Genomic DNA, 144179 nt, shown 5'->3' with positions numbered 1-144179 from the left:
GCAACGTCCTTAAAGATGGGTAGTGAGCGTTGGAGGGGAAAAGTCAAGTATGAACAACTGACTAATTTCTTTCTAGACAAAAGCAAAGAGGATGGTGTGAAAGGCTCTTCAGCAATCTAGGTGGGCTCTGTGCCCATTCAGAGATGAGAAGTCCAAGAGCCTATGAAGCTGCATGTAGTGCTGACTGGTGGCTGTCCCTAGGGGTTTTTCCCTGTGACTCATACAGCAGGGGAATCCTGAGGGAAGCTCAACTTTTACTTCTTAAATTTTAGAATCTTGCTAGACTCTGTGTTGATTACAGACAGAGATATGAATTTTTGACAACAAGGAGATGAAAGCAGGAACCTTGGGTAAGTCCCTTTCTCTCTGGATCTCAGTTTCCTTCACAACGACAAAGAACGATATCATCTCTAAAATTTTGTTTGACTACTCAAGGAGAATGCTGAGTGCCTATTGTGATGTCGAATTCTAGGTAGAGATTGAGCAATGACACTACCATTTGTAGAAATCAAACAAGTCAATACCATTAGGCACAGTACTGATTGAAATAGGTTAGAAGAAAGAACAGAAGAATCGTGCTATTAATTATTCAACTTTTATTTATGTATTAGGCTATGAGAGTCATTTCATCTTACATTTCAACTTACATCTCAGATGATCTATACATGGACCAGCAGTTCTGCTAACAGAAATAATAAAGCATGCATGAAGGCTATTTATTCTCCTGTATCTTTTCTTTCAATAATGCAACATCTAAAATTAGCTGTATACAGTATTGTAATTGAGGGGAAACATAACTTCCCAGTCTTCTTTGCAGTTAGACATGATGATGTCATTAAGTTCTGGCCAAAAAGATATAAATAGAATTAGTGCTGATATTTTTTTTCATTGAAAACACTTTCTAATTTACTTTTGTGACCAAAGCAATATAAGGTGCACAGAGATCAGGGCCATGTGTAAAGACCCAAAGGAAACGATGTTGGTGGTCCCTATGTCATCTACATCAATTCACCAGAATACCCCCCACCCCCCCACACACAAGCCAGCTTTTGGTGCAAGTAGCCTCATTGCTTAGACTGTAAACCCACAAGCCTTGCAATATTGGAGATAGGTAACAGAAAGTGTATGGGATGAGTGTATAGCTACTATACACTGACTTTAGAACATCTTTGTTTGCTGTGGAGAATTCTAGATGATAAGTTCCTGTATTACACCTGATATCCTGGGTAGAGAGGAGATACTTTATCATGAGCCAAGTCACCATGACCATGGCCAGTACTGCTATCATAACCTGAAAGCCTGATTTCCATTAGGCTTTAACCAATAAGGTAGATAAGTACTGAAATAACTCAATGTGATCCAGGAGTGGCATTTTGTAATGAACGTATATACTTGTGAAGAGATGTAACAAGTAAACTCCACAAATAGGTGGCTCAGATCTACATGCCATCCCTTTGCACTGAATAGCATCCCCTGGCCCAGTTTACACCAACAAATGCATAAAATGAGTAGGAGGTTGGAAGGAAATCTTTATGATTGGCTCATAGAGGAAAAACTGTTTGGTATGTTGTTGTGTTGGTACCTGAATCTGGGCTGGAATGGAAAACACCTGCAAAAATGGCCTTAGAAGACAGTAGGAAGGGGAAGTTCCTGAATGCTCAGAGGTTTGAGCAACTGTCATCTGCCTGTATTACATAGAAAAGGTAGTCACTCAAGGTTAGAATACATGCAAACATATGGGAGGTAGGATGGCTTGGATTATCTGTTGAGGGCCCTGAAAGAAGAAATATTGGAAGATGAGAAACATGGAGTTGGAAGCATGAGACTGAGACCCCTAAGGGTGGGCAGAAAATAAGAACATCTTTGCATCACATGTAAAATGAAGTAGATGAAATGACTCAGCCACTTGATGGCAATGGCTTGCCACCAGCCACCTCAGTGCTGGCACAATGGGCTCATGAAAGAAGTACCTGTGATGACGAGGATGGAAGTTCCACAAAAGCCCATCCACATGGCCTTCTAATCACCAAGATTAAGCAAGATATATCTACTGATCAATGCTGCACTTAGGGGTAGGGAAGGATGCTGGGTCTCTGATACAGTGCCATCCTTCCATGACCTCTGTCCTACAATAGATGGTGTGTGTTGGCTACATCATATCCCTCCCATGTTGAAGGGCTAGAAGTTTGTTTTGTCTAGAATGACATGTGGAGTTGTTTTGCCTGTCTACAGGGACTCACGTGGTATCACTACCTAGAGACTAAATTATATAGTATTTCAGACCAAGGGATCCATACTATAGCAGAAGATGCAAGGGCAGTTCTCTTATGCTATTACACTATATGTCCCAAATGAAAAAAGTCATAAAATGGCTGTTGGGGACACATCTTAGGCATTAGTGGTAAGCATGATGTGTTTGATTCTAGAATGAACATTCTAAGCCAGTGCTAATTAATATGTCACTGTGTTCTCAGCATGTAGAATGTTTGGTATCCAGGTGATAAAGTTGGTTTTTGATTAGTGCTCCATTGTTTCAACTTGACAGTACTTGCGCAAGTTCAATAGCCACAGATTAAAATATACTCACTGACCATAGCCTTAGACAGGCTGTGGTCCTTAGAACAGGAAGCTGGTTCCTTCTGTCCAATTAGCCACCAAGATGAACAGAAATTCTAGTTTATGGTGAAGAGAATCTGGAATGCACAGAACTAGACATACTGAGTAAAACCTAAGGCTCCAATGGAATCTGAAGGATGATAGGGCTGTTCTCCCATCCCAGCATTCTGAAGGAATGCACTCAGACATTTTATACTTAAGTGCTGTCCAGTGTCTTTTCAGGACCAAGAGAAATATTTCCTCAGAATTTTAGAATACTGTCATTCACCAGTCCATAATCTCAGTGGATGTTCTGTGAAGGAAAGAACAGCCTTAGCCAAGGTCATGGTCACACCCCTTTCAGTGTCAAGGTGCACCCGGTGTCAATGGCCAAAATGAGAACCTGAAAGTCTGGCCCCTGCTACAACATATTTAATTATCTCTGAAGCATCATGCCATTCAGTGTTCCCATTGAGCATGGCTGAGTATGCAAGGTAGCCCAAGTTCTCCTCTGTCTCAGGCTTGAATCCCTCCCCTCTGAAAATGCTCATCCCATGTTCTCCTTCTAGTAAATGTCCTTTATGCTGGTTTCCTCTGTCCCAGGCTCCTTTTGAAGATGAAACAAATATTGAGCATCGGCTTTTAAGAACAGTCCCTGGCTGCACTAATTTGATGTGTGTCATTTCAGGTGCTTATGCTGGGGCAAACTCTCTCTGGAAGATTACATCATCTAGAGGCTTGTCTGTTTTATAGACAATCACTTTCAGTACAAATATGCTAAATTTATCAAGCATGTCTATAATTCCAGCAGGAATATAACAACTTCAAGCCTAAATTGTGATACTCAGAAATACTCTGTTTTCAAAAGAAAACAAAACAACAAAATAAACAAAAAGGAAAAATAGAAAAGACCCATGGAATGAACGATGAATGAAAGAGATTCAGATGAATATATTCTATGCATTGTCAGTTGCATATTGTAAAATAATATGACTAATACTTTTGAGAAAACACATTATAACAAATACACCTAAGTATTAGAACATATAGAAAAGAATAAAGTAGAACTATTAGAATGTAAAATGCAGCAGAAGATTGGACATGGCAACAAAGAGGATTGGTTATCCAGGTTAGGACAGGGTAAAAATTATCAATACATGAATGTGGACAGTTAAAAAGGTGGAAAATACTACAATGAACCAGAAGGCATGTAGACATGACAAGAAGCTCTAGTATATGTGAAGTTAAAGTCTTTGAAAGGGAAATGAGAACGAATGGGTCAAAAGCAACATTTAAAGAGATAATGGCCAAGTATTTTCTAAAACTGGTGAAAGAAATTTATTTGTAGATAGCAGAAGTATAATGAAATGCTCAGTATCTAAGAGCATTTGCTGATCTTTCAGAGTTCATATTTAGTGTTTCATTCTCACAAACCCCCTTGACTCTTGTTCCAGGAGGTCTGATGCCCTCTTCTGGCTTCTGTAGGTACCTGCATGCATGTGCACATACCCATACAGTCACACACATATAATTTAAAAATTAAAATAAATGTCTAGAAAAATCAAGTTTCGTGAGACTCCAGCCAGGGAAGTAGACCAGTGCCTTGCTTATCCATCATCAAAGAAGCTTCTTCCTGCATCAGATGGGGAGAAACACAGCCAGACCTTATGAAGAGAGTGACAGACCTTAGAACACTCAATCCTAATAAGGATGTCTCAAATCTTTCCCCTCAGGGATCAGGGAAACCTATGAAAGAGAAAGCAGAAAGAATATAAGAGCCAGATAGGATGGAGGACATCAAGAAAACAAGACCCTCTACATGAACTGAACAAAGCTCATATGAACTCGCAGAGGCTGATGACTGAGGCAGCATGTCCAGGGTCAACATGGATCTCCACCAAGTCCTCTACATATATATTACAGCTTCCTATTTCTGAGTGTGTGAATGAGTGTGTCTCTAATTCTTTTTTAAGTTTTTCTTTTTATTATTCTTCTCTCATACAATACATCTTGACCACAGCAACCTATCTCTCTAGTCCTCCCAGTTCTCCCAATCCCAGCCTGCCCTCCCTCCACTCCTCCTATTATCCCCCCACCTACCCTCTCCCTCAGATCCACTGCTCCTCTGTTTCCCTTCATAAAAAATCAAGCTTCCCAGTGATAACAACCAAACACAAGATGCAATAAGATTAGGCAAATAAAAAGATGCAATAAGACTGTGCACAAACCCTTGTATCAAGGCTGGATAAGGCAACCCAGTAGGAGGAAAAGGGTACCAAGAGCAGGTAGAAGAGTCAGAGACACTCCCTGTCTTAGCTAGGGTTTCTATTGCTGTGAGGAGACACCATGACCACAGAAACTCTTACGGAGGAAAACATTTAATTGGGCTGGTTTACAGTTTCAGAGGTTTAGTCCACTATCCCACTCCCACTGTTTAGTCCCACTCCCACTATTAAGACTCCCACAAAACCCCGAAGCTAGACAACCACAGCACATATTCAGAGGACCTAGCACAAACCCATGCAGGCTCCATGATTGCTGCTTCAGTCTCTGTGAGCCCCTATGAGCCCTGCTTAGTTGATTCTGAGGGCTGTGTTCTCCTGGTATTCTCTACCCCTTTGGCTCCACAATTTTCCTCCTTCTCTTCTATGGGGTTCCCCAATCTCTGCCTAATGTTTAGATGTATCTCTGCTTCTGCTCCCATCAACTGCTGGAGGGAGCCTCTTTGACGGCCATTGGGCTAGGCGCTGATCTTTGAGTATAGAAGAATATCATTAGGAATCATTTCATTAATTTTTTTTTTTTTGTCAGTCATGTTTGGTTCTACCCTAGTTCTCTGAGCCATCCAGTTTCCTGATCCTGGCTACCCAGGTAGTGTCTGACATGCGCTCCTTCTCCTGGCTGGCATGGGTGTCAAGTTAGACTAGTCATTACTTGGCCACTCCTACAATCTCTGAGACACCATTGCTCTGGCACATCTTGTAGGCAGGACAGGTGTGGGCCAAAGTATTGGTATGTCAACCTACATTTTAAAAACAGAAATGTTGGAATTTTTCAAGCTACTTATCCATGTGAGGATTCATTTCCTTAAAACTAGATTTTAACTTACACAAACCACTCTAATTTGATAAAATAAAACTCTGTATGTTTTAGTACACCAAAAATGGGGGAGCCATGATACTGTATCTCTCAGTTCTGTGGAGTCCTCACATCTCTTTAGATACTTCATATTTTCTTTGCTTTCTTTTTTAAGAGATGGTATGACATTTATTATTATTATTATTATTATTATTATTATTATTAACTTATTTTTGTGTATGTGCATGTCACATGTGGAATCCAGAGAACTACTTTCAGGACTCAGTTCTTGCCTTTTACCACGTGGATCTGGAGATTGAATCCAGGGCTGTCAGGCATGGTGACAAGCACTTTTATCCATTCAGCCATTGTCCTGTACATCTTCACATTTTCTTTCTAACACTTTTTTTCTGTTCAAGGTGTGATGTGAAGTGTAGTTCACAGTAGCCTGTTAAATATTTTGTGAAAAATCTCAGACGTTCCAGACATAAAGTAATATAAAAACATGGGTATGTGACCTCAGTTTACATTGTGCATTGTGATATCACGTTGTACCTCATAAACATGTACAAGTGTTATGTGTTAATAAAAATGTTTAAAAATGTTAAGGGAAGCAGAAATGTTAATACTTTGATTTGTTTATGAAACATTGTATACTTATATCTTACTGTATCCCATAAACATGGGCAATTAAAATAGCAGTAGCAGTAATAATGAAAATTTAAAACTACCCAATTATCTTAAACAAAATGAATATAATTTGAGCATCAACAAGTACTTTATTAGAATATAAAATTTTGGGCACTATCTCAATAATACTGAATAATAATTTTTATTTTAATAAGAACACCAGATGACCCATATGTACATTAAGTTTCAAGATACAGTAGTCTAAATAACACATCATCATCTGGCATAAGGACTCAGTGAGGATGCCAATACTTTAAAAACTTGGAAAGCTTTCTTTCATATATTACTAGATATAAGTAAATGTAGTGTGTTAGTCAGGTTTCTATTACTGTGACAAAGTCCTTGGATAGTCAACTTAAAAAGGAGGAATGATAATTAAAACCAGCCGGGCAGTGGTGGCGCATGCCTTTAATCCTAACACTCAGGAGACAGAGGCAGGAGGATCTCTGTGAGTTCGAGGCCAGCCTGGTCTACAAAGCGAGTTCCAGGAAAGGCGCAAAGCTACACACAGAGAAACCCTGTCTCGAAAAACAAAACAAACAAACAAACAAACAAAAACAAAAACAAAAAAACCAAAAACCAAAAAAAAAAAAAAACCCCAAAACCAAAAACCTAAACCTATTTTGGTTTATGGTTTCAGTTCATGGTTGCTTGATTCAGTATATCATGGTAAAGTTTGGGGACTGCCTCACCTCACTGTGGCAAGGAAGCAAAGAGAGAAGAAAGGTCTATAGTCCCAGACATCCCTTTAAGCACATACATTTAGTGACTACCATCCTTCAATGTGGGCCCCACCCCTTAGAGGTTCTACCACCATTGGGACCATAAGCTGGCAGCAGCCCAGCCTTTAACATGTGGGCCTTTGGAAGATATTATGACTCAAACAATTATATTAGATATGGGAAATTTTAGATGGGCCGGTGGTTGCTATGAATACAGCTGTGCTTCTCTGCCTCTTTGTGGATATTTATAGTCGTACAATTCGTTCCTGGCTAGAGGGACTGAGCAGAAGAGATATGCAAAGAAACTGGGATTCAGCCCTGGCTTGTGAGAGTCAGGCAGTGTATTATGTATTATCTAGGTGGAGGCTGTGTTAAGCATGATGGAAAACATCTGAATTTGTGATGATGAAGGCACCTTACTGGCCTTGGAAAGAGAAGTGACATGGTACTTTGAGACATTTGTTAACTTAGTCCTCTGATACACAACAGCCACACCTATAGTCTATTCAGTATAGTTGCAGATTGGGAAATAAAATTCCTTGTATTTTGTAACTGGGATTGCTTACAGGAGTCGAGACTAAGGTTTCTCCATTATGAGCCAACTGCTGCCCAGAGAGCTGTCAATTCTTCTCTGGATCATCAGTGAAATCTCTCAGTAGATGTGTTACCTGTGGATAAGGCCCCACTCTGGTTGTGGTCTAGTACTTTGGTAGATGTAACTGGCAGAGAAGAGGGTGGGAGACTGGGCAGATGGCTCAGTGAGGGAAATACTTGTTGAACAAGCAGGAGTACGTTGGTGTGGGTTAGCATCACCCACACAAAAAGCCAGACTTGATGTGCATGCCTGTAATCCCAGTGCCAGGGAGGGGTGCTAGAGATGGGAGGATCCTTGGGGCTTAATGGTCAGCCAGTCTACTCAAACAGCACGCTTCAGGTTCGGTGTGAGACCCTGTCTCAAACAAACAAACAAATAAACAAACAAACAAACAGTGCTAAGAAATAGATAGGAAGGTACCCAAAGTTGACCTCTGGGCTCCAAACATGGATGCATAGGGAGTGTACACACACACACACACACACACACACACACACACACACACACACACACACGTACAATACCACCACCACACCACCATCACCAACCTTTTTTTTATTTTTGAGAAAGTTTGAAATTACCTCTCAGCCAGTAATTCCAGAATTGCATATCTATGGTGTGTGTGTGTATGTGTGTGTGTGTGTGTGTGTGTGTGTGTGTGTGTGTGTGTGTGTGAGATTCAAAACTTTTCATATCATTGTCTCTGGGAAATTGGAGATTTGTATATTCTCCCTGCTAGCAAGTAGGGAAATGGTAACGGGCTCTGACTAGTGAGGAAATTCTAGGAGATGCTCATGTTTCCAGATAGTCATCTGTTCACAGACAGTCCTGAGTGAAAAGAGATTTATCTTAGCACGAAGTCACATCAGTCAATCAGTTTCTTCACCTATAATATGGGAAATATATTCAGGCAGCACAAACATGATCTCCCTAGATACTTAGAGGAGTCGAATGAATTGCTGAGGACTACAGAGATCACAGTGGGTTTAGAGGCAGCTTGAACCTAAGTCTTTTTAAGAGGAAGAGATGATCAAAGATGAGCAAGGCCACTGTTTCCATGTGTTTAGAATTGTCATGGAGAAGAGAGGATGTGTATGAGCTACTTCAGACCAGTGTAGATTATGGGCTACAGCCTAGGTCAGGTGCTGAGAGTGAGAGAACCAGAGATGCTGATCTTCTGTGTAGTAAGAGACAGAGAGTTTAAAAAGCATTTGATGTAATCTGATCTCAAACTACAATAAAGCAATGTAGAAAAAACTCCAGGGTAATGAAGGAGTAAGTGATCCACTTTGCCTTGGGATGGGACAATGGATTTTAAGACTTAACAGAACTTCTCTGGGCTTAGAAAGATGACTAATGGATTTCCAGCAGAAAAAGTAACATGCAGGAGTCAAGGTTATGGAAAACAGGTTTTGAAGGGCAGAGAGGAGGGAGAAAAGGCTGGAGATTTAGATGACTTCCAAGGTGTCAAGTTCTGTACTAAAGCGTTTAAAGTGTTTGTGCCCATGTCATGGAAGCTGTAGTTGATTTTGGCCCTTCTTCTGTTCTTCTATGGAATTAGAACTAAAGACAACTCACAGAGAAGGTCAGAACTACCTTGGGAGAAGTGTCCATCACCTAGAGGCTGGCTTGCCCTTTGTTTGGGACAGACCCAAGAGAGACAACTACTCTGTAGGGCATGTGATAGGACTTTTTGTTCATTCCCATGCTCAGGTCATAGTCTCAGTCTGTATCCTACAGGGAGGAGTATGCACGTGTTTCTTTCCATGAGAGAAACAGTGTGGAATTACTATATCATTTTTGATTTCTATTATATTTATATCTTTATTTAATAAAATTTGTTTTTAGACCATTTTGCACATGTAGCCAATACATGCTAACCACTCTCATCCCCAACCTCTCTGTCACCCTTGTGCACCCCCTCTTCCCCACACATCTCTCTTGAATTCATGTCTATTGTTTTGTGACCCACCGATATTTAGAAGGACCATCGATGTGATGATCATGGGCTTGGCTAATTGTGTGCTGACTGGAACCTTGTTGGTACTTAACTACAGTTAATAATTCCTCTCTCCAAGATTCTACGAATAGCCAATAGTCCAGAGGTAAAGGTTTGGGCCCCATGAGCCTCCCTCTTTTTCTATGGATTGTTGAGAGGGCCAGTCTTGTGTGATCCTAATGTACATATCTACAGTCATTGTGAGTTAATGACTGCAGTGGTTGTATCCAGTCTAGAGAATGACCCTTTACTTCCTGGTCTTCCTGCTCTTGTATACTTCCTGTCCCCTCTTCTAAAACTTTTCCTGAGCTTTGACACATGGTTGAAGTGGCAATGCAATTCTCTGGGATTCATTTTATAAGAGCACTAATTCCATTCATGACCTCTCTCCTCTTATGACCTAATCATTCCCAAGGGTAAGCTCCTCTAAACACCACCAAACTGAGGAATGTGGTTTACCATGTACATTTGTGGGAAAAGAAGAACAAACAGCACACTGAGTCTAGAGCACAAAGGATCCTATTAATTTGGAATCATATATCAAACCTCTAGGAGTAGGTGAAACTCCAAGGGGTGTGTGACAGGAACTCCAGCAAGGGAAAAACTGTAGTGGAATCATTCAGTGTGAGAGCATAAGGGCCTTCAAGACGTGGCTCTGCCTTTCTATAGTGAAACTGGGAGAGAACAAAGAGACTTACAGGGCAGAGGACCAGGTAGATGGCTGGGGATTCCTCAGGGCAAGAGCTGAAGACATTGTGTAGAGGTGTAGTTGAATTTCTAAACAGTCTTATTAAATAAGAAACATAGAGCCAAATACAGAGGTAATAGCCAAAGAGATCAGAGAACTAGTGAAGAGCCACGACTACCTTATCTTACCACTTCACCACGGTTGCTTCCCCAGAGAGAGCTTCTTCCTGTGTGACTTGTGTTTTTATTGCTTTCCTGTTCTGCCTTCTCATTGGCTCTAAGCTCAGCCACATGACTTCTTCATCACTGCCTGTCTATATAGACCTCCAGGTCTCTATGGTTAGTACTGGGATTAAAGGCTCATGTCACCACGCTTGACGGTGTCCTTGACCACACAGAGACTCTGCCTACCATGTGATTGGATTAAGGGCATGGGCTACCACCACCTGACTTCTGTTCCTGGCTTGCTATGATCTCTGATCTCCAGGCAAACTTTATTTATTAACATACAAATAAAATCACATTTCAGCACAATTAAACTATCACCACACACAGGGGTTTGCAGATTGCTTCTGCTCAAGTAGGATGCCTGAGGGGACTGGCTGAGACTGCACTAAAACCAGTGTTCTGCCCCCATAGTTACATTCCCTGGGCCCTTCAGCCCTTGGAGAAGTGCTGCTGTGGGTAGTGATGACTCTGATAGTTACGGGTTGTCTGTCGTCCCCCATCTCTTCCACAGTTAATATACTGAATTGCTAATTCCCATGGATGGCATTTGGTTCAGAGCCTTTGGAGGTAGCTAGAGGACAAATGTAGCACAAATATTAAAAGGTCTTATTAATAAAATCAAGCCTGGAGCCAGGTGTTGGGGTGAACGCTGGAAGATCAGGGAAGCAGAACAAGCCACAGCCACCTCACCTTGCCAATTCCTCAGCTGATCCTGTTTCCTTAGACTGGGTGCCTCTCAGCTGAACTGTGCTGCTCAAAAGCCTAAAAGCTTAACCAGCTCTAGTTCCTGGTCCTCATGCCTTATATACCTTTCTACTTTCTGCCATCACTTCCTGGGATTAAAGGCATGAGTCACCATGCCTGGCTGTTTCCAGTGTGGCTTTGAACTCACAGAGATCCAGATGGATCTCTGCCTCTGGAATGCTAGGATTAAAGACGTGTGGTACCACTGCCTAACCTCTATGTTTTATATTATGGCTGTTCTGTTCTCTGACCCCCAGATAAGTTTATTGGGGTGCATAATATATCAACCACAGACAAACAAGGTATTTTTCTTTCTGTTGTATGAAGATAAAAGACTAAGGCATGCTCGAACATCAATAAGAGCTACCCTCAGCAGATACCAGATTTTCTGGGGTCTTGGTTTTGGATTCCTTGTCTCCAGAACTGTGAGGAAATAAATGTTTAAGATGCTCAGTCTTAATGGTTTAGACTGACCACATAGTGACATGTGGGAAGTTTGACCCCAGACATAACCTAATATTCTGTTTGAAGTAATGATAATCATTCCTTTCCCAGCTCTTTAGAAGTAGTGTACTGTACTGCTCAACTGCCCATGTGAGATACCTATATGTGAGTGCAGAAGCTGAGGAAGGACTGGATTTCCTGGTCCAGTCGTAGCAGCTTGGAACCAGTTTGTGAGATCTCCGGGCTTGTATCTCCTAGGAAAGCTTTGGCTCGTATAGATTCAGTCTTCAATGGAGCATGGAGTGGATGGCTTGAGCCATTCCAACTGGGTTTCAAAGTTCAGGAAAGAAGTAAGTGACACCAGGATGACATTGCATTGCTTGTGTGCTCCAACAAGATGCCACTGATAAGCTTATTTTATGGCCAAGGAAGCTGATTTTGCAGCAGGGAACATTTATACAAGGCATTGCTTTAAGAGAGCACTTGAAGACACCAATTACATGAGCAAACAGAGATTCTTATCTCTGGAATTCAAAGGGGAATAGTTTATTTATGCCCTTATCATCTGGAATGTATTTTTATAGACTGTAAATTGGATATGATAGCTGAGTGTCATGCACGGTATGGAAGGGGAAATACGTGCTCTGGGTTTAAGACCTAGCTCTCATGCTAAGTTGCTGTCTGAATTTCATTGCTTCCTAGCCCTTTTTGATATTGTTGCTTAATGCAAGCCTGTCAAACAGGGACGGGGAGCATAGCTCAGTCACAGGACTTTTTCCTAGTATGTGTGAGTTTGATCCCTAGTGCCACATAAAAGGGTGTGTGCATTAAACAGAGATGACTCCCAGCATCTATAGTGATTCAGGCTAACTTAGTTCCGTGAAACAGTGACTTAAATGTCTTTTCTCATGTAGAACTCCAGGAATGTAAGAAGTGTATCTCTAATCTAAGAAACTCTGAAGAGCCCGGGAGCCTTTCATGATTTTTCAAAAGTCAGGCAAGCATAAAGATCCAAGAAAAGCATACCATTCCTAGTGGTTAAATAGACATCCTACGTAGCACTTCTTTCACATCCCATCAGCCAGAACTGTCCCATGGCCTCATCTAAGCAGCAATGAGAAGCAGGGCTATTGTTCTTAACTGCTAACTTGCTAGGCTGATGCTGGAGTAGAGGCATGTAGATGAATGAGAAACCTGCAACATGGGTCTTCCTATAGACTAGCAATCCTAGATGTAGGCAGGGTCAGTAGTTTGGAGGAACATCTGGGAAATTATTTACTCTTTGTAAGATCCTGTCCATTGAGAGATTGCCAGTATGCCTCAAACCAGAGTTAGCAAGGAGCTCAAATCCATACGATCTGAGAAAAGCATGATTTGACCTGCACAGAAATGTAAAATTGTCTAGCTGCTGTAGTAAAGATGTCAAAGAACAAGCATGTGAAATTAATCTTAGCCTACTAATTCATTTTACTGAACTCAATCATATTGTTAGTATAAAAATTTTTAATGCAATATCTTACAAACCAAGTGCTTGAAATCTAGCTGGTAGCTGACACACATAGCATATGTCAATTTTAATTAGCTGTGATCCCAGTGTTCAACAACTATGTGTGGCTTGTTGCTATCCCATGGGATGTTAGTACTGGGTCTGCTAGAGTATCAGATTTTGTGTACATATCATAAATTATTTTAAAGGGCCTCTGACTAACTTAGATTGAACTAATATAGACGATAATGTTGTTGTTTGTTTTCTCACTCTTCTGGGGGCCCCATCACCCAACTCCCAAATAAATCACACACAGAGGCTTATTCTTACTTACTAATGCCTGGCCTTAGCTTAGCTTGTTTCTAGCCAGCTTTTCTCAACTTAAATGATCCCATCTACTTTTTGCATCTGGGCTTTTCCTGTTCTCTTACTTCTGTAAATCTTACTCTTACTCCATGGCTTGCTGTGTAGATGGGTAGCTGGCTCCTGGAGTCCTCCTCTTTCTCTGGCTACTTCTCCTTCCTCCCAGATTTCTCCTTCTATATATTCTCTCTGCCTGCCAGCCCCAGTTATCCCTTCTCCTGCCTTTCCCTTGGCCGTTCAGTTCCTCATTAGACCATCAGGTGTTTTAGACAGGCACAGTAACACAGCTTCACAGAGTTAAACAAATGTAAGTACAAACAAAAGTTCCACACCTTCAAAGAATATTCTACAACAAGATAATATTAGTTTTCCCTCTGGGGCTTCCTATGAATAAGCCATCTTAGACTATTGATTTTCTGGCTCATCAAGGATTAACCAAATGCTCCTGCCTACCAGCCACATCACACAGACCGCTTGGCACCAGCCGTGCAGCGTAACCCCAGTCCAATTTCCTTGTCTATAAAAAGGCCACGTGTTCAGAGTTGTTTTTTGTAATCTTTATTTTCTCAGCTAGTAGGGTGCAGAATGAAGAATTTGGACCCTAGCTTCAACTTTCCCCAAACTCCTTGAGGAAAACCTTGTGGGTTCTTCTTTGGATCTCACTTTCCCCATTTTAACTGGTGGGGGTGGTATAGCACATGTACTAAATCTTCTTTCTTAAAAAAAAAAAATCTCCTGAGAGGAAAGTAACCCTAAGAAGTCATATTGTAAAGGCATCACTGGATAATGATTACTTTCTCTCCTTCCAACAACTTCACTGTGAGATGGCTTGAAATCTGGAAGGCCCACAGTGGCATAGTGTTTCTCGATAGACAGTATCTTCGGAGGAAGGATGGGAGGGATGAGGGAGACAATTTCTTGAGCTTTTTGACTGACTCTAGCACCAGGTTTGATCTCTTCATCTCTGCTAGTGGAAGCGTATCTTGAGGAATCTTTCTGGAAGCCAATTTTTGGCAACATATGCCAAATAACTTACAGTACGTACATCCTGTCTGTCACGGTGCAGTTTTATGTCTGAGAATTTACGGGAACAATCTGGTGTTCATAGAGTTTTAGAGGTGCTTATTTTTTAAATTGCTGATGATATCAGAAAATTAAATATGTTCTGTCCATAAAAAATAAGAAATTAGTAAAAACAACAACAAAAAATAGGGCGATATTATCAAACCATAATCAAAACTCATGTCTATTTGACATACTTAATATTGCAGGCAAATGCTTCACCTCATTGCCAAACTACTGATATTGTTAATAACATGCACAGTATGAGTATGGTTTGTTCCCAGGCCTCTTTATTAAGTTGGTTGGATACACTCTCTCTTCCTGCTCTCCTCTTCCTTCTCAAATGTATCTCAAGGAGTGAAATTTTATTTTCTTATAGATCAGAATTTTTAAACTTGGTACTATTGATACTTCAGGCTGGATTATAATTTGTGGCCAAGAGAGCAGGGACTGCCCTGAATCTTTGAGCAGCATTCCAACTCTACCTGCCAGATTCTACTAGCACCGTTTTCCAGTTGAGATCACCCAAACTTCCAATAAGTATTGACAAATATCCCTTTGGGTGCTGTCAACCCCCACCCCCCCCCCGCCTCCAGTCTGATCATCAAGTTTGATGTCCATGTTTTGTGTTGTTGAGAAGTAGAACATGAGAATACCACTTGTCTTCCTGTTCCCATTCCTCTATGCCCACTTTTCTGCATTAAGAACCTCACATTATCATATTAGTGAAAATGGTAAATCACGAAGGCAGCTTGGTCTACATGTGTAGTGGTGATTTCCCTTTAAGGAATATGCATAGCTTTCTGTTCTCCATGATAATGAGTCTTTTTTATTTTTATTTTTCAAGGCAGGGTTTTTCTGTGTAGCATTGCGCCTTTCCTGGAACTCACTCTGTAGCCCAGGCTGGCCTTGAACTCACAGAGATCCACCTGGCTCTGCCTCCCGAGGGCTGGGATTAAAGGCATGCGCCACCACTGCCTGGTGATAATGACTCTTTAGCATGCATAGGAATTATCTTTCCTTGGGTTCTTGTTCTAGATTCAGTATGAGAAGTAACAGTACTTCTCATGTTGTTCAGTGATTAGGATTAGGAAATGAGGCCCACCATGATGTTAGCATTTGCCTTTCCCAGTAAGATATCTATCTATCTATCTATCTATCTATCTATCTATCTATCTATCTATCTATCTATCTATATTTCTATATATTGGTGAAAAACAGTTATTAACCTGGAGTACTTCATAAAAGCCTACTTACTTTGCTTTGGGAGTATGTATCATTCTTCTTAAGGCAGTAGATTGGTCAGCAGGGAAACCTTGCTTATCAAATATATAGTAACTGAACAATCCTTAGAGTCTAGTCCCCTAGCATTTAGCAGTCCTAAAATATTAGATCACAAAGACTTGCCCAGAACACTTAAATCTAAATCAGCAACCCTATAAACACCATGTGTTACCCCCCACCTTTCTTAAATACACTAAGAGTCAAGGAGTTGTTTTATCTGTCTGTTAAAACTGGGATTTTCCCTATACGCAGATTTCTGTTTGGGCTGTTAGTAGCCCATAGACCACGTCTACTTTTAAAAATAGGTCACTATCATGGGATCATATACCCATTGAGGTTCACAAAAGGAACAGGAAGAAAATGTGAAACATCAGGTTTTCTGTGTGTTAATCAAATATAATTCCTAGGTCCAATATGCTCATGTTGCACTGTCTAAGGAGAAAGGTCTTATCATTAAGCTGGACAGGGAACATGAATGTGAACAGACAGTAGGTTTGGTGCCAGCCTCATAGCATAGCAAAAGGGAATCACATAATTACATACACCTACATAAATATGAATGTATAAACATGCACACATATACATGTACTTATATGTATATGTATAATTGGCACAGTTAACATTTTTTCTCTCAATGAAATTCTGTTTCTGTCTATTAAAATCATTATTATCATAACTTTATGTGAAATCACATGTTGGTATATCTCTATACTAGGATATGCTAGGAGATCCAGAGTGTTGGCTTAAAAGAATTTCCAGAGATGTGAAAGACAGTCCCAGGAATCTTCTATGTTTTGCACAGTTCAAGCAAGTCCTAGGAAAAGTCCTGCTGATTGGGTACATATTCTCTGTTCTGAGTGTTAATTTCAAATGTGAGTGATACAGATAAGATTTATCTTTTTCTTAAAGTCACATTTTCTTCAGTTATCTCATTGTTACTAACATAACTAAGGAATGAGATAGGATAGGTGAACCATGATACCATGCCTCAGCATACTCAACAGGAAGCAATATCTAGGTACTAAAATAAATTGTACAATTGGATACTTTGGGACACAGAAAGGTATCTACGCTATTGTGTCCTGATTCAGTAGGCCACCTGAATGATGAACCCTCTGACCTTGGTTTCTACTTTACATACTAATTTCATGATCATGAACAAAATACTTCCCCTCTTAATTGATGTTTCTTCACCTGTGAAGGTGAGGTACTTGCCCTTGACCAGTAATCCTCATGTATTTGTTCTAAGAGCAAAAGGGATAATAGCTATAAGTATGCTTGGGAAATAGCTGGAATGCATAGTAGTATCATGGGAGCAGAAGAATATTAACATTGATTAGGACTAACCCACATCCAAGATGGGCTGTAATAGTCTTTGAGATTGTATTGCTTGAGGTGGAGGCATTGGTATTTGGGGATCTCCATCTTGTGCTGTCCTGGCCCAGTTCCAGGCACCTAGCTGGAGGTTCTCAGCTTGGATTATGGTGTCCCGAAGGCCTGTGTGGGTGGTAAGATATGCCTCCTGAGCACACACCTAGGAGAAATGTTTAGGATTGATTGCCACAGCTGCCCACTAGCCCTAGCACGTAATCCTTAAATTGCATTTTTCAGGGTGGTGTAGGGAAAATGAAAGGAATGAGGAGGTGTAAATAGATAAACACTTCTTTGACCTTTGCATCAAGCAGCTGTTTGTTTTATGAACACCATTTCCAATAAGCTCACATACTACTGAGAGCAGCCCTTGTGTAAATCAACCACTGTCCATTCACAGGCTCCATGAACTCAGATCATTTGACCCAGGGTCCAGAGCCCAGTAGCAGAGCAAGAATCTACACTCCCTGCCCAAGTTTCCTTCTGTTCCACTGTGTGATATGTGGATTTGTAGATTCATTGCAGCGGGGCAGACCAGCATTGGTGCAGGATCTCCCACTGGTCCTCGTTTACTCAGTCAGCTGTAGATGGCAGAAGGCTGGAGGACAAGAAGAGAAGAAGGCAAAAACAAAAGAGACAAGAATGACATGATATTTTCTGGAAAATGGGTGAAGATGTTTACTATCCTGTGAAGGCAAACAAGTCAGGCCCACAAAGACAAATACATGTTTAGTCTCAGTTGTGGATGCTTATATATGTATGCATATCTAGTTTAGATATTACACACATGTGAAATATGGCATAAAAGTAGAAGGAAGACTTTGGGGGAGAAGGGGCCCATCATTGCAATAACAAGTAATATATAATGAAATAGGTCAGAGTGCATGATAGCCTTGGATGAAAAATGTAATTAAGCTATTATTTTATACAATGAGTATGCACTAATAAGAAAGAAGCAAAAATAATAAAATAATAATATAGCTGCCTTGAGAAAGGAGGGAAGGGATTGGTTCTTTAACATATTGCTTTGTAGGTTTCCCATGAGGAAAGTCCATTTATGTTCAGCTACACAGGATAATTAACTACATGGAAGTACAAGGAAGTGAGTGACTTGGGTGTCAGGCAATTTCCATATAAATATTTTTTTCTCTGTACCTATCTGTATGTTGATGTCTCAGGGCATCATCATCCAGTGATAACTGAATGACACATGCTCAATGCATGAAAATTTACTATAACAAACAAATATACCTTTTATTCTTTATTTAAAGTGACCCTTCTCTTGGGGGAACTGCTTTGTATGCCATCGGTCTCTGGAATGATTGTCTGAATGCAATAATGTAAGTCTCTGCTTCAGGTTCTCCTAGCCCTTTTGAAGCCATCATATGTGTTTATGCAATGCAAGGCACTTACTGGAATGTATCATACAGGTGATATCATTTTCCAAACTGAAATAGAATACTGGCTGGCATGTACTTTAAGTCCACCCCCTCAACAGAGACTTACCTACTGTCTTGACAGGTACTTTATTGGCAATATACTACATGACATCATGACCAAAAGCTTGGTATTTTCAAACAGAGCAACTTGGGCTTTAGAGCCCAGCTTCCAGCCACTATTCATGTGGTGGGACCATTTTTATCTCCACCCAGACTCTCTTTCCTTGTCCTGTTTCTGCTCCACCTACCCAACCTGTGCATGGCAGCCCAAGTGATTGGGCTGAGCCATAACTAGCTTTTCAGAACAAATTCTCTTTTTACCAGTTCCAAGTTTTCTGTATTCATTGTGCATTACCTTTCTACTCTAGAAAAACATTAGCACCCAGGAATGAATAAGTAAAATGTGACAACATTCTTTATAGTGGTGAATAAGAATGAACTGCATCTATCTGTATAGGTGGCAGCGAAGATAAATTGCGCACTGTAGATACATACTAATGCCTCTGCTTATGCTCACTCTGGGGACTAGAAAGAGGAAAATGCATTGAGATTTATTTATTGAAATGAGTTCTTACTATGGAACCCAGGGTGCCCTTAAACTCCAGATCCTCCTGCCTCAGGATCCCAAGTGTTGGAATTACCACCACACCCAGCAGTAAGTGGAGATTTAGAGGGTCCAATAAATATCAACATCTTCTCACTTGTTCAAGCTCAAAACCACCAAGCTCCATAGGCATAGATCAATTTCTTCGTGTACTTTCTTGGGGGTCTTTCTTAAGGACTGAATTGAGGAATTGCACACCCTCCCACCATAGTAAAGGCACGAGCAAGGGAAGAAAACAAGTACCACACGTGAATTCTGTGTCTAGAGAGCCTTTGGGTCTCTTACCTCTTCATTCACTGGAGGAATAACCTTGAAACACTTCTTGTAAAGCTGGCAGATAGTTGATGGGGTTATACTGGCTCATTGTTCTTTGGGCTTGCCTAGGGTTCCTATGCTTTAGAATATAAGAATTGGATAGGTATTATTTGGCTCATGGTTTTGGGTGTGGTTCTCTACAAACTCACAAATAGGAAATGAGTCGGTATGGTTTTTACATGTCATTAGGACCCAAGGGTTTCAACCTGCAGTTAGGACCTCTTGCTTTTTAATTAGTATGTAGGTTTTCTGGGCCCACTGTTTGCAGGGCCAGATTCCTAGATTTTAAGAGTTTCATTCCAAGTTGTCATTGTCTTCTAAGTAATTTCTTTAAGTAATAGCTAGTCTTTCAAAAGAAATTCCCTTTTTATCAGTTCCAAGTTTTCTGTATTCTAGAAAAACATAGAGCACAGGAATGAAATAGTAAAACATGACATCATTTATGTCCCTAATATGTTAAGCCTGTCATAGGGCTGGCTTTCCAGGATCATACAATTTACTTCTCAGAACAGGCCTTGAACACCTTTGTGCATAGTGACATTTCTTCCTCTAGTGAACATGTGTTCAGTTGAAGACCAGGATGTCATCTCTGATTCCCACTGTACCTCATCCATCCTGATCATTGACTTCTAACCCATCCCCTACTCTGCCAGGAAGTGGATGGAACTGAACAAGTGCCTCACCCCCCGCCACTCACCTCCAGGTGGGAGAATAGCAAGGAAAAACTTCAGTTCTTTTCATTCTGTTTTGGTGGATGGCTAGCATCGGAGTAGATGCAAGTTCCATAAGCATACATGGATCTCAGTACCTACAGCCCTTCTCCTTTCTTTCCGTGTTCCCCCTACACCAAGGCCTTGCATTCTACAGGGATTCAAGAAAAGTTTCTACACCAATGTTCTAGAAAAGGTACAGAGCGAAGCATCAGAAGACTGAGGTTTTCGTCTTTGTTTTATCAGCTTCCTGGACCACAGATGGGCAAGCCACTTTCTCTAGTTGAGCCTTCATTTTTGCCTCTCAATTGCAGACCTGTCATTCACAGCTCTGAATGTAAAAGTATCTGTGGCTTCTTACTGTTTTATTGCAGCCCAAGCCATCTGCCCTTCTCTGTCCCTGTTTCTGTCTCTCTACTCTGTCCTTCCTCTGAGGTGCACAATAAACTGAGAGTTTACAGTAAAAGCACAGGAAGAACCAAGTGATGCATTCTCTTTAGGAAAGTACCTGGTCCCCTGGGGAGCAGGAGGCTGTACCAGGAGCCCCTTCCTCCCCTCCTGAGCTGTGGCTACTGAGGACTTTCAGTGCAGACCTAGCAACCCACCCTCAGCCTTTGATGTGGCATGGTGAACACTTGTGCACAGTGGCCCAGATTTGGAGCCATGAAAACCCTTGCTACTTTCCGCAGGGGACTCTGGGACTCACAGGGCTTTGCCGACACCTCAACATTGTCCAGAACTGCTCCCAGGACTGTTCCTAGTTCTAGCAAGGATCTCAGCTTGGGGTAAGGCTGTAGATATTTAATCAGAGCATGCTGGATGACTAACTGCTCTGTCTGCTCAGACTGTAGCTGAAGGCTCATTTCCTTTGTATTCATTTTTCCTTTCCATTTCATTTTTTTCCTTCTCTTTTGGCTACCTGCCTGAATTTTCCTTTCAGAAGAAAGCTTGCTTCAAGTGCAACTTCTTGATGTCTGACATATCCAAGATAAAAGGACAGGCTTTCAGAAGGAGCATTCGGAGCAGAAGACACAGAGTAGGCAAGACAGTAGGGGGTAGTCATTCCAAGGCTTGCTCTAAATGATGTTATTTCCTGCTACACATGCCTAGATTCAGTTCATTTTTGGCTTGGGATTTGAGCTTTCTTTCAGATCCCTAGAGCCAAAGCAACTGTCCCCTCCTCCAGGGCATCTCTGGCAGAAGTGCCCTCTTTCCTTGAGGACCAAACTCTTTGCTCAAAACTTGACTAGAATAGAGGTCAGCTGTCTCTTTTCTTTTGGGTAACTTCCCATAATCCTGTCCCTCCCCCCACCCCTCTGCCAGAAGACATGAACTGATTCATTTTCAGGTCTCTGACAGCACCTGGTATGGTGGTGGCAATGAGTTTCTCAGTAGCTGTTTACTGTTGTTGGTTTTAGTTGGCTCAGCATGGCATGGGCCAGACGAGGGAGAGGGCAAGTCTTGTCTTAGAGAACTTTCTGATCGTGTCTTTGAGGACTTTATCTGAATGCTCTGGGTGGATGTGGTGACCTTTTAGTCTTCAGTAAATCCCAGTTCTCAGAGTCATCCTCCTCATTGTACCATAACCGAAGCTCCCATCCCTCTTCCCCTTTCCTTTTCCATGTTTCTTCCCCTTTGCCAATACTAGCTCTTCTTTCTTCCTCCATTTGCCTCCTTTATCTTCTTGCTCCTCCATTTCCTGTCCTCTTTCTCCCTCTCTCTCCTTCTTTGTTGTCACCATAACCATTATATCATCATCATCTTCATCTTCCTCCTTATCACTCTCATCATTCACTTACACAGAACAGAGCATTCTGGGCTACCCTAAGCATCATCTAAGAGGATCAACCTCATGCTCAATATTGTAGTTATTAATTCCTGCCAGGATTAAGGATCAAACACAAGTCCATCTGACCCCAAAGTCATGCTGGTGATCCAGTTCTTTCCCATGTGGAGCTTGAGGACCTGCTCAGGTTGTATGCACAGCAGCTGAAACTCCCCTGATCTGCAGTGCCTGCTGCGTATTCTGTCAGCAGTAAAAAGGGGGAGATGGCATGTACTTTGTGAGTATGGGATGACTCTCATAGGATGGTGCTTGTCCCTGCCTAGACCCGGTACCACTTCTGTTACATCTTCCTCTGCTCTCCCCTGCCCTGTGTGGAAAAGATTCTAGACAGCCCCAGGAAATTTCTGCCACCTAGCTTTCAGGGAACAGATCATATTCAGCAACAGGAGTGTTGGGAATGACATGATGGGATGTGTCTGTTTTCACTTTGTCATCTTGGAAACTCTTTGCTTTCATAGTAATTCTCTGGCCTTCAACAACTCAGTCCCTTCCATGCCTGATGGGCAGCACCATAGATGCAAACAGCTGGCCCCTCATGGGCATAAACTCTCAGTACTACTTGATCTTTTTAAATTGGCAAGTCAGATGAGGGTCATTATCATCTATGGTGGGTAGGGGGAGAATGTATGTACCCAGAGAAGGAAAACAACCTGGTTCTAGTTATTGAGCTGAGTGATTCCACTGGGTCTCTTCCCCACTTCTGGCTGTAGTTCCCATCTATACAATGGGTTATCGTGACTCAGGCACTAGGCAACTCAACTTTCAGTTGTGTCTGCCCCAGGGTCTCTGAGTCAGTTTCAGGAAAGTCTTTTAGGCTTCCAATGGCTCCTGGGGTTGAGGATGAGTGATTCAGGTGCTGGGTCATCTGAGATGCTTCGAGAGGGGAGATGCGAACACTGTGATTGATAGGAGAGTGGTATTCCCCTATGGGAGGCCACTGGGAAGTCAATGTTTGGAACTTTGAAGACACAAATCAGCTTTTTCTTCCTTTATGAAAAATCAAACAGTTATCATTATTGAGTGCCTACTGGCTGACCCTTGACAATCTCCTGGGATATTTACACTCATATTTATACTTTTTATGGGTAGGTAGTTGTTATTATTGGTTCAAATAGCCAGTTTTTTTTTATTCTTTAAGTATTTTTTTCTTCCCTAAACCTTTTAGTCTCTTCTCTCTATCATAAGAATGTATATATTTTAAACAATGTACATGGTCCATGGTTAAGGATGTATTTACCTAAATTACTAAATAATGGGTTGTTATATACTACGTTTATTTTTTCTATTCCATCACTCAACTTTCTAAGACTCCATTTACACCCTTGGATGGACTTGTAGCCCTCCTTTCTAACTGGTGCCTAATCTGTTTCTGAGTGCAGCCATCTTACCCACATTTGCCTTCTTCGAGGGGTGGTCTGGGTATTGTCTCTGACTCTCAGCCGCTGGAAGCAGAGCTGAGCCACTTCCCTGTGAATGTCCGCCACTGATCTTTCCCCGTGGTTTTAAAACAAGCCACTGGCCATGGACTTAGAAGGTTTGAGGTACTTCACAGGCCGCGCGGTTAGCAACATGGACTTATTTGGTGCCTGCAACTGCAAGCTCTCTCATTTTGGCATTCATAAGCCATCACTACCTGTCTTCGCTTGCTAAATTATTATTTTTCCTATTAGATAAAAATGAGGCTCTGGGCTAAATTATTTGCAGGCAGTACACTCTAGCTGAAATTTAATTATGTTGAAAATTTAATTAAAATACAATTTAACAAAAGGTGCTTCTTTAAATGGTGCCTTCTATTATTAATAAGCAAAGCTGGTTTTCCTTTTAAAGAAATGACGTTCCATATTTAATAAAATCTAAAATGTCACTGATTACAAAAACTCCCTGATTATATATTCCATTAAGAAAGATAAATAATTATACTAATTAAGCCATCACACACCATTGATTGTAAGAAGCACGCTGCTTTTACAGATGTTAAGATATGAAGACATGTTTATCCTTGCCTGTTTCCTTCAATAAATATGAAGAAGAGAACTGATTTAATGGAGGGTAAAGTAAGGAAGTGACAATTCAGCTTTAAGTGACATTGGTGGAATTGATGGAATTGGCACCAGCACATCCAGGATAAAGAAACAGAATGGTGGCATGTGTGGTCCTTCCACCAGACTTGGAGGGCAGTCCTGCTATTCCGGTTTATCATGTGAGCATAGCTTTAGACAAGGAGTAGCTCAGCCAGCCAGGGCAGAGTTCCCACTTCCAGGCTTCAAAAGCCCACAGAGCTCATGACTTGCTTCTGGTGGGGGCTCTTCTAAGTCTCTGTTCTGCAGAAGGCCTTGACAAGTGCTGTTTGCATGGTCTGTTTCCCTCTAATCCTGGGCCCTTCACAGGGGTTATGTGCGTCCTTATCAACAGCTCTGCTGTCTTTCATACAGCAGCTGTGTGAGCAGCTGGAGAAGTTGAGTGATGGGTGGATGTTTTAGATATCAGGGCATCTGTTAAGATACTGGGGACAGAAGAAACTAGAGAATTAGTTATAGGACTATTTGGAGTTACTTGGTAGTTAAGATTGTATCATTTTTATTTTTATTGGCTCCTATTGTGATTATGGCAATAAGGATTATTTCCATTTTACAATTGAGAACTGACCATGTTAACACAACCTCGAAGTTGACAATTAATGATTGGCGGAGCTGCACAGAATCAAAAATATGCTACTTGTCTTCCTGTCAAAGCTAACATTTTACTTACTTGTTTGTTTTCTTATTTATTTATGGTTGGGAGGTATGGGTGCACTGTGGAGCTCAGATGACAGCTTTCAGGACTGGGCTCTTTTCTTCTCCCATGTGCGTTCTGGGGAATGGAACTCAGGTAGGCCACCATTCCTGGGGACAATGGTCTTTACTTTCTGAGCCATCTCACAAGCCCCCAAACTAACTTATTTTATTTTGGCATAATTGTAGATTTGTATGTTTTTAGAAATAATATGAGAGAACTGGTGCATTTCTAAATTTACTGCTTTTTGACCTCTTATGTAGTTTAGAGGCAGCAGCAGGAGACCTAGACACTGCCACTCCTGCACTCAAGGCGCAGAACATTGCCACAGTTCTGTTTCCTTAAGCTGTCCGTTATAGCCACACTCACTTCTCTCTCTTATAGTCTTTGGCAAATCTGTGAGTTTGGCAAGCACTTACCCACTTTCTGTAACTTTGTCATTTAAGATGTTGTACAAGTGAGAACACACAGCATGTGTCCTTTTATGACTCACTTGTTCTAACTCAGCTTAATTTCTTAGGTATGCATGCAGTAGCAACCTCTTAAGTTGACTTAGTAATGCTGTATGGTATGGGTGTGCCACGTAGTGCATCTGACCATTTATCTGTTGAAAAACATGTGAATAGTTTCTGGTTTGAGGCTGCTGTAGTTCGCATGCACAGTGTCTTCCATAGGGTAGTGAGTTTACAGTCCTGGTCCCCCGCTGGAGGTACTGTTTGGAAAGCTGTGGGTATTTTGGTGCTATGACTATTAGCAGAAGTGCTTTGGTAGGGTGGCATTAAAGGCGACATCCCCTCTTTTGTCTGCCAATGTGAAGGGTCTCTACTGCATGCTCCAGCCACCAGGAACTCTGCCACCCCTTCCCAGCCGTGATGGGCTGCACTGTGAGCTGAGGCTAACCTGCCTTCACTTGGTCACTCTGTCAGGTACTTGGTCACAGTGATGAGAAAAATGAATGACACATTGGCTATTGGGAGTAAAGCTTCTCTGAACAATGACAAAAGGGTTTCTGTGTGAACAGAAGTATGACATTTTCAGTGACCAGTATGAAAGAGCACAACTGCTGGGTTGGATGACAGTTGTATATTTTGATTTTTTTTTCGAATAGCCTAATAAGCAGTTCTACAGGGTAGCTGTACCATTTTCCACCCTCCCTAGCCATGTGCAGATGATCCTGCCTTTCTGTATCCTGCCACCCTTTGTTCTTTTTACTCACTTACTTAAGCTGTTCTGATTGATGTGTAATTATATCTCACTACTGATAAGCTTGAATTTCCTATGGCTAATGATGTCGAACTTATTTTCATGTGCTTAGAGTCATTGGTGTATCTTCTTCAATGAAAAATGATTTAGTTGTTTTTTCGTGCATTCCCTTCTACTTTGTTTTAAAATAACTTTATAATTCAAATTAAAATCTTCATTGAGATAATTCTAGACTCACATATAATTATGAGAAATAATAGATATCATTAACCAAAAGATGAATAATACAATTAAAAAGTGGACAAGGATTATTTGGATATTTCTTCCACAAAATACAATAATGAACCATAAGCATACGAGAAGATGCCCAACTTCATTAGCCATGAGGGAATTGCACATTAAGACCCCTTGACACTCACTCAAATGGTTATAACAAAAAGACAGATAAAAGTAGTTATTGATGAAGATGTGAAGAAATCAAAAGTCCCGTATACCACTGGTGGAGTGCAAAATGATGAAGATGTTTGGTAAACATTATGCCATTTTTCAGGGGTTAAACAGAGTTATGATTAAGAACTCAGAAGTTCTACTCCCAAGAGAATTATAATCTCTCTCTCTCTCTCTCTCTCTCTCTCTCTCTCTCTCTCTCTCTCTCTTTGTCTCTCTGTTTCTGTCTCTCTCACACCACACACACACACACACACACACACACACACACACACACACACACACACACAAAGAGATACACACACAGAGAGAGACATACACAAACTATTCATAAATATTCACAGTGGCATAATAGAGCATAGCCCCCAAAGAGAAAACTTGAATGCCCACCAAATGGTGAATAGGTGAACAAAATATGGTTTATTTGTACAATGGACTATTACATAGTAATGTAAAGAAATGAAATATTTGATGCATTCTATAATGAATGTTAGGTAAAATAATCCAGTCATAGAGGATTGTGCATTTTTATGATCCCACTTGTTTGAAATGCATAACATGGGTAAATCTATAGAGACAGAAAGTTTGATTAATAGTTGTCTAAAACTAAAGGGCCAAGAAGACTGGATTGTGATGGCTAAGGGGTATGGACTTTCTTAGGGCTGATGTTCTTATATGGATGATGGTGGTGGATGCATAACTCACGGAATATGTTAATATCCATCAGATGGGTGGTTGCATGGTTTGTGAATAGCTTATCAATAAACCTATTTACAAAACAGAATTAACAGGGTGAATCCACATACCCTTTGCCGAGTTTCCCACAAGGGTGCTGTTTACCAGCAGTTCTATTGAGGCCAGGATGCTGAAATGGATACTACACATGGCTTAGATTTCCCTAAGTTTTACTCGCTCTCTCTCCTGCATGTTTCACACATGTGTACCTTTTCATGGTCAAAACACTGGAGAGCATAGTGTGTGTTTTAAAGCTCTGCAACCCCTGATTTTCTGTAAAACAGAAACTACTATTCCTTTTCCTCCCTTCTGATCAGAGGCAAGGCAGCCCTCTCTCCCTGAGCATCCTCTTCCTTGTCAGAAGCCATAAATCATGGAGGAGCAAGAATCCCCCACCCACAAAGTAAAAGAAGAAAGGATGTAATTGCAGGCACAGCTCATCCAAGTTGTAGAACCACCTACACTTCTGAAGAGCAGGGCATTTCTCACCAGAGGCAGGGCCATGAATCTCGACTTCCCACACTCCCGTTTCTTCTTCCCCAATTTCGGAAGCAAGTTCTAGAACAGTTGTCAGCATTTTGGACAGCTGGCTCTTTATTATGTTGCCACTAGCAAAGGCTCTTGGGGAGAGGACTGACAATGATTCATCTGTGCGAATCCCTGTTTTCATCGACTTGCCTCGGTGTGAGGGGACAGCCCCACTCACCCTTCCACATCATCGTCACTTTGGTTTCTCTCAAAATATTTGCTCAGAAAAAGCCCACTGCTTGGCCTCTGCTCACTTTGGGCTTCCAGGGGAATTTCCCATCCTCCCCGGAGTCCAAGGGTGAAATTGCTTTACAGTTTTCTCAACTCCTTACCCAGCAGGGCAGACAGTGAGGCTGGCTCCAGACAGACCCTTTTTGGATCAAAGACAACCTAAATAGAATCACTACACTTAGGATGCTAGATGGAGGAAGGTGTGGCACTTATTATTTTGTATCATATTGTGACCCTGATGACCTGAAACACCTGTCCTGCAGGAGTACCAAACTCACCCCTGCTTGGTTCTTAGAATTCAGCTGAGATTTATCCATTTGAAACTCACCTTGTGCGCGTAGATTCCGTGTGACTCTAACTGTGGCTCCTGAACTTGAACTTCATCCCCCCCCACTGAAAACAGCATCCCACAGACATACGTGGGATTGTAATTGAATTTGACATTCTGATTGGTGCATGATAACATCTCCAAACACTAATAATTCTTCCTACGATTAACTGAGTCCTCAACATGCATCAGGCAGTCCTTTGAATGCATAATTTCACTGAATTCTTCTGATCATGTAAAACATATAGCTTAGATTTGAGAAGACTTGTCTGAGATCATAAAACGTAATCACAATACCAATTTATAGCAAACGTACACATCTTCCCTTCAGTCCAGGTTGCTCATAAGTCTCATATCTCCTTCAAGTTCATTATCTCAAGAGGAGGTATTTGACCTCTGTCTTAGCTTCTGTGATTAAAAAGCCCAGACGAAAGCAACAAAGGGGGGGGGGGGAGTGTTCTTTGTTGTTTGTTTGTTTGCTACTAGGCTCACAGTTCAGGGGTTGTCATGAGGGAAACATCAAGGCGTTGGGAGCCTGAAGCAGCTGCTCATACCATGTCCACAATCAGAAAACAGAGAGGGACAAATGCATGCTAGTGCTTAGCCCTCACTTCATTGTGTATTGTGTAGGATCCACTGCCCACAGTTAAGATGGGGTTTCCCACATCTCTTAAAGAGTATCCCCTTGAAGGCAATTCTAGATTTATCAACTTAACAGTTACCACTAACCATGAAAACTTCCTTAGTAAGATGATAGCTTTGAAAACTGGATCACATAAAGAAGGAGTGCTAAGGTGTGCTAAGTTCCTTTATCTTCCATTTATCACGTTGAAGGCTTGACACATACCTCTGTGCACCATTAAAAGATGAAGTTGGCATAAATTGTATTAATAGGGGTTCTCTAGAGACACAGAACCATCAGCTATTAAATAGAGCCAGTTGGGATATAGGCTGGGGAGATGACTAAGTTGGTAAAGTGTCCACCTCACAACACAAGGGCTCAAATTCTGGTCCCCCTTACTCATGTAAAAGCTGAGCATAGTGGCATTCATTTTTAATTCACTGATAATGTGGCAGGGACAAGAGAATGCCTATGGTTTCCCTCCTCTCAGTATAAGCAGTTAGTGAGCCCCTGATTCGGTGAGATTCCCTGCCTCAAACAAATAATGTGGAGAGTGAGAGAGGAAGATGCCTGATGTTGACCTCTGGCCTCCACATGCACACACACTATCCACTCATCTCTCTCTCTTTCTCTCTCTCTCTCTCTCTCTCTCTCTCTCTCTCTCTCTCTCTCTCTCTCTCTTTCTCTCTCTCCCTCTCTCTCCCTCTCTCTCCCTCCCCCCCCCCCCCCCCCTCTCTCTCTCTCTCTCTCTCACACACACACACACACACACACACACACACACACACACACACACATCTGTCTGTCTATCACCCCTCCCCCTCCTCATACACACAATATCCTGTAGGTTTATTTTTTCTGTATTTTTTCTTTAATATGTGTATGTGCAGTGTTTGTAGACAGATCTTGGAGAGAGACGTAGAGAGACTGAGGAGGCTGGCAAGCTCCAAGTCTGCAGAATAGGCTGGTAGGCTGGAGGGCCTGGGAAGAGTGAATGGAGCACTTTGGGCAAGAAATTCATCTGCTGGCAGAATTCCTACTTCTGTGGAGAGGGTCAGTCTTTTCCTTAATGCCTTCAACTTTCACAAGGCCATCTACTCTATGATGGCTAGTCGGCTTGATTCAAAGTCAACTGGCTTACATGTTAATCCATGCCGAAGGTTTATACCTTCAGAGCAACATTCAGACATGTTAAACTAAGCACCTTTGGGTACCGTGATCTAGCCCAGTTGATCCATAAAATGAACAACCATACCAGCTTAGTGTTTTATTGGGGGAGGAGACAGGGATGTTGAAGGGGAAGGATAGGGGATTGAACCATCTCTCCTTTTAGTTCCTCTTTGTCTGGGCATTTGACCAAGAAAGGGAGCTTTAGATAAACAAAGGAAGCCCTCAGGATAGAAGGTGTTTCTTGTTTGCCACAGCACAAGATGCTTTACTAATAATGTCAGCTACATTTTCACGTCAAAGGCCAGGAGCTTCAGCAGTCTCAGACTGCCTTCTCAAACCTGTGCGCTGTGGCTCAGACTAGAAGGAGCCAGGAGCTGGGGCAGGTCTGTGACCTGAATGGTTCTGTAGAGAAGGCTGCAAAAAGGGCAGGCCCTCTGGGGAGAGGAGGGGGATCTTCAGCCACACCACAGACAGGTCTAGAACAGTGAGGTAGAGTTAGGTGCGAAACTGCTGAGCTTTGTCCGAGGAAAGAGGGAAAGAGTGCAAGGCAGAGGATGTCAACCTTCTCTTGTTACCAACCTCAGTTCCAAACACCAGCAGGAAAGTCTACAATGAAGTAGATCAAGGTTCCCAGCAGGCTTTGTGCCCCAGCATCCTGATGCATCCAGAGGACTAGATGCCACCTTGGGGGAGGAGTTGGGGTGGATGTAGAGAATCAGAATTTTAGTTTGGCTGTCATTATTGTCTTGTTCCTCCTCCCCACTCCTCCTCTTCTTCAGTTTATAGAATTCTAAATTTTGTATCAGTTAACTCAGATAAGTGCTGGGTTGAGGAGATAAACGGTAGTGTCATTGGAGGTGAAGTGTGCTTGTGTTTGTGAGTTTTCCTGAGAAGTAAGCAGTGAAGCCACAGGTTTAAAATCTAATTCTCCCTAGCTTCTCAACAAACATGGGTGCTGCCTCCCAGACCTTGTCAACATGCTCGCCCGTGCTCCCCGTTATCTCCCATCACTCTGGTCAGTTCCCCAAGCCTTGCCCTACCCACCTTGTGACATGGCTTAGGAAGTCTTTCCATGATCAACTGAGGCTAATAAATCGAGGGTACCTTCCTCAGGTGTTTGGACAACCCATTGCCACACTTTCATCCCTGTAAGTGGGAGAATGCTAACATGCACAGGAAAGTCCAAAGCCACACATCTCACCACCATTCAGACTGACACAGGCAGGGGCTTGTCCTCTTTCTCATCAGGCTTTGTAAGTCTCAGTTGAACATTGTAGATCATATCCCTCTCCTCTGTGTCCAAACCCTCTGGACCAATTATCCTTCTCTCAGATGCTGCAGGTTCGTGAACATGACTTGTGGTTTTCTAGACCACAAACATCATTTTATGTGTGGAAAAGCATACATCTATGAAAAACGCAGATAAAGTTGCGACACCTAATTGCATATACATCTGATTGCTGAATATCCCCTTCAGTCTTAGCATTTGAGACTTTGTGTTAATAGCCTTAGATAGTCAAATGGTTTTTTTTTTTAATTGATTATCTTATTGATCTTTTTCTGTTTTTTAAAAAATTTCATTCAGAGGTTCAGGAAGCATCCTGTGTGCATCTCTTTCTGCCATGCTTCTAGAATAAAAAAAGCTGAGCTGCCCTTCTCATCTCTCTGAGGAGGTTATCACACTAGGGGATCAGTAAGCTGGGTATATGCTGCTCTCTAAACCTAGGTGCCGAGTTCTTGGAGGTCAAAGGGTAGTTTTTACTCATTTCTAATGTCTGCATCTGGCACATGATGCTGAGACAAATAGACAAAGGAGACATCTCTGTCTCTCACCCTGATTTTCCTGACTAGCTCCGTCTCTTACTTGAACATGATAAGAGTCAAGGGTATCCCCTGCCCGACTCCACCATGCCTGTCTTCTGACTTCTCTGTCACTTACTGCTGCTCCATAGGATGTACTGTTTTACAAGTGTTAGCCCTGAGTCCTTCCATCCCACAGGCAGGTGTGATTGGAAAACAGGTGTGCCCAAATCCAGAGACAGTAGCTTCACTATTTTCTTTTTCCAGCACTCAGTCCGGGCATTCTGATCTATGGAAATGGGCTGATCTTCGGTTTATAGGGATATGACATCAGCTCGAGCACTCACACCCCACTGAGTAAGCCATTTTCCCCATCTGAGTCTGGGGAAATCACCTTTGTTGATGATCCCACAGCTTCAGTGACTTGACGCACATCCTTCTGTCTTGTACTCTGTGTCTACCTGTCAGAGTTCTAAAATGCTGGTAGGGATGCTTTGATGCTAGTGAGGCCAAACTCTTAATTTTATAGATGAAGCTGAGGAAATGTTATCAGAATGATGTCATGTAAGAGAAACCAAGCGAATGTCAGTACCAGGTCTCCTATGAGACACTGGGTTTTCTAACAGGGTCAACCTCTTTAGTGAGGAAGAAAATGGAGTTGTGCATGTCTTTGTCATCCTTTGATCTTAGGAGTAATGAAGGAACACATTAGGCCAAGACTGGAGATTGAAAGCACACAGAAAGCAAAGAACATGCTGGTGATGAAGTCTAGCTTAGGAAGAGCCGGACTGAAGCTCCAAATGATGCTGAATTTTTTGGACCAGATGTGAAAGCAGGTCAGAGGAGAAAGCAGATAGAATGTAGAAGGACAGTACTGGTTAGAGTAGGCTAGCTGCTGTAACCAAGAACTCTGTGAGCCCAGTGTGGTGGTGCTACACACAAGACTGTAACTACTGCTCATTCACACCATAGTCACACACTGCTGGTGGGCTGGATCTCTGCTTTGATCAGTTGTTCAAAGAGATAGGCTTTCTTCCCTCCTTCTCTAATACACACTCTGCAAATTCAGCGCTTCAGAATTTGCAGGGAGCCCAAGATAAGTCAAGATGGATCAAGATGAACCGGCAGCAGAACGCCAACTGACATGGGTATTTCCGGTTCTAGTTCCAGTGGCCATTATTTCTACCACATGACCCAGGCTCTCAACATCCCTGCTCCTCAGTTTTGCAACACTGGGAAATGGGAATCTTGAAGCTGGCTCTGCTCCCACTCAGGATTGTGAATTCGAGTATGAGAATGTGTTTTGTAATTGGCTGTGTACCCACAAACCTAAGGATAGTGTCATTTCTATTCTGTGTGACTGGAAGCTGAGCATCCAGCCCTCTCTTGTAAGAGTGGGTGACAGATGAAAAAAAATCTGAGAAACAGTCCTTATGAACAGAAGGACAACTGTAAAGTGACTGATCTGTAGACACCCGCTGAGAGAATCTCCCCTAATGGGAAGATGCTCAGATCCATGTTCTATTTGTATCTTAACACAGAGAATCAGCTCCTACCTCTCCTAGGCCCTCTTCTTTACTGCCTTCCTTCTTACAGATTCAGTCAGTCCTTGACTTTAAGTCAGGGCCACAACCTTCAGACCCTGGTGGGTAGTTGACAGTCAGAAGATGGCACTTGGAATCCAGTAACTCTTGGTTCTAACACTTCCCGGCCTCACCTTTTCCATCCATAAAATGGGGAGAATAACGCATATGGCTGTTTTGAGGTCTACATGAGCTCATTGTGAAAACTGCTTAGTATGCTGACTGTAAACAGGTAGCACTCAGGAAAGCTGCGGTTATTCTCATAGCATATCCAAAGCGCTAGAGATGAGTGCTGGGCTCTTGCATAACTATTGAGTCAGACCTTCATCCTGTGGCTTCCCTGTTGGCCCTGTTTCTGTGAGTAGCCTTCACCTCAGTATCTTATCCCTGCTGGTCCCAATTCTTGCCCTGAACCTTGGTCAGCTTATCTGAGGACTAGACTCCATCTAGCCCTGGTACTGACAGATTCCATGTTTCTTCCTCCTCTTCCCTTGTGACTACTCCATCTGAAGCCCTGTCTACCCATTGCTAGGAAGACTCTTCTGTGGTGACCACCCAGGCACTGAGGTCTGAAGCTTAAAGCTTTTCCAGGGGCTGTTGACTGTTTAGCCCATAGTGGCCTCACTGATTTGATCTTGAGTCTCATATGTTCCAACCACAATGAGCTTCCTCCTGAGCTCATTAGATGTTAGAGCAGAGCCTGAGACCAGGGCATGGGAGGTGGTCCCAAGATCGGGGTGAGGGAGTGGGCAGAGTGAGACAGGGCAGGTAAAAGGGCTGACACAGGCTGTGCAATCATTTAGTTCCTGTTTTGGGTAGCCTGGGCTCTGTCCCACCGGGGCAGGTCGACGATGCCTCCAAATTGTCTTGCTACAGGACAGAAGCCTGGGACCCTCTTCTGATGCTCCTCCTCTGAACTGGATAAGGCCCCCATTCATTTTCCACTTCTAACATGACTCTGGCTTGGAACTCAGCGAGTTCCCAGGCTCTTGAGAAAGCCCCAAGGCAGGGAAATGGAGAGACATAGACGCAAGCTTGAAGGAAGAGCATGCTCACATGTGATGTGGGACGAATACAAAAACATGTCGGCAGATGCTGGCTTGTTAGTGAGCTGTTTCCTACTCCAGGCCTCCGGCAAGGACTGTGCCTCCAATCACACAAGTTTAGACTCAAATGTCCCGGTTTTAAAGACAGCTATCTTGACATCCTATCTGAAGGTGGCTACCACAATTCCTCTATCCTATGCCAATGTTTTCCTATGACCCTTTTCTAGTATCTGGGTCAGAGTAGCTTAAAACCTACCAGCTCACAGTGTGTCTAGGTCATGGCATAGGTTCAAACCAGACTGATGGCAGACTTGGCTTGGGTAATTATGTAAAGAGAGAGGTCAGATTCCAGGTTAAGAAGCAGGCGTAATATGGCATGCTATGGTTCAAATGATTATTATGTGTGGGATAGAAGATATCAGGAGGTGAGGGGAAGGAATTCTACGGAGCTAAACATAGACAGCACAGAGACCAACTAACAAAGAGTCAGTGGGAAGCAGGTGTAGGATATCTATCAGAGACCAGACAGAGCCAGGCTTATACCGGCAGAGGGAGAGATGGCATGGAGGCTTTTAGAGCAGCTTGATAGTGTTTCTCTGTATCTGGGTCCTATTCCTTAGCGTAGCCATGTGCACGATGCCATTGGAGTCTGGGGGAAGTGATTACTTCCTTAGAACCTTAATGCAGATTTCTGTTTATGTAGTTACAGTCTGTCCTCCAAACCTAAATGTAATGTGAATCCAGGACCTGAAACAGGGCTTTTTGAGTCCTTGCTCAAAGTGAAATCAGCAGCTACTGCTACGCATCCTGAAATTGGACAGTCTGGAATGGAGACTAGTGGGAAACGTCTTCTACCAGCACTGACTCTCTGGGTAGCAGGTAGACAGCCATGCCTCCATCAGCAGGGCAAGCATCCCTGAATTCAGTGTGACACATTCCAGCGGCCGAGGATGCAGGTTCCACTTTATAGTGACTTCATGATCCTCATCTCAATTCTCGCCTCTGCAGGGAAGGCTACAGAGTGACATGCCCACTCTGCAGGCAGAGAAATCATTAAGGCACCTGTTCCTTTGCCTTATAGAGTTTTTCCTTCTCCAAATAGGCTTATAACAACAAATAACCTCTTGCTCTCCATCTCTGATGCATTCAGATTCTGTACCTCCTCTTGGCGGAGGAGATGCTAGTAGCCAAAGGAACGAGGACTGGCTCTCTGTCATTGTCATCAGTGTCTGGGCTGTGCAGGCTGATGATCTTTCCACCATTAGCCGTATATTAATCATGTTCACAGCCACGGTCACTCCTTCTGTAATAAGGTTCTGAGCCATCCTGTTTCATTTGAATTCTGATTGCATGAAGCAGACTGCCTTCTCAGGGACACTGGCCTACCCTGCCTCAGTTTCCTGCTCTGTATAGTGGAGACGGTAGCTTGGAGGTGAAGGTTAGATGCGCTATGACATGGAAAGCAGCTTGAACAGTGAGTGCTGTCAATCAGGCATTGTTTTAGCTTTAGCCCATCTTTCGTGTCAGGATGGCAAATCTAAACAAGAGACACGCAGGAGCCTTTTCAAAATGAGACTCTGCATGATTTCGTATTTTAAGCATTCTTCTGTCTTTAGGGAAGGATTTTTAGTGTCTTACATATAGAACAGAGGACAAAATTACATTGGAATGAAAAGGAGATTAGAGACTGGTGGAAGGAACTAGAAGAAACAGACCACACTACGGACTCGAGCCACAATGACGGAAATACACAGCTAATGACTCTGTCCTTGCTTTTCTTTTAGCAAAGAAAACATTGGCTGGTATCTATTTGACTTCTTGGGCACCACTGAACGGATATTCATCTGCAGGAATATATTCGTGGAGGGGCAAATTGGGGGGAGGGGACCCGACGCAGGAGGAATCTCTCTTGTGATTCCCTTGACTATAGTTCATCTTACTCAGCTTTATTCTGACAAGCTGCTAGAAGTGAACATCTTATGCAATCCTTTGGAGGACCTGGGCCTTTGCCTCATGAGACCAGAATACCAAATCAGAAGTTGTGATGGGAGTGAAATATGACTGGGGCTGCTTCTCACGCTTAGCGGAGGTGTATTTACAGGCTGTATTTGTTTTTCTCTGCCAGCCTCACATTCTTCAGCCAAGCAGCTGCAAGGTACAATGCACTTGACCTAACCTGTCTAGGCTTCCACTTAAATTAACTGAAAGTGTTCCCATTAGCTCCACCCATTGACCAGCCAGTCAAATGGATGTTGATCATTTATCCTGTGTGAAGGATGGTTGCTTGGAGTAAAGGCGAGATACGATTTGCCCTTTGCTATAGTACAATTCTATGGAAGACAGTGTCTGGGATATTGTACGTGTATTGCTGTATTTATCACAGTCACATGAGATAGTTATTACTATTTCTGATTTATAGAAGAAAACATTTGAGACCCAAAGAAGTTATGTAGCTTGACCAAACGAACATGGCTAGTTCTGTAGCAGAACAAGGATTTGAAACTAACAGGTGGATCCATTCACAGATGAGCACAGCGCTAATTTTCTCACCAGTGACAGTTGTCACAAAGACCTCTAAGAAATAATTCCCACTTCAGCACTCGCACTGTCTGGCAGGTGAGGCTCCATGGTCAGGGGTCTTCTTTTACCTAAACTCTAGTCTTAGCGTTGAAAACATCTGTTACAAGCATCAAGTGACTTAAGCTCTTGCTGAATACCCAGTGGATTAGTTGGAGAAGAAAACGGATTATGTGGTGCCTGAGGATGGAAGGAGGTGTTAAGGTCTTTTTACAGTAAAGATCCCCTTTATAGACACAAGCCTTTGACTGTGTCTTAAGATCCTGGTAGCTTCCTACATAAGGTTTGGAAAGGCTCATGTAACAGAGAAACTTGTCCAAGAATAATCTCTTGTACAAGTGATTCTGATTCAGGAGACAGAGACATGCTCCAGGAACTGTTCATGGCTGGGGCTGTCCACTTTTTACCCCCAGTAAGAAGCATGTTTGTGGAAAAATAGATTAAACCCAGAAGTGACAGATTTTTACCACTTTGTAAGTGTGGCTCCTGCTGACATGGTCCCCAGAGGAAGGGCTCTTCCTGACCTCCTCTGTTCTCCAGAGAAGAGCACCTGAATTTCCAGATGTCTCTAGTTTTCATGTCTGTCTGTCAGTCCACTGCATTTGGGATGAAGGCTAGGGGCTGAAACCCCGGAGCAGGAGCATCTTCAGTGCCTTGTATGCAATGGGAGCTGAACCGGAGGCTCACAAGCAGTTGCCTGTAGAGCTGGGGCAGGGGGTTCCACCTGCTCACCTGCTGCGCTCTGAGTCACCACCAGCACCTAAGACCCTGGCAGTGCCAGTGAAGGGCATGCTGTTGCTATGAGAATCTGTTTGGATGACTCTGGTCCTTCCAAGCCTTCCTCACTTAGTATAGCTTCTGCTCCTGTGGAGTTCACTATCAGATTCTGTGTCTCTCTCTCACTCAACAGATGAGTCTGCTCTTTCTACGACAGGGTTTGTTTTAAAACAGACATCTGTTCACTGTTCCATCAACCTCTTCCTGAAGAGGTAGCTTCTAGTCTCCTCACTCTCCTGGAGGTCTAAATACACTTCATTCTAAGGATGGCAAACGTAATACCACATCTATCAATTAAGTGAAAAGCTCTTCTCTACCAAGCCTGATGTGATCTCTGAATTCTTTCAAGTACCTTCCAGGCAGTTGTTCTAAATTGATTTTTTTTCAATGAAGACTTCTAAATGGGATGGCCTCTACATCCAACTGGAGATGCAGCATTGAAGATTTGGTACCTGAGTGAAGTGCTACAGTGGAGATACAATGCTGTACAATTGAGACCGACAATGGAGAAGTGGAGACGTGACAGTGATGTGATGCTAGAGTGTTGATCAGACCACAGCAAATGACACACTCAAGAGTCCTCAGTCTCTCTGATGCCTCATCGGTTTCACTGAATGGAAGGCTCCTACTCCTAATACCATTGACTTGGGTATTGGGTGACATATCTGTCCATACCTGGACCTCCTGCTCATCTGAGGGCTGCCCAGTGGAGCATGGTCATCAGCCTCTGTGAAGTTGTCTCCACTCTCTCTCTTTCTGATTCTGAGGCTCTTTTCATACACCTGGGGCTTCTTATTCTCCTCTGTTAGCTACTTAGAAAGCCTAGAGGCACAGAAGTCTATACAGAGCACAGATGAATGTCTCCAGGGGTGGTAAAGGCCTCCTTTGACCAAAGGAGCTCTTGAGCATCTCTTGAGCTCACAACAAAGAGAAGCCAGGTTGATGCTGCTCCCGCTATGCCTGGGAAATTCCCCTCTCCCTCACCTCATCTTCTTATTGACCTTTAGTATCAGGTAAAGGTTTGAGAGATCAGTGAATGTGCCTTCTTTCCTCTGGTCCTTGAGAGATGCTGCTTCCTCTTCTGATATTGGGAGGATGCTCCTGAGGGACCACGTGGATGGAGAGTCCTGGAAGAAGTTACTTTACCTTGGTTGGGTGTATAATGTTCTCTGTCTTAGAAAACACTGAGGTCCATAGTACTCCCTCCCCTGATTTTTGATTTTCTGCCTGATCTGTCCTCTGGAGTACAATCTAGTTTTTGGTGGGAAAGGCTGTCTCTAGAAGTCCCCAAAGAGCAATTTTGTGACTGTGACACTCTTCCATTCCCTTTTGTTAAGTTCATGGCATAGGTGAGGCTGATCTGAATTCACATCCATGCTGATTGCAGGTGGCGTCAAGATCACTTTGGTTTGTTTCAGCGGTACACTATGAGCTGGAGATATGGGACACAGTCAGCATTCGCCTGGAGCAGACAGTAAGCGGAGCTAATAGAACTGCTGGGCCCTCCTCCTGGGACTGCTCATGTGTTTGCTCAGTCAGCAAACCAGTAATGCTAGGAAATGACGGGGCAGCTCTGTGCTAGAGACAAGGTAAAGGAAACGTGGACAGAGACTGATTTCCAGAGAGCAAACACACAAATAAGCAAACAGGTGGAAAGACATGCTGTGGAAAAAAGGAGTGTTGTGGATGGTATGTGTGTGTGGGGGGTGAGGGGGTGGTGGGGGAGGAAAGTCATTAGACTATGCCTCAAAGCTGAAAAGAGCCATACCTGAGCCAAGGGAAGAGCAATCTCGATCAAGAGCTTGTAGTGACTGTGCAGAGTGGGAGGCCATTACACCCAGAGCATCGGACGGTAGGGAAGTAGGTGTCTCCAAAGCCACTGTTATGTTGTGGGTTTTTCTGGAACCAGAGGGCAAGCATCAGAGGGTCTGAGCCACCGAGCAGCACAAACGGCTGAAGAGAACCCCGTGCAGTTCTTTGGGATGGAGATTGGTTCTAGGAGGCAGGTACTGAGGACCCAGGGCTCTTGACTATGGAGTCAAGATCACTGCTCATGCTACTCAAGAGGACGTGTAAGGACCAGTGCTCAAGCAGGTGGAGAGAAAGTCAACAGCACAGGCATAGCAAGAGCAATGGGGACAAGTCAGGCCCACAGTTCTCCACGTCTCACTCTCTGTGCTAGAAGTCAGTGTGCTCGAAATGTCATCAGGAAGAGGTCAAAGACAGGCCAGGACAATGGAAATGTCCACAGTTGTCTTTATAACCAACAAGAAGGGACTAGCGAACACAAGGAAACCAGAAATGGGCTTTGGGTACGAAGGAGTCAGTCTCTCAGCTGGTTTGTAGAGTATGGTGATTCTTTCCAGGGTCCTTGTCAAATCAGAATGGAAAATGGTCCCTGGGCCAGAAACACCTCCTGCCGGTCAATGCTCCTGTACCCCGATGCATTTGCTGGTGAAAAGCAGATGAGGAATTGGGAAAGAAAATGCTGGTCAGCCAAGTTTCTCATAAATTTCTGGGAAGTATTGGAGACTTCTCTGGAGAAAGTTATTGTGAAGGGGAAGAAATTGTTTGAACAGAGTTGTCCGCAAATCGCCAGCCTAGTCCCCTTCCTCTCCTTGAACCCCAATAGGCATCAAATATCTCTGTAAGGAATGCCCGGGGTCAGTGCCCTCCTAAAATGGGAGGAGGCTGCCACCTGGTGGTTAATTTGAGTACTTACCCGAGACGCCTACCTTGGCTTTCAATTTTAGTGCTAGAAACCTGCATGGACAGTTTTTCTAGTCTATCACTGTCCATACTACCAATCTCATCTTCCTCCTCCCCCATCTCATCAAGATAGACATTCTAAATTCTAATTTTGTAAGATATTCAGAAAAATTAGGTCTGCATTCCAGGATGACTTGGCGTTAGGAAAGCTTGGGATGCAAGCCTGGCTCTCCGTACGATGATCACCACTTTACAGAAGGGGCATCGCACCAGCTCACACTGTTTGGCGAGCTGTGACCTGAGATGAGGGAATAGGCACAGGGCAGGTGTTCCGAGTGTTCAGAACAGCAGAGTGGATAAAGGGATAAAGATCAATATGGGCACTCCTCCTCAAGGTGCGGAGGTCAAAGGGGTCTTTACACATTCATAAACTCTGGCACTTACGGAAGTCATTTCACTGTTCAGAGACTCATCTTTCCAGCCCGTAGTTGCAAACGTGGTGTGCGCATATGGAATCTACTTACTTTGAAGTCTCCCCGATCCCATATGTGTTTACTGGAAATCATTAAGCTTTCCTTTCTAGACCCGGTGGAACTGAGGTGATTCCAAAATGAGCCTCGCTCGGCTTCCTTTACAGAGATTGAATTCATCTGTGGGCTTCTTGGGGCAGCAGGAGGAGCAGGAGAGGGAGCCCTCTGCTGGACGCTGGTACTAGACACCAACACAAACCCTGGCCGCAAGCACAGGTGACATTCCCAGGTGGAAGGACACGAGAGGATGGGCACACACCTTTCTAGTGAAAAACTGCACTTGTGAGGGAGCAAGGCTAACTGTGCCAGGCCTGGGCCCAGCATCTTCAGTAACGCTCAGCTGCAGTCTGTGGACACTAAGCCTTGGAGTCAAGGTCCTACCAACACCTTCGCCGCGGCTCCTCACCAACTTCACCCCTCTCACCCAGCACAGGCTTCACCTTGACCTCACTACTAGGCCGCATGCTAAGCATGGTTACCATGAAAGAGTTTCTCACCTCACTTAGTTCCAAGAAGCAAAGCTCTAGCACCTCAGCACCCGATTGCCTCCCTGTTCCCAGGTAAATGAGGCCTCCGCTCTGCTTCCTACCGCCCTAATTGGGCTGCCCCAACAGAAACTAACACCTGAGTTCTGAAAAATCAATCCCTGATAATTATTGCAAGCAGCTCAGAATAGGGGTAGCACATGGAGAAGCTCTCTGTAGTCTCAAACCTGTGAGTGCTGCCCGTGAGCACCTCCCAGAGTCCCATGCTCCATCTGCACAGCCCACTCAGACAGAGTTCATGATCCTTCACCTGAGCCCCTGACTTGTCCTCCATGTCCCCCTCATCCACCACACCTCTAGCCCACTTTCAAGCTGCACCACAAAACTGGTTTAGGGAAAAAGGCTTGAACATAATACTCCTCCAGCAGCGCTTCATTGAATTCAACAAAAAACAGATTTTAAAGATCCTTATTCTGGACTCTTGAGGGTTGTGTGGTGGGTCTCTGCTGCCCACTGTAGCCTCATCTGTTCGGTGTCTGTGATGAGCAATTTCCATTGTTGACTTGATTAGGTTAAGAAATTCACAGGGGATTAATGGGGCACAGGTTTGGGTGTGTCTGTGAGGGTGTTTCCAGAGAGGATCAACCGAAGAGTGAGAAGTACCCTGGAAGTGCGCAGCAACCCCCCCTCGCACCCCCCCCCCCCCCCATGTTCTGGGATCCCAGATGGGATCAAGTAGAAACAAGAAGAAAACCAACTGAGCATCAGCATCCATGTCCCTCTGCTTGCTTGTTGTGGATGGGCTGTGATCTGCTGCCTTATAGCTGCTGTTGTTCTCGGTACCATTGCCTCCCCACCCACCATGGAGAATCATAATCCCAATCTGTGGGCCAAGATATCTCGATCCGCCTGCCTCTGCCTCCCGAGTGCTGGGATTAAAGGCGCACGCCACCACCGCCCAGCTCCTTAAGTTGATTTTATTGGGTATTTTTGTCTCAGTAATGCCCTGGCGCCTCTGACGATCTCTGTGCAGCAGGGCAGCCTTGGGCCTACAGACATGCTCTGCTCTCCACTTCCCCTGCTTCTTTCTCTTGGTGAGCTCCGATGAATTTAGATCTCAGGTCCGGTGTTCCTTCCTTAGGTGTGTTTATTGCTCTAGCAATACCTAGAAGAAACACTTCCAAGGCGGAAGGATGCTCCAGAGCCTCACTGCTTGAGAGGTTTCCATTTGTATTAGTTTCTTTCTTTCTTTTTTTTTTTTTTTTCATTGCTGCAACAATATGCCTGGCAAGAAGCAATTTCAGAAATGAAAGGTTTATATTCTTCCTTTTAGTTTCAGGGGACACATTCCATCATGATAGGGAAGGCTTGGCAGCAAGAGAAGGCCATCTGGCCACATAACAGCTGCAATCACTAACCAGAGAGCTAACAGGAAGAGGGACGGCCTATGAAATCCTAAGTCCCACCCCCCAGTGAACTGCTTCCTTCACTGAGATTTCGTTTCCTGGGGTTCCCCAACCTTCTTTAACAGTACCACTGACTGGGGGCCAAGTGCTCAAACTTATGAGCCTATGAAGACTATTCCAACCACGGTCTGCTGGATCCATTGTTTCTGGGTCTGTGGTAAGGAAGAATATCATGATGGAAGCTCAGAAGAAATGCGGAATAAGAAGGGGGCGGGGCTAAGATATATCCTTCTAAGGCATGCCCACTGGCCAAAATTTCCCATCTACATCTCACATCCACTGTTGTACTATCCCTTAATAGTCTGTTCAAAGTCTGAATCTATGAATGGATTAAATTATTATTATTATTATTATTATTATTATTATTATTATTATTATTATCTAGTCGTCAGTAAAATGTCCTCAAAGGCACACTGCCTTACGCCTAACTAATCTTCTACGTTTTGCCAACCAAGCCATGTTTATCAAGGCAGCATCAGGAGAGTCTTCCCCATCAGGTCCTCCAAAGCACCACTCCGGAAGGCACAGAGCACAAAGGGCAGTGTTTACCTCTAATGGTGATGGTGTCTACCTTCCACATGTGAGGAGAAGCTGCTGGGTTCACAGCCTCAACTCAGCAAACTGGACTGGGCATTTGTGGCCCTTCCAGTAGAATATCCTGCCATGGATGGTGGTCACAGACACCACTTAGGGGACCTTGTTGCTAAATACTATGGGGAAATAAACCCCAGGGACCGTTTGTTTTATTGATACATTCTTGGTCAATAATGAAAGTTCCTCTGTGAGTATCTAATTGCCAACCAGGAGGACAAAGAAGTGTTTTCCCCATGGCCTTCGTGATGGATGATAGGGTTCTTATCCACCGAAAAGTCTTCTAAATATAGACAGGAATTTGGACACCAGGAATCGGTTAAATGACAAATGGCCACGACAGAAAGAGAGAAGAGAGAAAACTGAGAATCTATAGGAGAAGCACAGGATTAGCAGTGGCACCAAGCACCCAGGCAGCCCCAAGAGTGAGCCACCTGTCAGGCTCCCTGAGAAGTCTGAGCAAGGGAGTCTTCCAAAGGTGCCTGCCAGTAGAGCAGAATCGCAGGGCCAGCATAGCACACCCCCCCCAGTCTGCAACTGTGCAGCAGCAGCATTTGAAGTCAGAAGGGGTAAGTTGGGGAGGTCAGCTATCTGAACCTCAGTGGGGAAGAGAGTTGTGTAGACAGTCAACTGGCCATTGTTGAGCTTTAGGAGAGGCTGTGTCAGCCTACAGTGATAACACAGAGAGGGAGTACGAAGATAAGTTCCCTGACTTGCCCCCACCCTCTACCTCCCGTCAACATAATGCTGGTGTCTCCCATTTACCATACTCTACCAGAGGCTGGGAGGCTTTGGTATAGCTTATGCTAACAACCTTGGAGTTTTTAGTGTGGCATGGAATGGAGAGAAAGAAGAGAGTGGATGAGGTGAAGATCTTAGGGACAACGGACCCTGGATATTAATTTCTGTGGTGACTATGTCTGCTTCATATCAGTGGGACATGACCTTGAGTGCAGAGTGTAGTTTTAAGAGACTTTTCCAGATGGAGGCAGTCGCCTGAAAAAGCCACAAGGTCAGAGACTGAAGTGTGTGTTGGGCTTTGAACAATGTGGTCTCAGAACCCTCTCTTAGCTAGCCTCCCTTTAAGGATACCCAAGCTCTCCACAAAGCTGTAACTAAGGACCCTTGTTTGATGTGGTCCCTTTACTAATGAGGATTTGATTCTTGTGTGGGTTCTAGGAGGCATCTTACTAGCTAGGTCTACCCACAGTCCTGAAGACAGATGGGATTTGGGCTTAGACTCTTCCAAGTCGGTGGCCAGGGGAGAGTTAAGCCTCCCACTTAAGGCCTGGTTGTTACAGGGAGCCGTTTATTTGGATTTGTGAAGCCAGGAGAACGTTGCTATGGCTGGGTCGCAGGTGATGGGTCTTATGATCTGGAACAGTAAATTGTGTATATAACATGACAGCATTTATTAAAGCAAGATAAACTCAGCAGCGGAAGATCTGGCTGGAGCCATGAATTCCTTTCATCCTGGCTTCTGAACTACCACATTCCATTTGAATGAGGCCCAGCAGCCCAAATACTTTCATTAAATAAGTCAATTTGCTGAGAATCTCTAAGACGATGAGCTAGGAATTGCCCTGTGCCTGGTTAGAAGGGAAATGTTGCTGCCCATGATCCTGACTCACTGCGTTGCTGAGCAGGCACAGGCCTGCTGGGCTGGGTGGGGAGTGCAGGGTGGGGAATGCTGGGTGGGGAGTACGTGGCACTACTAAGTGTCTGGGCTGAGTTTGGAGCTCTCTTCCTCTTAGGTCCTTTGGTGTAGAGGGAGAAGGAGGCAGTCCAGGCATCTTTTCTAGATTTAAGAACTCAAGAGTGCCCAAAACACCAGGCAGTTGAATTTCACTTACTCTTTTAATTTGCAACCAGAACTCTGTCCCTGTGGCATACCAAGGAACAAGAAGGAGAGTCTTTCATCGGGGCCAGGGAGGGAGCGGACACACTGGGGTCAAAGGCACCCACCGGTTTACACAGAGTTCTAGTTGCTAATTGGGTAAGCAGCCACAGCCAAGCCTCTGAGTCATCCCATAGAAACTCACAGTAGAGACAGTCCACACTTATCGCCTTAGTACATGCCAAACACCATGTTAGAGTTCTCTCATGGCTGCACCGTTTATTCTTCATGGAAACACTGTGAAATACGAAGTGGGCATTTCATTCGCAGAATAGGAAATTGAGGCTCAGAGAAGTTAGGGAGGGACTTGGGAATTAGAGTTTGGGAAGTGTGCCTGTGTTATCAATCCTTTCCTTACCATTGAATTTCTAGGCTGCACTGGAAAATGGGCATCACAGCGTCTTTAAAGTACAAATCATAACTAAAGAAAAAAAACACAAATCGTTAAAATGCCAAGCATGAAGCCCGAGCCTAGCGTGAACGTTCTTTCAGTCTTGTTACAGTTTTGTTTACTCCCCCCTCTGCCCCCTGTCTCCCCTTCCTCTTCCTTGGCAACTGAGCACTGGCCTCCCTTCCGGCCCCTTTCCAACATTCCTCTCTTTGTTCGGATACACTGCTTTTGGTGCAATTCAGACTTGACAACCAAAATCAAAAGGGCAGACGAAACTCGAAAGTACTTGTGCTTTTATTAAAAAAAAATACAATCAGGTACTGTCCAGATGCATTTGGGAAGGGAACATCTCTTAAAAAGTCCTCAGTTTTCATCATTACCATCACCATTATTATATTAATAATATTAATATCCTTGAAGTTTAGACAGTACCACTTTTCTGGCTTCAGTTGTATGAAATGTACAAACAACAGGGGGTAAGGGGTAACATCCAATGACCACGTTTTTAATCTGTGCTACCCCATTCAATAACAATTAATTATACAGCTTTGTGTAAAATGTGGTTGGTTCTAAAAATGACTACATCCACTGTATAGCCAGCCTACCCCTCTCCCATTCCCAGAACCACCCAAGAGAAGTAAAAAAAAAAAAAAATCACTGTGTTGCTGTCACTGGAAGACTTTGCTCAATCAAACAGCAAAGCAGAAACTGGTTGCAGACTGTTGTCTTTGGTGCAAAGGAAGTAACTGCAGAGGGCCTATGCCAGTGCCTCAGTGATCTGTCGTCCGACTGGACACCCATCAAATGCCCAGCGATAGCTTGACTGTTGGACTGGTTGTGTTGATGCTTTGGTAAAGTCCTTTCCTTTCTCTGGGCCTCATTCCTCTCTCACCCAGTTGTTCCTGGAAGTTATGCTCGCTTCCGCCTGCCTTCGAGATTTCGGAAGCTGCTGGGTCTCAGCTTCATCTCAGCAAACTGGATGGAGTACTCGTGGCCCTTCCAATGGAACCAGTTAACACCCTGCAAAAAACCAGAGACCACAGGGGTGGTTTGCATTTGGAAACAGATTTGTGGATCATTATCATTTAGTTATCCAAACAAAAAGAGTTTCATTTCAGCTTATAATTGCTTTGTATTTCACAGGCAGCTGCCTCTTGACTCTTATCTTTGCTGGTCTGTGCTGTGAAAACTTTCAAAAGGGCAGGCCGAATCTAAACTAACTCTCTACCCATAGTGAGAGTCATTCAGAGTTGACAGTCACACACATGAGTATGCACTTGTATGAGAGACAAAGGGCCTTGAACAAGTGATCAAGGCCTGTGGGCCTCAGTTTTATTACATGTAATTTGTCTTTCTTGAGATACAGTACTATCAACCTTGCAAGAAGATCCTTGAAGGTTAAATGAGTCTGTAGACATGCTGTCACAGTGCTGGGGACTTTATAGAATAAGTTTTATGTACCTCACCTCAAGGAAACACATATATCTTTGAGATGTTGCCGAAGATTTTTCTATAAGACAATATTTGTACCCAGGCTTCTGATTCCACATATGGCTCCTTAATGGGGTCTGGAGATAGTTGGGTCTGCCCTCAAGAACATGTAGGGGCTGCTCCAGGCTAAATCACCACAGCTTCAGGCTGTATTTCTGGAAGCCACCACCCCTTGCCACTGACCTTTCTCCCCTGCAAATGGAGTAGAGCTACAAGGAGTGTGCCCACAGACAAAGTAATGACTAGTGAGATGAGAGAAATTATGAGATTTTTTTTTTTTTTTAGTTTGATTCTAACTTTTGGCATTTGGTGGTAGGAGGCCATCTGTCTCTGAGCCCGAAGGGGGTGGGATCTGAGAATGGCTGGTTCATTTCGTGCAAAAATGTACTTGCAACCATTCAGTTATAGTAAGGTCCTGTAACCTGACTGCTTGTTCCACCTGCCGACCTTCTCTTTCTTCTCATAAAAGTTCAAGGCTGGCTAGAAGCCAAGAATCCTTGTATAAAGGAGGAATCTGAAGCTGGAGAGGGAAAGAGACCTCACAGAGGCCACGTGGTGGTCTGAGCAGAGCAAGACATAGCTCTGAGCTCATGTGGGCTCTTTGTGACCTCGCACACCTTCTTGGCTTTGAAAATTGGATGGAAGGAGAATAAACGACATGGTCTTGTTTGACTTGAAGTTTTGTGTTTTGTTACAGAGCAATCTGTGTCACATTGGTATTAGGGGACAAGGCAATAAGATAGATAGAGCCAAAGATTGATGTAAAGAGGTGTTCTTCTATTCTTGCTTCTTCTGTAACAGAAACCAAAAACCACTCCCTGATTCTCTCATAGGGTGAAGATTATAAGTGCAGGAGATACAGAAGATTGGAGAGCTTGAGAAGTGTTTGATGTTATATCAAGGTAAGATCTACGTTTAAGCGCATGGGTATCGTTCTCTAGTATCCAGTTGACTAAGTCATAAACACATTGAAAAAATGATTAATAAAAACTAGCAGCCCCTTGTACCTGCTGCATGTCAAGAATTACCTGTGGGGCTTATCCCAAAACACCCTACTCCCCAATCAAGAGCAACAAAAACACAAGCACTCTGGAGGCTGCTATGCCACACACTACCTGACAGCAAATCTAAAAGCTTAGAATGGTAACATGTAACCCAGGCTATCGTATTTTTATAAAGCCACTGGGATCTTGATGGACAGACCTGGTTAGGGTTAAGCATGATGTGACCTGGAGACCATGCTTGTCCTTTCTCCCTGGGGAAGGAGCTAGTGCCTGGGGCTAGCCAGGATTAAGTAGCTCCACTTGACATTGTTCACTTTTGGGCTCCTGCTAGTGCAGACAGAGCTCAACAAGGTGGACTTCTGAGTTTGGTTCCTCCACTTGTTTCTAAAGAGCTTAAAAGTTTGTGATGGTGGGAGTTGCACCAGAGTTATACGGGGTTCAGAGAAAAATCAGGGCGCTTAGGCATACAGAGGTTTAGGTATGCTTCCAAAATCAGGAGACTCATCTCTCACAGGGTGTTGGCACCTTTGTAAAACAAAGGGGATTTGAAGTTCATGCCTTCATCCCAGATCTTTTTTGGGGCTATGAAGATGCTTGTGGGCCTAAGCTCTGCTAGGGTCTACATCACCCCTGCTTCCCTGGAATAGCGTTCACTGTCATCAGCTTTATAGAGTTCCAGTAATTTTATTTGAGGGGAAATTCTAAATTTGTGACCTATTCGGACAGTGGTCAGCTCCCCTTGGGCTCTTCAGGAGTTAATATGTGCTGTTTTATCTTAGCTGATCTGCCGTGCCATTGAGATTTCTCACTGTGTTGAAAGATAACACGTTTTCTAATTGAAGTGTCCTTCCCTCACCCACACCTTGCTTCCCCAGCCTTGTCAGCTGTGAGCTGTCACAGACTACTCACCTGACTGTGGTTATTGTCCCCATATCTGCCCATCAGGTTGACACGATGACAGTTCTTATACCAGAAAGCTCCTTTGTAGGACAGAGCGCAGTTGGTGATGGCCGAGTCTGTGTCCTTGTCATAGGTGGAGAAGGATCTGCCATTGTGGTAGTTCATGGAGTCACCTGATTGAGAGCAGAAGAGAGAATAAAGACACCCCCCAAATCACAGCTGAAGGGGAGAACCAAAGGTGACTACTGAAAGTCCCATGGGTATGCTGGCACTGAACCGCAGATCCAGAATGAGGATTGAAGCATGGGACGTAGGTGTCACCCCTACCACTTATCTCTGGCAAAAAGCACTGTCATATCATAAGAAAAAAGGCTGTAGGTGGCTCTGGAAGGTTCCATTCAAGTTCCATCTCTTTGGCTTTCTACCTGTGACCTGACACAAGGCAAGTGTCCTTCTAAGCCTCAGTTTACTCATCTATAAAGTACAGCCATTCCATGGATTCTGTCTGCCTCACAGTGCTGTTTGAATGCTGGATGTGATAATTTTTCTGGACAGGGAGACTGGCATGCAAACACCCAGGGCTGTTGTTTATGACTTGTCTACATTTTCTTTGCATAAAAGACTGAGGAAAACAAGGCGAGAAATTTTCATTTAATAATGATGCGTGAGTCAGGCATGGTGGTGAACATCTGTAATCCCAGCATGAGAATGGGGTGGGTTAAGGCAGGAAGCACACGTTTGAGGCCAGCATGGGCTACGTAGTGAGACCCTGTGCCAATAAACAAAACAAAAATAGTAACAGTAGGCTTGTCCCTCATATACAAACATATCTGGCTACAGTCGTAATTAAGACCTTCAGTCTCTAAATATTGTCAGATAGCCTGGGTATTACATAATCATTTTATAAAAGTGTTTACCAGGCTGGTGTTATCTGATTGTTACACAAGAAACTCATTTTCATAAAGTGCTGCTTGGGAATTTTGTCTGGGTCCTCCTTACTCCTAAGCCGTTCAGCTGTGTGCAGACATTCTACGACATCCAGGTATTTGATGCTGAGATCTTGCAGCAAGCTGTCAAAGGACCCCAGGAGTCTTTTTAACTAAAGACGCTACCCACAACATACAGAGAGCAAGTAGATATTGATGACTATCCCTGTGAGGCACTACCACCAAAGCATGTAGGAAGAGGATGCCCTGAGTGAAGGGAAAGGCAGTGTTCTCCTTCAGAAAGGTAAAGAGTGGACACAGGCCACATTCTTGTTGGTTGGTGGATTTTCTTGCCATGTAACAAGATCCTTCCTTCCTGAATCGATCTCAACCAAAGGGGTATTTATTGTCAGGTGAGAAAGCGTCAGATTTTCTTGAGGCATGTAAGCACTAAAATAATTTCCACCCCTGTCTATTTCTCTTCCTTCCTACCAAATTGCCTCTCAAAGGAGCTTTGTGCCCTTTTCCACCACAGCCTGGTTTTGACACCCATTAGTCAAAGGTGAAGACTTTTCCCTTTCTAGAAGGGCTCTCGGAGGGGTTGCAAATCTGTCTCCTGTTTTCATAAGCATAAAATAAGACCACCCAGAGAGGCCATGGCTTACAATAGGTGGTCTGTATCCTTGACCCGGCCCCTCCTTGTTACCACTGCTCACCACAGGCATGCATGTGTGTGCGTGTGTGTACATGTGTGCATACACAGACACACACACACACACAGACACACACAGACACACACACTCCTTTGAGAGTTGTTGCATCTTGGGCAAATCCTTGAGTTTTCCCAAGTCACTTTCCTCATCTTTATATCATTTTCCTAAAAGACATTTTTGAGAGTTCAATGGGGTCAGGGGCAGCCCAGTTGAAAAATGCCTACAAAGGAGGGTACCACCTCATAGCCTTGCTAAGAATGGCTTCCTTATTTGTTGCTGCTCTAATGTGGAACCAGAAACCTGCACAAAGGCCACTTCAAGTCAAAGCATTTTCAAAAGTAGTGTTATGATCTAAGTGAAGAAGGAAAGGTCACTTGACAGTCAAGAGTCTAGCCATGTCAGGAACAGTCTAGGCATCACCAGGGAAACTTACCAGAAACACAGTATCTCAATGACTCCCCCTGAACATCTGGTTACATCAGAACTTGCACATTAGCAGATCCTCAGAGACATCACATGGCTATCACAGAGAATCCTGAGGAGGCTCTGGTGAAGATGGAGGCCTTTGAAAGACCATTTCCCTATCACTCTATAACTATTAACTACAAAGGGACAAGAAACATATTTTTTGTTTTGTTTTGTTTTTTCGAGACAGGGTTTCTCTGTGTAGCTTTGGCGCCTTTCCTGGAACTCACTCTGTAGCCCAGGCTGGCCTCAAACTCACGGAGACCCATCTGCCTCTGCCTCCCAAGTGCTGGGATTAAAGGGGTGCACCACCACTGCCAGGCAGAAACATATTTTTTTTAAAAGATGAGTCATTATAACTCAACCATAGTTGACATGATTCCTGACCTACTTTACATCTCAGAGACGGATGCTACAGATGTTGGCCCAGACCCTTTTAATGATAGCTTTTCTGGATTAGCATCCAGAAGGTATTCAAATATCTGTCGATTCAAGTTAAGTAAATGGGTGAGGAAGGGAAGACATGAAGGAATGGTGACTGAAGGAATCCACAGGACTTCATTCCTTCATGAGGGAATCCCAGGACTTCAGAGCCTCGCAGTGTGGCTACCCCATACCTGCTGTTCCGCTGTATCCTTCTACCTTCAGCTTGTAGCGACTCTTGGCATCTCCCACACTGAACCTGTCATACACAGCAAAGGCCGACTCCCCATGGTCCTGTAGGTCCACCCGGAGCTCGTACTCCCCTTGGGCTGTGATTTTGCTCAGGTTATCCAGTCCTGTGGATGGCAAGCAAGGGTTGATAAGGAAGCACGGGTGACCAAGGCAGCAGGGAAACATTCAACAGTGGGACATGTCACACAGACTTGGGCTTGAAACCTTCTCTGTTTGCTGATATGATGCCAGGCAAAGCAAATGCCATGTTTCTGAGCCTCAAAAGAAAACATTCAACACATTTTCTTGTCAACTTCCTATTGTATTGGGAAGATCAAAGATGATAAGCCTAGGGACCTGACTTACACACTTTAAAAATCCTGTCTGATGTGAAGCAATGGATAACACTGGGTTGGGAAGTCTCAGGCTCAGGCAGACAATGGTGCAGAGAACAATGTTCTGTGCAGGCAGCTTTGTGGAAAGCGTCCATGATGGATGATGACACTATGGGCTTGGATAGTTTGAATTACAGTGTATTTGTGACATTAGAGAGATTATCATAGATAAACCATACAGCCTCTTTGAGGGTCTGTTTCCTCATGAGCAAGATGGGAATTCTGCTTTTTGCAGGGATGTTCTGGGTAAGAGATTATGACCATGAGACCCATCTCAGTGTCTGGAGCTCAAGAGGGAAGCTGGCCATGGCAACAGTGAGGCTGATTTCATAACTAGTTTAGTGTCTGACTTAATGCTAGGTTGATCCACAGGGCCTGGCTTGATAACACTTTTATTTTTATGACCTAGAGTAGTTAATTATCCCAACACCCTGTGTCTCCCACAAAACGTTTTTTCCTTCTAATCCTTTCCTTTCCCCATCGGTCACTACAGTAGGAAAAGTAACCAGGAAGACAGAAATAGGCATGTCTGACACAAACTTTCAGGGCTGCATTACCAAGCCAGAATTCTTCTCTGCGGTCCCCAAACCCAGCGGCATAGGCCTTCCAGTTTCGATAGAAGTCCTCACGTCCGTTTTTGCGTCTCAGGAAAACCTACAACATAATGCATGTGGGCACACTTAAATGATGGAAGGGAAGAGAAGATGTCTTTCTGGAAGGAGGAACACTAGATTGTGGGAAGAGCACCCATCTCCAGCTCTGTTCACTGCTTGGACATCATGCCGTCCCCCACCTGCCCTGAGTTTCAGTCTTCTGAAAACTAGGGGCTGAAAGTACTTCTCATCTCTGGTAACAGTGATACATCATTGCCTCTCATTTAGTCTTCATGATACATCACACTGATGTTGACAATGCAGGAGTGGTTGGGGGGATGACCTAAAACAAGGTTTATTAATAAAAGAATATATCCTATACAGCCAATATAGCCATGGGATTGAAATAAATCCTGAAATTCTTAACACATGCCTGATAGAGAGTAACTACTCAGCTAGTGATGGTGAATGTAAGTAGTAGGTTTGATTGTCATTGTCTCTCATCAAAGTTGTTTGAGAAGGGACAGAATAGATAAATTAGAAAACAGTGATTCCCTATGCTACTCTGTTTAACCGCCAGTTCTTTCCCCCTCTCTTCATTCTTCCACCATCCTACCCACTTCTCTCTCTTTCATTCTGTCAGGGTCTCAATGGCTTCAAACTGACATTTCAGGATGACCTGAAACTACCAATCCTTCTGTCTCTACCTCCTGAGTACAAGGAAACATTTACCTACCATGCTTGGCTTTGTGCAGTGCTGGGGACTGAACTCAGATCTTTGTACATTCCAGGCAAGCAATCTACTATCTCAACTACATCTCCAGCCCTTGCTTTTTATTTAAATAGACAGTTATGGGGGGCTTCTATGTGACAGGGACTATCTTGCAATATCTTATGTATGTATATGTCAGAGTGCACAGTGAAGAGGATATTCTCCATTTTCCCCCACCCAAGCCCCTGTCTAGGAGCTCTGGAATCTACTGTGGTACTTACAATCCATCCACCTCCATCAGAGGTCATATCGCAGTAGACTTCCAGTGCTTGGCTCTTGTCACCGTTTATGTAGATGGTGTAGAGGCCGGAGGTGGTGTCACCATTCAACATTGCTTGAGAGCAGTCCCTGGGGAATGGGTACAGGAGTCCAACTGCAGGATGAAGAGAAAGAGTGACTCTGGGAGCAGAGGGAGGGGGAGGGTACTGTCAGAACAGGCTGCAGCTCAGCTGTGCAGTGGCCAGGTTCCTATAGGCAAACAGCTCCTACTTCTCTAAGCCTGTGCTCCTTCATGCTGAAGGAGAGGGAGTGTATATTAAACCCAACAGTATAAGAGCCATACACTGAGCTAGGAATTCAAATATAACACCTCATCTTCTTATATGAAGTACTTGTGAAGAAGGGGTAGTTTTTGATCACATCATAGAGATGAAAACACTAAGGCTCATGGAGTGTAGATGACTTCTAAGCTATATCCAGAAGGTAACGGAGATAAGAACTGCACCTAGATGAGCTCCAGCTAGCTTCCCCCTTGCCTTCCACCAGGATATCTGTAACCTTTTGCATACATACACGTTTTCCAGGCTTACAAGCACTAGTAGGGAATTGATACATTGTAGAGATCTTTGTTTGAAAAATGGAACATAGAAGTTGAAGAGGAAGTGGAAGGTTGATTCACTGCTGCAGGGTCAGACTTTAAGACCATGTTCCTCCATGGACCCCTTACTTGTGGTAAAGATGGTTTGGATCAGTCTGCTCCTTAGGGATCCATTCAGTGCTTGGATCCTCACTGTGTAGTGGGTGGATGGACTCAGGTCGGCCAGACTGTAGGAGGTGGTATCCGGTCCCACAATGACTTCCTGTGGGCAGGAGAAAGGATCATTTTGGTCCCAGATAGTCTCATGGTAGGGATGCCCTCTTTCACTGACCCATGCAATCATCTATTAACTCAACAAAAATCCACTCAGTACCTACTACATGCCAGATTCCATGTGGAATGACAGAGATAGGAGGAGTGCCGCATGAGTAAAGGTTCTGGGGCCAGAAAGGTAGAGAAAGTTAAAATAGCATAGAAGCTATACTTTGCTTCAACCTCACTTAGTTTAAGATGTGGGGGCAGGGGGGTAATGGAAATGGGCAAAGAAGGATTACAAAACACCTTTAATGGGATGCTATGCAGTTTGGAGTTTATCCTTACAAGGAATGAGGGCAGGGAGTGTCAAAGGTTTTTGCATAGGCTTAAACTGTTGATGCTTAAGAAGCTTAAGCTGATGGTAAGGTGAACTGCACAAGGGGCAAGAGACATTGAGACCATTTAGGTCAGCAATTCCTAAAGTGGGTTCACTCTTTATCACAGCTTTACCTTAGCCCAGGCTAGCTGAATTATCACAGGGTAAGGAGGCAGATGTATATCTAGGAAGCTAGGAGTCACTCTCAGGAGCTCTTGAGTCAGAAGATAATGGTGATAGCCCAGTAGGTGGGACAGGATGTAGGGTTGAACTGACCCAGGAAGGAGAGATGTGTGACCCATGCTACACTTGTGGCTGGTCCCTGGGTTGCTGTCTAGTTTGGTGACTGAGCTCAGTTTGTAGAAGATCCACTTTGTCTGATCCTCACTAGGTTCCAATTCTTATTAGCAGATGACCTTGGTAGCTGAGGCTGGAATCCAACCTCCATCCTGGCAGTCAAACGCAACTCCTCTCTACAATCCATTGGCATAGCTAGTTGTGTTTAGTCACTAATAGGTCATTGTGGAAGCCCTGGAAGGTTCTCTCACTTCCTAGGAACTAGGGGAGTATGCTATTCATGTTTTTATGATATGGGAATTGAATTTCACAGAAGCTGAGACACTTGTTCCCAATTCATAATTTGTTGGTGGTAGAGGATGCTGTTACGTTCTTCAGGTCTCCTAACACCTTATCCATGATTCATAGGTGTTCACTGAATCCTAGTGACCCAGTGACCTTTGTGTGGATCTCAGATCTGGTCCTTGGGGAGGGATCAACTTTCAGGTACAAAGCCAGGCTCACTGAACTGCCTGAGGATAGAGTTGCACTCTGTTCTATGCTTCTGTGTTCAGTCTTCTAAGTGACTAGGACAGCCTGAAATGAGACTCATGATCCAGGGAAGTATGATCCTAGAAACCCCAGACCTGGAGCAGACCTCAGGACTGGGAGTGCACTGCACTTATCTTAAAGGTATGAACAGGGACAACATGAAGATAAGGAGCCAGCTTCAGTTCATACCGTGAAATCGTTCATTGTATACCAACTCCAGAAAGACTGTGAGGTAACTAGAAATGTGTCTACTTCTGGTTAAATGTGGCAGATTGAGAATATCAATATGCCTCTACTTGTTCTTCATACCTGCTAAAATGTGAGTCAAGTATAAGGGATGAAACTGCATAAGTGAGGGAGAGGGGGAAGAGATAGAAACAAGGAGATCCTATGAACCTTGCAGGGCAGAAGGTAGGTAGTAGAACAGACAGTTCCTGCAGGGCCAGAGCAGAGGGAGCCAGGGACTAACTGGAGGGCAGAACCACCAGAGGCTGGCTGACATACACTGAAGCACCCAGCAAGTTCCTGATGCATGTGTATAACAGCACAACTGCCTTTGCAGACTGTGTGGGATGCGACTCAACAAAGGTTTAGTAAGTTTAAAGCTTTGCATGAGAAATCATTAGATTTCTCATTCTCCCAGTCCCCTCCCGGGACAGATGCAAGGGTGAGGTTCACTCTCTAGAGCATCTGTGTTAGAGTGGAGGCTCTAGACTCACATCTACCAGGAAGAGCTGGTGAGGAGGTCAAGATACCACACTAGAAGTCCAAGATCAAGTGAAACTTGTGCACAGTAAGAACTCAAGCTCTATGGGGTGACCCCACAAATTGCCAGGGACACAGCTGATCTCCACCTTGAATCTCAACATTGACAAATCCTTATGTGCAGCTCAACTGTCTAATCAGCTTTTTCCTTCTTGGCTTAAGTATGAAAGGATAAACAAGGACCAACAGACATTGGGAAGAAGTTTCTAGCATGAAGAAGGGAGACCAGACCAAACCACACCAGATGAAACCGCAGCAACAAAAGTAATGAAATTTGGAAGAACCATGATATGAGCTGTAGACTACAACAGCAGAGATGTCTATTTCTCAGCTAAAGTGAAGCTGATACACAAAACATAAATGAGAAACTGGGCAAAGCTAAGTATGAACAGAGTACGTAAGCTAGCTTAGAATTACAGAAAAGTTCACGGGGGAGAGAACATAGGTGATATTAACAATAGATGTGGCTGGTATTAACAAGTGACATCGCAAGGGTGTGGTGGGATGCATAGAAGGTCAGGTGGTGACATTGTACATGCAAAGATACAAAAGATGCCGTTTGTGTTTTCCCCATGAAACATTAAATGACCTTGAGCCCAACTCCTAGAATAGTAAGTCTTATAAAACACTGTTGTTGATCTTGGCTGCCTCTCAGATAACTTGGGTCTGGTTAAAGTGAGAGAGGAGAGAGAGCATGACTCACAAGGTCCGGTACCACATCCAGTCTCTACTAGTTTATTCTAGGTCCCTAGTTGCATTGGACTGGAGAAACAGCATCAGGTAGTTCTTTCCTACTTTGACAAGTTTGCAGATGTTTTGCACAGCAATGTGTGATTTACAGATACCTTGACTGCACCGTCCAGAGATTCATAGACCAGGAGGTAACCAGTGACTGATGCCCGGGGAGGTCTCCAGGTGAGGAGGGCAGTTTCCGACTGAACCTCAGTAGCAGCCAAGTCTCTTGGGGAATCGAGGTCTGGAGAAGACAGTGTGTAGCAAGTGAGTCAGCAGATGTAGAGGAGAAGTCGGAAGGGAACTGGGCTCAAGTCCCTTTCCTAACTTTGAACATGGCCTTGGACAAGAAGAGTCCTCCTTGACTGTAGATGAGGAAGTTGAACCCACAGTCTCCAAAGTTGGAGTTTATATGAGTCCTATCACCCCAAGTGATAAAAACACAATAGTTCAAAAACACAATACATTCCTGGTTGGTTTTGGTTGGATTTGGGGGAGAAAGATAGAGCTATGAAGATCGTTACTGACTCCTTGTTTCTAACTGAGAGGACTGAGGAATACTAATATTGGCTCTCACCCCAACAGAAGGGACAATCCATTACTTCCCCAAATTTTATATAATGATCTCAATACATAAATCCCAATGAACATCTAAGAAAACTAGCCTGAAAACTTCTTAAAAACTCTTTTCCTGCCTGGCGCATGGATCATTAAATGCTGGGTTTAGGGCCAGTAGAGAGTGTTTTTCCACTTAAAAAACCTTCCTTTAAATATCCTTTCCTCATTTATGGGGTCATTTCAGTTCAAGAGGAAATAGTGTGCTTCTTTGGGTCTTGATTGAGTGGGCGCTGGTGAGTTTAACTCATACTGATGTCATTACATTGCAAGGGCCTGACTTAAGGAGGAAGAGCAGGGGAGGGATGTGGTTTAAGATGCAGGCTGTGGGTGGGCAATTCAGAAAGGAGGACCTCCACTCTGGTTGCCTTTGTACCTGTGATGAACTTGGTAGTGATGGCAGAGCTCTTCTGGTGGCCTTTCTCTGCAAAGATCCTCAGTGTGTACTCTGTGGCAGGCTCCAGATCATGTAGTTCATACTCCACTGTGTTCCCAGACACTGTGCGTGTAACTTCTGGCACTAAATGTGAAACACACAAATGTGGCAGTTTTACCTCTTGGCAAACAGTATCTACACCTTCTTTAAGACAGAACCTTTCAGTGACCCCACAGCACAATAGGTTTGAGTTCTGGGACGACTCACATTCCTTTCTCTCTCTCTTGAGCACTCACATGACAAAAGATGTATCATACAGAGACTGGACGTTTTCAGTCAACAGATGGAAAGACGAGGAGATGTTTGCCCATGCAATGTGGTATGATTGGCTGAAAAAGTGTTTGCTTGAGTCATGGGAATAAGCTATAGGAGAGCTGCAGGGAGCATCTCTGGGGCTCGGCTACTCATACTCAAATTTAGCCTGTTCCACTTCTAGCTTCCCACCTTTTTCTTTGTGTATGCTTCCTATTACAAAGTACCAAATGCCGCCAAATCAAGGACCACTGAATCCTCAAGGCTGAGGGCTGACAATAATAACACCCAGAGCCTGACAATGGCTTTCAGGCCTATTGGCTCCTTCATGTCCAATGGGCGAGAATTATATTTCCTTGGCAAAAATATTAATCAGATAATCATAGGGGACTCCCATTCTGCTTTGTTAAGATCAGGGTTTCCCAGGTGGACCTTTAAGTGTCGAAACTGGGGGAGTCATTGACAAACTGCACAAATTGGTCACTTTGCCTCATTATCTACAAGCCCTACTCTCCTTGCCTAGGCTCTTGATTAGTCTCGATCTAAAATTTCCATGATTTCCTCCACCCCTTAGCTGATGTTTTAGGGGAGACAACACCATCATCCCTGATTCAGAAGAATTTCCACACAGGGAATAGCAAAGAGTAAAGTGGGTAGACCGAGTTTCCCCCTTCTGCACCACTTTTGCTGTTCTTACAAAGAAATATTTTCAGGGTGGGGCTAGATTAAGATTTTCAGAGCCCCCAGGCCTAGATTATGGTGTCATGGAATATTGTCAATGAAAGCCAAACAATCATGAGCCATAAGATAAGAAATGTGGGAAATGAAATAACAGGACGCTTTCTAGAACAGCGCTCATCATGAAAGTGGGTAAAGGTTTCTTGAAAGGGGCTCTTTTTTCCTTGCATTTGATTTGCTTTTTGGTAGCTGTGTTTGACTGATGGCCTCAGCAAGAGTTTAACTTGCCCACTGGGTAAGCTGATACAGCTCTTTGCAAAGGGAGGGGAAAATCAGATTTTTTTTTCAATCAAATTTGTTTTAGTTGGGTCCTCCAGTGGCCTCTGAGAAGACTAGGCACCCCAGGACCTCCCAATGTCATTTGGAGGTGACAGAGCCCTGACAAAGCCTTTCAGAACCCTTGGATCCTTCATGTCCAATAAGGCAGAATTAGATTTCCTTGCTTGAGAAGGCTGTGGTACCTTGAGGAAGTGGAATCGCCGAAGGAAGGAAGTGAGCCCTTTGAGGTAAGCCTTAAGGTTTTATTGCCTGCCCCATTTCCCGTTTGCTCTCTGTTTCCTGACTGTGGATACAATGTGACCAGCAGCTTCCTGTTCCTGCTGCCAGGACTTGCCTGCTGTATGGGAATTATCTTCTTGAATTAGAAGCCAGAATAAACCTTTTCCCCATTCAGTTGGTTGCCATGTATTCTGTCACAGCAATGAGAAGAGTAACTCAAGAGTCTAGTTAGAAAAACACGCAGAAGCGCACCTGCTTTTCTCCCCTTGAATGGCTTACCCGGCTCTCCTGAGGATGCAGTGGAGAGATGCAGGGATACGTACTGGCTTTTCCAGTACACCGCTGAGTCTTGTCATTCTGTGGCATGTTGAAAGGAGAATGGGAGGAGTTTCCAGCAAGACAAACCCTCAGAAGAGTGTAGAGAATGTGGGACAGGGCCTTACCTCTCTCCCCCGTGTAGGAGATGACATAACTGTCCACAGTGGCAATGGCTGGCTGCCACATGGCCAAGGCTTCTGAGTCTGTGATGTTCGCTGTCAGCAGGCCGGATGGACCATCCAGAGCTGGAAAGAAATGTGGGCGAGAGTTCACCATGTTGTATAATATCAGAGGACACCTGCTTGTATGGTTCACAGAGTCAGGCATGTGGAACAGGCTAACCTAGCTTATATCATGACTCCTTCCCTTGTTGCTGTGTTAGTTTGGGTCTCTATTTCCTCACTTGTAAGACGGGCATGATAACACTGGCCGGCTTTTTCCTTGGTGTGATTTTGACATATATGTGATATTATGGGTAGTTAGATCCTGAACAGTGCTGAATGTGTGACAAGGGTTATCATCATGTCCCATTTTCCAGGAAAGGAACATATATAGAGGAGACTTGTATGTTCAGTACTGCCTGAGGCTTTTCTGGGCTTTGGGTGATATCTGTATTTAGGGGATTTTATACCGAATAATCTGGAGTTCTCTGGGCTCAAATTCTATTGTAGTTTACTCGCCTGTGCTCTGTGTCCTTGGAAAGACCACTTCACTAGTTCAGTTGTCAGTGGTGGCTACTGTAGGGAGCGAAAGGGCAAGGGATGCTCTCAGGATTTCAGTTGTCAATGACATGCTTGTTAAAGGTTTTATCCTGTAATTCCCCCACTTGGCAGGACGAGGCAGGAGGATTGTGAATGGAGGGCCAGCCAGGGCCATATAATAAGACTGCCTCAAAAACCACCACCACCAACAACAACAACAAAAGGAAGCTCCTTGGAAGTTAGCGGTGATTTTTTTAAGCTTATTTTTTTTTTAATCATGTGTGTACCTTTATGGGGTATGTGCATGTGAGTACAGGTGCTCAGGGCTTCAGATGTGGATTTTAAGAATCAGCTGTGAGTTTTCTGCAAGGGTAGTGGATGGCCTTAAAAGATGAGCCACCTCTCTGGCCCTTAGGGGTTATTTTCAAATGACCTGCACTGACAGAGGATATTCCAGGGGTCTTCATCTCCGGCCTGTTTTAAGGGAGCTCATTCTTTGCTCAGTGCTTCTTTCTCGAAAGTTGGCCTGAATGTGGTCTCTCTCTCTCGTACTTTTTATACCAATCACCTAATTACTCCCTCAACAGCCTAGGAGATGAAGACAGCTATCATCACAGGTTCAGGTCACAGATTGGCTCCTGAGCCTCAGAGAACTGGCTTAAGAGTCAGGGAGTGACAAGTCCGTGTTGGGGAGCTAACCCAACCCCCTCTGAGTGTCTTCCTGCTTTGTCATGTGTGTACAGACCCTTCTTTAACTGGCGATGACAATGAGGCCTTGGGAGGAGACACACCCAGCTTTTGTGTCTGTGGCTGTGGAGAATCATGAATGCAAGGTTTCTTTGGGAAAACAGAAGCCTGAGTAAAAAGTAGACAGGACTCTGAGTCCAGATGGGATGTTTTAATTGTATATTACCAACTCTTGTATGCAATTGGTATATTTTTGAAATTTGCTGGGGGGCCTATTCTTTGGATCACTGAATGAACTGGGCTGGACAATTTGTCATATCTCAAAGGATAAATTGTTTACAGACAGAGACTTCTGAAGAGAAATTTTCCACTTCATTCTCCCACAATAAAATCCATTATTCTTAAATTAGATTTTAATAGAAAAGCAGCCTCTATTTTAAACGGTTGACAGGGTTGGTCTGAATGACCTACGTTCGAGTTTGGTTCCACAGTTCTAGTCGTGGTACTTTGTAATCTCCTCGTGCCTCAGGTGCCTCTTCTATAAGCTGGGAATGCAAATAGCAGCAAATGCAAAAAGATGCAATGCAAAGGGTTTGTCAACAGCGTCTCAAATGCGGCAGCTGCCAAACAGAGAACGGCTAGATGTAGTGGGTAGCCATTCCAGCTTTGACCTGGAAGTGCCACCCCCGTTGAGGCTTTGGTAACTGTCACACCTATGAGGCAGAGCCAAGAGAGGACCCCTGAAGACCCGAGATCCAGATGGGCCGGATCTCTTGGTTCCTGGATCCTGGACATTGGAGGTAGATTGAGCAGAGTTCTCCAGAGAACACCCCTGGACTGCGCTTCACCTTTCCCAGACCCTGTTACCTATCCCTTCACTTGTAAGTTACCCCACAAAATAAATCACCCTTTTAACTACATGAAGTTGCCTTAATATTTAAACCAATACAGTTACATCACAGTTCTCACCATCCCATCTCTTGGCAAGCACGTGTTCTGCAGTGTTCTCAATGCTTCCAGGCAACAGGGAGAAGGGATGAGGGGACAGGTGAAGTCCCATTTATGCTTACTAATCCTGCAACACTAATGAGGGAAGCAAAATCGTGCCCATTCTACAGAAAAGTTAATAGGACCTCAGAGCAGTTAATTGACAGCTCATGTGGCTAACACATGGAAGATTTGGGGTTTCAACTCAGCTCAGTATGATTCCTACACTTGACTCTTTCCCACAGTAGCAAACGAAATGGAGGCCAGAGGACATTCAGGATGTCTCTGGGCAACTCCATTTATTAGAGGCTAAGGATAAGCTAGAGGGAGGCACCGGATGTTCTAATTCCAGCTCACTTTCCACTGGAGCCAGCTTTCTGAAATTCTCAGTCATGAGTCATCAAGCTGAGGGTAAGGATGAAATACCGATCACTGTACACACCTGTGGTTAGTGACCCCGAGACGGGATCGCTTTCTTCAAAGCCCTTCATGGCAATAATGCTGACATGGTACTCCACCCCAGGAGTGAGCTTCACCAGACGGGTCTCAGTATCAGTTCCATCCACGGTCACCATGGAGGGGGCACCTGGAAACCAACAAAGCAAGATCAGAGATGGGGAGACTCTTTCACACTTATTCATCATGGCCAAATAGGTGTACCAAGCTGAGAGATGAAATGATATCTTTATGAAATTTCATGTTCTTGACTTCCTCTCCTTTCCTCCCACCCACTGGCATGAAGGAAAAGCCCTTACTTTTTGTATAAATTGCTTTTTCCATTGGTGCAGATGCCAAAAACCCAGTCAGGAAAGGAAAAAATCATGAAGTCACAGTATACTAAAAATGGCAAGTTTCCTTTCGGGAAGGCGTTGGCATGTTGCACATTTTTTTTTCTTTATTTTTTCCCCTCCATGAACTCTATGGGAAGCTTACAGTGTAACCTATATCCGAATTACTTAACTCATTGACTTCACTTAGAATACTAATCTCTCCCTTACTTTGAGAGATTCTATTCACGATATAAAGATGGTCCCAGTTAAGTTTGTGCTCTTAAATTTATTAGGGAGTCTGGAATTTATATTTCTTAAAATTTCAGGACTGGTGAAGAGTTTGCAAACCAGCTGTTCAAACTCCTCATGGAGATGCTGCAGTGCTGATGCTACCAACCAGCGTGACGTTATAAACATCCAACCACGGGCAGCTTACTCCTTACTAGGATGTCGGTTTTCAAACTGTGGATCTAGACCCTTTCCCAGGGGTTGCCTAAGACCACCAGAAAACACAGATATCTACTTTGCAATTCATAAAGTTAGCAAAATTACAGTTATGAAACAGCAACAAAAATAATTGTATGATTAGGAGTCACCACAACATGAGGAACTGTACCCAAGGGTTGCAGTGTTCGGGAGGCTGAGAGTCACCGTGAAAAGCTGTGTTTGGGCTATACTTCCCGAAGTCCTCATCAAAGTCTCTGTGTTCTGAGTTGTAACTTGGCTAAGTCTGTAGTGAGCCAGGCAGATGCAGCCCCCAAGGGCAAAACCTTACACATAGCTCAGACTAGCTTTCCAGATGATGGTGATCAAAGAGGAACGCAGGGTGTAAATCCTCTGTTCTTGTGTTCAAACAATAGTGGGACCCATTTCCTTGAAGATGTTTTTACAATTTCAAGACCAGAAAGGGTGTTAATCAAGTGACTTTTCCTAAGGTAGTGTCTTCCAAATGTCTTACAGAACTTCACAAAGGAAGTCTTTCTAGATGGTCTCAGAAAGAAGGAAGTGGTTTTCATTAGCCATGATGTTTTTTTGGGGGTGTGTGAGATAAGAACAACCAGGGTCTCATTCACCATTTAATTCTAATCTTGCATGCTCTTCCCACCCTCTTACATCCGCAGGTCCCCTACCTCCTGTCATAGGCACATAGGTAATCCGGAAGCTCTCCACTTGGGCAGTAGGTGCCTTCCAGCTGACCGTGGCTGCGCTGTCAGTGATGTCTGAGAACATGATTTCCTTTGGAGAACCCATGGCTGTCAAGGAGAAAACAAGATAGGAACTCTGAAACATCACCTATCTTGTCCACCAGTAATTTTTCCTGGGTTTTTTACCAGGAAAAACATAGTATCTGGAGTTGATGTACAAGCCAAGCCTTAGGAATAGAGAATGCGTGATACATGCTCACATTGTGACATGAAAGAAAATCCACTACAGATGCAGTGACTGTGTAGACCAGGAGTGACTGTGGGCTTCACGGTTATTTGGCTTCACCAAAGATGGATGTTAGCATGTTTGCTGGCTTCCACAGAGGCGAGGAGAGTGCCTCCACAGATCTGAATAGCTTTCTTTGATTTCATTTTTAGTATTTTTCAGATCTTTGTTTTGTTTCTTTTTAATGCTAAGTCTTAAAAACATATAGTTTTCCAAATCACAAGGCTTACTTCTCATATAGAAATGCCCGAGATGAAAATGCAGTTGTAGCCATTATACAGAGGACCAAAGTAAGCTTCCCTTCTCTAACCAACGTTCTTCCAATGGGACATTTCTGGATCACTGGATAGGGCCGCTGATCTAAGAACAGCCTGGCATTCAGAAATTAAGCTTACTTGGGAACTAGTCTTGACAGCCCACTCCTGAATCTTCAAGGAGCTCGAAAACCAAGAAGCCAAGTAAGGTCATTACTAAAGCTCCCATCAGTGGACACGGGGTCTGTTTGCCTGTGGGAAGCCCATGCCCAGGGGACATTTCTGCTGCCTTACTTTCTCCTTCCCAAATTTGGTTTCCTTTGGCTTCTCTCTGTATATTTTTTGGCTTAGGATTCTGCCTGCTTCGGCTGACATGCTAGCTCAGGAAACAATTTCTGGACCCTAGATAGCCTGCTTCCTCATCGCTTCCCTGCTTCAACCCACGGTGATCATTAAGTTTAGAGACACATAGAGATTTGAGGAGAGAAATTTTTTCCTATCCATTTTTGTCCTTTTCTCTGATCAGAGACATCTCCTCATCTCCTCCTACAACCTTCTTCTGTGACCCGGAAACCACCCCAAGTCTCTGTGGCTGCTTTTTTTTTTCTTTTTAATTCAGCCTGTCCATGGCAAGTCTTTTCTTTTTTTAAACCACAGGGTCCCAGGAACCTGAAAGATCTTAATTGTTCAAATACCACTGAGAGGCTGGGCAACCTGGGGCAAGTCCCTTCCCTTCTATGAGCTTTGGTTGCTACATCCCTCCATTGGGGAAAGTGGTACCCACAGGAATGTTCTGAGGATTAGTGGAGATAATGGATGTAAAACCCTTAGCATAGCCTCTGGCATGCAGAGAATTCACTAGATGTAATTGTCCTTGCTCTTTTCTTCCTCATGTGACCCCTTCTTACACAGGCTACCCTGCACTTTCAGGTACCCCCAGAAAGGAGCTAGATGAGTCTAGCTGTGAGCAGACCCTACTGATGTGCATGAACTCTGCCTTGGAAGATTTCCCTGTCTGCTTGATTCACTGACTTGTTCTAACTGGAAACCTTGCTGGTTGATGTAGGTTATGCCACATTTTAGGAGCTGTATTTTGTAGACAAAGCTTTCTCCTCTAGATCTCAGTTTCTCATTCAGAAAATGCCGACAATATCTACACTGTCTTAAACGCTGTAAGAATCAGTGGCCTAGTCCATTATATACTCAGGGGAATGTGTTTGGTAAAAGAGGTGGTAGGAGAGTAGCCAGGTATCATCAGTAGCAATGTCACAACAGTGGTGGAATTCCAGGAGCAGTGGGCATGATATTTTCATACTGAAGAACTTCAGTGTGTAACTTTCTGCTGTGAATAGGGTCCTCAAATCTTGAGCCCTACAACAGAGAGCTAAGCACAGAACAATGGAATCACGTCTATTCAAAAGCTGGGGAGGGGCTAGGGATGTGGCTTAACATTTAAATCTCTAGCTGCACAAATGTGAGAATCTGAGCTTAGACGCCCAGCTGGATAAAAGCTGGGTAGACACAGTGACCCACCTGTAACCCGGGTCCTCAGGAAGCAGAGACAAGATATCCATTCCCTTCTATGAGCTTCAGGTAGCTAGATCCACTGAACTGGCAAGCTCTGGGTTTTAGTGAGAGAGATTGTCTCTGCATATAAGGTGCAGGGTGATAGAGGATGATATCCAGCCTCTGGCTCTATAAGCATGAGCACACACATGTACCTACATCTCTCAAACATCTATGGTGACACATGTGTGAATACACATTCATCACACACACGTGCACACACACACACACACACACACACACACGCAAAAAAATAGGGGAGACCTAGGTAATGCTTTCTTTATAATTAGACTCAATTTAAAAAAAAAAAGAACTTCCATTAACTAAATACATGGAATTGATTTTTTTGAAAAAAGCTCTCAAAGGGCTTCTGCTTGCTCTCCACGTAAAGCCTTGTCTCTCAAAATCTATAATGAATGCCTTTATCAGTGGCAATTGTTAACCATTTAGAAATTAGTTCCCTTTCTACAAATTTGTATTGGTTACTTAATATGCATTAGGTTTGTGCTCAGTTAAGAGGATAGCTGGTGGGTTTATGGACAAGAACTTTGGAGCAGAAATAACCTTGGTAAGAGTTTCACCTTGGCTTTATACCCTAAAAACACCTTAACACACTGAGGCTCAGTATTTACATCTGTGAAATGGGGCTGAAGGTGCTTCTCCCTCGGTCTGCCTGTGTACAAGACATTTAGCGATAAGTCTGGCTGTGTGTGGCATAAAGCTTGTGCTTTTCAGTTGGTGGTTTTCATCTTTATACTTCTTGGGAAAAGGTGTGACTCTGCATCAGAGGCATCAGACATGAAAAGCCTGCGTTATATGATAGGGAGTTTCGCTAAGCAGGTATTTCTGAAATATGCTGATCGGGCTTTCAAAATGATGTAATTGCAACTCTGTGGTGTGTCGTCAAGTTCATCTTGATTGAAATGGGGCTGAGGAGTTCAGAGGGTGCCTGACTGGAAAATGTGGGCAGGTTACAGTGGGGACTTTGTTCTGGAGGGTGAGAAAAGAGGTGTTAATTACACTTTAGGCCTTAAGACTGAAGAGAGCTCCAGGAACATTTGCGTACTGACAGAGACTGGGACAGACCAAGGAAATCTTTTCAGGTTCTTATGTGAGCACCTTTGGTGGGCTGCGGGAGTCTCTGGAAGAGAAGGGCAGTCATGATTCTCTGTTAATGGGTTGCTTGCCTAATTTGGAGGGACTCTCGGGATCGTGCACAGGGGTCTGGCAGCGCTTTTCTTCCTAGAGGAGGAGGGAGCATCTCCCTATGGAGGTCTGACCACAGTGGGGAAGGGAAGCTCCTGGAAGTGCACGGACAGAGGAACACCACAAATAATAAGCCAAGTGTCCATACACAGGAGGACGACTGAATGGTGACTATGGGATCATCTCAGGTCCACTGATAAGACATGCACATGCAGCACAAAACGCCAGGAGTGAGTGAGGCCTTCAAACACAGTGCTCAAAGAATTCAGTGCCTGTTGAATTCTGTGTATTTGTATATTTCTGGAGACAAGAAAACGCAGTAATATTTACTGCCTCAAGACAGAACCATGTGCAGCGACACAGTCAGACTCCACTGTTGTTTTCTTTTTAACTCTTGGATTTTGTTGTCTATTGGAAATACAATTTCCAATTCATCAAGCATGTAATAGCTAGCATTGTTAAGACAGGCAAGGAAAGAGTTAAACAGACACTCTTTGTGTCATGTTTAAATCTTACGCTGACCTTTGAGTTGAGTTTTGTTTTCCAGATGAGGGGCTTGAGACTTGCCCAAGGTCACACAGATGCTAAGCGGGAGAAACACGACTAGTCTCTGAGAGTTTGTTCAGAGACCACTGGCTAACCGCTAGGTTGCACTGCCTTCCCTGCAGTTCTGGGTACTCAAGTGTGGACAGCTGGTAGCTAGACAGAGATCTCTTATGAAGAGGAATCATGGCAGATCGTTATCAGGAGGTAGGGGGGGACAGCCCGACGTTGAGGAGGGTTCACGGTGGTGTGAGGGAAGAAAGAGAGAGAAAAGGGGATGAGCAAATTCAAGGAAATTTGAAACTAGGGGCTGAAGGTGAAGTTAGTCATGTACTTGCTGTGTTTAGATGACCTCTTCTGGCCTCTCCTAGTCCCAGAGCATGGATGCGCAGGCTCACATGGACACGTGCATGGTTACACACGGTTCATATGCATATATGCTCTTTTCTCTTTGGCTGTGAGTTTAAGACCCCATAGAGGGGAGGCTAAGAGGGGGTCTTCCCAAAAGAAGCAGGCTCTGCCTTTCCTTTTGTTCTTAAGAAAGCAAATCAACTCATGCTAATTTCTTTTTTTTCCTTTAGAACTACAGGGCTTCTAGAGAAAAAACTCAGCAAAACAAAAATCAGTGATCAGAAGTAAACTTTGAAGAGCAGTGTTTATAAACCAAGATCAGTCTGCGCCTCTGATCCGGAGCCATTCTGTGGCAGCCACGGGGAGAAGGAGATCAAAGTTGGGCTGGGGTACTCTGGAAGGCAGCTATGCTAAACACCGTGCCACCAATGCTTGAAGTGGGGATACTGTGTGCGAGAGGAGCCGTGCTTTTCCTCCCACTAAATTAATGCACTGTCTCCATGTCTTCAAGTACTGGTTATAGTTTCTGTGGGTTGATTCTTGCAGCCCCTTACATCCTGTCTCTTAATACAATAACATGTCTGTCTTGGTGTTGGGAAGATAGTTCAGCCTGTAGTGTGCTTACTGTGTAAGCATCCTGACCTGAGTTCAACCCTCTGCAGCCATGTGGAGAATGGCATGATGTCACACTTGTAATCTAATCATTTGGGGAAGTAGTGACAGGATCCCTGGGACTTGCTCGCCTGCCAGCCTACCTGAACTGCTGAGCCCCAAGTCTCAGTCAGAGATATCGTATGAAAAAATAAGGTGGGCTGGGAGATGGCTTGGTGGGAAGTGAGGTCCTGATCCTGAGTTGAAATCTCCTGCACCTATGTAAGAAGCCAGGCATCACCTTGTGTGTATAATTCTACTGCTGTGTGCGTGAGTGTGTGTGTGTGTGTGTGTGTGTGTGTGTGTGTGTGTGTGTGTGTGTGTGTATGCGTGATCTCTGGAGCTTTCTGTCTGTAAGTCCAGCTCCAGGGTCAGTGAAAAACTTTGTCTCAAGGTAGAGAGTGATAGAGCAGGACACCCCACTTCCGCTCCTGGCCTCTGTGCACACGTAGGCTTGAGCACTTGCATACTCACACTTGTGCACATACCATATCACACATATATAAGGGACACACAGTATATCTCTGTCTATGCTGTCTCTCTGTCTCTGTCACATACACACACACTCACCACAAACCCACTCCTGCACTTCCAATACAACAAAACATGTCTTAACATAGAGAGTAGGAAATTGGGGCTAATAGGCTCTGTGTCTGTCAGACAAGTAAGTATACATTCATCGGTTATTGGTCATCTGGTTTGCTTATTAAAATAATTACAGTAACACTCAAAATAAGCTCTTCATAGTAGAATGACCTTAGGCACAGCACTTCAGTTTTCTGGGTCTCAGATTCTTGGTGCATGAATAGAGGAGGCTGAGCCTCTCTGTGTGTAGCTAGCTGATCATTTCTCAGGTTTTATCCTTTCCCTAGGATTTTCTGATTTCTTCCTCTACTTCCTTTCAGGTAGCTGTCTCTATAGAATGCCATCTTGACTCTTCCCTCCGTTTTCTAAAAGTATGACCATACTTCCAGGTCTTTCTTTCTCCCGCTAAAGAGTCACATAACTTTTATGGCCATAGCAACTATGCCATCTTTTCTTTTCTCCTTGGCATAGCTGACAGGGAATAGGGTCTTATTTCCCCTCTAGAGGGCGCTTACATATGCTAAAAGTGTCCCTTCAAGTTCATGAATCTCAGGAAGACTGTCCTGATAGTCTTGCCCGCTCCATCGTTCAGTTTGCTAACCATGGTATTGATGGTTCACGTAGGACATCTCATAAACATTAATCCTTGCAGATCTGGGTACCATGTCTCCATTGTCCCTCACCTAGTGCAACTGGGACATTTGACCAAAGAACAAAGGATTGTGTTCTTGGATATGTACAGTGAAAAATAAGGAAGAGTTTTTGGAATTTAAAGTGTCCTATAGTTGCCAAGATAATGATATATGAGAGATACCATGACTAGCTTTCCTTCACAGAGCCTTTGCTGCATGCCAGATCCCATGCCATGGGTTTTACATGAATTAATTCACTGAATCCTTACCACCCTGCTAGGTAACTGTCATCAAACTCTTTTTTGGTGTAAAGACTTGCCCACTCAGTCTTGAAGGAACCAGGATCCAAATGCCAGCCTGTCTGCATCAAGAGCTCTTGTAATTACACAGCCCTACAGGAAGGGGATTCTTGACTTTCATCTCTCCTCTCCTGTTTGTTAATAGTACTCATCATTGCTATGGCACCTGCTTGTTTACAGTACCTGTTGTTGCTATGGCACTGACTGGCTGGGATCGCCTTCCACCGCTTATTCCATAGAGTTCAATTTCATACTCAGTGGCCTCTCTGAGACCTGTTATGTCCCTGGTACGTTCGGGGGAAGGGAGGGTTATTTCTTGTGGTTCAGATTGCTTTTTAGTATCTCTGATCCTGAGAACAAAACTGTCGAAAATCCCTTCATCAGCAGTCCAGGACAGACGGAAACCGCCTGGAGTGGCATCTGAAACTAGAAGGTTGTCAACTTCCGGTTCAGCTTCTAGAGGGAGAGAAGGTGGTGGGAGAAGGAGGAAACAGAGCATTACTCAGCAGTCCATACAATCTTCTTTCTGGTGGATATCAGAAAGCAGTGATGCCTCAGTTTCAGAGACAGAGTGTCCTGAGATATCAGGAAAGAAAATCATTCCATATTAATAAGTCTAGTAGGGTGAGGAGAGGGAAAACATGGAGTCGACACATTCAATACAAGCCAAGCATACTCTTGCATCTGTGAGTTTTGTCTAAAAGTAACTGCATAAATCCACATCTGGACTTAGCATTGGCCCCTCCCAGGCATTATTAAACAAGTTCAAAGCCATAACTTGTTTACATTTGCTCTCTGTCTTCCAGTGGCTGAGTGCCCATCCTCTGTGAGCGCCTTCTCTTTTCTTTTGAAAAGACAAATAAACCAACTTTAATGATCTGTGGAACTGTCCATAATGATTCTGATGATCATATTTCCCTCAAACCTGAGCAAAATGACTTAGAATATTCTGGTCTTTTGCCTTTGTTCGCAGGAGCTGCTATACAGAAGAAAGCTGTCATTCTTCACTTTCTTTTCTGCCCATTTTATTTTCTTGCTGGTTTAGGCATCAGGTAAGTATTTAGATGGTAGATGGAGGCTTGAAACCTCATGAAATATATTTAAACATACTTTCTACCCAGGGTTTCATTTTGGTAACTAGACAAAACTCGATGTCGAAATCAATCTGAAGCTGGGTTTCCCAAAGCGTGTTCAAAACAAACTGTTCCTGTTTTATCCCCTTCCTTTACAAAGCATCCCTTGTCGGACAAGTTTGGGGAATACTGCTTCCTGTGAGATACACAGTAAGATATTCTGAAAAGCCTGTGTGGTCAAAGATCCTGCTTCCAAACTCATCTGAAAATGAAATGTCATCAAATGAGATCTTTGAACAGTCCCTAGAGCTTGTTTTCTCTAGAAATACTTTGGGAAACACAGATTTTTGACTGTTAAGATCGTTAATGTGATATTTCTGTAGGAAGTATTAGTCTTGAGAACATTATGGATTTAGTCTGTGTTGAAGAACCTCTTTGATATTAGTTTTTATAAAAGACCAATTTAATGAATTCATTTAGTTTCCAATGATAAGACAACTAGGCAGGTTGGTTAAGATCACAGGTTGAGACGGAGATAGCAAAGATTTAAAATATTTTTTCAAAATATACTCATTGGTATATTTCTTTTGAGAAGGCTGAAATATAGCTGGGGACCAGTCAGGATGGACACAAAGGAAGGTCAGCATGTGAGGGCTACGGGCAAGACATGGACTAAAGGACTTGGAACATTGAAGGGAAACATTTCGACCTTCTCCTTTCTAGGATGGGAGGAATGAGTACTCACTAGATATTTGAAACAAGAGAAAGCATGAGGAAAACATGAAAGAACAAGCCACATTTGTGGATTAAATTGGGAATACAGACGAAGTGTTAATATCACAGTGGTCCTGTGAACAGACTACACAAAAAGGGACTAGGGAGAGGAGAATATGGCTCTCTTGAACTGAAATACCTGTAACAGCCTCAGCCCTCAAGGGCTTGGTTTGAAGCCCTTGGGCGAAGCCAGAGACCAGGACCTCATAGCCAATACCAGTTATGAGGCCTCTAAGCTCCAGTTTCCTCTGGGTTCCTGAAAGTGTGAATTCCTGGGGGTCCAGCAGCTTCCCAGAATCCACCACCGTTACTACAAAGCTGTCAAAGGCATTCTCCGATGCCATCCAGGAAACTGTGAACCCGTAGGGATTAGTGTCGGAAATGGTTAAATTTTCCAGAAGGGGCAAGGCCTCTGAAAGAAGGGAGGAGTGAAAATGACTCAGGTTAGCAGCATTGATTTGGCTAGGGCAGCACATGACTCCAAGAATTCTGATAGACTGATTCCTAGTCAATCATCCCATAAGTTAATGCTCATGACTCCCAGAACACTGATAGATTCCCAGTCAATCATTCCATAAGTTAATGCTCATGACTCCAAGAACAGTGATAGGTTCCCAGTCAATCATACCATAAGTTAGACGCTCAGAAAAGAAACATTTAGTAATAATGTCTTGGATACCTGATGATGTTATGTAGGGTGATTTTCTCAACAAGATTATGCAGCAAGTATCATTCCCATTCATAGGTTAAAAAAACTTTCTAAGTGGTTGAATCTAGCATGTGATAGAGCAAGGTCTTGCACTCAGGCCATGCACTTTTCACTATAAAAATATGACACCTTGTGTCATTTTGGGACCTTTATATATTTTTTGCTGTTTCTGATTTTAAAGCAAATCAGATTTTTTTATTGTTGTTGCAAGCATACTCTCTTTTTTGATATTTTTCATATCTTACTCTGGTTCATACTTTCAATCCAGTCAATTGGGCCAATTAGTGAGTGACCCAGCTTTATAAGCTTGGATCACGGGATCAACCAGTAAGATTTGTTGTGCTGTTGTTTGTTCAAATTTGCAGTTTACATTTATGGTCCAGGAAGAGATTCTAAGGTTTGGCAATTCTTGTGCTGTTTACTTTTCTGGGTAAAGTTAGAAAGCAAGAACATGTTTTGTTAACATGCCTTGCCCACCATTCACCAAACATCTGTGTCCCAGACATACTTTTTTCCTAGTTGCCAAGGGGTCTTTTCACACACCTTTTGGGTTTCCCAAAGAGTGACCTTATGGCAGCCAAGTTTCTGAAAATAACTCCCAGTTGAGGAGGCTGCACATCCTTGATTCAGTGTAACATAATGATACTGTAAGGGAGGCATTGCCACCAGCCTGCTAACCTTCATTACTTTGACGGTAAAAGGAAGACTTTTCCAAGGTCCCAGATCTAGTACATGGGTAAGCTGGTATCCAACATGGGCTTCTTACTCTGAGTTCAGTATTCTTTCCACAACCCAACCCAGTGCCTAAATTAGTAAACCCCCAGTGCTGGCACATCTTGAGGCATAGAGAAGATTGGAGAAGAAGCCCCAACACATCCTCTCCAATACAATGGCACACAGCAATGCTGAATCTAACTTCCTTTCTTCCTTCCTTCCTTCCTTCTTTCCTCCCTCTCTCCTCCCTCCCTCCCTCCCTTCCTTCCTTCCTTCCTTCCTTCCTTCCTTCCTGTCTTTCTTTTTTTTCCAACTAATTGAGAAGTTTCAAGGTGATGAATAATCTTGTACTAATGCCCATGGTCAAATCCCTGAGATATAAAGAAAATGTTTAAAAAAGAAGTAATTGGCATCTGAGTGAATAAACGAATGAATGCCTTCATCCAGAAGCAGAGACTTACATTTTGCTATGGCTTGGACTTCCTGTGGTGATTTGGAAACAGTTGATGTTTATTTTGTGGGATTTTTTTTTTCATGAGAAGATTTCCCAAGAATTGTAATTTTATCAAAGCAAAGATGAAATCATATTTACTGTTCAAACAGTCTTGGTTTGTAAAACAAGGGTCTCAAATGTTGCTTTTGTTTAGATAAGTGCTGACTTTCTTTTATAGCTGGCCTCTGTAACTCCATGCCATCAAAGCAGTGAATTCCAGTGAAAACAGGTACTTTCAGGCTAATTAGTCAGTCAAATGCTTGTCCCCACACCCCCAGTCTTTACTATTCATTTTTTTTTCTTTTTTGGTATGCCTCTTTCAAAGTGAAGAGTCTTTTCACATTATGGATTAGCAGAAACAATGCTGTAACTGGATCTACGCTTCCTTCCTGAGAGCGGCTCTTTTGGCCTCCCTCTCTTCTCTCTGTTCTGTGGGAGGTCCTGCAGAAGGTGACAAGTAAGGGCCTGATGGGTCTGTGTGCTCAGGATAGGAAGACTCTCCTCTCATTTTCCACTGTACTTAAGAAACGGCTTACGTTCACATTTGATGATTGAATAGAAAAAATAAAATAACCATTTAAAATCTTATGCAACACACCCAACGTTCTACTAAGAGGAAATTGTAATGCATGTTTCTATTGTTTCATCTGGGCTTGTTGGTTCTTTTAGTTATTTATGTGCAGGAATGAGGAGAGAATTTAAGACCTTACTCATGCTGGGCAAAGGACTTCACCTCTGAGCTACACCCCAGCCTTGTTGTTTACTTTGAACAAGATGGCTTTACTGTTGGGAAGCAGCAGGAGGGACATAGTATCCATAGGACATCCAGAGGATGCAAAGTAGTTACATTTGACCTGTGTTTGCTGGATTCTTCTTCTTCTTCTTCTTTTTTTTTTTTGGTTTTTCGAGACAGGGTTTCTCTGTGTAGCTTTGCACCTTTCCTGGAACTCACTTGGTAGCCCAGGCTGGCCTCGAACTCACAGAGATCCACCTGGATCTGCCTCCCAAGTGCTGGGATTAAAGGCGTGCGCCACCACCGCCCGGCTGGATTCTTAATATAGGTGGACAGGAGCACCAGTGGACTCTCTCTTCCCTAACAAAAAGAAACTGGAGTTCAAATAAATTTGCAACTTGCTGAGACTGTGTTGGTAAGATGATGTAAGAGAGTTTTAGAAATCAACCAGGCTTGATCTCAGCTACCATAAATATTTAACTGTACTTATTGACATTTCTCACTTATAGTAATTTAGACTCTGGGAGGGACTGGCTTAGTAAAGACAGATGACAACTTCTGTCTTCTTAGAGTTACCATCAGTAGAAGGGAATTTCTAAGCATTTTTTTTTTTTGGAGGTTTGTCAAGTTAGAAATTTGCTTTTCTGAAACCATGTGAAGGCTTTACCATTGACTTAGGTAAGATCAGGACAAACAATAGGCGTCATACCTTTGTGTGATTCAAAGAGATGCCACAGGTCAGATTTGATAGGTGGGGAAAGTTGAGCATTGACTTGCCTTCCTAGGTTGAACTTGTCAGTTTGTTGTGCTTGGCTGTTTTGAGTAAGTTTTTTGTTTGGCTTGGAATTTTTTTTTTCTTTTTTAAATGACAAGCTATAGTATTTGGAGGACTTCAAGCATACTAGGATAGGCACTTTACATCCTACCTGCCATAATTTATGGGCACAATTCCTGCTATAGATTTTCACTAATATAGGTTTCACTCTTTATTCAGACTCACTGTGTTGTGGATAAAACACCCTATAAAATGGGCATGAAGATTCCTGAAGCTCTATACAAGTGTGAAGAGCTCCCGTGAGGGGCCGTGATAGTCCTTTCCTTCTGAGGAGTGGCATTACTTTTCAGGGTTAGAAATTTACATTTGGTGTCTTTGCTATTGTTAGCAAATATATATATGTGTGTGTGTGTATAAAAGAAGAGACTTCTGTCATTATTGACTCCACAGGTAAACCTGGAGCACATTAAGTGAGATAAGTCAGACACAGGAAAAGAAATCACTTCATGATCTCCCTTTTTTGAAGACTCTAAATGAATTGAACAGATGGAAGCAGAGAGGAGAATAGTGGTTACCAAAGGCTGGGGTTGACTGATTGCCATTGGTCAAAAGGTACAAAGTTCAATTGGACAAGAGGAATAAGCTTGGATGAGCTATTGCATAGAATAGTGGCCTCAGTTAATAATAACAACTTGGATGTTCCAAAATTGTTAGAAGTTTGGATTTTAAATATCCTCATCACAAAAGGTAGATGGCATGATTGATACATTATTTGATTTGCTTTAGTGATTCTACAATATATACATATGTTAAATATCACTATGCACCATATATATTAATTAACTTGTTATATATATATATATATATATATATATATATATAAAACATGTAGATTAAAAATAAAAATAAAGACATTTACATATGGAGTCAAGACTATGTTTGGGATTGGATTTTCCTTTAGAATGCCTATCTCCTTTTCCCAGATTCCTAAACAGACAATGAGAACCTTTGAATACCTGTAACAACAAAGGCAGTGAGGGGTCTGGTGGGGTCACCAGCCCAGGTGGTCCCTGTCACACTGACAACATAGGCAGTGTTCTCCACCAAGCCCGTGATGTGAGCTTGCTGTGCGTCTCCCGGGACTGTGAGCTGCTGAGACTCATGCAGTGAATGAGCATCGCTCACATTGATAACAATCTTTGCAAAAAGCCCAGCTTGTGTGGTCCATGACACGTTGAAGCTGTCAGGAGTAATATTGCTAAGGATTAGCGTGCTCAACTGTGATTCTGGCTCTGAAGGGAAGGAACATGGGCAGAAACAAAGAGACAGGTATTATTAAAGGAAGCAGTAGATTTCTTCAGAATTTTGCTGTAGAATTTTAATGTATATATATATCCAAATACTTGCAGAAAAAAAATAAAAAAAGAACGTTAGGCAGTGTCTTTGCTTGCATTGGCTATATGACTAAGAAGTTATTGCTTTTTCTGCAGATGCTCATATAAAGTGAAAGAGCTTTGGCAGTCATTTGTGAATGGAAGTTAACCAGTCATCAGAAGTATAGACAGGACTCATATAAAAGGTAATGTGGCTATATTTTCCCAAATCTCTGAGGTCCACTGGCCTTACAAGATGTCCCAGGGAAAGACAGCTCAGGCTGAAGCATCCACCATAATCAGCAACCATTTTCTTTTACCATAAAGATTCCCAGAGCATGCTTCCCTTCAAAGGCTTTGATAAGTTTGTTCTTTAAATGAATCTGTGCAACCTAGTTCACCCCAGCATTGCATAGACTTAGTGACCAATGAATCCCCTATCTTAGGAATCTCTCCCAGTGCCTCAAGAAGCTGCTGTCCTACTGAGCATCCTTTAGAGAGTACTTCTTGGGATTTTCTTAGTGTTCATCTGACCTGTATGGATGCACAAATTAAAGGCTAACATCCATACTTATGTGGAATTTCATCAAGGGCATTGGAATGTATGAATATTAGGAAAACCCATATCTCACCCCAAATGCTGCGAAAGTGAAGATGATTTCCATTAATGAACATCTGGTAGCTGTAAAAGCTGGAGGAAACTTGAAGTTAAGCTAGAGTTCCTTGATTAGGGAATTTATTTAATGGAACCACTATAAAAAGGGGGCTCTTTTGAGGTAAAACTTCTCTTGTCCCTTAAACAGTCAATAATGAGCGTATTAGCATAATAGCCCTTCACAGCTAGTGTCAACTGAGACGAATGTGGTAACAGACTCCTAGTCATTTATTGAGTAATAATAATGTGAAGTAAGCCAAACCAGGTTGCATTTTAAAGAGAAACAGTAGTCCTAGAAGACTGAGCTAGTAAAAGGATTTAGGGTTAGAAAGAGGCAGACTATTTTTCCAAACCTGAAAGTTGTTTCCCTTCAGCTCCGATATTCAGAGATAAGCATGGGCTCCTCTGAGTGAATTTTAACTGCAAAACTGCATGGCACAACTACTCTAAGGTCTCTAAGGATCAAACCCATCTGCCTCAGGAACAGCTTACAGCCATAGCAATGGCATGGCTATTCTTCCCTCTTAATTTGAGGTGTTGATAATGCTGGAGTTTTCACTACCACATTGGCAAGTTTTTCAACCACAGAGAGGATGAAGTCTTCCAGATGGAATTGAGTTCTCCACCATCTTTTGCTGTAGAAGCAATCTCCTGAATTAAAGATGCAGCCTATGACTCTTCTTGTGGGACTGTAAGAAGATTGTCAGTGCCTGAGCATTCATCATGCAGACAGGGGCCTTGGTTCCTGAGGTTAGTGTTACCTTCATTCAATGCCCAGAGGATGCAACCACACTGAAATGTGAGACAGAAGACAAATCCCAGGAAGAGAATGCTAGTTAGGGTGTGTCCAACATTCCATGCAAGCAAGGGACATTTTTTTCCCACCTTGTCTAACCCTTACAAAGACTTCCTTGACATGCTGTCTGCTTCCAAGAGAGACAGGCATGTTTAAAGATTTAATGCTCTGTATGTTCACCACAGTCACTGTGATTCTGACAAGTTGATGGATGGGAAGAAAGTTCTGGTGCTTTGGAACAGACAACAGTGGGTGACAGTGCATGCTTGACAGAGTAGATGTCAAAAGAGAGCAGCCTATTTGTCACGAATCCACACAAACGAAAATCTCAAGAACAAGATGGCCACGACTGGGTCTTCCCATGAGGTGTTTTGGTTGCAATTTAGGGTCTCTTTCTCAACATTCTAAGGGCACTGATATATAAAATCCTGGCAGATGGAAAAAGACTGTAGATCACTTTGGCCCAAAACAGCACACAGACATTCCTTTGAGTGAGACACAGGAGACTCTGATTAGAAAGACCACGGGCAGATGAGAATGGGTGCTATGAGGAGATATCACTTAAGAGTGGAGGAAAAGATGGTTTAGGAATTGAAAGAAAATGAGTCACATTAACTCAATACAAACAGAGCAACTCCAGATGGGAGTGGCTATTTAGGGAAGAGCATTTAGACTCCGAAATTCCTTAATTTGGGGTGACATTTATTTTAAAGCTGCAAAGCTCTGGTTAGATAGTTTTATAAAACTGAGAAGGATCTGGTAGAAGTAAGAGGATGAAAAATGGGCAGTAGCTGATTTTTAAAATGTTGTTCAGAAGGGGCTCAATGGAGACTGAAGAACCCCCAATGGGAAGTACTTGTGGCTGCCTGGACTGAGGATCTGAGGATGCTGCCTACCTAATGGCCTGTGCAGGTAAATGGTGTAATTAGAAGACTTGTTTGAGGCTAGGGATGGCAGAGTTTCAGGGTAACACAGGACAGAGTACGGTCAAATCAACTAACTTCTATAAGAAAGCTATTAAGGGCAAGTTCCTAAGGTCATATTTGAGGTAGGGATGTGGCTAGGGAGAAAGTTGTCTATGAAAGCAAGAAGATTATATATGAAAATATGTCCATCTGAATCACTATTATAGTCAAAATTAAAATACAGAAGACTAAATCTATAAGGTTTTAGACTCTACCTTTCAGATAAAGAATTGTTCTTTGTTGAAAACCAATTCAAACCAAGTGCATATGGTTGACTGATTTTTGCCCCCTCTGTTTTATTATACTTTAACATTAATGGTCTGGGGACCAAATATTCCTGGCTCCCTTTTTCTACAACCCTGATCATAGTTTGCAGTCTAAAATAGCATACAAATGAGGTCTCTGTCAACCATTGGCAACCTAAGTAGAAGATAATTTTGATGCTGTAATACCAATCCTTTTCTTGGGTTCCCCAGAGCATAGACTCTCTTTTGTGAACTATAAGGAAAAAGCTGCATTTTACACACACCCACACACCACATATATATAATGTATATATATATTTCTAGTGTGGGGTGTACCAATTTAACTATAAAGAGAAGGCATTGCCTCAAATGTGCTAAGAACACTGCTAGAGTGGACAAACCTCTCCTCCTTAAATTCACAGATGATTCCTTCTTGCTTCACAACAGAAATCATCTGGCACAGAACACATGCCACAGTGCTAGATATCCAGAGCAAGAACAGTTTGTTCCCTTTGGGACTTCTCCTTTTCTGAATATGACTATTATCTCCTTTTTGTTATGTGTCTCTCAACATTCTGGACAGGGGCATTTTTTCCTCTACAGCTGGCATTGAGGTTGAGGTGATGTGGATGATGTGGCTACCTCCTGCTTATCTGATGAGTTAACTACCTTTCCTTTTTCTTTTAATTTTCCCAACTGAAGAAAACAAACAAACAAACAAACAAACAGGACAGTGTTGACAATTTCCTTAAATTCCTAGGATAATTGGGTTTGAGGCTGTTCAAGACTCTAGGGAAGCAAAGAAACTAGGATAACAAAAAATGTAAATTTGACTGAAAGAGACATCTTTGCAAGCCCAGGACAATCCTCATGATGGCTTGGAAGTTACCAAGGGGAGAGTTCCTTTCTTCAAATGCTTTATGGCAACCTGGATAAAGTGTCATATGATACTTATAATGATCTGCTTATGATAAATCAGACACATGGATTCCTGTAAAAGTGCCATTAAGGTTGCTGTTGGAAGAGAATTCTGTTAGGCAATGGTGCATCCCAGCAACCTAGGAAAGCTAGTATTCCATGGCTTGTACTCCATTGGCCAGTGAAATGAAGTAGCTTCATCCTGCTGACAAAGACTGTGGAGAGATAGAGTGTCAGAAACAAATGCTTATGTACCTGTGGTAGCTGTGGTACTGATGGTTTTGGTCCGGATGCTGGGAGCAATTCCAGAGAGGTAGACAATGAAATCAGTACTAGGGGGAAGCCCTGAGATGTGGGCAGTTCGTTCAGCACCAGATATATTATGTTCTGCCGTCTGCAGCAACCTATTGGAATCAATAATTTCAATAGTAAACATGTCGAAGATCCCGTCGGTCGCTGTCCAAGAGAGATTGAAGCTCTCGGGAGTTACGTCAGAAACAGTTAAGTTTCCAATTTCAGGTTCTTTGGCTGAAAAATGAGAGGGTAAGAGAGAAGAAACAAATTGATTAGTTGTTTGACTGTATTTCGAAGTGGAGGTGGTTAATAAAACCATGCCTGCGGAGAAAGATCTCATAGCTCAGGGTTACAGCGAGACAAAGCAATGCTACCAGTAAAAGTCAGTGCCAATGAAAGAGAAAAGGGTTTTGTTAAGAGAAAAATGAACAAAGAAAGGTACGGCGTTAGATTTTTCTGCTCTGCATTTGCAACTCATGATCAGGCCTGGCAAGACACTTCAGGACAGGCTGACTTGTCTCAGTGGGAATGGCTTCTTCTTAGCAGGACCTGCCTCCAAGAGCCCTGCCTCAGGGTCATTGGCCATCAGTCAAAAGATAAGAGGTCTGACAGCTTCTAGGCTCTTGAGCTGCACCCAGAGACCAAGATTACTTGGATTCCTGCTTTAGCCATCCTTTGCTCTGAGAGAGTGCCCACCTATCTAAATGAGTGCTAAGTAATTCTGACACCATGGCCCTCCCTGGGTGGGCCATGGACCCGGAGGCTTCTGATTTTGTCACTTGAAAGGACCCACCCACCTCGCAGTGTAACTCTTGGTAATTTTTCATACTTTAGATAAGGGACAGCCAGCCATTCTCATCATCTGTTAAAACAGCATGTCCTCTCGTCCTTGTGTCTATGTGGGCCAAGAAGGCTAGTCCTTCATTGCCAGCCAAGACAGCTGAGCCAAGCAGTTCAGACAGCCCATTTTAGCCAAGAAATAACACTTCCCCTAAGAGATGTCCCGCTCGTGCTTTTGCTTTTCTGAGCGTTAACAATATAGCATGCAGAAGGTGTGCATGGGAGATGTTTGTGTACCTGTGCAGTAAGGAGTAAGACCCCTAATCTCAGAGACACAGATGAGTTACAGCCCTTCCCCTCCACGGGCTAACTCATCAGAGACAAGAATGCTGCTACCATAAAACAGAATACAGATGCCATCCAAACCACAAGATCTGCAGGAAAGATCAGAAGTGGTGGGTGATTGCTCTGCCTTCTGGGAAGGAGTAGTTTGTGGATGTCAGAAAGAACCCAGAGGAACATTCAGGAAAGCCTCAACTGCAATCTCCGGGCATTCTGAGGTCACTGTCCACATAGCGGTTGCCCGTGTTTTGGGTATGTATCAGTGATAGTGCTCCAATGAGTGAGGCAAAATCGCAGAGCTGTCCTTTTGAGTCAACAAAGATGTAAAATTTTGCTGTGAGAGTTTAGTCACAGTGACTATATAAAAAGGGGAGGCAGTCTCATGGAAAACAACTCATCAGGGCATACCGTAAGACGAGCTGTGGAAAACAGGGTTAGGGAAGGCTGTTCACTTGGGCAGACTTCCAGGGACCATTGAATGCTTTATAACTGGAATAGTGTGATGAGCAAACCAGCATGCACCACTAGTATTGGGATTGAGAACTTGCCACTCGAGGACCAGTGTTTCAGGGAACAACCCTTGGTTCACAGAGCAAAAAGGGGATATCAGCACTGTTACATTTGTAGCCTGGGATACTCCTTTCTCCTAGGGCTACTGAGTGCTCTGCTGCTAAAAAAAGTTCTCTTTGGTATATCCTCCAGCCATCATTGTAGGATTTTTGTTCTTGTTGGTCAGCTACTTAGTAATTTGGTGTTTTAACAACGACTCTGCATCTGAGACAGGTGCCTACAGGAGGGTAATTCAGTTCTCTTGTTCTGCTCACTTACTTTAAAAGAATCATTGGTTAAGTGTAAGTACTGTAGGACCAATCTCCAGGAGGGATTTTGAAATAGTGCAGCATCATTTTCAAACAACAAAAGAGTCTCTAAAATAAATGGTATGATTTCTGTCAAAATTCACATGTGGGAGGATGGGCTTTTTCTTTGTCAGGCTTAGAGATGGGAGTTAAAACCAACAGGCTGGTTCCCTAAAGGCCTTCATGCAGAGATGTCATTGGAGGACTGTCCAGGTAAATCATGAGAGAGGATGCTGGAGGCCAGAAGGAGCAGTATCTTACATGCCTCATCACTGCTGTGGCCAAAGCATTTGGATGAAGGAACAGCTCACAGAGAGGGCTCTGAGCAAGCATCATGCATGAAACGGATTCAGCCATGGAGAAAAGCTAATTCTGTTGCCACCTCTTAGACTCTAGAGACTTAGAGAGAGAGAAATAGAGAGCAAGGAACCATGAGGACTGAGCATGGGCATGGGAGAAAATACCTGTGGAGGCATCAGCAGAGAGCATCGGTGTTCTATAACCCTGGATCACCCCATAGATGGAAACTCTATAAGGAGTGGCAGCCTTGAGTCCTGGGATGTCCACAGCCCTGAGGCTACCGGGCACTGTGAGATTCTGAGCAGCCTCCACATTGTTGGCCTCCTGCACCTGAATGACAAAGTACTCATAGGCCAGGTCACCTGCTGTCCAGTTGAGTGTGAGGCCATTCCAGCTGACCTCAGTCACGGATAAGCTTCCCAGATGAGGGAGCTCCTCTGGAGAAGGCAGAGAGGTTTCTGTCAGTGCTGCAAACGGAGCAAGAAAGCCAAACACCCCAACCCAACTCCAGGAAAGCAAAAGGGGGAGAGAAAGAATGCTTTGTTTCAGTTTTGGTAACTCCTAATCTCTGGGTATCTTTGTATTCAGATTTTGCTATTCTGGTTATAGTTTTGTTGAAGCATTGAAAATAGTCAGAAAAGGAAAATTTGCATTATGCCTCCATGAAAGGCAGAAACATGGAAGTCTCCAGGAATGCACAGCCAATGGCTAAAGGAAACAGGGACAAGATGGGGTTGGGGAGGGGATGAGGAAGTAGTAGTTAAAAACGCAGGATTGGGAGGTCCGTAGACCTGGGTTAGAATTCTGACACAGGTATTATCAAGTTGTGTCGTCTTGGGCATCTTGTTTTCTCTCTGAGCCTTCAGATTTAAATAGAACTGACAGTATCACATCATTAGGTTCTATGATGATGACTTGATATTTATCAACATCTTCATATCATACATCAAGCATAGCAAGTGTCTGGTAAATGGCAACATCAAAAATTGAGCCTGAGGATGTGTTTTGGGACATGGCAGTCACATGGGAGAGGCTGACTTCCCTCGTTTTATTACTTGAGGTTAAAGACCATCTTATGACTGGTTACCTGCACTGCACCTGGGCTTCTGAAACATGCACTGTCTCAGGTTCTGACAAACCTTCTGGTTTACCTTGGAGCTTTTCTTGGCTTGGCTCTCACTCTCCCACATTCTCAACCTTTGGCATGATGCATGTGTCACAAAAGCAAGACTGGGTGAGATGAGCATGCCTACTTTTAGTTAAAAGTAATTCTGTGTTGCCTAGTAAATGGTGCAAAGCAGGGCCCACTATTAGTTTTGTTTTACTATGTAGGAAGGATCTTTAATGTGGTCATTACTGCTGATTAAGAAAGTATGAATTTGGGGTAAGGAAAAATTCCTTATTTTGTATTCGGTACAGTCTCAGGCTCTCATTCTGAGAGAGAGGGAGGGAGGAGTGTGTTTATTTGCATGCAGTTTTGTGTACAAATGTGCAGGAGGCCAGAGTTGGCATCAGGTGTCTTCCTCAATCACTCCCCACCTTAGCTTTTGACAGGGTCTCAACTGAATCTGGAGTACACCAGTTCAGCTAGACTTGTTCTCCAGCAAACATCAAAGACCTTGTGTCCATTCCCTCATCTGGGATTATAGCTATATACACCTCTGTACCATTATGCAGGTACTGAGGGTTGAACTCTGGTCCTCATGCTTGAGAGGCAAGCCCTTTACAAACTGAAGTGCATGCTTATCTCTTCACCTTCTTAAAATGGAAGTAGCCGTGAGTTAGAAGTTGGGGAGGACTTTATCTGCAGAGGTCTAACTTCTTTTTTTTTTTTTTTTAAGTGGATAACTCTTGTTCTGAAGTGTCCCAGGATCCTTCAAGGTAGGTGTCCCACACAGAGCTGGGGCTTTTCTGGAGGGACTGGGGACACAGGTACACTCACTTAGAACTGTTTATCTGATGCATGGAAGACTTCACTGGGAAATTCCGCTTACTAAAAGAGCTGTGCAGCTTCAGACCAAGGCTTGCAGACTATAAATGCCAGTCATGAGCATCTCTAACCCAGATCATACACCTCAGAGGCCCTGTATTTTATCTCAACACAAAGGCAAAATGATAACCTGGCCAACTTAGGTAAATGATTGCTATCATCTTCCTTATATTTGGCATGTGTGTACTTCACAGCAATGGCCAAATTTACTTTATATATATATATATATATATATATATATATATATATATATATATATATAAATGTGTGTGTGTGTGTGTGTGTGTGTGTGTGTGTGTGTGTGTGTGTGTGTGTGTGTGTGTGTGTGTATGTATGCATGAAAACTGATGGTTTGAATTAGGTGATTTGGTGGCATTGTTAAAATACTAAGCACATGGAGAAGGGCCAGTATTAAAGCTTTATCACCACACATTTGACCATCTATTGCAGCCCACTTGGACCCTTTATGAATAGCACACAGCTTTCTGTGATAGATGGAACAGCATATTTTCAAGGGACAAATTGAGATGAATTGCTTTTTTTCTTCAGTTTAAATGAACAACATTGAACTTAATGCACTGTCGCTTCTAGGAAATGTTCTTATCCCAAGGGTCTTTTATATAGAGAGTCTTGGATAATTTCTGCCCAAGATGGCTAGATCATTTCCCAGATCTGAAGAGATCTGACTAGGAACTGGGTATTACTTAATGTCTCTGAGGGCAGTAATGAAAAGACTTCTTTAGAAAGTTCTGTTCCTCTGTGTCAGAAACCTGCTGCCTGTGCTATTCCTTATTATGGTTGGCTTTACAACTGTGGAGGCTATTCTTGCTTGTCAACTTCATACATCTGGAATTATGTAAAACCCAAGCAGCTGGGCACACCTGTGAGGTTTTTTTCTTAATTAAATTATTTGAAGTTGGAAGTCTCTTTTAATCATGATCTTTTGAGGTGGGAGGATCCAGCTTTCGTCTGGGCCACTCCTTCTGCTGGAAGCCTGTTTAAAGCACACAGGGGAAGGATACACCCTCTCTGCCTGCTTGCTCTCACTCTCACTGGCAAGTTCATTCCATCACTGGCATTAGAGCTGACTATTTCAGGATTCTAGTGTATACTAAAGGCCAGCTGAGACATTCAGCCTCGTGGACTGAACCACTACTGGATTCTTGGACCTTCTGTTGCTAGGCAGCCACTGTTGGATTATAGCTTGTAAGCCATTCTAATAAATTCCATATATATATATATATATATATATATATATATATATATATTCATTCATTCATTCATTCTATAAGTTTGGTTCCTCTGGAGGACCCTGAATAACACGACTATGGTCTTAGTTGTTCACAGTTCAACACTAGCTACATGATGGACACTTTGTCAAGAGCTTTCATTTCTTAGTTTACCTATTTCTCATAGTAGGAGTCTAAAGCAGGGATATTATTTTTGATTTAAAGATGAGAAAAGAAGGTCCAGGGATACCAAAGCAATACATCCAGAAATAATATTCAACCTGTAATATGGAAGTTTAGCCCAGACCTGCTAAGTCACAGATTCATGTCATCTGCAATCATATTCAGGTAAGACTTCCAATTGTCATGTATCACATCTCTGGTCCAGAAGGGTCATGTCCCTGTGATGACCTCTATAACAAGTGGTTTAGTGTGGAGGTCCCTGATTTTACCATGCAGGGTGACTGTGAAGGGAATACCAACCCTGAGGCCTTGGATTTCTGTGGAGTATAGGCTACCAGGAACAGTGAGGTGGTGAGTTCCTTTTACCTGGCCAGTTTCATGGACCCAAGTGATAACTAACTCGTCATAAGTCCTGTCTGGTATGGTCCAGTCCAGGCTGAGAGCACCCCAGCTAAGCCTGTCACTGTGAGGTTTCCCAGACCTGGAAATTCCTCTGTGCGAGGACACAGAGGGATGGAATTACTAAAAAGGGAACTGCATTCTGGGGTTCAGGCGGGAAGGGTTTGGCTGAAGCTGGGATGAGCTGTCTGGTTGGTGTTGACTACAGATGTGTTATTTACTTCAGTACTGAGCATACTCCTGGTGTTGGCAATAAAGCCACATTTTCTTTCAGCCTTTGGGAATGAAAGGTAGTTTTTGGAATTGCTCAAAACTTCCATTCTTGACACACAAATAGGGCTATGGGAAGCTCTTGAGTAGTCTTAAAATGAGCTCAGATCGATTTTATTTTCACTTACAAATTATGCTTTCCAGCTTCTTAGCTGTTATAATTAAAACTTACTTTGCAAGAGAAGTTACCTCCCTATTTTTTTTTTTTGAACAAGAAAATTAGGTGGAATTTTCCATGGAACTAGCTACTAGGGTTAGTGCAGGAGCTGGCCAAATCAATGGATAAGACATTTGGAAAAAAAAGCAAGAGTGATTCACTGGTACATCCCCAGCATGGAAGGGTTCAGGCCCTGTTTACAGTCTCGATTCCTCTGGGGCAGAGACAAGAGTGGGAGAAAAGGAGTGAGTGAGTCTGGAGTACCTGTCAAGGCTTCAATAGAGAGAGGGGCCGTGCTGGAGTCCTGAGTGACCCCTCGGATGGTGACGCGATAGTGAGTGGCTGCCTTGAGCCCAGGCAGGTCCACTGACCTCAGTCCTCCAGGGACTGTGAAGTTCTGCACAGGCTGAGTCGTGTCAGCCTCTAGCACCTGAATGAAAAAGTTCTGATAGGCCCCTTCTGGAGCAGTCCAGTTGAGCTTGAGGGCATCCCAGCCCACCTCAGCGACAGAGACTTCTCCCAAATCGGGAGTTTTCCCTAGAGAAGGACAGAGAAGGGGTTTAAACTGCATTGTGAGATCCACGGAGTCCTGAACATCCCAAACAGGCTTCATCTCCCCTGAAAACACGACTTTCTTAAGACAAACATGCGCCATGCAAGTTTCGAAGCTTTAGAAAGAGCAGAAGAAGGGTGTAGGGGAGTATTTGTTTTCTTAGATTACGGAGGAATTGCCCCAAATTTCAGGGAATTCAGGAATCAATTCTGTGGCTAATTTCCTTTTGGCTGCAGCCCTTAGTCAGCCCTAATGTAGAGTCACCATGACTGGTTTATGTGGACTGTCCCAGATGATGGACTCCACACAACAGCAATGCGTTACTTATGTGAAATGTTAAGATGGCCTTGGAACTGTGTTACTTGATGGCCTGGCTATCCAGCTTCAGGCCCTATGGCACTATAGCTTGTGGTGGACACAGCCATTCCAAAATTCATGGCATGCGATTATCTTTGGTCAGTTTCCTGTCGGGAAAATCAGAAGCTTTAGGTATGACGGTAGAAAGTACCTGTGGAGGCCTCAGCAGAGAGCACTGGTGTTCGAGAGCCTCGGGCTACCCCATAGATGGAAACTCTATAAGGAGTGGCAGCCTTGAGACCCGGGATGTCCGCAGCCCGGAGGTTGCCACGTACTGTGAAATTGTGAGCAGCCTCCACCTTGTTGGCCTCCTGCACCTGAACGACAAAGTACTCATAGGCCAGGTCATCTGCAGTCCAGTTGAGTCTGAGGCCATCCCAGCCAGCCTCAGTCACGGTGAGATTTTCCAGGGAAGGCGCTTGTTCTGAACAATGACAGAGACAGGGTCAATTATATTATTCCTCAAATGCTTGCCCTTTAAGAACTCAACAAATCCATTGGCCAAAGCCAGTAGAGTCTGCGCCAAGCCGCTGTCACTGAATCCCCGGTAGTGCTGTCCTCATAAAATGCAATAAATAGGTTAGTATGGTACTGATTTTGCCTTTGTACATACCTGTGTTTTCTCTTGGAAATACATTTTCCTATTGAAAAGTGTTCTAGAAAACTCTAGACAGGTGTTAGACTCCACACTTCAGTTTTCAGTTGGCAAAGTAGTTTTCATTACAATGAGTTAGCTCAGCTGGGCTTGGGTTGTTGTCCAGCACTCTGCACTTTGCACCCTTAGATCTGCTTAGGCTTCTCTTTGTGCTGCCTCTACCTCTCCTGAAAGGTCTGATGCAGTTTAGTTTGGACCTTTCAGTTTCTGGAGTTCAGATCAATTTTTACAAACCACTCCAGTGAAGAGAAGAGATAAGTTAATATTACTGCTTAGACTGAACCAAGACAGCTGGCAAGCTTTTGAAATGTCATTCCTTATTGACTGAGACCTGGGAGAAGCAATTTATTAGGCTTTGTTATAATTGGATATATCATCTTTGTCTCCAGAACACAGAAATGTGGCAGTCTCCCTTGTTTGAATCTGCCTTAAGGGGTCATTTGCCTGTGCTGAGTTTAAGTGGACTGTGTGTGATCTGAAGACAAAGATCTCTCTGAAAACAGATCCTGAAGTTGGGAGAGTAGGAACTGCCTTTTCTCCTTTGAAAAAACAAGTCATTTTTCCTGTTTACATGGCTGCTGATTTCAAATGAACCCTACATGGCTATGAAAACAGCCTTTTAACTTAGAAAAGCTAGCCTGCAAACTTACAGAGGTCATTCAGTCAGTAGGAAATACCCATTGTGTCTCTAGAATCTATTTAATTCAGTTTTTCCAGTCATCTCATATTACTAATGGTACAATGCTTCCAAATTTTTTTTTTAAATGTGTTTTTACCTATGGAACATGGGTACATGAACTAGGACAAACTAGTGGGGTACATTTGGCTTGATGCCTAATTTGAGAGTTAGTAGGCTGATACCAACTTTTACATTTGGAAATCATTGGTTAAAAAAAAACTCCAAAGAATATTTCACAATGTGTAGAAGTCAAATGAAATTCAATTTTTTTGTGCTAGAAATGGAGCTTTAATGGAACATAGCTACACATTTCCACTTCTACATGGCTGATGGGTGCTTTTGTGTTAAGATACCATGACCGAGTAACTGTCACAGAGACTGCCTGGCCACCAAAGTTTAGAGTATCATCTGTCCTTTTATAGAAAACATTTACTTATAACACCTAATATTGAACTACAATCTATGTATTCTTTTAACCCAAATTCACGTCTTGGAGCACATGTCCAAGTTCTTAGCCACCCACACATGCTCCCTATGAGGGAGATCTCAAACTCAAGGTGATATGTATAGATTTGGGAGAAATGAAGAGGGTCAATTACGCTTAAACCTGTGTGCCCTTGTGAGGCCAGAATCAGGGCCTCCAAACATGGTTAAATCCTTGATGTTGGGACTTAAGCCAGCTCAACTCTCAGTCTGCCTTTCTCAAGTATTCTAAAAGTCCTTATGTGAAAAGACATGTAAGGCAAGCTGATACCTAAGCTAAGCAAAACAAAACACAAAAATACAAGCTAGCTGCTTCTGCCTCCCACACTCTGCTTAGCTCATTTTCCTCCTTTTTTTCCTCCTCCTCCTGCCCAAAAGCACTAATCAGAAACTTAGCTGGCATTGTGAATTGACACCTTGTTGTGGACGAAGTCACAACCTTTCCTCGCCAGGTGTTTGTCTTAAGCTTGTCTCTCATCATGACATAAATCATATTGTTTCCTATGTGAAGGATTTTGGATGTGAGGCTGTGTGCAGTATAGGAAGAATTGCTTGATGTGGAGGAGGAGGGGGGAGGAGGAGGAGGAGGGGGAGGAGGAGGAGGAGGAGGAGCAGATTCGGGATCACCACAGGTGAAGCTGTTAGAGCGCCCACAGATACAAAGAGAGGAGGAGCCAGCCGCACATTAGAGCGTGGCTCTTCCTGCTGAGACTGCTTTCATCTTTGGACTTCAGGTTTTGTCTGCGTCACTGATGCTCCAACTTAGTGACCCTCACACTGTGCTTTACTTCTGTCAGCAGCAGTAGTTGTGGTGCTCAGCTTCCATCCAGTTTGGCTATCGATTCCTCCACCTTTCCCTTTTCTCTTCCATAGGTATATCAAGAAAGATCTAGGACTTGCTGCCTGTGCGTGGTGTGTGGTCACATCTACAATGGATGCTGTTGGCAGACTACCCCTGACCTGGCTACCAAACACAGGCTCAGATAAGTAAAGAGTGAGACTTCCACTAATAAACTTAGATGAATGACAGTTGTGGGAGACGTGTGTGGGATGCTCTGAATAAGGATGCAGCAGGATAGTTGAAGTGGGGACCGGAAAGCTGTATGTAAGTGCTGACTCTTCATTTCCAACATGAATGATGTATTTATGGGCTCACTGCAGCCTCAGCCAAGGGTTCCCATTGCCTGCTTGCACCCCAGCCTTCCTGGCATCCCACGATGAAAAGGCTGTTGTTATTCTCTCACAGCTGTGCTTTGGAATCTACCCTCTGAGCAATGTCAGTGGGGCTAGAAAACCAGAATTTCCAAATCTTGTGTCATCTGTGCTCATAGTGGGCTGAGCAGCTGCAGTGAGGAATTTCTGGCCATGTCTTCAGCCCTTCAGATTCCCACCATCGTATAGATGGTGGTCACCACTGGTTGGCAGCCTGCTTGCTCTTTGTATTTGTGAGAGAGTGATCCTTTCATAGCAAGGGGAACGTTAAATGCAAGTCTGAAGATCACAGAAAGGCTGCAAATGGATCCATGCTCGTTTTCTAGAGATAACATACTTGAAATAGAAAGTCTTGACTGTCCTGAAGCTTTCTGGTAATTCTCAGTAATTACCAAGAATGGAGCTAAAGCCCCTGAACGTCCATACTTTGCAGCTGTCCCCATGAGGCCTTAAGCCTCATGTTCTTCTACTTGGGCACACAGCCTGGCCAAGCTTATTTCATGACTATATAGCATCTCATGACTCTGAGCCTCGCAGATGCTGTTCTACCTTTTGGAAATGAGACTGCACCCTCCCCATACATCCTTCCTTTTGCTCTGTGAGGACTCAGCCCAGTAACAACTCTTCTGAGATTCCCCTGACTCTTTGTCCCCTTTGGCAGGTGGGTGATGGGGATCTGCCTCTACCCTCCCCCCTGCCTCTGCCACAGTAGAATGACATCCCTTGAGTTTGGGGTACATCTTTCTAACTGTAGCGCACTGTTTCTAGTGTCCTTCTATCCTGAATGTGCCCCTATTCTGTCTGACTCTGCAGGCAATCAGTATATTAAAAAATGAGCATTGATAGGGTAAATATTTGAGTAAACTTTAGTTTGATCCATAGAAAGTCAAAATGGTAAATAAGAGCAAAATGTTCTCTAATACTTGAAGCTGTGGTTAGGACAAAAATTTCAGTTTTCTGTCCCCCAAATTCATGTGAGTCACTGGGGTGTCACTAGTGGTCTTAGGTTGTTGTGGAAATAAGCTTCATGGCCCTTGGCTCCTGCCTATTGTCCTTCCTTATGTCTCTTCCTGATCACAATGAATTCATAGCCTTGGTTTTAGGTTGCATTTAGTTCATGAGAATGCAAAAGAAGAAAGAAGAGAGGAAAAACTAAGAGAAGGGATGAGAAGACGGGGGAGCTGGAGGAGGGAGAGGGAGAAGAGAATATGGCTAGCATACACTGATTTTCTTATATGCTGAAAGGGAGCATGTCTTTCTCCTTACCCCACTTCCTTTATCTTCTCTTTATCTCTCTCTCCTCTCCCTTCCTCCTTTCATCCTCTGTCTTTGTAACAGCCATATTAAACAGACTTAAGGAATTCCTAGGGAATGACTACCCTGCCCCTTTGTCCTGAAGGGTGTTAATCAGCTGCTAAAGCAGAGAAGGACTAAAAGGAGAAAACAAAATGTGGTGATGCTGGCCCCAGGGCAGCTGAATCTCTGCAGATGTTTGTGACACTCACTCTGGCTTTGGATGTGTTCCAGGCACTGCAGACAGCAGCAGACAAAGGAGACTGTCCCTACATTCTGGCCATGGGTGGGAGGAGGTCAGAGGCAATGAGGTGGTTACTGCCCACTCTCAAGTCATTAAGTGCCCAAGGAACCTTGGAGCAGCCGCAGGGATGGGTCAGGATGAGTACTTTCACAGAGTGTTCAGAGGATGCCTTTGTTTCGAGGAACACTTGAAGTCGATGAGACTAGAGAGAACGCTATATGGAAAACTGGGAGAGGAATATAACAAAGGGTTCTAAGGCTTGGTGGTGGAGGCAGGCTCAGCGAACAAGCAGGGTGATTGTCATGTGATGGCCAAGGACTTAGGCAGTGGAAGCGAGGCCAGAGAGTCCAGAGTCTGAAGGGCCACCCAGCCCATGCAGAAGTTATTTGCTCTTTTGATTTCTGGTAGAATAAGCTAGCCATGCAGGTGTAACTATGTGTAGGAAGATTAACCATATTTGCCATATGGTGCCACATCATGGAAGAAGCCTGTGCTTGGGCCGCCAATTCTCCACTTTCCCACAATATCCACAGATAAGAAGTAGTATCTGCCTTTGACTCTAGAGATGCAGGGCTGGAGTTCCCTTCTTCCGGGGGTTGAAATAATGACTCTGGGAAAGAGGAGAGAGCAGAGGAGAAAAGGGGAAGGGAGGAAGGAGGAGAGCATTTTCTTCCTTCTTACTTTTCTGATTCATTTTTTTTTTATGCCTTGGAACATTGAATAAGATCATGTAAAGCTGAATTATTAAAGTCTGTCTATAAGGTTTATCTCTTTTTGATTCTATTTCCTTACCTTTTATTAACTTTCCCTTCCATGCATCTCTGACAGCATCAGCCACTCATAGCTCAGCGGGGAGCACTCTGCACCATTCACAGAATTAACCGCTGAACTCATTTCACAGGGTTAGAGGCTATTCCTTTGTTTCATAAATTTCTCTATTTTCCTTAAAAAATAACTGATATACAGTGACATGTTCTGATAGGAGACTACCTTTCTCAGAGTTACTTAGAGTTAAAAATAACCAATGACTTGTAGAGAGAAAGGACTGGTAAAATCTCTCCAAAGATCCATGGTTTGGAGCAAAGTTTCTTCCTCCATTCTGCTGTCTACAACATGGATGTGATGATAATATTGCAGCAGCTATATTGTGATATTGACATCATTTCGAGAACAGGAGCCAAGCCCTAAAAAATGGTGCAATAGTAAGACAGAAGCAAGCTGGATCCTCAATGATTTGAAATTATTATGTACTCTCTTGTACTACCTGGCAGAAGATTCACTTAATTAAAGATTCACAGACATTCAAGAATCCTGTTGTATTGAGTTGAAGATATTAATAAGTAATGCAGGTCCTGCAAGGCATTTCTAAATTGCCCCATTGCTATCCCCTTTAGATTATTGAGGCCCAGCTGGTGACATCTGTGTTATATAACCAACTAATGACTCCTGATCCTCCTGATCTCTTTCTTCCATTGTGTTCTCTGATCTTCTCAGCTTCTAGTTTTCTCCAAAGACTCGAGAAGCAGTATGGGAGTTAACGAGGCCATGATGACCATGGGACACATTTTTCCTCTGACACCTTCACAGTGTAGTGTATGTAGTAGCTGCTTATTACATGCTTGCTAATGAAAATGGAAGCTAAGACTATCATGCTTGCCGAACCTCAAAGAATCTTGAAAATAGCTAAAATTGAATGTGTCATTTTTCATATAGAAAGAATCATTTTCCCCGAGATTCTCTCTTCAGCTCAGTTCCTAAAGAAATGTGATAGGAAGGAAGATTGGTGAGCAGGCTAACATCACTGCAAGGGACTCCGGATCAGCCCAAGAGAGCCAGGAACCCCTTCTTGACTCCTGTCAAGAAAGTGAGAAGGGTGCTGAGGCAGGCTTGGGAAATAAGAGAAACTCTCCTGGGCCACCTTGAGGAAAACAAGAGACCTGTAATAAAAAAAACACTCCAAGGAAGAAGTCCAAACAATGACTCCCAACATCCCAGGCATCTTTAAGGCAATGAAAAGTAAAATTGTCATTAGATTAAAGAAGAGAACTAAGGAATTTAAAGGGTTCTATGGAGCACACCATTCTAAAAAGAGCAACAAGAAGCCGGGCGGTGGTGGCGCACGCCTTTAATCCCAGCACTTGGGAGGCAGAGCCAGGCGGATCTCTGTGAGTTCGAGGCCAGCCTGGGCTACCAAGTGAGTTCCAGGAAAAGGCGCAAAGCTACACAGAGAAACCCTGTCTCGAAAAAACCAAAAAAAAAAAAAAAAAAAAAAAAAAAAGAGCAACAAGAGACAAGGCAAACACAGATCCTGATGCTTTGCATTCTCCCAGTCAGAAATGCTTAAAAGTCAGTATTTCTTAGTGAGGGAATTTGGTTCAGCTGACTGACAGGAGGAAAAGTCAACCTTCAGGAGAGACAAGGACGCTGCCATTTCATTGTGGTGGAGTGGGCTTCTTGAGGAGAGAAAGGAGCATGTTTCTCCCCTGGGCATCACGTTCTAGACCAGCCAGTTGATGTAAAGCTCTGTCACCCACAGTCAGCAGAGGGCTTGGGGGGTTTCAGGGTCACCTACCTGTGGATGCTTTCACACGTGCAGGCTTGCTTTTGTGCCTGCCCTTCTCGGCAGTGAGGAGGAGAGTGTATTCTTGCCCTGGCTCCAGATCTGTTAGGACATGGGAGGTGGCATCCTTTGGCAATTGGACCTCTATTGACTGGCCGGTGGGGAGGCTGTAGTTGAGGCGGTATCGGTCAAACTTGGCCAATGGTGTCTTCCAGAATAGAGTCAGACTGTCCTGTGTGGTTTCAGACACCTGCAAGTCCTTGGGTGCATCAATTTCTGGGGAGAGAATCAGGAAGGAGCTGCTTTAGGCTGCAAAGAAAATGGTGTTGTGAAGCTGCAGGACAGTCAATACCTTTGATAGACGGGTGCCGTTACATACTACCTTTTGGAATTTGGGGGAAAATTAAAATGTAGTAGTTTATCCAAACTATGAGGTGCTACTTAACAAAGTATTTCCAAGAGACAGATTCTTGGTCTCAAGAAAGGACAAAAGCCAGTTTCAAAATATGACATGTTATTTTGCATGGACTGTAGACTGTGTCCCCTTAAAACCAATATATTGAAACCTAATGCCCAAAAGGATGCTATTCAGATATGAGGATCATCATAAGGCCCCATGGATAGGTTCAGTGGCCTAACCACAGAGACCCCAGTCCATTCTGTCATCTGAAGACACAGCAAAGACAGCAAATACAGACATCTTAATGGACAAGACAGAGTGCCTTCAATAGGCACTGAATTTTCTGGCCCTTTTTAGCTTTGCTTCTTAGCACCAAGACTGTGAAAAAGAGATCTGTGTCTTTATAAAGCCACCTGGTCTAAGGCATTTTGTTGCTGCAGCCCAAATGGACTGATACATCCCACTTACAGTTTTGGTTGTGAGCCCATCCTTTAATGACTAAGTAATCTCTCCAGCCCCATTCTACTGATTTAATGTCTGTGAAATGGTGAAATTACAGCTGTGATGGAGGATGCTAATAGAATTCCCAGGGATATACAGAAAGGGCAAGAGGGAAGAGGCTATTGTGGGATAGTCCAATATGGATACTCAGGATGCAATGCAATGATTCTGAGTCTCTGTTGTCCATGTTTTTACAAACCAACATGTTATGTGATATCCAGGACTAACACACACACACACACACACACACACACACACACACACACACACACACACACAACCCCCCCAACGCCCCCCATGCACATGCACACGCACACACCGTGTATGCGACACTACTGAAATCTAAAGCCAAGAGTTTATATCCAATGATAGAATTATTCTTCATTTATGCAATCTATTACTTGGAGAGAAACCAAGTGAAGGGTACAGAAGTGTCTTTGAATAATATCTCATTAATTACATATAAATTGTCTCAAAATCACAGTGCATACATATGAATATGTTATAAATATACATAAATAAAGACGGTGCATGTAAATGCACAGCACTAGACTTTGCATCCAAGGAAACCCAACCAAGTCTGATCTACATCTTACATACACCCCCAGCCCCTCCTCTCCTCACAGTGCCAGGAGAGGTCCAGTGGAAGCTGGTGGGAGACAGAGGGTAAGTTTTCTTTGCAAAATACGGACTTTTCAGACAAACACTTTAGGAAAGAAGCAGTGGTTCCCAACCCTTTAGCCCTTGCTGCTTGCTGGTTTTTATCCAGGGTTGGCACTATAGGGTACAATGGGAACCCTGGGGCTGCACTATCTATATGGCTATTTTTGGCTATTTGGCTGATGGAGGTATTTTCTCAAGTGCTAAGGGTAAACCTTCGTATGTGTACCAATTAAACTAGCTTACTTTAAAACAGTAGGTTGACAAAATTAAAAACGTAGGCATTTTTATGAGGTCTGATTCCAATTTTTCTTTCAAATTTCTTTTCCCCCCCTTTCTTCTATAGAGCGTTGTGTTAGGGCAGTTCCCTTGAGCTCCTTGGTACTAGAGACGCCTTTCTCCCTTGGCTTCCTACTTTTAATTTGTAGTCAAACTTCTCTCGTCAGCTCTGTCTTGCCTGCTCAGTCTACTTCGGCAATGGTGGGACTCCCGGGCACCTTACCTGTGGCTGCATTGATGGTTGCTGGATCACTCTCCTTGTCTCCCTTCACAGCAGAAACGCCAACCCCGTATTCAGTTCCTGGCCTCAGACCTGAAAGAGAACGTGCAGGTGGGGCTCAGTCTAGAAGAGTTGAGGGTCTCAGAGGACTATAAGAGTGACCCCAGACTGGACCCTGGCCACTGTGATTTCTGTACATCCATCCCCTGTTACAAACTAACCTGAAGCACTTACAGTGGGAGGAACGGCTAGAACCCGATCTCTGGCAGGTTGGAAAACAGGGGCACGCGGCAGCAGGCTCCCCGTCCTTCTGGTCAGAGCTCACCTGTGAGAGTGGTTTTGGTTGTGGCTTGCTGGCTCTTTGGAACATCAGCCTCAGCATGGTCCCCTCCTGAGATAGGTGCGTACTTAATTCTGTAACTGTCGATGTCCGCTTTGACATTCCGCCATTCCAAGGTGACGCTGCTGTCTGTCTGGGAGACACGGCGAAGATTCTTGGGTGCATCCAGGCCTGTTTAGGAAGAGAAAGGGAGATTGGCACTATGCCAGACACCAGGAGAGTAGGAGATTTGACATTTCTATCAGAGATTCAAAAGGCACCTGCCAGTGGATGGAAATGTTAGAATCTTCCCCCTCCCAGCCCCTGTCCTGGTAGCTGGTACATGAATTTAAACAAAGAGCACAGGCCTGGCTCCTTTCTTAATGATTGATATGTGGCATTTTTTAAACTTTTTTGTGTGTCTGAAGAACAATACAAAGCTCCCAAAATAAGCCTGTGAGTGTGAAAACCTGCTCTGTTGAGTCAGTGTATTCTCAATAACTTAGTGCTGACCACCTGCTTCTTACTAAGTTCCTATACAGTGTGTACAGGATGAATACTTGACATTTGGACTCCTTTGAAGTAATGCCACTTGCTAAGGTGTCAGGCAAATGCCTTTACCCACTGAGCCACTACATTTTAACCAGGAATTTGTCTGGAGTATCAGACCAGCCCCTCTTTTCTCTTCCCTCCTTCTCACTCCCAGCTCTCTCTCTCTCATACATGCATGCATATATGTACATATGCACACATGTACATGTGTGCCTGGGTATGTTTTGGAAGGTTATTTAAACCTTTTTTTTTCTTTGAAAAAGTCACCAGTTACAGAGGTGGCAAGGTCCTCTTGCCTGTCTTCAGTGTCACATGAGCCTGGAGGACTCACAGATAGAGGAGGACAGAACCCTCTGTGCTGGTCCTCTGTCTTTTCTGCACCTGTCAGCGGGGCAGGCCTCACCTGTGGTGAAGGTCTCCTTGGCAGGGTTGCTCGACATGTCCACCCTTCGGGAGACAAGGGACACCTCGTACTCGGTGTCAGGCCTCAGGTTCCCAATGGAATACTGGTTCTCCTCATGTGTGAGGTCAATGGTGGTGCGGTCTCCAGGCACGTCCTTGATGCCATAGGAGAGCTCGATGCTATCAATCTCAGCCAGGGGCTTGAACCAGGTGATCAATGCTGTGGTGTCTGTGACGTCTCTCACCTCGATCTGGCTGGGGGCATCCAGGCCTGTGACCAGCAAGAGAACAGCAGCTTCAGAGGTCAAGGCCAGGAGCAGGGGCTGAGCATAGGGTGGGGAGTGCTTTGCAGCAGCCCGTGGTAGGCATTTGGTTCATAATGATCCCTTACTTTCTTTTGCCCTAGGGAGTCTCAGTTTCTGTTTGGCAAGCTCCAAGAAGAGACTATGGTATCTACCTCGAGGGCTCTTGTGCTCGTTTTATAAATAATAAAACAGATGGAGCCTGTACAGTATCTAGAATGGAGCCTGGCACACAGCAGATCCATGATAGAAATTCTTCCTTTGCTGACGTCACCATGAGCATCACTGTTAGCAGCTACTGTTCTCATGAACTGAAGAAGTGTGTGTGTGTGTGTGTGTGTGTGTGTGTGTGTGTGTGTGTGTGTGTGTGTGTGTTTGTCTGAGCGTTTGTCTGTGTGTTTGTGTGGGGGTCTGTGTGTGTGTGTGTGTGTGTGTGTGTGTGTGTGTGTGTGTGTGCATGTGTGTGTGTATACAGAGGTCAGAGGACAACCTCAAGTCAAGCGTCGTTCCTCATGGATGCCCACCTATTTTCCTGAGCCCTAGTCTTTCATGGACCCCAAACTCACCTAGTAAGCCAGGTTCTACCTATCTCCAGTTTGCCAGCACTGCAGAACTGGTACTACAGGAGCACGCCATCAACCCAGCTTTTTAATGAGAAGTCAAGTCCTCCTGTTTGCAAGGCAAAGCCTTTACCAGCTGAGCCCTCTCCTCAGCCATGTCTGATTTCATTAGACAAAACTTTCCTGGATGATAGATAACTTTTCTGTTAGGATTATGGAGCAGAGCTATGAGACAATGGGCTGTCCTGAGGGCTTGTAACGTTTTTACTACATTTATTTGTGTGTGTGTGTGTGTGTGTGTGTGTGTGTGTGTGTGTGTGTGTGTGTGTGTTGCATGTACACACACAACCCATATTTCGAGTTCAGAAGGCAATTTCTGGGGTTTGGTTTTTTCCTTCCGCCATGTGGGACCTAGAGGTTGAATTCAGGTTATCAGGCCCCTTCCCCTAGCTGAGCCACCGTGCCAGCCTCGAAGTTGTTTTTGACAAAAAAGAACTAGGGCAGGAGTCACTGCTATTTCAAGCCTTGCCCATTTTTGTCTCCTCATCCTGGGTGTCCTGTGTGGCCCTGTGAAACTCATTTCCTGCCCCGTCTGCCTTGATCCCATGCTTCCTTACCTCTGAGTATCTCCAAGGCTGTTCTTATGTTTCTTCTCCTGAGATGGTCCTTCACTGAACCTCTCCTGTCCATCCTTTCAAATGTCTCTTTTATGTCACAGCCTAGGCAGGATCCTCATCACCTCTGTTGTAACCAAGTATGCACATCTGCCCTCCTTGTAGCCACTACTTCCCTGAGAGAGTTTTGTGATAGAACCCTTATCTCACTGTCTTGTTACAGATGTTTATACAGTTTAGATACATTTAAGATTGGGTCACTCAGCCGGACGGTGGTGGCACATGCCTTTAATCCCAGCACTCGGGAGGCAGAGCCAGGCGGATCTCTGTGAGTTCGAGGCCAGCCTGGTCTCCAAAACGAGTTCCAGGAAAGGCGCAAAGCTACACAGAGAAACCCTGTCTTGAAAAACCAAAAAAAAAAAAAGATTGGGTCATTCCTTTATTCAGAAAATGATGTTTGGCGTTTGTGATCCTCAGGTCATCCTGGGCATGTAATGTGTGTTTCTTATTTTTAAAAGCAGTATAGTCTATGCTTTCAGCATCCACCTAAAAAGCACCTTTGGACAGAGGCAGCTGGTATTCATGCAGAGTATAGGAAGAGGACCAGTTTTTGGTATATTATGAGGATGCTTCATGGTCCATTTTTGAAGTCTAAGTGGTTATGTATCAGCTAGTGGTTAATGAATCCACAAAATCATGAGAATGATGTTCTATGTTGACAGTGACACTGCCTTGCCTTCTTACAGTCACAAGTCAGCCACAAGGCCACTTAAACTGCTAAGGAGGTTGGGTTGTGGCTAAGGATACTGACACCCCAACTTTGGATCCCTTGAACAGTGAAGACTGACATCACTCTGTGCTGGCCCTGTCTCATGGTTCTGTGCCATCCGTGCCTCATTCTTGTGACAGCTTCATGAGAAAGATGCTATGAAGCCATTTTTTCCAAACGTTGGATCCAAGACTTAAAGAAGTGGATATTTTAAAGTGATAAAGAATAGTGAGGAAGGAATTTAAACTCAGGACACCACACCCTTTCACTTTCATAGGACAATGGATTTCATTGGCATTTATGTGTCAAAAATGATCACAATAAACCTCCTTGAGGTGCCAGAGAGAAAGAATCAAATGCATTTTGCAACAAAAAGTTAAGGTCCTTTAATTCTGAAAAAATCTCAGAAACTTCTGCAAAAGGAACAGGAAAGTGTGTGTCCATCAATGTTGGTATTTACATGTTCTGGAACTTCCAAGGCTGGGCGTTTGTCCTTCCAGAAGCAGAATATAAAGCAGCCAAGTCTCAAATTTGGATTAACGGCAGGAAAAGAAATGCCATCTGCCTCTTCAGTGTGCTTTCCTACAGTGGATAAGCATTTCCTTGATCTCTTCACTGCCTTGCTGGTGATCTAATGATTTTTTTCCTGTCGGTACCTGCCTTGTACCTACCACAGAGAGTTCTTGTCAGGATGATGGAAAACACTTGCTTATGAAGGAGATGGTCCCCTGAATTGGCCCTGAGCTATGTAAAATGTGCAAGCGTCCAAGTGCAAGATGTTCCTTCTTGCCATTCGTCAACAGATGTAAATTTCCCAGCAAACCCCTGCCAACAAGTGTTAATTTCTCAAAGAGCTGGCACATCTGTTTTCTTGAAGAAAATAAGACATTTTTTTTTGTACTAAACAGCAATGCAGTATTGTTTTCTCTATTCTTCCTTTATCTTTTTAAAAAAATGTTTTCTGTTAAGACAATTCCAAATTCACTTTTAGCTCATAGAAATCTCTAGTGTGTTAAATCCTATTCCACCCCAAGAATTTCTGAGGATATTAGTACCAAGTGAGAGCTGTGTGTGTGTGTGTGTGTGTGTTTGACAATGTGTGTGTGAATTTGTAAATGTGTATGTGAGTGTTTGTGTGTGACTTTGTGAAAGTGTGTATGTGAGTATATGAGTTTATGTGTATATATATATGAGTGTGTGTTTGGATATATGTGTACATGTGTGTGAGTTGTATGTGTTGTGTAAATGTGTATGAGTGTGTGTATTTATATATGTGTGAAAGAATGTGTGTGTGTGTGTGTGTGTGTGTGTGTGTGTGTGTGTGTGTGTGTGTGTTTGTAGGTCAGGTCAACCTTAGGCTTCATTCCTCAGAAACCTCCACCTCACTTTTTGAGACAGGGCTCTGGCTAGCCTTGGTCTGGCCAGCAAGTCTCAGGGATGCTCCTTTCCCCACTCCTCGGCTCTGGATTACATTATTTGTCTGCATGCCTGGCTTCTTATGTGACTGCTGTGGACTGAACTCGGGTTCTCATGCTTGTGTAGCCAGTGTTCTTCTGTCTGAAATATCGCTCCAAGCCCTTCAAGTAAGATTTTATTTAGGTTTCTATTGAGACATGAAATCAACATTCTGCAACAACCACAGTGTAGTCAAGGCAGCCATGCTTGGAGTCATGACCATGACTGTCTGGACTGCATGATGGTAAAGTGATTCACCTTCTCCAAGGCTTAGTCACTACTCTTCATACACACTACCATGAACACATGGCTCACCTCTGTCATGGGAGACTTAGTATGAGCATTAAATGAGATAATGTGGTAGATGGCTTGTGATAATCTCAATAATGTCTCTTTCTGCACCCATAGTTTCTGAGAATGTGACCTTGAGGGACTTCACAGAGGAGATATATCTGTTTCTCTGTCTCTCATACTTGGACTGGACTGAGTATTTACTCTGAGACTAGTGATAGAAATGCCAGTTTGGAGTCTACTCCACAGCCACACCAACATGCCAACACCCCACAGAATAGAAAATCACCATCTTGTTGTGCTTTGCTTTTGTTTTTTTTTGAGACAGTGTCTCACTCTCTAGCTTACACTATCCTGGACCTCACTATGGAGACCAGGATGTTCTTGAACTCATGTCAATACTCTCGTTTCAGCTGCCAGAGTACTAGGATTACAGGTGACTATCTTGACTGGGGCCATCCTAGGCCAAGCAGTCCCAGCCCACAGAGATACACGAGTGATCCCAGTCAAGGACAAACACCAGAGAGCTGAGTCTAAGGCCAAATCACAAACCTGCAGAATTACACTTAAGCAAAATCTCACTGATGCATCTGCTGGGTCAGAGGGCATGCCTTAAGCCAGAAAGCACAACAAGACACAGCTCTATCACAGGTCTTGGGTAATACTCACGGGTTGTGGTCACTTTCTTCAAGCCAGGGCCTCGGGTGTTGTTTTTCACAATGTGCAGAGATATTTCATATTCTTGCCCAGGAGCAAGGCCAGTTTGTCGGTAAGAGGTCTCTGGTCGCCTCAAGCTTTTGGTGATCTCTTCCTCATCTTCTTTATTCTGAAGATGAAAGCACAGTACTAAGTTTCAGAGGCTGTAACAGTCCTTCATTCCCATGCTTTATTTATTTCTGTCTTTTGTTTCACTTTTTCATTGGGTGCCCCTTTGTCTCACAGTAGATTAGGAAGTTTGATGCTGAGAATACAGAGATGGGAAGGCTGCTTCTTGAGTTCATTCTTTCCTCCTGCACACACCTGCACTTACCCTGTCAAATGGCATAGAGTGAGAGACACCACTCAACCTATCCTTTGATAATCCAGTGGTTGACATCAGAGAAGTTGGCAGATTGTCCCGTGGGCTCACAGATAATTGGGAACAGGGCCTGAGTTATGACCAGGAACCTACTTTAGCTGCTCTTTGGGGCTTGGGGATATCTACTCAAATTTGAGACATCCCAGGAGATACTGTATGGGATAGACTGGCTCTGGTTCTGTTGCCTCCAAATAGAGATTTGCAAGATGGCACCTATAGATGACTTAATTTACATTCATCTGGACTTTCATCCCTAAGCGCTACACTTTTTCACTTACTAACAGTAGGGGAAAATCAACTTCAACTATGTATGTGAACACACAAAGTGATAGTGCCCAGTCTTCCACACAAAGCTAAGGAAGCTGGGTGACATGCATGTCTGGAGGAACTTTTGACGACTCTGTGGATCCTCTATGTCAAATCCTCCTCCTCCTTGGAGCCCCTCACCATATTCCGGAAGATGATCTCCCAAGTCTCGAAAGCAATGTCTAGAGGATCCCACTCTACTTCCACAGATGTCTCCTTGATAGACTTGAATTTTAGTCCTTCGGGTGCAGGCAAGTCTGTAAGAAATAGCACAACTGGGATGTAAGGAGGGCATGCAGCTATGGATCCACTAAACCCATGATGGATAGCTGTCGCTTTGAGGCTGATAACCAGATCTGGAGTCTACTTAAAGGTTCTTCTGGCATGCTGTGTATTATGTGAGGAAATATGAAAATCCCTATTATGACCAATCATATGACTGTCTATTTGCAGTGTCATATGGTTGAACTAACAAAGCATGTGTAGGATTTGGAAACAGACACAGAACAGCATCTAACTCCACCACTGATAACATTGTGACTTTCGACAAGGTTTACACCAAGTGCTGAGATCATTTCTTTTCCTGGGAGAAGGTGGTAACTAACTGTGTCTGCCTTGGGAATGAACCAAAGACTGAGTGATACGTTCCGCGAAGTCTGCTGGCCTGGCTCTTGGCATGCAGTGTACAGTCAGTAAGGAGAGGCTGATGCTGTTATTACTAAGCAAGTAAGGGCCAGTTTCTAGCCACAGCTTGCTGTTCGGGCATGAAAGTAATTACAGCAATGTGAGACTCTTACAAGAACAACTTGAAACAGACAGTGAGTTTGGTAGAACAGAACTCCATACAATGATGCTAAGATGGCTAAGGTCTACTCTTCCAAGACTGCCCAGGTCAAAGCCCAACTCCATCTTTGTTAACTGTGGGGTTTGAGATGAGATGATAAACTATTTAGTCTCAGTTTCCTCACAAACAAATACTTCTGTCTCATTGGGTGAAATTTGTTAGTATTTATTGAGCACTAAAAACAAAGTGTGTATAGTGCTACAGAGCTAGGCCAAGGCCTGGTGAGTCTATACAGAATCCTTTGACTACTCACAGGTAGCAACCCTGGCACTGACAGGGATGCTCCTCTTGTTCTCCAAGATGGCGAACACACGGATGAAGTACTCCACTCCTGGCTCCAGCTCCCGGATGGTAGTGGATGTCTGGTCCCCAGGCACACGGAACTGCATCTCCAGGCCATCAGCATGGGTGGGTGTGTACATAATGAGATACTCAGTGACCCGCATCTCATTGTCCCATGCCAGGTTTACAGTCTCTTCTGTTACTTCTGTCACAATAAGGTCTTTGGGAGGGGACACTGGGAAGAAGAAGAAAGGATATTGGGGGTCAAGAGAACACCTCTAGTGCCCTATAGGTTTAACTTCCTTGACAAGTCTCTTCTATTATTTGCAATAGAGACTCGAAGTTGTCTCTTCTTCATGTTGCTCCTAACATTCTGGACTCAGTCAGAACCCTGCTATGATTAATCTTTTCTTTTTAGTGGTGTTCAAACCTAGGGTCCTGTGCATACTAGTGCTAGAGAAATTATGCACTTTTGCTCTTACAGAGGACCAGGATTCCTTCTTCATCACCCATATGGTGGCTCACAACTGCCCATAACTCCAGTTCCAGGGGATCTGATGCCCTCTTTTAACATCTTCAGGTACAGGCTCACATGTATATGGTGCATATACATACATGTAAGACAAACACTAATACCTATAAAATAAAATAAATAAATCTAAAACAATATTTAAAGGGGTTCTGTCACATTTCCTGTAACCAAATTCCCCTCCTCTATTTCTTAAACTTGAGATCTTGTATCTCAGCTTCTGTAGTAGCTGGGTTTGTAGACCTTTGCCATCAGAAGTAGCTTTGTAATCCATTAGCCCATTGTCTTCCTGCTAAAATCCCTGGTCTAGAGTTTTGCTTTCAACTCTTCATGTGACCTGGTCCCTCCCACTTTTCCACTTTCTGGGTCCTAGCCCAGACTTAGACCATGGGTACAGGAAAGCATTATCTCAGCCTGCCCTCCTGTGAGTAGTCTTAGAGGGTTCATCTAGCCAGATTCTTCTGTTCCTTAGATGTGAGTGAGGCCAAGAGGTTTTCCTGCGGTTGTCTTCATCAGGTTTGGGACTCACATTTCTTTGCTAAGCCTGCATAACTCTGCCATACTAAACACTTGGACTATTTATTTGTTCCTCTATACCTTTGGAAGATGTTCTCAATCATGATATGCAGATGAGAGAAATAGAGAAGACTGTCTTTGAACATGAGTGTTTTTGTTCTTTACTGTGTTTTCATTTAGCCAGTGTTTCCTGAATAATACTTTATCTCTCTGCTTGTGCTAACTGCTGGGAACAGTGCTCCTTTGGGAGATGCTCACAGACCTTGGATAAAGCTAGCACCAAAAGAAAACGTAAGGGACAGGTCTAGTTCCCAGGTAACCAGCAGACTGCATTAATAACTTCACCTTATTTAACCGCAATGTCTATTCAGTCCAGCTGAATTATCACTTCTCTTCAAATGGAAGAAGTTTGTTTGCTGTTGGTTTAAAGCCAGAGCAGAGAAGGAAAGGAGGCTGATACTTAGAAAAGGGCATTGGATGGTAGACTCAATATAGATGAGGTAGATAGGTTTAAGTACCAGCTCTGAATCCTTTTGACAACAATATCACTTGTCTGAGCCTTTGAGTCCAAATTGCCCTGTGCCAAGAGACTGACCACAACCCCTCAAAGGGTCAGAGAAAGAGTGTGTGTTTAACAGAAATACACTAACAGGATGCATTAAAAAATTGGTGTGTTGATAAATCCAAAGGTTGTTCTCTGATAGGCATCCGGTATGTACATCATCAGGACCACCTGATGCCAACTTGCTGATACTCACCCTCAGAGCAGTCTTCCCCCATGTAGCCTTCATTGCAGATGCAGCGGCCTGAAACACATTGTCCCAGATTGCTGCAGTCACTGGGGCACGAGCGTTGCCCACAGTCCAGGCCTGTGAAGCCTTCATGACAGATGCACTGGCCATCCTCACAGCGGCCTTGGCCGTGGCAGTCACTGGGGCACCTTTGCTCTTTGCAGTCTTTGCCAGTGAAGCCCTCATGGCAGATGCACTGGCCATTCACACAGCGGCCGTGACCATGGCAGTCATTGGGGCAGGAGAGCTCAGCACAGTCAGGGCCGGTGAAGCCATCCTCACATATGCATTGCCCAGCCACACAGTGGCCCCGCTGGCTGCAGTCCCGGGGACAGCGTCGGTCTCTGCAGTCTTCCCCAGTGTGGTCGTCATCACAGACGCACATGCCGTTCACACAGCGGCCATGGCCGTGGCAGTCATTGGGACAGCTCATCTCACTACAGTCAAAGCCCTTGAAGCCTTGTTCGCATACGCACTTGCCCTGTACACAAAGGCCCCGGTTGTGGCAGTCATTCGGGCATCGCTGCTGGCTGCAGTCTTCTCCAGCGTAGCCCTCATCACACACACACTGCCCATTGACGCAGCGGCCGTGCCCACTGCAGCCGTTGGGGCACTGTAGATCCCCACAGTCGGCCCCTGTGAACCCGTCATCACACTCACACTGCCCATTGAGGCAGCGGCCACGGTGGTGGCAATCCGCAGGACACCGTTTTTCACTGCAGTCTGCACCGGCAAAGCCCTCGTCGCAAACACACTGTCCCTCCTCGCACTGGCCATGGCCCTGGCAGTTGTTGGGGCAGGTGAGCTCACCGCAGTCTTCGCCCGTGAAACCTTCCTCACAGTAGCAGGTGCCGTTGACACAGCGGCCGCGGTCGAAGCAGTCATTGGGGCAGATGAGCTCACTGCAGTCCTCTCCTGTGAAGCCCTCATCACACACGCACTCGTTCTCTACGCACCGCCCACGGTTGTAACAGTTGTTGAGGCACAGGGGCTCATTGCAATCATCACCAGCAAAGCCATCTTTGCACACACACTGGCCGTCCACACACATCCCATGTTCCTCGCTGCAGGGCACCGGGCAGACTTCTAGGCCACAGTCAACCCCGGCATAGCCTTCAAAGCACACACAGACTCCATTCACACACCTGCCCTGGTCGTTGCAGTCATTGGGACAGGCCAGCTGGCTGCAGTCCTCACCAGTGAAACCCTCGTCACAGACACACTGTCCGTCAAGGCACTGGCCTCGGAGGTTACAGTTTCCGGGACATTCGGGCTCAGAGCAGTTGGGGCCTTTCCAGCCTGGTTCACAGACACAGCCACATCCTTCGGCGCTGAAGTTGCCTCGGCCACTGCAGAAGGGCCTGGAGTCCAGACGGCCTGCAGGGAAGATAAACAGGTACCTAGCAGAGTTCCGCCAGAGCAGTTTCTTGGTACTCACATGAAAAACCCTGACCCAAATTCAGTTGCATCTTTAGGCATCAACTGGCTTGGGGAGCAGGTGCTTAGGGGAGACAATAAGAAGGAATTCACATTCAGTCTACACTATCATTAAACCTACTGCGTCTTCTCGCTTGCATTTCTCCCCAAGGGGGTTGACAGCTAGAAAACGAACTGGCTTATTAATAAAGATAAACTTATTAAAATTGCCTTAGAAGCCTAGCGTCCCACAGCACTCCTTGCATAGGGCAGTCAGGTCCACTCTTGAAATTGTTATCAATCTCCTTTCTGGTAGAGTTTTCTAAGTGGTAGAAACAGATACTCATTTCTGATTTGAAGTTAAAGCTTCATGAACCTTGGTGAATGGAATTAATTAACTCCAAAGGAGCAGAACTCCTGGAATGGCTGCACAAGAGGCCAGGATATCCCTCAAGGAGAGTGAAGACACCCAGGCACACCCAAAGTCTATGTCCTTCTTTGTCATCGAGTTATCCTGTGACAGTTGGTCAACTTTTCAAATCCAGTTCTTAGATTTACAGAGGGATGTTAACCCTATCTTAAAGGATTGTTTGGAGGATCATACAAGACAATCGCAGTGTCGGGTGCATAGAGGTGGCTGTATGTACCAGCCTTGACCAGACCACCTTCACATCATCACACTGTGTTCTATCACATTTGAATACGTTCTTCCCGATTCCCACAGACTCAGCACCACCCAGGCAGAAACGTGCATCTGTAAGAACATAGGACTGTGGAAGATCATGTTAACTCAGCAGAACCCTGAGAATCTCACTGCCCCCTGGGCCTTTGCTTCTTTCTTTGTACAATGAAGTGATGGGGCTACAGCAGTCTCTTTGAGAGGGTACCCTTGGGAGAAGGAGTGGTGTGTTATTCTCAGACATTTTAGGGTAACTAAGAGTTAGATTTCAGGGTCAAACATGTTTGACTAAGCTATAATTAAAGTGGGCACTGGAGAGACAACGACTCAGCATTTCACATTACTTGCTGTGTAATCACGAGGAGCAGCGTTCAGATCCCAGTGCCCAAGAGCTGTGTGTCTCATATATGCCGATAATCCCATCTTCCGGGTGAGTAGAAACAGGGGGATCACTGGGGCTTGCTGGTTTCTAGCTTAGCTGAGAAAATGAGAGCCCTAGGTTTAAGGAGAGATGCTACCTCAAATGAATGGTCAGGGAGTGATAGAGAAGGATTCCCAAAGCCCTCTTCTGGCCTTAGTGCATGTATACAAGAGTGCAGACCTGTAAACACACACACGTGTGCACACAGTCACACACAGACATACACACATGGAAATAGTAAAATATTAAATCTTAATACTTAGATTTGTTTATTTTATTGTTTTGTATGGAGGAATGCCTTGCGTGCATGTGTATGCATGTACCACTTGTGTGCCTGGTGCACGCTGAGGTTAGAAGGTGTTGATCCCCTGAGAGTGGAGTAACAGATGCTGTGAGTGTCCATGTAGGTGATGGGAATGGAACCTGGATCCTCTGGGAGAGCAAATACTCTTAACCGCTGAGCCAACTGTCCATACCAATAAATCTAAAAGATACAATTAAAGTAAAATAGGGCCTCAAGAAGCAGATTTTTTTCAAAAGCTGGAAAATTGGTGTGAGAACTATTATTACCATGACTCTTCCAAGAACATAAGAGAGATGGTTGCACTCTCCACATTTACTTGACCTCATTTTTTTTTAAAATGAACACCTTGACTGTCTAGTTTCTCAGGAAACTATGGTTAGAAACCACTCATAGATTCTTTTCTGCTCATCAGTTTTCCAATTTGCACAGAAACAGGGCAACCAATCCTGGCTCTTACCTTCTGCAGGTTGGAGACAACAACCTGTACCCATGGTGCACTGCTCCCTTAGAGAAGATACCAGCATCTCCAGCTCCTCCAACCTGCTCAGGAGCTCCTTCACATCCGGAGCTGCAGCACAGCCACAGGCCCGGCGGGGGATGTTGATTCGGTGTGTGAACACAATCTGGTTTTCTCCATCCACTGTGTGTTCCTGGAAGCTTCCACTGGACTCTGGGGTGGGGGTTAGGTCTTTCTCTCCATTCACTGACTCCAGATCCACTGAGCACTGAGAGCCCATGGGCAACTTGATGTTGTAGACGTGGTTGAACACCACTGGCTGATTCTCCTCTGGCAGGGTCATGTTCACTCCACTCTGTCGCTTGTGCCGGATGACTTTCTTGATGACCCCACCTTCAGAAGTGTGGGCAAGCAAAACTAGAAAGATGCCTGGCAATAGCCAGGTCATGGCCCCCATGGTGGAGGTTGGATTGGCTAGGTGTCTGTAGATCTGTAGGCTGTCTTAACTTCTAGTAGGATTTGATATTTAGATGTACTCAATAGAATACAGTTGGATGTCCCAATCTTCTTGGAAGAGCAATCTATATAAACAAAGGAAAACAATTGTTATTTGTGTCTACCACTGATGTGCACTGTGGAGTGGCTGCAATTCTGGGTAAAGTTTCATTTAATGTCTCAGGTGTCTGAAGCTTTTATATCCCCCTAGAAGAATCTTGCAAGTTTGAAGGAATGATGTTATGCATTATTCAACTTTCAGAAATGTAAGGTGATGGTAGAGAATAGAAAAACACAGCAAAATGTTAGAGTAAGTTGGGCATGGGTTATTTAATTTTCCTCCTTATGACACTTTTTACTGTGGAAATCAGGGCCAATGGCAGGCTTAAAAGACTGATGTAATGAGAACATTACGTAGAAATCATTCATTGTCTCCCAGTATTGACGAGTCTTGCCTTCTGAGGGAATTTTTCTGGTGCCGTGAAGGCTTGCAGCCCCAGGAGATGTTCAGTGACTCCTGATTGTAATTCCTCAGTCTCCAGGCTGAGGTAAGCACTGCTGTTTCTCTATCATGGGAGACAGAGGGGAAGGCAAAAGACTCAGAGGAGAAATGATGTTTTAATTCCAACTGCTTCTTCCTAGTCACATGGCTCTTACATAGTGTTTAATCTTTTCACCTCAGACCCTCTTCTCCTTGATTTATCTTTTCAGAACATTCCACAGTCTTGGCTTTAGAAGAACTTGACAGAATACTTTTGAACCAGGTGTCCAAATTAAGAGATGTTCATGAGCTTTATGAGCTTCAGACTGACCAGCACAGACAGATTTTATACTGAATTTTCTATAGCAACCAAAGTTCTGTGGGTGGTAGAAATAAATATAAGACCAAGTGTCTACTCTTTTGGGACTTAGCAACAGAACTAGGGAGAAAATGGAATAATTCCTTCAGTATTTAGGGAACAAAGAAAAATAAGAATGCAGGTGATTTGTTTTCTGGGTACAGGAGTCAACTGCTTATGACTTTGAAAAACAAAGGAAGTGTCCAAAGAATGGCAGAGTATGGGTTATTGGAAAGAATGCAATTTGTGTTGAGATGTAAATAGTCAGGATTATATGAGACAGAGTGTGGAGAAAGATATACCTCTAAGTAATTCTGACTGCTGAGCTATCTTATTTATCTGTCACATAGTCACTCATACGCATAGACATTCAGATAGGAGAGGGGAACTGTCAAAGGTGGTTGAGAAATTACTTTGTGAAAATATGAGTGCCAAGCTAAACTCAGGCTGGTTTTAAGACTTACAAAATAATGACTTATACATACATATGAGAGTAATCTATAGTTAGCATAAAGTTACCTATGGTTTTCTTTCACTATGACATGTGCTTGAGCTATTGGTTGAGACCCTAAAGTAAGAATTAAGGACAATGTGGGAAGAAGGAAGCTGTTTCATTGTGTAGTTGAGAGATCCATAGGGGAGGATTACCTGTTACATCAGCTCACGGTGCTCTGAGGATTGGGGATGCTTCTGTGATTTGGGAACAGTTAAACACATCTTCAGTGTTATAGAAGACACATCTAAGCACTTTCTGGCTCAGTAACTTTGGCAAGGTATTTATTCTTTAATCCATGACCTCATTTATAAAAGAGGGGTCAAAACAATTTCAAAGATGGCTCAGTCAGTAAAGTGCTTGTCATGAAAACACAGGACTTGAGTTTGATCTCCAGAATCCATGTAAAAGGCTGGGCATAAGAGCACTTCCTTGTAGATCCCTGAGGCTCCTGCCTAATCCGCAAGTTCCAAATCAAGTAAGAGGCCCAATCTCAAAAATAGACAAACAAACAAACAAAAACAAAAACCAAACAAACAAATAAAACACACACACACACACACACACACACAAGCGAAGTTCATGGTCCCTGAGGAAATTGAAACTGATGAAAGGCATTTGAGATTGACCTTTGGCTTCTGCAACAATAACAACAACAACAACAACAACAACAACAACAACACACACACACACATCAGAGAGAATCAAGGACTAGAGATCTGTGCTAAAGCTTGAGTACGTTGTCTGGCCCATTGTAGACACTTAGTCATCAGGACATGCCATTCTGTTGCACTCGGGATCACAACATAGAAGAATCTGTGCTAATAGTTTCTTTTGCTTAAGTCAGAACTTGATCTCTTACTGTAATCCAATCCCAAATTTAGTGGCAACTTGGACCTAGATTAGAGAAGCTATAGAAATCACTGTTGTCTGAGAAAGTAAGCCTTGTGAAGATCAATTTGCTAGAAGTAGAAAGTTGTGCTCTAGAGAGGGTAGAAATGGAGAGAAGTAATGATGTTAGCAATACAAAATAATCTCCTGCATGCAGACAACTGGTTGGTTTATGTCTTCTTTGAGGGCAGACTTTGGGGAAATTAGTTGAGATTGCAGTCTGAGAGATTAGGTTAGACATGGGGAGTCAAGATTGGATAACTATGCTTTTATAATTTCAGGAGGGACAATTTAATCTACAAAGACCATAAAAATCACAGATAGATGATTATCATTGAAAAATTTATTATATATTTACCTACATGTGTATCAGTAAACCACATGAATGCTTTTTAATTGTTGTGGCCAGAAGAGGGAGTCGAACCCTTTGCAACTCAAGTTATAGATAGTTGTGAGCTGCCATGTAGGTGCTGGGAATCACACCCAAGTCCTCTAGAAGTGTAGCAAATGCTCTTAATGGCAGCATCATCTCTCTAGCTCCCTAGACTTCTTTCTATTCATGGGAAGTGAGTGGTAATAAAGGGACTGGAGCATATTGTCGGAGACTGATAACTTGTGCTTCTTTACTCAAAGCTGAGAAAGCCAATGTTAAGTTGGGCAGGATTAGCATACATCAATCCCAGGGAAGCAGGTGTGGGGTTGCCTTCATGTCTCCAAAGGAACAAGTGCTGTTGTAGTTTATGGATGACAAAATTGATGACAAGAATATGCACACATCAGCACTTGGAGATTTTAACCTTTAAGGAGCAGCATGAGATAAACTAAGGGTTATTTTTTGACATCTCTCCACTGGCCGGAGACTATTGTGAGATAAAGGAGTTCATCCTTGAATATTTTCCCTGGTCACAGCTGGAGAATACACAATACATGGTTTCTGTTTTAGACAGTATCATCTTTATCTGGATAGCTTTATGTGGTTCGAGACACACTTCTGGTGAAAGTGTGATTAGTAGCTCATGGAATGTGTTTATCTTTTTGACTTAGGTACATACATGGAAAGTCCTTGACTTGGATAGACAACAATAATTCCATTTTTTCAAATGCAGATGAAATTTGTTTCCACATCATTTTGGCAACTCTAAGGTATTACAGCAAAATTTTCTTTTGGCTTACAGGGAAAAGAATTTTATTGTGCTCAGTCAGTCAAGCATGGGGCTGCTAACACAGGCTTCTAAAATGGTCTACAAATTCCTCACCCTTTGTCCCTCCCAACATCCATAAATTCCTTCTTGGAATGTGTCAGGAAGAGCCAGGAGCCAGGAAACAGCCTTAAGTGTGGATTTGTTTTCCAAGGATATCTGACCCTCTCATTTGAGTGAGTCCAGCACACTCTGGGTGAAAAAACACAGAGAAAACTGACAAGCTGAAGATCCTTTTGAACCCTGAGGGCCTGAATTTCAGCACTGGCTAGTCATTATCTATTTGAGATAGAGTGCCAGTGCCTTAATTGGTGCCTAGGAACATGTCAGTGGGACTGTCAATTGTCCCAGAAACTTGTCACTTAATTCATTTAAAAAATGATTTGTTTTTTTTTCTTTCAATAAAGATTAGTTAAATGATGTCATAATAGGCCTTGGGATAGCCTTGGAATAGTAGAGAGTTTCAGAGACCAGTGATGGACAGCTCTGTGTTGCTATTAATGAAGTCACAGGTCAGTCAAGGAAGCAGACATGGAAACAGATTTTTCCCGAAAGGAATTATAAATGCTAAAATGGACAAATGTCATAAAAGAGACTATACGATGTTTGAGAACATCTGCTCTTGGGGAAGTTAAATATCATTATAACTTGACTTTGTTCTTCCTATTATTATGAGCCAGAGGAGCTGCAAATTGTCTTGAGATAAAACATGACTGGGTGGTAGCAATTCCACATAATTCCACTTAGTAGCTATGGCAGGGGATAGAAAACAATGCATGTCTGGGCCTTTATGTTAACATCTGTAAAATGACAACATGAGTACCAACTGCAAGTGAGAAGAAATGAGATAATTTATGCAAAACACTTCTTAGCTCTGAATTAAAAGAAAGTAGGCTTTATACCTAGTGGGCATGATTGTTTGTGTCTTGTTTGGAGAAGGAGTTTAGCAAAAGGCTGCTCTCTGACTGAAAATAAATTCTTAAGGTACTGTTGAGAAGTCCTTCCTTCTCCAAACACCTATTCATGTTTCTTAAGCCCACTGTTTCTTTATCTTTCCCCATTTTCCTATTTTTTAAAAGAATTATTTAGTTGTGCATGTGTGTCTGTATGCATGCATGTGTGCACATGGGGTGGGCAGAGACCAAATTTGGGAGCCAATTGTCATCTTCCACCCCGTTGGAGGCAAGGTTTTCCTTGCATCTCTGCTGCACTGAGCATGCTGGGCTAACTGGTCCATGAACTTCTAGGTGATTCTGTCTCTGTCTTTCATCCTGCTGAAGGAACATTAGGATTATATACTGTTGCTGTTTCATCTGGCTATTTACATAGTTCTAGGGTTCTGAACTCAGGTCACCAGGCTTATTTCGTCAACACCTTTACTTACTGAATCATCTCTCTAGTTCCCACTGTGACTTCCTCTATGGAAGTGTACAATCCTCAGGGTTTCAGTTAGCCTAGTATCAGGACCATTCTGAAATCCTTAAGAGAAGGAAAAGACTGTGGCTCCAGACCCGGGATTCCCTTAGCTTTAGTCTAATTCAGTAGCAGGAACAAGGGAGTGAATGAGTTGGGTGGAGCTCTTTTCTGGGAGGTCAGAACTTTGGCCAAGGCTTCTCTGAGGCCCAGAGCTGCTGCTGGGATGGTTGTCCATGATACCGGGCCAGCGATTTCTTCAGAACAGACTGTCTGTGGTTTAGTCTTTCAAAATTGTTCTCTTAATGGAAAACACTTGGCCTAACCTCACAGTGCTTTCCATACACAGACAGAAATCAGATTATAGAATCAAAATCACTCTTGTGCAGGGATTACAACCAACAGTAAAGGATCACTGAGTCTAAAAGTGGCACATTAGTGGTACCCATGCACATGATGCACATGCAGATGTTGTTGACAAATAATGACATACTTGTGGGATGTCCCACTGTAGGATTATACTGCATATATTACCCTAAGCAGTCATACACAGTTACCATAGCATATACTTATTTATGAGAATCCTTATGTTGAAATAGATTGGTAATATTATATTGTAATATAATACCAATAGATTGTGTATTTGGAATTTGCTAAGATGGTAGGTCTTTGGTGCTATCAGCATATATAAACAAAGCAGCTTTATGAGTAGATACGTTGTTTATTACCTTTATATTGTGTAACCATTTCTATCTATGTGTCTATCAATAATCACATTATACATCAGTGCTTTTCAACTCTACCTTAGTAAAACTGGGAAAAAATACAAAATAGGGCTAAGGAAATTTCTGTTTACAACAGAGGGAGACTACTACAGAAACCCACAGCCAATCAAAATGCATACTTGTGGAGCCCAGTCCTGATGGATGTATCTACAAAACATTCCCACACATAAGGTTCAGGGAACACTGCAGAAGGGGAGGGAGGGAAGAAAGATTGTGAGAGCCAGAGGATAGGAGAACTTGCTGTGAGATTGTGTCTCCTAGTAATATCTAAAACTATACCCATAAAGTCTCACTAACATGACTAACCAAAAAGGAGCTGAATGAAGATGATACCAATGAACATGAGAAAGTTGACAGGGAAAGCCCAGGAGGCCTCAACCCAACACAAAGAGCTTTAAGGAACTGTGGAACGCTGGGAACCAGAGAGGTGGTCCGCTCTAGGGAAGAATGCACCAATTGGTTATCCAGTTCCAAAAGGCCAACCCTGAAAAACATACATGTAAGTAATATTATATGGACCAAACAGGTTATCTCTAGGAATATATATGTATGTATATATTCATATATGTATACAATAACAGAGAAAAAAAAGGCCATGAATTTGAAGAAGAGCAGGGAGGGGTATATGGCAAGACTTGGAGAGAGAAAGGGGGAGAGAGAAACATTATAATTATATTATAGTCTCAAAACTAAAATAAAAATAATAAAAACAAGGAAGTGCATATGAAAAGTTTCCATTAATCCTTAGCCTGAGTCCATTGTAATGATCTCCAGAGACAACTATCAGGGAAAAGAACTGGGAGGGCTACTGTGCTAAGAACTTTCTAGAATTTCTGATTCTGTATATCTTTATTCCATCTACCCATCCATCTTTATCAAATACCTACCATGTGCCAAGCCCCTAGTTAAGCATCAGTGATACCACAGCAGCCAAAACAAATGTGTTCTCTATAGTAAAAAAGTTTAAAATCCCCTCCTGAATAGTCACAACTGTAACTTCTTTTCAGCCCATTCATGGCTGTTTTAAATGGTCATGATACTCTCAAGTATTACTAAAAACTGGGAACATGTTGCGTGGTCCACAGAAAAAACAGGTATGTTGAGATTCTCTCCAGGAATAACTGCTTCTCACTCATTGTGGGCTTCACAGTGCACACTGGGGAAGAGGGACTGAGTAAAGAGCTGTGAGCTGGTCTCAGATGTCATTGTGAGAATATGCATGAATAAGGGTAGAATATGCATGAATAAGGAGAATATGCATGAATAAGGGTAGGGACAGTGCCAGCCTCAATGAAAGGGTTAAGGAAGGGAGTGGTACTTTTGGTTAAGGAGCTCATGGAGGGCTTACTGGAGAAGGAAAGGCCTAGATGAACCGAATACTCACTGAGGAGGCCTTGGAAGACCAAGAAGTATACCAATCGTGATAATAGAAGGACACAAGATTATTATGTTTTAGCTATTGACTGTACTTTTCCAGAACTTGAGCTAAGCATTTTGAATATACAGTTTCAAATTCCTTTCAAATCATAAGGTGAAAATTTTATCTTCATTTTGCAGATGAAGAAACTGAAGTATAATTTTATGTCACACTGGGATGACACTGAGGAGTGAGGGTATGAACCCAAGCCCCTCAGAGTCCATCATCTCTCATTGGCTTTTGCATTGGAGGCCAAAGGAGGGCATTAGCATTTGAGAGCAGTTGCTTTTCTATCCATCTGACCTTCCAATGGCAGGCTGAAGGGGAGCCTGTCAGTCCCCTGGGACCAGAACCCGATGGTGCCGCTGTGGAGTGAAGAAAGTTGATGGGCACCTTTGAGATGCTGCTGAATCTAACGTATTTTTGGATAGGATTCCTGGTGTCTTGAAGACTTCTAAAAAGCCCACTTGCCCGACTGTTGAGTGGACAGACTTCATCTGTCCTTCAAGTGAGACTAAAATAACCTCTGTTATTAGAAGTTAGTTATCTCCCACCCTCTCATCGGAACTGAGTAATACTACTGTTGTCAAAAGGTGCTGAGAGACTTTGATGTCTTTAGAAATGTGTAGATTCTGTTTCATTTTTATGCTAGGCTGATTTAGTTATGTTTTGTCCATATAGAGTTAGATTATATAGGGGTTTTGGTTCCACGAAGACAAAGGCTATTATATGAGGTGTCTAGCCCTGTATACCTAGCACCAAAGACTGCACCTAGAATACAGTGAACCCCAGTTTTAGAATGGTCTTGGTTTTAATGATCTGCAAACTGTTGCTAATTTGGCAATAGTTCTGTCTAACCAAACTTAGCATTCCATTTTTAAACTCAAGCAAAATGGCCAATATTAAATACAAAAGGACCCAGATATTACATTGATTTTTCCTTTCATAAGGTATTTGGATGAATCACTGGTGGTATTTTGTGGCTCCTTTCCTCCCTTTCCTTGAAAAGAAGTTTCATTACCAACCAACTTAAATGCCCAAATTTTTAATCCATAAAATATTTCCATCTAGACACCATAATGAGATTCATATTTGTGGTTTAGTATACCTAAGAACAGCTCTGATGAAAAATGACTAGGTCCATTGATACATTCAGACCACAAGCTACCTTGCTATGGTCTGGTTTCAATTTTTGAAATAAAATTTCTGCAGAGCAGTAGTTTTCTCTCTTCTGCTTCTTGCCTAGACATAAAAGAAAATAAAAAGTGGGTCTGACCAAATGGCAATACTATAGATTCCTATAAAATTCTGGAAAATCTTTTCAAAAATAAATTTGAATTCATTTATCCTGGAACAATAGCTCCTCTATTTTCTATTTCCACCAGAATTTTATAAAATATACAGTTGGCTCTCTTTCACAGGTCTCAAATACTTGAGCCAAGGGTGAAAAATTAAAGATATTTATTCAAGAGTCACAGGTTATAGATATAGTGCAACACAGGAGCAGGGCAGTGTGAATACATGCGCTAATTATTTGGCATTGGGGCACTAGAATGTTCAGAAACCTTTCCTGAAATAATCGTCCTGGTATTTGAATGAATGGAATTCTGCTGGACTGAGGTTTGCTGTCAGATGGAGGCAGAGAGAAACACTGACAATTACCAAACCCAGGAGGCATCAAGATAAACCAGCCTTGATGCACTTTGATAGCAGTAGACTCCTGAAATAAAAATAGGTCTCTAAGATTGGTAGCAAGAACCAGACACTGTGGAAAACCAAGTCCACTCCAGTAATTAATTAGTGTGGTTCCAGAAAAGGCATGCAGACATGCAGTGTCTACTTTTCCTCTCTCAAACTGGGATCACCTAAAAGCTAAAATAATAACCAGCAGCCCTGATTAAAAACATCTGTCCTTCCTGTGCCCTAGATGGGTTATTTCATTGGCTCCTCCCTAAGATCCCTGATATAGCTTTCTTTCTTTTTCACTCCTCGAGGATGAGGAAACTGAGGTCACATAACTAGAAAGGGGGACAGCAGAGTTTAATTCAGGTGAAATGACTCACTAGTCACGGACAACATTCTTAACCCTCAGTTTTCCTGCAGCAATCTAGTAATGCCAAAGGATGGCTGTATGACTAAGTTCAAAGGACTAACTTCAAAAGAACCCAGGGTTTGCCCCTTCTTCCCCCCTCCCCCAAATATTGACAGTGGAAAAAGTCTTCATGAGGCTGCACGAGAACTGGAAAAATAGAGATAAGTCTGAGCTCAGACTTGGGCTTAGTTAGTGCAGGAGCTTATTTCCTAAAGTGTAATCTGTGGCATGTTGGGAGGTATTAATGTGGAGCAAAAAGTATTTCCTAGTTAATCATGTTTGGAAAGGCTATTTTTAAAACCAATGTCATTTTAAGGCAAACAAATTACGCATCTTTCTTTACTTCAGGATTTTCCAGGGTCTTTTATGAGTTTGTGGAAACCTCCAAGAAGATCATTTACAGCGTGTTTCCCAAACATACTTGATTCTTTTGTGTTTGAAGTACGTCACAGGATTGGGTTTGATGGCACACAAGGGAGGAAAGTACTGGTACAGAACAAACCTAGACCCTCTCCCCTTTCAGTCCCTCATATATTAGGTAGAAATGATGCTATACCTGGCCAGGAGCTGTCTATCATCAAAGGTGAAGCCCCAGGAAGATCTTAAGCAACTGAACCTAAAGTGGAAAAAAATCAGTATTATTTATTTGGTGCTTGGCCATTTACAAATGCCTTTTCATCATGATCCAAGCTTAGGCAATCTGGGAACACTGTTTATATTTTCCTGCTATCGGATGCACAGGCTTGAGACTGTTGAGCAAGTCATCAGGTCAGTGCTACTTGAATCAGAATGAAGGGTACTGTCTCACGAGGCCAAAGTTTAGGTTCTTTTTCTTCTACCAGGTGGATTTTGAAACAAGATTTATTGTTTGGTTTACGGAATTAACATTTATGTAATATATATCAGAGGAACACTCAGTTTCATTAATGTGAATGCATTTGTTGGGGTCATAGAGAGGGAGAATGAAGTTGGGAAAATGGAGTACACATGGTAGTTTCATTTACCGTTTTGAACTTGAGAAGAGGGCACAAAGCCAAGTGAACTAAAATGTCTAAATCTCCAGCAGATCTCTAGAGCTGCTGAGAACAGCCTGCCCTCCTTCAGTTGGCCCAGAGAGAAGATTAATGAATGAGAGGATGATAAAATGGGAAGCACCAGACAGAGGAGCTTAAAAATCAAGAGGTCCTGAAAAATTGGGCCTTGCACTATATATCGCTAAGAAATCAATCACATTGTAAGAGTATTTCAGAAACTCTGACACTTAAAACTTTCTTTTCTGGACTGGGTTGTGGTGGTGCATGCCTTTTACCCCAACTCCCAGCACTTGGGAGGCAGAGGCAGAGGATCTCTGGGAATTTGAGGCCAGCTTGGTCTATCAAGTGAGTTCTAGGACAGCCAGGGCTGTTACGCAGAGAAACCTTATATCAAAAAAACCAAAAACAAATCAAACAACCAAACCAACCAACTAAACAAACAACAAAAACAACGACAACAACAAAAAATTCTTTTCTGAAGGTAAGAAATGTTAGATTAGGTTTGTTAAGGACACAATCCTGAATCACCTAGGAAGAAAGACTCAATGAGGGATTGTCTAGGTGGGGTTGTGCGTTTGTTTGTTTGATTGATTATGTTAATTGAGGCAGAAAGATCTGCCCATCATGGGTGGTACCATTCCCTAGACAAGGTATCCTGGATTGTAGAAAAGCAGAGAAAGTGATCTGAATACATACATGCATACTTTAACTCAATTCCCTTCTTTTGACCTTGAATGTAATGTAACCAGCTGCTTCAAGTGATGATGCTTTGATTTTCTTAAAATGATGAATCCAGAATTGTGAACAAAATCAATCCCTTCTCCCTTAAGTTGCTTTACACAGAGACAGGAAACAAAATAAGCAGCATTTCATGTCTGAACAAGCAAATGTACAAGTAAGAAAAGGGAATTAAGTTCCTTCTAGGCAGAATCATTTATTTCAGCATATGGTGCGGGGGGAGGGAGGGTGTGGTATTTAACCTGAGGAAGTAGGGTTAGGAGAGACCATAGGGAGAAGGAAAGGGAGAGGAAGAAGTGATTGGTGATGTTGTTCTGTATGCTGTGAATATGTGTTGCTCTGATTAGTTGATAAATAAAGCTGTTTGGCCAATGGTGAGGCAGAACAAGGTTAGGCGGGACATTCTAACTAGAGAGGGAGGAAGCAGAAAGGAGAGCAAAGAGCCACTGCTGTGAGAAGCAAGATGTAAAAGTACTGATAAGCCACAAGCCACGTGGCAAAGTATAGATTTAAAGAAATGGGTTAATTTAAGATGTAAGAGTTAGCTAGCAAGAAGCCTGAGCCATTAGGCCATACAGTTCCTAAATAATGTAAGCCTCTATGTGTTCATTTGGGTCTGAGCGGCTGTGGGACCGCAGGGATGTGGGAGCTGGGCAGGACCAGAAAAACTTCACCTACAAAGGAGGGGAGAGAGAAAGGGAGAGGATAAAGAAGGGAAGGGAAGAGGGAGGGAGGAAAGAGAGTAAGAGAGAAAGAGAGAGCACAAAGTGGATAAAGGGAGGGTAGGTCACAGAAGTGTCTGTCACTCTTCTAAACTTCCATCTAGTATAGAGTTTTGTGTTGTGTCCCTACCTGTGCCGGAAGACTAATCAGACTAACTTTTATTTCTGTTTCATTCTCATTATGTGTGTAATAACATGCAATTTGTCAGGGTTATAGTGACTGAAAACTGTTCCAAGAAATCCAGCACACTGATTGGAGGGGTCAGTCAACATTTCCTGAGTGAGCAGAGAGTAAATGTGCTGTCAGATCACCTCTTTCTGCTAGGGTTTGAATCGGGACCATATCCTTTGGTTCACAGTTTAAAACGTGGTCCTCAGCTGTGGGACTAATTTGAAGGCTGCAGAGCCTTTTCAGATGCAGGGTCTGGCTGGTGGAAGGAGGCTAAGGAGAAGGACCGTTGCGGGTTTATAGCCACTGCCCTTTTCAGTCTAATGTCCTGTGCTCACTGTCCTTTAGGTACGTGAATCAGGGCTGCATGCTTCTGACACCTCAGACTGAGCCCTGAGCTGCAAGCCTCCCCTGCCATCCTGGAGTCTAACTTTGAAACCATGGGCCCAAATAAGCCTTCTAGCCTATATATGTCCTTTCTGTCAAGTACCTTAGGTGCATAGACACAAAAGTAACTAATAGACTTCACAAGTATCCAACTTTACTACTGTAGAGAACATTGTTATAGAAAATAAGCAAAACAAACATGGCTGTGTTTTAATACAACACTATTTGCAAAAATAGGCTGCTACTTCACAGTTTGCTGACTCCTGCCAGAATATAGTGATTATCACTGCTGCTGTTTTAAAACCAAATATAGCTGGGTAGGCATGAAAACCAACATTTTTTCATTTGCCTACCGTAAACTTGTCTTGTGAGCTGGTGAAATAGTTGAGTGGATAAAGGCACCTGCCTTCAATTCTGGTGAGCTGAGTTCGATCCCTAGGACCCACATGAAAGAAAAAGAATTGACTCCCTTGTTGTCCTTTGGCTTCCACAAAGGCGTGTGCCTGCTCCTGTGCACACACTTGCACGTGTCTTGTGCCACACGTTACGTTTAAGCTTTTCTTATTGATCTTCTCGTTGTTCTAAGAATATAACGAGCTGAGTATTACTTACTATGCCTGTTTAGAGGTCAAACTGAGACTTGGGGTAGCTCAAGAACTAGCCTATGACACAGAAGCAGCTTTTTTTTTGAAGCCCTTCCTGTGGCTCTGACGCATGAAATTTCAGCTACGTTGTGCCACGCTGTGGTAGCTCCTCAAACAGTTTTCTTCAGTTCTTAAAAAAGTGAAAACTTAACATTTGAGCTGCTCAGTAAGCAAAAAGATGAGGAGCGCAAAAGGATTCCTTTATCTTCTGCTTCCCATACCCCCTAGCAGCTGTCTGGTGGTTGTCCATGTGTAAGTCCCAGAGCATTTGACCTCTGCCTTTCTCTTTGAGCTCTGGCTGGTGCTCCCGCTTTGTACGCTTCTTCTTTGGAGGACGCTGAAGCCAAGGTGCACTGTTTGCAAGTGGTTATTAGCTCCTGGGTACGTGTTGGCAAGTTCCCTTTGGCCTAGACAGGGTTGCAGAATCTGCTGAGGTTTGGCTGTGCTCACTGGGTACCTTAGCCAGAAAGAGTTGCTAATTGGGATGACACTCTGCATGTCTCTGCCTCTCCAGCTAGGTTTCCTGACCCGGGCATGCCTGTTTTGGCTCAAGTGATTTGTTTTGGCTTTTCACTGTCAATTTAGATGTGTGAGGGCAAATTTACAGTTCCCTTAAGAGTATGTGGAGCCTGGTACTCCGGTGTAGAGTTTTCCAGACTATGGTCCAACACATTTTAAGGCAGATGTCATGAGGAGAAGGGTGTCAGGGCTCCCATCAGTTTAGGGATCAATGTCCTTCGAAATGATGCTCCAGGGAGCTTCCTAGTCTCTTCCACCCAGGGTAGGCACTGTTGTAAATCTTAATCTATGAACTAGGACGTGGGCACTCCAAAAACACGGAATGTACTGGTGCTTTATTTTTAAGACTTGGAAGTCTCCAGGAATGTGAATTTCTGTTGTTTCCACACTACCTAGTTCACAAAATGTTGCTATCAAAGATGACACAGAATAGGACACCACTATAATGAATTATAGGATATTGCCATATTGTTTTTGTTACTGTGTTGTCATCCTTTAGCACTACAGATGAAATGACTATGTGAACCCTGAATTTCCAGGATGTTGCCAAGTGTTTGCCAAACTCACTGGCCAGAGAATGCTCTTTAAGGGACTCTCATAAGGATCTGTTTCACAGGATACAATTTGAGAACTGCTTACCCAGTGGGGTCTCAGCACCAACAACTACCTCAAAAACAGGTGTCAACCTCCGTGACCATCTATGTCACATGCCAGTTTCCTTGATAAGCAATATAATACACAATATCATTTAATAACTACCATGATCTTCTAAAATATGTGTTGTTATATTGTGCCATATATATATATATAGTGAAACTTGGAGCAGTTATTTAGTCAAGTTTGCCTAGCAAACACAAGTATTTTGAACCCAGAGCTTTCAGATGTCAAAGCCATATTCTTACTCATGATTCATCCCTTCCCATGTGTTGTGGTTTTCTTTGTCCAAAGACAGAGATCTTTGTCCTCATCTCTTCCCTGAGGCTATACATTCCTCTCACTAGCTGTTGACTGATCCATACTCTGACTCAGTTTCAAATCCCTGGACAGATGTCCTCTGTCCTTGGTACTGGCTTTTCCCAAATCCCAAGTAATGGCAGCAGCTATTTGGGGGGGGCAGCTTTGAAAGTAAAGACAATCCTTGTCCTGACATGGTTTTCTGTCCCAGGACTGGCATGGCTTCCTTCAGGCATAAGGTATGCTACCACCCTGCCTAGGTGTGAGCCCAGAGGCTGAACCATGTAAATAACGTCTAACTCTAGTTTTTCTAAGCAAGCCTCTTGTGAAATGGGATCTTTGAATCTTGGGAACAAGGACTTTTATCAGGTATTTAAGGTTAACTTCAAGTCATGCTGAGTTTCAGGTGAATCAGGTAATAAACATCTCCCCTTAAGAACTGCCTTGTCAGAAGGCTTGGTCTGTTGGATATCAATGGCAATTTGATGCAGGGGATGGTGGAATATGTCAGGTTGTGCAAAGGAGACAGGGGAAGGGCATTTATGTACCTGGAGGAGGTGGCACCTGAACTAACAATTGAAGAGAAAAGATGAATTAGGTGTAAAACATAAAGAATGCCATTCTATGTAAAAGGGAATGACATTCACAAGAAAAAAAAAAGTATCAGAGCCAGGTGTGCGCAGGAGAGTGGGGGCTGAGGCACAGAACCTGCTGGGCAGCCAGGGATCTGGATCATGGGAAATCTTGAATGTCAATTAGGTGGTGTTAATTTTCTTTGTAGAAAAGAACGACTTGGGAATATTTGGGCATAGATATTCTGACCTCTATAATCCTAAATTGTGACACAGATTGAAGGGGAAAGCTGGTGTGATGGGACCCTGGTAGGAATCTGTTGCACTGGCCCATTTATAAGATGCTGAGAATTATGGTGGGAGGGGGCAGTGAGGTGCTTGACTTGTGTTAATTACTTTTTCATTGATTTGATCAAAATCCCCAACAGAAACAACTTAAGGGAGGAAAAATTTATTTTGGCTCACTGTTTCAGAGAGTTTCAGTCCATCAAGACAGAGAATATATTTCTTAAGTTATGAGACAGTAAAAGACTAGGCATTCCTCAAGAAATTTTGCCATCTATTCTGGATGGTGGATGGGAGTGGTGTAGCACATTTACAGATGGTTACATCATGCTTAGCAGAATTGTGACCTTTTTATAGTCTTCATTTAGAATTTAAGCATAACATAAGGAGATGTGGTTGGGTGTCAGTTTAGTGAGGGGTGGACTTGTGATGATTAATCCTGGTTGTCAACTTGACTTGATCTGGAATCAACTCAGAGGCATGTATCAAGGCAGGTATGTGAGGATATTTCCTAGAAAAATTAACTGAAGGGGAAGGATTCTCCTCTAGCATACATGGTGCCTTCCTGTGACATCCATATATAAGAAGACCCTAGGGAAAAGCTATTTCCTTTTTGCCTGCTTGCATTCTCTTCCCGTTGGTGACTGCAGCTACTCTGTTGCCGCTACTACTTCCATCTTTCACTGACATGAGGACCCAGATTCTTCAGATTTTCAATATGGACTGAAGACTAGCGGCTCTTTAGGATGCTTCCAGGTCTTTATACCAGATTGGGTCTTCTGGAGCACCCATTCTTGTGGACTGAGTAGCCCCAATTTCTCTCACTCTCCAGTATGAAGACAGCCATTGTTGGACTACCAAGACCATATCCTGTAAGCCAACATAATAATACTTTAAAATATATGTTCATACTCTCAGTTTTGTTTCTCAAGAGAACACTGACTCATCAGAAGGTGTGGTGGCTGAAGCATGTGACAGAAACCGCTCACTTAGAGCCAACCGGGAAGCACCAAGCCAGAGATAAAGACAGGGAGTGGGATTGGGTAGAGTTTTCAAAGGCATACCGTTTCTTCTGCCTGCGAGGCCCCATCTCTTATAAGTTCTATAGTAGACTATAGAAGTGTTAATATCCTGAATAGGGCCAGCAACTGAGAATTAAGCATTCAGAGCACAAATTTTGGGCAACATTTCATATTCAAACCATAACAGCAATAGAGAACACAAAATACTGTATATAGTAGAAAGGAGAGGAAAAAAAAAACCAGAATTCCACATTTTAGTCTTAATTTATATGCTGCGAGAGCTAGATTGGAGAGAAGGAATTTGGGTAATTTGTCACCTTGAATGTTTTGCCTTTCAATAAAACATATGCAGTATGATGGCTAATTTTCCTTGTCAATTTGACTAAATCTGGAATCAACCAAAATCCAAGCTACTGGACATTCCTGTGAGGGATTTTCTTGATTAGATTATTTGACACAGGAAGATTCTTTACTTAAATCCGGGCAGTCCCTTCTGGTGGCAACCCATATGAAAGGTCATGGGAGAAGAAAACTTGGCTTTTTACCTGCTTGTCCTCACTCTTCCTGACACATTAATCTATCCTGCTACTAAGGCATCCCTTTAGCAATAGTAGAAACAGCTTCTCTGGAATCCCAACACAGACGGAGGGCCAGTGGTTCTCCAGGAATCCTCCAGGCCTTCAGGACCAGATGGGACTGCTGAGATATCCAGGCTTATTAACTCAACAACTACTGGATGTCTGAGTGTGAGACAGTCATTGTTGGAGCACTCAGATCACATCATGTGAGCCAAAATAACAAATCTCTTTTTGATATTTAATCAGCTCTGTTCTTTTACAGAATTTTGACTAATACATTTGGAATTACTGTCTTGCAAAATGTTAGCTTGGGGTGATATTTGAAGGAAGTCAGTGCTACTTAAATGATCTATGATGACTACCTTACTAATGGCTAGAAAAGTTAAGACACAATTCACTTAGTGGTTGACACAATTACTTATTACCCATTAATAGAAGTGCAGGTGGGATGAGTGAATTTGTCATCTATAATAAGCTGCAGGGAATGATGACACTGGATCTTTGGAAACTGTAGCAGGCTGATTCAAAAATGACTGCACTGATACTGCCCCTCAAAAGTCCCATGCTTGCATATCTGCCTTTCCTTGTGGTACAGCCTAACAATTTTCTTTTAGCAGAAACCAAATGTTTTCTCCTCCTCCTCCTCTTCCTCTTCCTCCTCCTCCCCCTCCTCCTCTTCCTCCTCCTCCTGTTCTTTCTCCTCTTCTACTTCTCCTGTTGTTGTTCTCCTCCTCCTTTTTCTTCCTCTTCCTCCTCCTTCTCTTCTCTTTTCTTCTCTTCTCTTTTTGGCTTGGGTGAGATAAAGGGCTTTGTTGAAATGCCCCATGTGGGAAGGAATTAAGACAGCATGGGACTGAAACCTTCAGTCTAGAAACTTCTGAGGAACAGAGCCCAGCCAAAAAACACAGCCTGGAAGCTGACCATTCCCTAGTCAAGCCTTAAGATATGACCCAAACCCAAGCCAACAACAATGACAAATTAACCTAGAAAGCTCAGCTCAGCTCAGCTGTGCTCTGATTCCAGAGCTAAAGAAGCCGTAAGACAATTACTGTTGTTTTAAATGACGATGCTTTGCCATGAGTAAATAACTAATGGAGTTGTTAGCTCACTCCACATATGCTATACTGTTTAGAGAACAAGACAGTTTATTTTTTTTGTAAGAGAATGTGTGAACTGCAGAGTTTTATGTTGTCCCTGGATCCTAAAAGCAAAATCAGAAGACCCAAGATTCTGCCTTGACCCACTGCCACCTGGCATGACATCTTAGGAAAAGCTCTCTCTTCTCCACGTCTCAGTTTCACCATCTTTAAAATAAGATATTAAAGTAGGTCAGTGATTTGTACAAACATTTCCCTCTTCCACCTCCTTTTCTTCCTCTCCCTTCTTCTTCTTTTTGTACCAGAGAAACCTTTCACCAAATCATGTCTCATGTGGGAGTTCCACGAACAAAACAGATAAATGTACTTGAAAGAAGGTTGAATGTGGTCCCTTGCCTCACCTCTCCATCTCTCCATGGCATCACCTGAATCACCTCATGGTCTTTTTGCAACCGAGCTGTAAGCTCCTGGCTTTGGGGATGCCCATCAATTAGCCTCTTCATCTTCGACATTCTGTATATTCTAGCAAAAGTAACCTTCCTGCAAGAGCACTGTCCTGTAACATTTCTGCGTTCCACTACTTCTGTATGCTTGTTAGTGACACAGGGTAGGGGAAGCTATTCATGATGCCCTTGCCCACTTCTAGAGCTGTTCTGGCTTCCTGTCCTCCCCAGAAGGCAGACTCCTGCTATGTTAAAGCACCTTCTGTAGTTCACTGCACCAGAGTTCTACTTCCCTAGGTGGCTTTGTTATCAGCTGTACACATTTCTATTTTTTTAAAATATTATCATTTCATATACTGGTGCTTACATTTGGTCTTTGCAAGGATCTCTGGCCAGCAGATGGTCTAGTGGAGCTCTGAGCTGTCTCCCTCTGCACACAGTATGTTGCTTCTGCAGGTGACATGCAATGGTGGTGCATTGCCCGGCTTCTCAGGCTCCCCTAACACTGTGCTTTCATCCAGTGTTCCTCAAGTATCTGTAGCCTTAGCATTTTGAATAAAACTAATGCTTTTCCCCACAGTCTTGAGCCTCTTCCATTGTTTAATCCAACAAGTGTTACCTTAACCCATTTCACATGTACTGGGTGATGAAATTTGATTCTTATACTTCTTAGTATCCACAGATTTGTCAAAAGCCCCTCATCCATAATTTGCTCACCAGTCTAAGTGCTGCCTGTTTTACTGAACTACTTCTGTAAAAATGCAAGTATGAGGCTGTAGAGATGGCTTATGCTGCTCTTTCAGAGGAGCTGAGTTCAGTTCCCAGAGTCTAAGTAGGAATGTTCACAACTGCCTACAACTCCAACTTCAGGGATCTGACACCCTCTTCTGACCTCCAAGGGAAACTGTCCTCTTGTGCGCTACCCTGACAGAGACACACATGCATATACATAATTAAAAATAAAATAAATTTTAAAAATATAAATATTTATCTGCTAAATAGCCAGTTGTCTCTAAACTGTTTTTATTAGCTGGAAACTTGGATTAATTCCTTAGAATCCATGTTGCATAGTGAGGGAAACACTGGGAAGGAGTTCTGAATGCCTTTACTTTCTGTTTTATGCAAGTAACAAAGACCTCAGTTTACCTTCCTGCAAAGTCTTACATATGTGCTGGGAGTACACGAAAGTGATGTGCATAGAAGTATTTCATAAATGTATTGCTTCATGAGTATGTTATGTTGTGAAGATCTGTCCTGCTCACAGGGAAACGTGGTAAGTCATGAAACAGACTTGTGAAAGAGCTGCTCACCACACCTTCAGAAGCCAAACCCTGTTGTGTTAGGAATAGCAGGACACTTCATAGACATTACATTCTGAGTGTCTGATGCCTGCACATAGACTGTGGAGATGATGAGCTCCCTAAGACAGGATGAGCAGAAGCATGGTGCCTGGCATGGCTTGCTTACCCTAACGGTCATTACCAGCTTCCAGAGACTTGGAACTGAGTTTGGGTTGAGGTCCTCCCTGCCATCTGTCTACATGGTATTGAGTAAGCTACTTAAACTGATTCAGCCCAGCTCCCCACTCTTTGAATAGAGGAATGGCAATGATATTAGAAATAATGGGCAATGGTAAAATGGGGCAGTACTGGTAATCTACATGGCAAAATTTAGTGTGTTGGCTAATTTTGATCATCAACTTGATAGTCTAGAAACTAGTCTAGAAACAAACCTCTGGGCATGTCTGTGAGCCATTTTCTAGACTAGGTTAACTAGTTAACTGAAGACCCACACTAAGTGAGGGTGGCACCAGTCCATGGACTGGGATTTCTGTGCTTCATACAAAAGAGAAAGCTAGTTGAGCACCAACTTTGATGACTCTGCTTCCTGAGCATGGATACTGTGTGACCACCTGCCTCCAGCCTCTACTACCATGCCTTCCCTTCCATGATGGGCTGTGTCCCTACAAACTGTAAGCCAAAAAGACCCTTTCCCTCCCTAGTTGCTTCCTGACAGGTATTTGTCCCTGTGATGATGAACGAAGTAACTAATGCTGCTACTTTCCCAATTATCCCTCATTTTCCTTCAACGGGGACAAGTTGGAACATCCTTAGAGCTGCTAGCAGAAGCCACCTTCCCTCCTTTGCATAAAAGGTGACCTTTGGCTGATTCTGGAGCAAGCTATCTACTTGCCAGCCTTATGAAATACCTTTGTCTCTTGGCATTCTGTTTGATGAAGGTTAAAGAACCAGCCAAAGCTATTTGAGTTATAATGTTCACATTTCAGGACCTGAGAATGTCAGGAAATTTCAAACATCTGATTCAGCTTGGAAGGAAATAATATTTTTAAAAATTCTACTCTCAAATAGAGTGAAAATACACATGGAGAGGATTTTCCATTCACAATCTACTTTCAGTGTGGGCATTTTGCTTTTGTTCCATAGTGGAGGGTCAAAGATGGCAATGAGAACACTGGACTCTAGGTGGCTCTTAAAGTCTGGGAAGTGTATATGGCAGAGGGGAAGAAAGATTATTAGATTTAATGGTACCACTGAACAAAAGTCTGGTCACCAGGGTTAAAATCAGGTCATCAGGTCACTATGTAGTGGTCTATCCTCCACAAGCAGTCTTAGAGTGTGTGCAGAATTTACAGTAGGCAAAGCCACCAGTGTGTTTTGTGTTGGAAAGAAATAGAGTTTGCAGGAGGCTAGTCTCACGACACTAAGGGGTTTTCCTTCTTGGAAAGGGGCCCCCATCTAATATTTCCCACATGTTGAAGGTGTTCAGGCTGGTCTGGGATGGGATTCAAGGGGATTCCCAACTATCTTCCACAGTTAGAGGTGTTTGAATCATAACCTTCCTCTCTGAGGCTTTGGCAGAATCTGTAGCTTGGAGATTATATCTTACTCCCTCACTGTCCTGGGATTCATTCCTCAGAGGCTAGGCATAGCCCCATTTTTTTCTCCTCAGCAGCCCCTTTCAAACCACACAGTCAGCTGAACTACACCTTACAAGATTCAGGTACGGCTCTGTTCTGTTCTTCCATTTGAGGGTTCCACCTCCACAGCCTGGGAAAGTGTGTGCTGACTTTTCTGACATGCAAGTCACCAGAAATGACATGAATGCTACCTCTCCGTCTACCCTCCTCCCCTTCCCCCTCTCTGTCTCTTTGAATATTTCTGTTTCTGGGCAGCGAGTTGCACCACCACCAGCTAACCTTTCCTGTGCACCATGAAAAATGATAGCTGCAGGGCTCCTCTGTGAAATCAAGAGGCACTGATGCCAGCTGGAGTCTTCTGTACTCTCTTGGCCATCCCCCAAAGGACACCATGTAGGGCTCTGAACTTGGTTAGCCAAACCTGACGTCAGGAGGCAGTGTGGCACAAGAGACAAAACAGTAGGGTTTTGCTTAGAGAGCTTGTGTTTGCAGCCAATTCTGACTCTTTTATGGAAGGACCTGAGCTGAGCCACTCAGCTTCCTTGAGCCTTAATTTCTCCTTCCATTAAATGGAGCTGTTAGTTCATAATTTGCAGCATTAGAAAATTAGATGAGACACCATAGACCGTCTTCCCCATCACACATATGTCACGCTGTCAGCCCTGACTGCTGGCTTTTTTGTGTCTGTGTTTGATTTTTCAAAGAGGAACTGTGTATTGAGAGCCAACTAAATATTTGTAGCTCAAGTTCTACTTTTCAAACAGAAATAGCCTCAGTATGGAGGAGCCTTTGTGCTTTGTGCATTCTGGGGATGTTTTTCCATCAGAAACTCTAGTTTGTAAGTTCATGGAAATGCAGGAAGAGAGTCCAAAAGGTGCTTTTAGTTCATTGTGAACATCAGAAAGGGTAGGATTCGGGGGCGGGTGGCGGGGAGTCATTCTGTCAGCTTGAATTCCCTTTCAAAATTCTATTCTGGTTATATGATCAGGCTATTGCTGTATTTATGAGTGGCCACAGTCTGCCTGGAGGAGCATACTTAGTCAGAAAGGAAGTGCTTTCCTTCTGAGGGCTATATAAGAAGCTGATACATTGAAAAGGAACACAGCAGAGGCACAATATGCCTCTGAGCAGAGACATGGGCTGAGATTCTGGCCCCATGGCTTAAGTTCTAAGACTCAACTCTTTGCACTCTGAGTTTCTATGTCTCATAAGTACATCCATGCTTCAGAGATATGCTGTGATCTTTTGGGGCTATGATACCCAAGGAGACATCAAGAGCTTACAGCTTACATACTGGGTTGACTACATGCTGGTGGTGTCTATGGCTGACATTGATTAAAATAACCAGGCTTTCTCACGCCTCTAAAATTCCTGTCTACAGTTTCATTTGGGGGCACTGTCCTTACTCCCATAGCTGCTGGAGTTTAGAACTCCAACCTGAATGAGCACTGCCTGGCTGTGAGATCTGGAGCTGTGTGTCCTGTTGTTTGCAATCTGGTGAATATGTTTCAGGAGATGAACAGTGGGGTGAGGTTTGGACCCTTTAACTCCATGTCAACCCAAGCAGCCTCATGTTTAACTGTCAGAAACTGGAGTTATTCTCCAAATTCTATTAATAAATACTTCCATTGTTAAACTTGACAAACATTTGTTTAGAACATGGATATTGAAGGTGTCTGTGAACTGACCATCAGGTGAACACAATTACCTCTCTCTCAGAGCCAGCCTGTCTATACCGGGTGACTGCCACAGAGCCCTAGGAGAGGTAATTCCTCACCCACATTGTATGAATGACAAAACTGATGGCTGGAAACCTGGTCACCTCTTGAGACAGGGTAAGGAAGGGCTAGGAGCATGAAGCTAAGTGTTTTGAACAAAGCAGAGGGTGGGTGACCAGAGACCTTGGGAACACCCTTTTCAGTTCTCTCTCCTGGTCATATCATTTGAGCAACCCAGAGAATATTCACACTCTGCACCCCATTCTTTCCCTAGATGCGGTCACTTTCTTGGAATGCACAAAGCCAAGGCACACTGCCTCTCATGCCCTGCAAAGGGCTTGGCTCATATGGGAAGGAACACTTCCCATCAGTTTATTTAGATTGAACAAACCCCTCCCCAGTCCCGATGTGGCTTGTTCTATCTCAGGACAAGGTGCTGGGGTGGGAAGCAGCTTCCATAGGGTTCATTCTAAGGTTCATAGGAGAAAGCTCTAAAAAGCAAGGAGATAAGGTCCACAAAAGCATGAAAAAGAGGCACTCATTCTTAAGGAGAGCTCCCTGTCTAGTTCGCCTTCTGATGCAAAGCATTTCCGAAGAATCACCAGCCACACAGCACTCCATAGCCAAGCACTTGAGCCTGTAATGTCTGAGGACATTCTGGAGTCAGAACTCCACATTCACATCCAGCCCCAGGCTGCCACCTTGTCTCCTAATGGTGCCAACACAACTTCTTGCTTATAAAATACCTGCCAGGCTGGCAGGCACTCTCAGATTGGGCAAGATAAAAAGACAAAGACTGGGGGTGGGGGTAGTCAGAAACACTCCAGAATTGGGTAAGTGATGCTTTTCACTTCCAGCATGATGGCAGCTTTGGGCCATGACAGAGCTTGCCCAGTTACTCATTCACTCTTTTTGTACCTCATTTGCCCCTCGTTATAAGGGCAGCTGTTGTCCCCAATTTAGAGAAGTGGAAACTAAGGTCCACAGAGGTTACATATTTTCCTGTCTCTTTAGTATTGTGGTGGCACTAGTGCCAATGCCCAAGTCACTTCTGGGGACAAAACCAGACCTCTGAATCCCCCTGTAGCACAGATGGCATCAAAGAATCTCTGTGTTCTTTTCCAAGTTTGCCAGGGGAGGTGGCTTTCCATATCTAGGGAAGATGTTACCAGAGGCTTCCCCCTATGAAGTTTAGAGAAAGACCCTGATTTGGGAGCAATATGGGTTTCGGATAGCCTGGAACTTCTAAACATGCCAAGGCCCCACCTGAGGTTGGTGAACCAGGAGCTTTTCACCAGAGATTGGCACCCTGCTCCATAAGCGTGCTGACCAGTCTCATCTGGCAACCTGTGGGTCGTTCATCTGCGCCTAGAACTCATCTTCTCACTTTGGTTCATTGGTGCCTAGAACTCATCGCCCTCCTCACTTTGGTATCCCAACGCTTACCTTTACACAGAGTGGGCTTTGTGAAGACCAAAATGGGGTGGGTGGGGGGTGACTGAAAACTGTCAAGTGCTGAGACTGTTAGGATACACAATTGCGTTCTTCCTACTACCATCCTTTATCGTTCCACCCCGTGACTGTGAGAGAACGCCTCTTTCAAACACGACTTTTCTAACATTCAACAGGGGAAAAATCCACAGGTGTGAATCAGCTAGGTAAAGGGTTAAGAGAAAAACTCTGATTTTTCCTCTAAAGAAAACCAGAGAGAAAAAACTTTACCAGAAGTTCCTCTGAGTGGTGACTATTGACAGATCAGCACCAAATACAAGCGAGAAGGACGGCAAGCCGGGGATAACCAGGGTGCATAGATTGCACCCAGAGAAACACTCTTTCACCGGGAGTGGAAATAAAACAGAAGTTTTATAGTTACAAACCCACAACTTACTGAGTACCAGGAATGCCAAAAGCACATCAGAAAGACCCTGGATGATGGGATCAACAGACTCACCTTTTCCAGGTCGGGGAAATCTAGGTCGCTGGGCACATAGGCTCCCTGAAGAAGTACCTGGGCTGAGCCGCGGCGACTTCCCACGGGGCGCAGTCCCTAGCGCCTCCCCAAGCCACGGTCTTTGTGCCCACCAGAGGCTGGGGTGTGTGTCTGCGCGGGAGAGGCGTGTGACAGTAGGCAGGCTGTGGCCAGAGCAGCCAGCTTTGGCTGGCTTATATAGGGAGCTCCTTCCTCTGTAATGGGACGCCTCGCCTCCAGACATCCTTTCCCATTTTTTTTTTTTTTTCAGTTTGCGAGTTAAAGGAACAGCCCTCTCAGAGGAGCACGGTTAGCTCATGAAAGACGCACTCACTCCAGGCACCCAGCCAGCTAACGGACCATTTGCATACAATTTACAGTGAATAACAACAAAAAGAGTAGGAATTCCAGCTCCCTCCACCCCCGCAGAATAGCTGTTAGCAAAGTGTGATTTTTGCTTTGCTCCACACTCAAGTATTCTAATTGTGAAACAGAAGCCTCAGGAGCTGAGCAAGAGGGAACGGGATCCTGGCTCTGCTCCTGGACTCCAGCAAGCTGGAAACCCGACCTGGGTTCCCTTGGGCTCTGGGCAGCAGCTGCGGGGTGGCACCTCAGAGAAAGCCCAAGGGCTGAACCCAGTTCCTGGAAAGAGGAGACAGAGGACTGAGCAAGTCCAAAGCAGTTCAGGTTTCTCTTGGCCCCACGGAGATAACCCAAGATCGGTTCTCAGCAGGTGGGGATCACGCTGGAAACTTAGAAGAGTGGACTTTTCTGAAGTGGGAGCCAGCCATGCCCAGCTGCCCGGAGGAATCATTATCCTGATCCCAGTGTCCTGCAGGAGCCACTTTTTGACATTGTTTATACCAAGTGTCAAGTGCCTTCTACTTAGCAGGGTCCTTTGGGGGTGACTCTTGAGCGCCCAGTGCCCAGAGATGCTCAATCCAGACTTTTGTTCTAAAAAAGAAAAAATCAGTAATACTTTTCAAAAAGTAACAACTTCATCTTTAAGGTCAAAGATCACTACTAAGTCATCTCTGGGTTTGATATTCAGCAACTTAGAGTAGCCAGAGGGCACATGGGGGGTTTGAAGGGAGAAAGTAGGAACAGCCACCCTCAAGGGACAGGTATGTCTGGGCTTGTTGGGGACAGAGCTCATAGTCTTCAATTTAGAGAAGTAGTTTAATGGCATCAGTGGTCTCTGCCTGAGAAGGATTGTCAACTCATGGCTCCATGACATACTACTGGCCGGAAATAGTGAGTGTTGACACTTCAATAGGAGACTGTCCCACGTTAGTGCAGATCCCACTGCCCTGTTGGACTATGGGAAATTCATCTCTTTTGCTCTGTCATTCAGAAGAGACTTCTGATATTTTAATTAACAGCTAGTAATGGAGGTTTCAACCAAACACTTACCTTTAACACTGGTTGATACCACCCTTCAGCCTTTATCATAACAGTTGGTCTCAGTTTCCCCAGTGGAAAAAGGCAAAAAACGTGATTAGGCTATCCCTACATTAGCACCAACTCCAGGATTCTAGGACTTTCTGCTTAAATGACCCCCACATCCCCACTCCCCAGACAGAAAGAAAGCCCATAAATCATCATGTCATAAAACATTTGAGCCGGGCGGTGGTGGCGCACGCCTTTAATCCCAGCACTCGGGAGGCAGAGCCAGGCGGATCTCTGTGAGTTCGAGGCCAGCCTGGTCTCCAAAGCGAGTTCCAGGAAAGGCGCAAAGCTACACAGAGAAACCCTGTCTCGAAAAACCAAAAAAAAAAAAAAAAAAAAAAAAAAAAAAAAAAAAAAAAAAAAAAAAAAAAAAAACATTTGTACTTTTGAACTCATTTGAACTTTTAAACCATTTTGGCTGATTCAAATGTTGGTTGTTTGGGGAATTTTTTCCTTCTGCATTTAGCCAAAACATATTTCAGTGGCACGAGCCTGTCTTTCCACCAGCAGTGAGCACTTCCATGTCTCTGGGCTTTCCTAAGTGGTCCCAGGCTACATCTTCTCAGCTAGTAAATAAAGTATTGTAAGTGTATTATGCCATGTGTCCTACGAGTTATGTTTACACACAACATACAATCAATTTATTGGTAATTAATTACAGGTATTTGAAGAAGGTATTTAAATAGGTTGAGAGAGTCTGCTAAAACACTGGATGATTAGTTGGGCTTCTTCTCATAGTGTTCCACATCAAGAGTCACTGATTCACAGCTACTACAAACTGTTTAACCAATCAGAGGAAAGCAAAACCAAATCTGACCAGGCTCGTTCTGAGGAAGGAAGCAGTCAGTAACTCTGACACTTAAGAATATAACCGTCAGCTACCACAGGAGCGTATCATGACACCATAGACACATCTGTAGTACAGTCTACTTGTAAAATGCATTTTCAGTTGGGTGTGGAGGCTCACTCTTTAGTAATTCTGGCATTTGAGAGGATCATCAAGAGTCTGAGGCTAGCCTGGGCTACAGAATGAGACCCTTTCTCAAAGACAAAGAAACACAACCAACCAACCAAAACCCTAATAACAAACAAAAACAAGATACCCTTTCACCACCGACAAAAAATGTTTTCTCCAAAAAGCTATGAAACGTCTTAATTCTAGCTATACCTTGGCCTTGAAGTGAGGAAGTCCACCAAGACTAGGCCTTGTTCTGTCTCCTTGGACCATTTTTATTTTTGCGTATGGTAATTACACAAAGTAATGTGTTTGTCGTGCTATTTCCATCGTGCGCATAATACACTTTGATGTTCAGTCGTCTAATGCCTTTCCTATCCTTGTCCTCCAATATCACTGATATTCCTCCTTTTGCTTGTTTTTTCTCTCCTAAGTTAGATGTATAAGGGAAAGCATTGGCGTTTGTCTTCGTGAGTTTAGCTTATTTCAGTTAGCATGGTGATCTCCCGTTCTATCCATTTTCCTACAGATGACATAGCTGTATTCTTCTTTATGGCTAAATAAAACTCCACTGGGCACACCTAGTGTGCCTTTTCTTTATCCTCTCTTCTATTGGTGACACTTGGATGGATTGTGATAGTTCCATGGTCAAGCTGGTTATGCTAGTATTTCAGTATCTCCACAGTAAGCTGACTCTGATATTTTGGACTATATGCCACATGGATCATATGGCAGTCCTGGTTTCAGTTTATTGAAGATGTCCCGACACTGATTTTCAGTTACTGGACAAATTGAATTTGCATTCCCACTAGGTATAAGACACCCTAGCCGAGGTTGGTTAGGTTTTGTTTTCTTGAGACAGCCATTCTGACAGGGGTCAGATGGATTCTCAGAGCAATTTGGATGTTTCCCTGATGGTGAAGGGGGCTAAGTGGCTCCAATGTATTTATTGCTACTTCTTTTGGAAACTCTTTGTTCAGCTCCTTTGCTCGTTGGCTGATTGAATTTGTGTGTGTGTGTGTGTGTGTGTGTGTGTGTGTGTGTGTGTGTGTGTGTGTATTTAAGATTTTCATATATTGTGGATATTAATTTCCTATAAGATGAATAGCTGTTGAGAGTTTTCTACCACCATAGGTTGTCTACTCCCTTGGGTAACTAACTGTTCCATTTGCTATCCAGGAGTTCTTCCTGGCCGTCTAATGGCCGTCTAATTACTTTTGAAGCCTTTGTTCTGGGAATATGGGTCTGTGTAGATCATGTCCTCTCCAAGACATGAGCCTTTGTTTGTGCTGAACTTCACTTACTGCTCATGTCCATCTCTCACAGCCATTTGTCACCTGGTTCTGATCTACCTTCACTTTGAAGCTTCCCACATAGATTTGTTTATTAAAAATGCTTCCAGGCCAGGTGTGTTGTTCCATCCTTTTGATCCCAGCACTGAGAAGGCAGAACTATACAAACTTTTGTGAGTTAAAGCCCAGCCTGGTCTACATATCGAGTTCCAGGCCAGTTTGGGCTATGTAGTGAGACTCTGCCTGTCTTAGTTACAATGATAAAACACTGTGGCTAAAAGGAAGAAAGAACTTATTTCATTTACAATTCTCAGGTCACATTTATATCACTGAGGAAAGTCAAGGCAGGAATTCAAAGTAGGAACCTGGAGGTAGGAATTGAAGTAGATGCCATGGAGGAGTGTTTCTTACTGGCTTACTTCTCACTGTTTGCTCAGCCTGCTTTCTTGCAGTGCACAGCACCACCAGCTCAAGAGTGGCACTGCCTGCAGTGGGATGAGCCCTACCACATCAGTCATTAAGAGACCATACTAAATATTTGCCTGTAGTACAGTCTCATGGTGGCATTTTCTCAAATAAGATTCCCTTTCCCCAGCTATGTCTAGGTTTATGTCAAGTTGAGGAAACAAACTCGTAAACTCTCTGAAAACAGACAAAAAAATAACAAAAATGCTCCCGTGCACATAACTCAGCTCTGTTAGTATACTCATCAGTGACACATGATGCAGTTTTATATGTGTTTGTCTAATTTTCCATCCTAGATGCTAGGCCTCCTGTGCCTCCTGTGGGTCTGTGATTAGGGCTGTTTGTCTCTGTGCCTAGTAAAGAGACTTGGACATTGCAGAAGCTGAGGAAGTAGTTGTTGAATATATGATGTAATGGACACAACTATTTGACATACTGTGCTTTGTAATTAGTGTTTTTCTCCTTCTATCCTAAGAGATAGAAACAGAACCTAAGGAAGCATTGGATTATAATGTCCAATACATTCATTGCACTGATAAGGAAAGGGATCTCAGCAAGAAGAAATGACTAAACATAGGCCAGTATGGCTGCTGCCCATGCAGATGGTCATTGCAGTCAGAACTGAGCCTCCAAAACCTATCAGGCATTAAGGCAGAGGATACTCATATAAATTAATAGCCACTCATCTTCCATTTGGCAAGGAAACCATGGCTCTTGGCATCTGATATTGCATGGGTATATCCTTTTTAGTACTTTGAGCATTTTTTTTTCCCATTTGGGAGGGCAGAATGAAGGCTTGTAAACACCACCTCTGCGCATCAATTCCTGCCAAGGACTGACTTTGTTATTGCTTGTTTGCTCTTCTCATTCATGGGTTGCTAGTGGAGGCTGTTGTTGGAGGCCAGAGTATGGAGGATTGACCCAGGTGAGACAATTCTTATTTTCTTAATGGTCTTTTACATGTAGTACATTTTTTCCCAGATGGACTAGACAGTGAGTAGAGTATTGGCCAGGACTAGCTTTCTTGAGGAAGTCAAGTGATCACTTCCTGTCAGCATTCCTGGCTCCCAACTCTGATGACATTCTCCTCTGCTGCCCCTACCCTCATCCTCTTTGTCTTGGGATTGATTTAGCATGCTAAAACTCATCTCAAAGTTCCAGATGACTCTGCAGTGACCAGAAATCTTCTCAAACAATTTGAAATAGCTTAGATCTAACATAGACTATCCTCTAATGAAAGTCATTGCTTAGAGTGAACTTTTTCCATCTTGTCTGAACATCTTCACTGATGACTATTTTTACCTCTTCTCACTTTCTCAGACAACAAGAAAACCACCAACAAATTAATAAAAAAGCAAAACCCCAAACCCTCAAAGATGTTACTGAATGATAAACAAGACAGATGGGAGCTTGCCTGGCACAACAGGATAAGTCAGGTACACAATTAACCAAGTCAGTTGTGTGGTGGAAACTGGGTAAAAAGTGCTTTGATATTAAGTTCAAGCTCCAGAGGTGATTTATTGATGGTGTGACTTTGGGCATGTCTTTTCCACCCACTAGTTCTTTGGCTTGAAATCAAATGAGCACTTGCTAAGGATATTAGAAGCTCAAATAAAAGTTGAAATTTAAAGAAATAATTTAGAAGCCTGAGTGCCTTTGTCTATCCAATTTGCTAGGAGGAGCCCTGTTTTACCCTCAAGATAAATGATATTTTCAAGTTTTATTTCATGGCATTTTTCTGAGAATGTTTCTGAAACTCTTGCATCTAGACAGAAGGACTCCTCCTCTGTGCTCATGTACACTGCCATTTTTCATTGTTAATAGAGTGCACATGTGTCTCCCTTGGCTCCTTGCTCTACTAGGCCCTGGACACCTGATGGCTGGCACTGTCTTGTTGCCTATTTACTGGCACAGATGTTTATAGCTAGCATCTGTTTATGGCCAATGCTTATACCCTGACATTTGCTAATAATTTTGCATAACATTCTTTTTCAAAACAGCACATATCATATATTTTGGAGGTGAACAACAAAATCATTCTTTAAATTATTTTCTTGATGATTACAGCCCTAAATGTTATCACTGATTTCCTTGTCCATTTTCTCATCCATTCCATGACAGCTACTCAAAGGCAGACAGCTTTTTTCCTACTTCACATGCCCAAACCACAGGAAGTCCATTTATGCTTCCACAAAAATGACGGGCACACCAAGTGACTTGGCTTCATGATAGGGAATATGGTAAAGACATAAGGCGGGCACAGTCAGTCTTGGGTTCCATTCAGTTCCAATATTCAGAAGGTAAATCATCTCAAGAAAAACAAAACAAACCTGTACCTCCTCTCAAGCTCATTTTCAGTTTTGGTGAGACTCAGATAAAACCCCAAACCCTGAGTACCTCCCAGGGTTGGTATGAAGCTCACATAAGGATCAAGAGAGAAAATGCTCTGCATACTGGTGGCCTATGCTGGGTTCTCGACGGCGATACTGACTGATGTTTCAACTCCTTATCTCCTGTGAAAAATTCAGCACTGTCTGACATAGCTATGTTGTATTATGAAAATGTGAGTCCAGTCTTCTATCTGAAATACTGAGCTCTGCATGGATTAGCAGTGAGGGGAAGGGAGTTGATGTCCCATGGTACTATCTTGGTCACACTTTAAGGCAGATTTTTTTTTTTTATTCAGAGTCTGAAGAGACAGAGTAAGATTTTAATAGAGCAGTTTTGGCCAAGGTCAAGTCAGAAGATCTGAGTTCTGTATTCTCTACAGAGAGGGATGATGGGAAGTGGTTTTGGTCGTGTTCATTGTCTGAGCACAGGCTGTGGTGATAAGTACAAGTAAAGTGTCCTGAGCTTCATACAGGTCACAGGAATGTATAGCTGTGAAATTAATAAAGATTGAACATCTTGGCTTGATTTCCCACAGCTGGGTGGGATACATGAGAAGAAGTGTGACTTGTCCTTTTTTTTTTCTTAGATTTCTTCTGTGGACATCAAAGAATGAAGGGGTTAACATTTACGGAGATGTTGCTGTGATTTAGGCACTACTTGGGCTGTTTGCATGTGTTAAATCTCCAGTTCTTTACTATGAGCCTGTTGGATGGATTCTATCATTACCCCATTTATTTCAAATGAGAGTTGTGAGGAATGGAGATGTGAGGAAAACATTAGGGTATATGGGTAATAAATCACAGTGAAAGGTTTCAAATCCTCCAAGAAGATTCCCCTTCCCAAATTTCTAA

The 144179-nt window shown here is 43.4% G+C and overlaps 1 protein-coding gene across 5 annotated transcripts; it reads right to left on the bottom strand.

Annotated features, from left to right (window-relative positions):
• Positions 1-46426: 46426 nt before the first annotated feature.
• Tnc (tenascin C) lies at positions 46427-137061 on the bottom strand. Of its 5 annotated transcripts, XM_052716788.1 has the most exons (29): positions 136759-137061; positions 121544-121603; positions 111364-111944; positions 108054-109463; positions 106222-106485; positions 105266-105381; positions 104410-104566; positions 99751-100020; positions 98802-98987; positions 98480-98569; positions 96429-96692; positions 89442-89714; positions 88645-88917; positions 84317-84589; positions 81835-82107; positions 77644-77919; positions 73343-73615; positions 71540-71812; positions 64969-65091; positions 63511-63654; positions 60819-60938; positions 58828-58971; positions 57950-58080; positions 55010-55142; positions 54285-54436; positions 53256-53352; positions 52267-52428; positions 49555-49718; positions 46427-47170 (listed from the first exon to the last, which is right to left on the bottom strand). In XM_052716788.1, the coding sequence occupies exons 3-29, from the start codon at positions 111818-111820 to the stop codon at positions 47060-47062; spliced, it is 6609 nt and encodes a 2202-aa protein (XP_052572748.1). In that variant the 5' UTR covers positions 111821-111944; positions 121544-121603; positions 136759-137061; the 3' UTR covers positions 46427-47059. The 5 variants fall into 5 exon arrangements, with proteins under 5 accessions (XP_052572748.1, XP_052572747.1, XP_052572749.1 ...); XM_052716787.1 differs by lacking the exon at positions 121544-121603; XM_052716789.1 differs by lacking the exons at positions 77644-77919; positions 121544-121603 and having other exon boundaries at positions 136759-137059.
• Between the last annotated feature and the right edge of the window lie 7118 nt (positions 137062-144179).

Source organism: Peromyscus californicus, unplaced genomic scaffold, assembly GCF_007827085.1.
Source record: "Peromyscus californicus insignis strain IS unplaced genomic scaffold, ASM782708v3 Scaffold_5__1_contigs__length_169319896, whole genome shotgun sequence".
NCBI classification, from domain to species: domain Eukaryota; kingdom Metazoa; phylum Chordata; class Mammalia; order Rodentia; family Cricetidae; genus Peromyscus; species Peromyscus californicus.
The sequence above is the reverse complement of the archived record's forward strand: the minus strand, read 5'-3'. Positions and strand labels throughout refer to the sequence as shown.

What these genes read in the sequence shown, in the direction of transcription:
- Tnc (XM_052716788.1), bottom strand. Translation starts at nt 111,820, where the DNA reads ATGGGGGCCATGACCTGGCTATTGCCAGGCATCTTTCTAGTTTTGCTT. An exon ending in AACCAAAACCACTCTCACAG is followed by an intron (nt 98,570 to 98,801) that starts GTGAGCTCTGAC and finishes GTTCTCTTTCAG; the next exon opens with GTCTGAGGCCAGGAACTGAA. An exon ending in CTCCTACACGGGGGAGAGAG is followed by an intron (nt 58,972 to 60,818) that starts GTAAGGCCCTGT and finishes TTTCACATTTAG; the next exon opens with TGCCAGAAGTTACACGCACA.